Genomic DNA, 144,179 nt, shown 5'->3' with positions numbered 1-144,179 from the left:
GAACAGCACTCACAGATGAATTATGGAACAGCAATCATCAACCATATATTCACAACACGCTTAATATAGCAATCTGATGATTAAAGAGAATATGACTATGTTTCCAAATAGAATAACATTACTTCCGGATTCCAATAATTGAGATTTCAAATGAATCCAATACAGCAATATTCAATATAAAGGCTCTGTAACAGAAATAGTTGGCTTAGATTGATAACATGCGATCAACTCTGAAAAGATTCACTCATACAATACAGAGTCACTACATAAATCTCTTGAAGAAACCATTAATGAATTAATCGTAACAGAGCATGGAATAACATATGAAAAACATATCAGATTACCGAACTATAAAGATAAACAAACCACACAGAAACCAAATTATAATGATACAAAAGCAAGTGTCCTTCGGAGCCGGGCCCTTAGCTTCCAACGGTACACCGCCTTAGATTACTCCAAACGCAGAGATGAAATAAACACCAAGTCCTTTATATTAATGCATCAACAAATGTACAGCAAACCAAGTCTTAGTGAGAGTCGATGATCAAAGTTGAGTCTGAAATTCACAGTTACATATATAAAAAAAAGTCCCTTTTCTTAACGATGCCGTTCCTTTTTATAAAAGTAATGGCGGAGGTATCTAGGTAGCAAAAATAAGCAAAACAGCGATCCCTCAGGATCAAAGATCCTGAGGGATTCGCCAAGCCGCTAATCATTTACTTTTCTTTCCCTGTTCAACCGAATTGATAACCCTTCTTTCTTTCCTGGGTCATTCTGCTTCGATCTGTTCGATCTTGTTCGCATCCGGTTCCCTTCTAAAGGGACAACAGTTATTCCTCCTTTGTCTTTTCCTTTCGAACGACAGCTCTTCGTTTCCACCTTTTCCTGCATGGAAAAATAACAATTATCAGCGATTAAGCTTTCCATACTAATTCTCACACATTCTATTAAAATTCTTTATTTCTTTAAGTTCATTATGCAGAAAGGGTTACAATTGTTACTGAAAAGTCACTAAATTGTTCGTCAAAAACATACCTTTCCAGTGCTCCACAAACCCCCCTGCTTACCCTGTTTCATGCCCTCATGAAAACATTATAGTTGACATGCAAGGCGATAAGAGAATAGGCTAGAGAGGGAACCTCGTGTGGAGGCCTACAACCGTGATGAGCAACTAGATCATCAAAGAACTGATTTGTTTGACCTTCAGGCATTTCATACAAGGCCTGATATCTGGGTGCAGGGTGCCAAATGATTGGACTACGAAATCGATACCCTAACCAGGATGGCCCTGCTTGCAAAATACGCTCGCCATAAAGGTTCAATCGGCTGGCAGCTAGCTCAAAATTTTCATATTTGAACGGTTCCCTGAGCTGGATGTTTGGGTTAGAAGTCCGGTATCGGAATTTTGCAGCATCGATGGCGAGGTCTTTAATAGTCAGAAAATATTCCAGACTTTGTCGGATTAGGTCCTCGTGCATGGGTCCTAATGTCTCCATAACACCCGGGGTTCTCATAAGGTTCCTATGTGCTCTCCATAACAGCACTGGGTCTCTAGGCTCAGCTCTTACCCACAAGTCTAGGCTATTTTCCTGTCTCTGAAAAGTGTTATAAGCCCTGAGCCATTTTAGCTGATTAACCCCGAATGAAACGAAGGCTTGCAATTGTATGTCCCCAACAAAAGGGTTAGGATTTAAATCAGTTTCCTGGTCTAGCACGAGGTTATGCAAGTAAAATTCACACAATAACCTTTGAACCTTAATTCCATAATGCTTGCAACAATCTATGAAATCATTAACAGTATTGATTTGTATAGGGGCACCTGCCCTGACAGCTTTTATCTTTAATCGTAAATATCGTTCAAGCAAAAATAAAGCATAGTTTTTAGCAGGGGCCCTACAGGCCAGAACGTCATTATACAAAGAACACACAGTGTCCATCTGCCCAACAACAATATCTAATCGACGAGTTACCTTTGCAACCTTTTCTTGCTCCTTTTTCCAGCCTTCGAAGGCCTGGCTCTCGGACTGACTAATATCCCGAAGTTGCTGTTGCAATTCTTCATATTTCTCCCGGGGGATTGTTTGTTCCCTCAGCTGTTCAGCTTCTTGCTGAGCTTGCTTCATCATCTTGTGCAAGGTTCTTGTTTTTGGATCCTTTTTCCATAGGGCCGTAGAGGCCGGGAGTTTTACTTGAACCTTTTTGTTATACTGTTTGGAGTTAAGAACCCGGATCACCCCTGAGGGCGGTGCCTCTGTTTGGATCTCCTTATTCTCCTTTTCTTTCTTAACACGAATGAAAGGTTGCTGTGGTCCCTCTGTTAATGGAACATCATCCTGTCCCTCTGCCCCAATTGGAACGGCAGTCTGTTCTTCATTATCAATTGGAACAGCAGTCTGTTCCTCACCGTCATTTGGAACAGCAGTCTGTTCTTCAGTGACAATTGGAACAACAGTTTGTTCCTTAGCATCATTTGGAACAACAGTCTGTTCTTCAGTGACAATTGGAACAGCAGCAGGTCTTCCAGCCAGGTTTTGACCAACAGGGCGACTATAAGTCCTTCGTCTTCTTGTTCTACGGGATTTTGCTGCAGTGGTCCTCTTTCTTTTCCTTGTGGTCCTTCGTATCCTCAAACTGGCTTTCAGAATCCGAATTTTCTGTCGGAGCCGGGCTATAGTGTTCAGCAGCCTCTGCTGTTTCCTCCTTAATTTCTTGATTTCCCTTGCCTCAGCAGAGGGTTTACGACTGGCCCTTAAATCTACTCCTACTTTGTCTAGAATTTCTTCTGGTGCCTCGGGAACAGATTGTTCCCGGTTGGTGTCCCTTATTTCTTCCTCATGAATGGGCGGGTTTTCTCCTCCTTCCTTTTCTGCATGTGAATTCTCAGGTATGTCTTCCTCTGGAGGTCCATCGGGAGGACCTGCTGGGCTGGAGGGTTGGCCATATTCCCCCATATTGGCCAAGATTGCGGCCAATTCATCTTCGCCCACAGGGTCTTGCAGCGGGATGCTTTCTGGCTGTACTACTTCCTCCTCCCGATTGTCCTGCTCAGTGACTGCCTTGGAGTGTTCAACTTCTGTTTCTGTTTCAGAGTGCACTTCTCCCTCCTCACCTCCTTCTCCGGCTTACTCAGCCTCACCCCCAGATTGTCCAGCATTTTCTTCGGAAGGTCCTCCTTCTGGTTCTGGAGGTTCGTCTATAATCTCAATTGGTTGGCTGGTGCTTTCCCCAATCTTTTCCAGCCTCCCTCGTATTCGAGCTAGCCGGGCTGATTTTCTTGGTTTCTCAGGTTGTTCAGATGTACAAGCAACAGGTTTTTCGGCTATCACTTCTCTGCGTTTTTCTGGTCGCTCCGGTGTACTTGAAGAATGCTTACGTTTTGGAGAAACACGTTTTCCTGCTGCCAATTCTCTGCGTTTCTCTGATCGTTCTGGTGTGCTAGAGGAATGTTTAGGTTTTGGGGATGGTGCAGCCAATCCCCGCTCAATCAATGCAATGAGCTCCTCCCAGCTGCTCTGCTGTTGAGTGAGACTATGGTTCACTATCAATCGAATCAATCCATGGTGGCTAACAACTGTTTCTACATGCTTTGCCGTTTCCAGGCTTCGGGCCGCATCATGCAATAGTGAATTTAAAAGTGCAGGCAGATTTACAGAACATTTTTCTTTCAAAACAGCTAAGAGTTTAAGATGACGTGGTCTTACCACATCTTTCCTTCCTTCTCAAGTAATGTAGCTCTGTACTATCTTTGCTAGTTCGGTCCAGGGTTCTCCTAACGTTGCTGGTAGAACTCCCTTCCCCTTCACTGTCAAGCTTTGGCCTTCATCCTGAAAAATCTCCATAATCTTTTGTAGTCTCTCTTTCCTCAGCGTCCATACAGGTCCGGTGGCTGGTAGTCCTGAGACTTCTACAATTACATCGTTAGTGACCGCTATCCGCCTTTCTCTTACTATGGAGTAGTCCTCCTGCAAGTTTTGCAGAAATTCCAACGCCACTGTCTCGTTAGATTCTTGCAGGCGACTGAAATAATTCAGCCATCCAGCCTTTTCCAGGATCTCCCGGTGTTATAGACATTTTTGTGCCTCGCATCATGGAGCATGAAATGTCAATAATCACAGGGATCCTCAGTCCCTAAACATGTTGTTCTTACCCCTAAAAGAACAAGGTCATCAAACAACAGCACTTCCAATCAGTTCTCCACCTGAAAACACTTCAAAACAGGCTTATTTTGGATCATGTCAGCTGCTCCACTGAGCTTCTGCGCTGGAATGCAACTGTCCCTCCTTGTACCTGCGCTGGAAGTCAAATTTAATGAAGGCTACCTGCGCTGGGCGAGATTGGCCAAGTGGCACAGTCATTCTGCAAGGTGTCAACTGCCCAGGAAGCTTCCAAACTGACACTTGGTTCATGAGATTCGCCCTGTGATGAGTAAGAGGTACTTGATCACCATGTGTAAGCAAGGATCTCCAAGTGGACTCAAGGACTGAAGTTTAACTGAAGAGGGAGAGGACACAAGGCAGCTTCATGTCAGTCTCAAGCTGACTCATCCTCTCTTCTTCTCTCCTATATATAGAGCTCTTCTATGAGGTCTAAGGAGGCTGGAATTTGGTGTAAAGCAAGGAGGTGCTATTGGTTTACAGTTAGAGCTATTGGGTGATTGTTTTACTAGAGGTGAAGAGGAGAGTTCTTGCTGCTGGGGAGGTGCTGCTGGATTGGAGCCATCATTGGTTGTAACCTTCTCAGAACCCTGTTACTTCTATCAATAAAGTTTTGCATGTTCTCCTATATACTTGTATTGCATTGATGTATTGTATTTACATGTATATTTGATTCATCCTAATCCATGCTTCAGTTATGAGTACATGTATCTTGTAGTTTGCTCTCTTGTTTTGTGCAGGATCTGTGTGTAGCTGGACCGGCAAAGAGAGCAAAGAGCTGGGAACAAGAGACAAAGAGAGAGGACAAGGATCGACTAAGCGAAAGACACCAGGTTGGTTAATCTTTCTTCATTCTCTCTGTACTTTCATAAAGGAAATCATCAAAACTTTACTTTCAGTTGTTGCTAAAGACTGTCACCTTTAGAGTAGGGATAGGGTCATCCGCATCGGATACTTTTCCCCACAACAAACTGGCGACTCCACTGGGGAGCCTAGTATCTTGTTGGTGTTTGTAGTATTTTGCTATTCATTTCTTGAAGAAAAGAGTACCAAATCGAAAAGCTTTTGACTATATCAAAAGCGAAGTAGAGGGACTGTTACTCTTGCTCATTTGCTGAGCAAATTCAAGATTTGAAGAGCTTATCTACAAAAGACTCTTTACTCTTTGTGATAGATCTTCATCCTCTTGATCATCTCTTAGCCTGTACTTGACCTATAGCTTTTTATTTCAGCAAAAACATTGCATTTTTGAGCTTTTTATGACCCGGAAAACTTTGTAGACGCAACTCTCGTGTCCCAGAGCAGGCTGTCCACAGGCAGTCTGCATTACAGCGCAGGTGCTCCCTTCGGGAACTGCGCTGAGAGTCAAACTGACAGACCAGAGCCTGCGCTGGTCCAGTTAGCCATTGTCTTGCTCAGTTTTCCCACTGTGTCTTAGCCCTTTTTTCACTGATTTTTTGCTGATTGCTTACTGGTCATTGTACTGGCTGTAAACCATTCTCCTTGACATTATTCCGCCTCAGTTGTGTGATGAAACTGTGAATGTTCTTTCAGTATTTCTTGTTTCAGTTACAGTTTCCCATTGTGAAAAGCGAACCAGTATAGCTGTGGCCTCTTAGATCCTGAACTGTAAAAGTGTCTTTGTGATCTTATGAGCTAGTTTTATTACTGTTCATGGCTGTTTGAGTTTGTTTGTTTTTCATTTTATGGTTTGGATCTATACATTTCCTGTGTTTTAAACAAGTCTATCATAAGGTGTCTTTTTGATTGTGGACAAGCTTGTTTATTTCTACTTGAAATTAGATTCAAAATTATACAACAGTTTCCTTTCTGTCTAGCATCAACATTAAGGATAACGAAAAGAAATACATGCATTGTGCATTTTGCATTTGACTGTATGCTTGACGATTTAGGAAGATGTGCATTTTAGTGTGTGTTCTTTGATCTGTGGAAAAAGTTGTGTCTTTCTTTTCCCTCAAGTAGATTAAGGTTTTCAAAGTTGAAAGATTGAAAAGATTTGCTTCTCATTCTTAGATTGCATATAGGAAGTTGTATATATACATCTCGTGGCGAACCTGAAAGGCAAACTGTTAAGAAAGATCAACATTAAAATAAACTCAATTTACATAACAACGCTTTGGAATTTAACGCAAACATCTAGAGGTCTAGGTAGAGACGTGTTCCGGCGTCGTTAAACATAGTGACTGTCGATCTCTACGAAGGTGGGTGATTCCTCCTGAGAGTCGGTGGCACTAACACGGACTTGAGCTCCTGCGTACCGTCGCGTATATTGGGAGACCCCTATAGGCTTTTATCCTTTATCCTTAGGAAACCGTGTCGGCCGCCCTACTGATCGCGATGCAGTGAACACAGCATTCACGAAGATCGACCACCCGTACCGTAAAACGTATTCTGTGGTTTCGCGAAAGGTTTGGCACACCCTCTGCCTAGATCTCCAGAGCAGTTTCTTTTGGCCTTTTTCAAACTCTATAACTGAAAAAGTCCAACCGAGCATTTGTCACTTCGGGCTCGTTAATACATCGAAGGTGACTAGAGTCATCTTTAGCTTTTTCTCGACTCTTAAAACATGAAAAAGCAAGTTTGTGTCTAAAAGCGTCGTTAATAAAATTTATTTTAAGCGGAACATAATCACCTATTATTCCCACGTTGATCTTTCAGTTGAAAAGTATGGAGCCCACCAACCAAGGAAGTAACCTTGGCGAAAGTCCAAACCCCTTCTCCTCTTGGGGAGATGTTGGTGCGCCTCATATGGCTACATTGTCACTTCCAGGATTGACAATTGGCCTCCCTGTATGGCTCTTTTCAACTAATGTAGTCCAGATCGCCACTAATCCTGAGCAGTCGAATCAACAGTCAGAACAATCTAGAACTACCCACCAGCCTTCCACTTCTTATGACACTTCCTCTGATCCTTCATCTTCACAAGGTAGAGCTGGCAAAAGTCAGCCTCCCAAGGAGAAGAAAGAAAAGAAGAAGAGAGAAAAGAAGCAGAAGGAGCCTCTGGCGAAGGCGACTGGGGGCAAGCAGAAGAAAGCTGACAAAAACCCACACACTGCACCGACCGGGCCTAAATCGCCATGTGTCATTTGCAAAGGGACCCACTTCCATCGTGATTGTCCTTGTATTCCCCGGATACTAAGGGACTGGTCCCCAAGGTTGCACAATCCGGTAGCATCAACCTCTGGTTGTCATGTTGATTGCAATCCGTCAACTAACGAGAGTGAAGGACGAAGAAGGGGACCAAGATCACCCTGTCTATTGTGTGAAGGCAATCATGCCATCCACAAATGTCCATTCTTAAATGAGGCCAAGAGAGTTTTGGAAGATCGCCCGGTTTCACCGTTGCGACTTCCCCCTGGATACCAAAAACTCGTGCCTAATCCCTCGATAGTTGAAAATCCAGCTGGCCCGCTCAAGTGGTCAGCTGAAGTGTCGGTCATTGAGAATGAACCTACTGAATCTAGACCAGACGAAAGTCTAAAGGTCGAAACGGCAGTTGACCCGGTTCTTCCTTCAGAGGTTCTATCGTCCAATGACTCCGTCATTGAAGATCCGTCTTCAAATGACACCGTCGCCGAAGAGTCATCTTCATGCGACACCCTCACTGAAGAGAATAAGGATGACACCATCCAGGTTCTTTTCATCAGCACCGACTCCGATGAGCGTCAGGGCAATGTGCCCATTCCTTTATCGCAGGAAGGAACATCATCAGAGTCATATCCGGCCGTATATTCGGTCCCACCACCAAGCAACCTGGTTGTATCCTTTGATTGGAATCAACTAGGCAGACCCCGGTTACCAGCCAGTGTACCATTCAGAATCATTGTCCAGATCTATAGAATGATCATGGCTGGTACTATCATTGATGAAGGGGCGTCTGTGAGTATCCTTTCCTCTGTTGCTTGGAAAGCACTGGGTTCCCCAGCGCTTTTACCTGAGTTGAGAAATCTCTCAGGTTTTGATAAAGGAACCAGTCGACCATTAGGGATCCTCCCCAATGTACCTGTTACATTGAAAGGGAAGACCGTCGAGATGAACGTGATGGTCGTCCAAGGACCTTTGGATTATAACCTACTCCTTGGGCGGGACTATATTTATTGCATGGGAGCGATAGTCTCCTCACTCTTTAGAGTAATGTGTTTTCCACACGAAGGAAGGGTGGTCAAGCTCGTAGACCAACTTTCGTTTCCGGGATCTCGCATCGCAAATAGTCAAATACCATTCCTAAATGGTCTGTTCACTCAAGATTCGCCTCCACCCCCGGTCCTCCTTCCCGATGAGCGCGAGTGATTCGGAAAGAAAGACTAGGACCCAGGGGGCATGCACCCTGGTCTGCTTCGGGCAGAAGAAACCCCGGGTATAAGAAAGAATTTCCGCAGAAGAATATGACTAGTCCGTACCCCGTCCGAAGGAAGTGGGGTTGTTCTAGAATAGTAATCTTTTGTTAAAGTTATGTGTTTGACAAAAATCATTCACCTTTGTCTAAAAAAGTGGGCAATGCCCAAGTAGGAATTCCCTTATTGCAACAAGTAGTAACCATCTTTGAATTCAAGCCTCGCCCATCGAAACATATGTTTTGAAGGATAAGCAGGGGCAGTCTACGAAGAAGGAGACCGTATTGTTGTGACAGAGGGTAACCATCTTTGGACAACCCAATGATAGACACCGCCGAAGAAAGAGATTGATTTGCGGCAGCAAATCGAACCGTCTTTGGAATAATAAGAAAGAGGCAAGCCTCCCTCAATAATGCCAATGTTTTATCTTTGAGTGGTGTTCTTCTATTGTCACAAATAGCTGTTTGTTAAAAGTGGGCCGACGGGAAGCCTGAGTACTGCGTAAGACCCCTTAGAATAACGAGAAGACAAGTATCGTTAACATTAGATTGGCAAGATGACAAGTAATTGTGAACACCCAAAGAAAAGCAGAGGTAGGGGAGAGGAGGGGCAGCCTCGAAATTCTATCCTATACCTGGGGGCATGCAAACCTTCTGGAGTGCAAGCTAGGGGCGGTTATTTATCTGGTTTTAAGATTAGCCGTTTCCAAACTTGCATGAAAGAAGCCTGTGGGGCAAAAGTAAAATTTGCCAAAAGTGAGCATAGCTGTGGTAAGGCATAAGCTCTATAAAAATTGGTCCTTACGGGAGGCGTTCTTTTTATGACTGGTATATCGAGCAGTTTTAGCACATAGTTCATGCTCGTTAAAAAATAAACGCAAGATCCGAGCAGTTTTAGCACATAGTTCATGCTCGTTAAAAAATAAACATAAGTTGTGAGCAATCTTCCCCTAGAGTTCAAGCTCATCCAGAAAAAATGAACCGGTAAATAACCGTGGTAAATGTAACCTTTGACAGCCATATTAAAGCCTTGGTCGTGTTTTGTGCACCGTCACCTCCATCTGTTCATTTGGCCAATCGTTCATCTCCATATGTGTGTTTACCTCTTTTGAGAAACAGCTGCGAAGAGTGATTCCACCTAGCCATCCTCGTAACACTGCCGTGATTGGAAAATTCCAACCTGTACCTGGAATCTGTAGCTATCCCTGTTTATCACTCGTTCCTCAAAAGACGAGTCTTCTTTCAGCTCTTTTCACTGACTCGTAAAATATGAAAAGTTTGCCGAGTTTTGGCCTTCCAGCTCGTTAAATGACCGGAACGCTATCCCTCCTCTAAATTTTAATCTTTTTGGACCTGAGGGATTATTGCACAAAAGGATCGAGCGCTTGTCTTGTTCGGCTCGTTAAAAGTACCGAACAGCCATCCCTTCTGTATTGTTTTATACTTTTTCGGACTTAAGGGATTTGCTGACGAAAAAGGAATCATGGAGTTGACTTTCTGTACCTTTTCAGACTCTCTAAAAATGAAAAGGACCGAGTTTTCCTTGTCGTTAGACTCGTTAAAATGATTAAATAGCGACAAACTTGTCTTTAGATGAGAACGAGTTTCCCTATCGCTAGGCTCGTTAAATCATAGCGATGGGCTTGCCTGAAGGGCAGGTTATAGAACAAGCATATGTTATCCTCCTCAAGCTTGACAAAAATAAAGAGGTACTGGTCAGAAATGACTGGGGAAAAATTGGGAGAACATCAAAGTTTAATGGTAGCAAGTCACTCTTGAACATGACACTTTTCCTCCGTACCACATCGGGTTGGGTTGTCTCATTTACCGGTCTCATCACCATGGTCCTCGCCAAACCATCCACATTTGGGGTAATGCTACCGATCCATCGCATCAGTGTCGTTATATGTTCAAGAGGGGTCATTCTGAAAGTGTCAACTGTGTCCCATCCACTGCCATACATTATCCTTCATCCATTCATGATCGCCACCCTGAATCATATGTCACAGTTTGTTTTCACCTCCACTAAAGTCATTAGCTCCGTTCCGTGTCATTGATGTGGGATTCATTAAGGCCCTCCTTTGACGGATCGCTTCTTGTCGACTTCAGCTCATTATCCAAGAAGTTGATCTAGGAACACCCCCATCAGTACTTTGAAGCTTGCATGCCTCAATGGCAAGTTTCTCACTTCCGGCGACAGGTATACATCAATGACCTTCGACCAGAAGATTTTGCGTGGCGTTCGACGCCAAGTCCTTTATTCACGCCACGTGAATTGTACTGCAGTACCTTGAGGGTCATCGTCATTATTGGTGATTCCTCTCGCGCTTGTTAACAGTTTTTATTATTGACCGGTAATCAAGCGATGTCTTTCCATGTTCGACTTCAGCGCAATTCTCACATGGATCAACTTGTACTTAGAGTGAAGATCGAACGAGTTTGAAGACCCCGGATCTAGTTTCATCCATCCGGGCTGCGATATATATTCAGGAAATATAAAAGCATTTGTCATGTACATCATTGCAACAGATGATCATCCTATTCAAAGGATGATAATTTCAGCAGAAAATTATCAGTCTACCTTCAGACGATCGTCTGTCATATGTACCAAAATGTATTTATAAAAGCTGAGCATGGGAATGCCCGCCTCAGCTAGATCATGAAAATAGAATGAAAAATAATGTATTGTATTGTATTGTATTACAGGGCGCCTCCTCAGCACTGGAATGAACTTCGGACCCTCTAGATAAAGCATTTCACCCGATAAACGGCCTCATACTTTAGGGGGCAACTGTTATAGACATTTTTGTGCCTCGCATCATGGAGCATGAAATGTCAATAATCACAGGGATCCTCAGTCCCTAAACATGTTGTTCTTACCCCTAAAAGAACAAGGTCATCAAACAACAGCACTTCCAATCAGTTCTCCACCTGAAAACACTTCAAAACAGGCTTATTTTGGATCATGTCAGCTGCTCCACTGAGCTTCTGCGCTGGAATGCAACTGTCCCTCCTTGTACCTGCGCTGGAAGTCAAATTTAATGAAGGCTACCTGCGCTGGGCGAGATTGGCCAAGTGGCACAGTCATTCTGCAAGGTGTCAACTGCCCAGGAAGCTTCCAAACTGACACTTGGTTCATGAGATTCGCCCTGTGATGAGTAAGAGGTACTTGATCACCATGTGTAAGCAAGGATCTCCAAGTGGACTCAAGGACTGAAGTTTAACTGAAGAGGGAGAGGACACAAGGCAGCTTCATGTCAGTCTCAAGCTGACTCATCCTCTCTTCTTCTCTCCTATATATAGAGCTCTTCTATGAGGTCTAAGGAGGTTGGAATTTGGTGTAAAGCAAGGAGGTGTTGTTGGTTTACAGTTAGAGCTATTGGGTGATTGTTTTACTAGAGGTGAAGAGGAGAGTTCTTGCTGCTGGGGAGGTGCTGCTGGATTGGAGCCATCATTGGTTGTAACCTTCTCAGAACCCTGTTACTTCTATCAATAAAGTTTTGCATGTTCTCCTATATACTTGTATTGCATTGATGTATTGTATTTACATGTATATTTGATTCATCCTAATCCATGCTTCAGTTATGAGTACATGTATCTTGTAGTTTGCTCTCTTGTTTTGTGCAGGATCTGTGTGTAGCTGGACCGGCAAAGAGAGCAAAGAGCTGGGAACAAGAGACAAAGAGAGAGGACAAGGATCGACTAAGCGAAAGACACCAGGTTGGTTAATCTTTCTTCATTCTCTCTGTACTTTCATAAAGGAAATCATCAAAACTTTACTTTCAGTTGTTGCTAAAGACTGTCACCTTTAGAGTAGGGATAGGGTCATCCGCATCGGATACTTTTCCCCACAACACCCGGGCAGCAGTAGAGACTGTCAATTCCTAAGGTTCGCTTCGGATTGCCTTTCCTCCCATGGTTCCACTAAGGATTTCTAATGGAACAGCAACTACCTGTGTTGTTTTGAGACGCAGAGAAGGTGATCGTCGCGAAAAAAACAGAGTATGCAACAAAAATGGATTGTGGATGGCAACTTTGCATAAAATAGAATTATCATACCGTTAAACCATGCCATACCTTCGTACACTATCTACCCCGAATGGTGTGCTGACACGTAACTCGTGGAGTAATGAGATTACCTTCCCCCCCCCCGCAATGTGATAGGCTGCCCCAGCCGTCAAATAGAGGAGCAGCAGCCATCGTGTAACCAGTCATAAAGGAACAGCATATAAAATTACGCCATGTTTTAGATGGACAACGAAATACCGAAATCGAGGAAAAAAGGTGGATCGTGTTTTACATAAGAGCCTGCGTAATATGATGCGAGGCCAGGGGATGGGACGTCTGTCAATCGTACGAAATCCCCAGAGGTCATTGTCATTTCCTTTGCCATGATTGATGGTAATGAGTGTTCATGCGATATGTTCATCGGGAAATAAAATATGAATTATGCATAGGATAGAAGAGACAAAGAGGTATTAATATCATCCCTGTTGGTGTAACCATTATGACTTTGATACCATTAACAGAGCTCTTTTGCCGACAGGTGTTCATAACCTTGGCAGAGTTGTTTATTTCACCCCCGGAACCATGATCCTTTGTGTGTATAAAAAGTATTTTGTCAAAATGCAGGCCATTATGCTGGCTTGGTAACCAGGTAGCCATAATGCCATTCACAAGGAAGGTGCGAAACGTGGACAGGCCGGCTCGTGATGAGACCCCCTGTTCCAAGGTCTGTTTATTTAGTGTACCTTCTGGACCATATCCCTGGTGTGGTGGCCATACTGGAAATGCCACTTCGCTTCCAACCTAATGATCATGGTAGGCTGGCTCTTGATGAGACCCCCTATCCTGCCTTTGACAATTAATAATCCATATTCATCATTTTTCTTTTCTCTTTGCAAAGCACTTTTTCTTATTTATTTACACATAAGGGTGGTTCAGCACTCCTTAAGAGTGGGAATGGTGGAAGAAGTCTTATCATCCCAACAGGAAGATATAAATCCTCTGTTCTTATTCCTGAGTAATAATCAGAGAAAATTTTTAAGGAAATCGCCATGATAAAGATAACCAACCAAAACAATGGGAATAAGTCAATGACAACGGAGATGAGAAGTAAGTATGTTCCTCCTCTTGTCCTCTTATCAATACTAGGCTCTATAAAGATAATGGTCTTATGATCTGTTGACTTCGGTATGTCATCATTTATGTTCATTGCATAAGTGCATAGCTGTATCTTAAAGACTGGAGAGAACATGGGCGAAAAGCATCCTCAATATGAATCATCACAGAGAGCAAAAACATGGCTATGGTGTTCCTTTTGAAAAAAAGGAACAGCAAAGAAGAATCCATGCAAACAAATAGTTGAGATGTCGTTCTTTGAGAGGGAACAACCGAAGATCATGAATGTTGTCTCCTTTGAAAAAAAGGAACAACAAAAATTCTCAACTGCTGTTCCTTTTGAAAAGGAACAGTAAAAACTCACAAATGTTGTTCCTTTTGAAAAGGAATAGCAAAAACTCACAAATGCTATTCCTTTTGAAAAGGAACAGCAAAAACCCAAAAATGTTGTTCCTTTTGAAAAGGAACAGTAAAAAACTCACAAATGTTGTTCCTTTTGAAAAGGAACAGCAAAAACTCACAAATACTGTTCCTTTTGAAAAGGAACAGAAAAAACCCAAAATGTTGTTCCTTTTGAAAAGGAATGGCAAAAACTCACAAATGTTGTTCCTTTTGAAAAGGAACAGCAAAAACGCACAAATGTTGTTCCTTTTGAAAAGGAACAGAAAAAACTCACAAATGTTGTTCCTTTTGAAAAGGAACAGCAAAAACTCACAAATGCTGTTCCTTTTGAAAAGGAACAGCAAAAACTCACAAATGCTGTTCCTTTTGAAAAGGAACAACGAAAACACAAAAACAAGCAAATCTTGTTCCTTTTGAAAAAGGAACAACAAAGACACGCTGAATGTAAAAAGCAAAATTAAAAAAGAAAGATCAAAGAAATGTTAAGAAAACGTATATACAAGAACTTATGTACAAGTCATAAAAAAATGCGTTCCTTACTGAATTATAGGTGAGGAAAATTTTACTTCCTCTCCTAAAATTTCCATGTCAGTGTCTTGACGTAGCTGCTGACAGAAGGATTCCCGAGTGAGTGGCCTGCGATAGAGACGAACTCGGTGGCCATTTACCTTGAATGCATATCCAGAACCATCGATTGTGATCAGAGTAAGGGTCCCATTATCATGTACTTTCTGGATTTCGTATGGCCCCAACCAACGAGTCTGCAGTTTCCCAGGGAAATCCTGAAACCGAGAGTCATATAACAGAGCCCAGTCTCCTTCGTGAAAGACTTTGTTCTTGATAAGTGCATCATGCCATTTAGCTCGCTGCTGTTGAATAAGTGTTGTATTCTGTAATGCAGAGAGCCTTATTTCGTCCAATTCATTAATCTGCTGTAGTCGATTGATTTGTGCCTCACTTAAATCTAGGCCAACTTCCTGTGCAGTTCGTAGTGTTTGGATTTCGAATTCTATGGGGAAAATAGGTTGTTTCCCAAACACTAATTGATAGGGTGAATAACCAGTGGTACTTCTCCATGTGGTTCTATAAGCCCAGAGTGCTTCAGGTAGTCGGGCAGCCCAATCACGCCTATGTGAAGCAATGGTTTTTGTTAAAATTGATTCTATCACCTTATTGCTACTTTCTACTTGCCCATTCACCTGGGGGTGATATGGGGTAGTAATTTTATGCTGGACGTGATAATTGTTAAGTGTTGCAGCTAATTTGTTTCCGGCAAATTGTGGTCCTCCATCTGTAATTATTTCTCTCGGAAGGCCATAACATACAAACAAATGGAACATGAACTGTATTACTGAATCTTCTGTAGCTCTAGGCAATGCTTCGGCCTCAACCCATTTGGTGACATATTCTGTGGCTACCAAGATATATGTTCTCTGATTTGATGATGGGTTGATGGGTCCAACGAAATCAAGAGCCCATCGTTCAAATGGTTCAATGACTAATTGTGGCCTCAGAGGCATTTCGTCGGCTTGACCAGGTCGTCCTACTCGCTGGCAGCTGTCACAGGCTTGAACGAATTTCTTTGAATCCTTAAAAATTGTAGGCCAGTAGTATCCCGTCTGCAATACTTTATGTGCTGTTCTTTTTTCGGCAAAGTGTCCCCCACATGGTCCGTCATGACAAGCTTTTAAGATGTCGAAAATTTCATCTTCTCGAATACATCTCCTAATTTGCATGTCTGCCCTTGTGTGGAACAAATAACCCCCGATCCACGAAAACCGAGTACTCTTCTGAACAATTTGCTTACGTTCATTAGGGGTTAAGTGTTTTGGTAGCTTACCTACTGCAAGGTAATTGGCAACATTAGCATACCAGGGTGTTTGAATAGCAACAGCAAACAGGTGCTCATTCGAAAATTGGTCTTCCACTGCTGCTGCCTCAATTGATTTTGGTATTCGAGAGAGAAAATCAGCTACAGGGTTTTCCTTGCCGGGTCGATCCTTGATTATGATATCGAACTCCTGCAATAAGATCAACCATCTAGTTATTCTAGCATTTGTAACAGGCTTATTTGCTAAATATTTAATAGCAGAATGATCTGTATATAAAACAACGGGATAGCCTGTAATATAATGTCTAAACTTATTGACAGCATGTATCACAGCGAGGAATTCTTTCTCAGTGACAGTGTAATTCAATTCAGCAGGGGATAAATTTTTGCTGATATAATAAATAGCATATGGTTTTTTATCCTCTTCTTGCCCAAGGACTGCACCGATTGCTGTATCTGAGGCATCAGACGAGATTTGGAATGGTAAATTCCAGTCTGGTCCTCGAAGGACTGGAGCTGTTGATACAAGCTTCTTTAATTCCTGGAAAGCGCGGTCGCATTTCTCTGTCCACATGAAATCAACATTACCAGTTAGTGCATATAGAGGTGCAGCAATGTGTGAATAATGTTCTATAAATCGTCTATAATACCCAGAAAATCCAAGAAAGCTGCGTACCTCTGTCTGAGTAGTGGGGGTGGGGATAAGCAAAAGTATTTGAATTTTGGCCGGATCTACCTGAATGCCAGCTGCTGAGACAAAGTGTCCTAGAATAAGCCCTTCAGTCATCATCATATAACATTTTTCGTGGCTTAAACAAAGCCTGGTAGCAATGCAACGCTGTAGGACTTTTTCTAGAGTGTCTAAAGCTGGATCAAAATCATCTCCATATGGTGTAAAGTCGTCCATGTACACTTCAAGTCCATCATTTATTAAATCTGCAAAGATGCTAAGAACAGCCCTTTGGAATGTGGCAGGAGCATTACATAGGCCAAAGGGTAGAACTCTATAGGCAAACGTTCCCCAAGGACAAGTAAAGGTAGTCTTATCCTGGTCCTCAGTGGCAATCTGAATCTGATTGTATCCACTGAAGCCATCAAGGAAAGAAAATAATTTCTTTCCTGCTAAAGTTTCCAACACTTGGTCTATGAATGGGAGAGGGAAGTGATCTTTTTGTGTGGCTTTGTTTAACTCCCTATAATCCACACAAATCCTCCATTTCCCATTCTTCTTGGGTACAACCACAAGCGGAGAGACCCATTTACTATCAGAAATAGGGTAAATAAAATTAACATCTAAAAGTTTCTGAAGTTCAGCTTTTACAACATCTTTTAGATGAGGGTTGAGTCTTCTTTGCGGTTGATGGACAGGCCTTGCATCTTTTTCTATATAAATATGGTGGGTGCACATTTGGGGATCAATCCCTTTCATATCAGGGTAATCCCACGCAAATGCTTCTTGATACTTTCGTAACAGATGGATGAGTTTTATTTCTTGGTCCGGTGTAAGATTGGCATTGATATTTAGAGTTTTTCCCGGTTCAATTTCCACTACGTTACTATTGGCAACAGAAGTCACAGGTATCGTTTGGTCATGTGTGTCTTTCAAGGGATCTTCTTCTAGTTCGCTATCAAATGCAGCTTCTATCATGAAACACTGTGTGTGAGGTCTAGATTCAGTTTGACTAATGAAGTTATTGATAGCATCGTCTTCTGTTTGGTCTTTAAAGTCTAGGGCCTTCTGTATAGTCAATGGTGATCTTATATTGTCAGTAAGGTATGATACAGGGTGCTGGTTAGTTTTTATCATTGTAAGACTTGGCTGTGCTGGAGGGTATAGAACTAGATTTTTAATATCTGGTCCTCTGGTTATGGTCATATTCCCCTGCCGGCAACCAATGTAAGCATCGGCGGTAGCAAGCCAAGGTCTACCTAAAATTAGCGGGTGTCCATCTAGTCGGGTTTTTGGATTAATTACCAGGAAATCAGTTGGGTATTCCCAAGAATCTATAGAGACCATGACATCGTATAGAGTTCCTTCTGGTCGAACTAAAAATCGGTCAGCCAATTCTAACAAAGTAGAAGTGGGTTCTACCGATGTAATGCCGAGCTTTTGGCAAGTAGAAGTTGTCAAAATATTAATTGCAGCTCCTAAATCAACTAAAGCATTAGTCAGAGTCTGACCATAGATTTGAACAGTTACGATTGGATTTCCTGGATCTTCATATTTAATGGGTGTTCCTGATAATAGGGCAGATAAAGTAACGACTACTTGGACTCTTGGGTTAGTGGTTACATTCCTCCTTGGTTTTTTTATGCACAATTCTTTTATAGTTTTTGCATATATAGGGATGTCTTGAATGGCTTGGAGGAAAGGAATTCTTATGTACAGGTTTTGTAATTCTCCCAGAATGTCAAAGTCTGGATATTGTACAGGTCGTGGTATGACTAATCGTTCTGGGAAGGGAGGAGAGGGTGTATTCGCTTGATGATGAGTCTGCTCCTTATTTTCACCCTCTTGTTGTAACGGATGTTCTATTGGTAACTGATCTTCAATGTGAACTGTTTTATCTCCCTCTGTTTCTATTATACGTCCAGATCTTAACTGAAGATCATTGCACTCCCTCAGTTCAGGTCCGATTTCTGATGATTCTATGATTTGGAGGGATTGGACCGGCCTATTATTAGGATTAGGATTGGATTGGGTTGGGAGTTGCGGTCTCAGATTAGACTGGGGATTTTGTTGCAAAGCTGGCAGAGTCGGTTGAGGGAGCGGAATAGTTCCTGTTGGCTGATATGTCGATCTTGGCCAATTTGTCTGCCAGGGTGAACCTTGTGAAGTAGGGGGGGTCCATTGTGGAGGATATGAGCTATTCTGCCAATATGGTGGGGTGTAAGGAAAATTCGGCCAACCAAATTGGCTTGGCTGATTCATCCATGGATTTGGAGAAGGAAACGGTTGTGATGACTAGTTCGGAAATGGGGGTTGAGATTGGTTTTGCCACATACTATATTGCTGAGCGTTATACTGTGGAGGCTGAAAAGAAGAAGTTGGGTCTGAAAACATACCCGATTGCCTTGGTTGCCATTGGCGACGCTGGTTAACGAAGTATGCTGATTCTGGCTCTTCTTCTGCTTCCTTATATACTGCCTTCAATCCAGGAAGTGAGGGGCAACTCTCAGTAAGGTGATCTTTTGTACAGATAGCACATGTTTGAACTACATCCAGTGGACATTCCTTGTGGCTATGTTTTCTTCTACATCGGGGGCAGAAGATCGCCAAATTATGTTCTGCCTCTATCTGCTTCTGTTTAGCCTGCACAATATCAAGTTGTGTAGTCAATGTCCCCAGGATATCAGTTTTAAAATTTTCTAATAAATTTCCAAGTTCTACATGTGTTACTCCTTCTGTTGATATTTTGTTATCTCTGACAAATCGATCATATTCTGCTGGTTTTATCCTTGTGCTACCTCTCGAGCTCCTGATACATAAATCAATGATGTCAGCAAAATTCTCTTGATAAATATCCCCTTTTCCCATGATATTTAATGTTTCAATCCATTGTTCCTTCATGCCTCTAATCAATGTTGTTTTTAACACATTATCAGGCAGAGGTAGTGATTGAATCCCTCCGTCTGGAATAACGAGAGTCCCTGTTGCTTGAGGAGATTAAATCCCTTCAACAATGATTTTTGCAGCGCTTCCTTTATCTGGGCTTTTTAATGGCTGAATTATCCTAGGAGGAGATCTTGGCTCCTCAACTTCTCCTGTTTCCCCTTCTCCTTCACAAAGATTGCTTAGATTCCCTTCCTGCAGTCGTTCTGGAATAGAATTTTCAATTTCTTGAAAATCCTGTTCATCAGTCTGACTATGCACCTCAGCGAAGGCTACAGATGGTGATCTTGCGGCCTGAAGGGAGCTAGTAGGTTGTTTAGAATTGGTTTTCCTGAACCCTACTGATGGCTGAGATTCAGTTTTCTTATAGATTTCGTCTATGAAGGTTGTTCGGCCAAGGGTCACCGGCCCTTTGGCTTTTTCGGGTTTGAACGGAGGTTTGATAATTTTTTCTGGCTTTTTCTGCTTAGTCATGCACTCTATAAACTACCAGATTCTATTCAACCCACAATTCTGCCAGGAAAGCAGACGGTGGAGCAGGGCTTTTACATGCTCAGTACGCAGGTTCTTACCTTTCGTTTTTAAAATCCAACTCTCCCCTAGCAGACTCGTACACTACTCTGTAAAAGACAAATGGCTATACTCTTTCCCCGGCAACGGCGCCAAAATGTAGAGCTGTAACAAGGGTCTCTTTCACCTCTAGTTATGCCACATTAATAAGTCAATCCGGGAACGCTTTGTTATTGCAAAGAGTATCTCAATCCGAGGCTATTCGTCAGAGTAATGCTTAGTAGTACAGTGTTCAGAAAATACAAGGGTAAACGGATGCTAAACTATGACTAAATTGCTCTAAAAGAATAAAATCACACAAGGCAGCTTATCAGTCAAGGGTGCGGAAGCGATAACCCATCCCTCTAGAAACTGATGGAAAGGAAATTAGAGCATGGACCATAGGTCTGGGAGCTAGGCAGCGACTGCTGAGGCTCACTACAGCCTTAGACCTTCTCTCACACCAAAACAACAAATGCAAGTAAATGGAATGACAGAAAGTAAAATGGAACAGCAAATCTGAATTGGAACAGCAATAAATAGAACTAAGCCTCGCGAGTCCAAACTAAACTTGTTCTATTGAACCAAACTCACACTCTGTAATAAAATAGCAGTCTCCTCTCTTAAAGCAACTTCGATGGAATGTACTTTATGGAACAACACTCACAGATGAATTATGGAACAACAATCATCAACCATATATTCACAACACGCTTAATATAGCAATCTGACGATTAAAGAGAATATGACTATGTTTCCAAATAGAATAACATTACTTCCGAATTCCAATAATTGAAATTTCAAATGAATCCAATACAGCAATATTCAATATAAAGGCTCTGTAACAGAAATAGTTGGCTTAGATTGATAACATGCGATCAACTCTGAAAAGATTCACTCATACAATACAGAGTCACTACATAAATCTCTTGAAGAAACCATTAATGAATTAATCGTAACAGAGCATGGAATAACATATGAAAAACATATCAGATTACCGAACTATAAAGATAAACAAACCACGCAGAAACCAAATTATAATGATACAAAAGCAAGTGTCCTTCGGAGCCGGGCCCTTAGCTTCCAACGGTACACCGCCTTAGATTACTCCAGACGCAGAGATGAAATAAACACCAAGTCCTTTATATTAATGCATCAACAAATGTACAACAAACCAAGTCTTAGTGAGAGTCGATGATCAAAGTTGAGTCTGAAATTCACAGTTACATATATAAAAAAAAGTCCCTTTGCTTAACGATGCCGTTCCTTTTTATAAAAGTAACGGCGGAGGTATCTAGGTAGCAAAAATAAGCAAAACAGCGATCCCTCAGGATCAAAGATCCTGAGGGATTCGCCAAGCCGCTAATCCTTTACTTTTCTTTCCCTGTTCCGCCAAATTGATAACCCTTCTTTCTTTCCTGGGTCGTTCTGCTTCGATCTGTTCGATCTCGTTCGCATCCGGTTCCCTTCTAAAGGGACAGCAGTTATTCCTCCTTTGTCTTTTCCTTTCGAACGGCAGCTCTTCGTTTCCACCTTTTCCTGCATGGAAAAATAACAATTATCAGCGATTAAGCTTTCCATACTAATTCTCACACATTCTATTAAAATTCTTTATTTCTTTAAGTTCATTATGCAGAAAGGGTTACAATTGTTACTGAAAAGTCACTAAATTGTTCGTCAAAAACATACCTTTCCAGTGCTCCACACCTACTACCTGAATATATTAATGAGTTGCAGGAAGATACAGTGCTGGACAGGAAGGTAACGACGACGCGCAGTGGACAGGTGGAATACCTCAAGATTGGGTTTAAAGGTTCGAAGCCAAGCAGTGCGAAGTGGATTGAGATTGGACAAGTGAGACAACAGTTTCCTCACTTAGTCGATTCTTGAATAAAACCAACTTTTGGTGGTCCAAAATATTTTCAGTAGGGAGGCCGTGATCCAAATCAGATCCATAAACAACTGTCAAGAACCCTGACTATATCAGGACGAAACAAATCCTTGAAGAATCCAAAACAGCAATCGAAAACACCCTGAACTAGTGGCCATGGCAGCCGACGCGGAACGACGAGGACCTCGGTCAAAGCGCGCTGACTGAGGCCCATGGAGACTGCGCAGGAGGTCGATGTAGCCCCTGGGAGCCCCGAAACGGGAAAATGAGCTGATTTTGACATCGTTGGGAAAACAGGGCTGAAATGGAGAGGCCTTAAGCCCTTGGTCATGTTGGGAGCCAGAGAACCGTGGGCAGAGAAAAAAAAGCGCCAACGTACGAAGGTGGGACCCACAACCTGGAAACCAGCGATATTGATAGGGGCGCCCTTGAACGGTAAGAGGTTTTGGAGGAGAGCGGAGTGATCGCACTCAGCGATCGACGCGTGGCAGTAGAGGTGAGAGAAAAACCGTTGTGATCGTGCATTATCGGTCAAGCAAGTCAACCGCGCTCGACGTGCGTATGACGTTGGATCTGGAGGAGCCCAGATCGGATGGCTGAGATTACGTCCGATAGACAGAAGTGGAATCGATCGGTAATTAAGTTGCGATTTAAGGGGATTTGGAATCTGTTGACTGCCACAGTGGAGAAAGAACGTATCCACAACATAACCGAAGAAATGAATAGACGAATAGGCTAGTACTGTTCCAATGAGGACACGTGGCTACTTCCTGAGCGTTCATGCTAATGCCAAACAAGGAACTCCAAGCACAAAGGCGGAAGGAGAATCGACGCAGGCAGGAGAGGAACCGAACAGGCATGGAGACCGAATGACTAAAGCCGTGAACAGAGACAGTTGAACAGAGATAGAGAGAGGAGGAATAGAGAAGAGTCTAAGCGACCAAGAGGGACAGTGCACAATGAACCCTGAGAGGAGGACTGAGCACAGAGAGTAGTAAAGGCAAGCAGAGGAGATAGAGGGCCGAGTTGACCACAGGCAGCATTGAGCACCAGAGAGCTTGAAGAATCAAGCCTTCCCATAGAGGAATCTATCCGGATTGAGCATCATAGTTGGCTCTTTCCACTGTAGACCGAGGGTCACAGAGCTGGTAGGAAGAACAAGAGTCTGTGTACTCCGAGTGGCTTGGGGAATCCAAGAACCACCCTGCCAAGCAAAATCTGCTTTAGGAGAACTCACCTTGAGTCCCTGTATTGTAATTTCTCTGCTGTAAGACACAATAAAATAAGGCCAGCACTGAAGCTGGACCAGAGACGTAGCCCTGGAGAATAAGGTGAACTCCTTATTAAAAACTGCTTGTGTCTTTGTGTTGCTTACTGTATTTCTCTGCTATCTTTCTATTTATTTTCTGTGTATTAGCAATCTGATCGATCCGTTGCTTCAATAGCATAGAACACACACACCAGCACATGGGTCTGTAATACCTTTTGTTTAATAAATATTCAGCTGAGGTCACTCATAAGATGATTATCAGATCACTATTACATGGGATTGCAGGAAACAAAGTGCCATTTCTCTTTCTTCAGCAGAAGCAGAGTATCGTGGTGTCGTAGAAGCTAGTAAGGAAGACCTGTGGCTTCATCAAATCATGTCAGAGTTTGGCTTTCAGCAACAGCATCCGACTACACTTTGGTGTGATAATCAAAATGCCATTCAACTATGCAAGGATCGAGTCTAACATCAGCACAACAAACACATTGAATTGCACATGCACTTCATGAGAAAGCTCATTCACGACCATGTTCTTGAAGTGCAATATTGTTCATTAGATGATCAAGTTGCAAACATCTTTACAAAGGCTCTCATAGAGGCAAAGTTTACTAAACTTTGATTTATAGTTGGAGTTCAGGAAGTTGTCATTAAGGGGGAATAGGCTCTAATGCCTCCTTCCTTCTCCTATTGTATCATATATGTACATCCTTCAATCCTATCCCAAGTTGTTCTTAAGGGGGGATGTTAGGATATTCCAACACATAGGAAATAGTTAAGTATAACTTGGTCTAGTGTAGAGTTAGGTAAAGTGTGTTTCTTTACTATGTACTTTTGTAACCTACAATCCGACAGTCACAATATGTAGTTATCCGACAATTCATTCTCTCCTCAGTATTACCGACACTTGATCCGTGGCTTAACACCCGATTGGTCCATGATCTCTATTTAAAGAGCATGGAGGGTCATTTGTAGGGTCCATTCATGAGAGAAGCTTTTGTAAATTTTTATTCTTTTATTATTAAATTACGTAAAGTGGCCACGTTGGCTCAAGTCATGGACTTTTTCCCTCTTTGAGGGTTTTAACCAAGTCAACAATATTGATGTATTGATCTGTGATCTGTTTGTGAGCAGTGTCCTTTGGTGTTTTGTCTAAGGAACTTACCCTGTAAATTCCTACAAAAAGTGCCATTGGTGTAGTGGTGAAAAAAGGGGCTACAAGGAACACTAGGAGAAGTGCACATGGATATAACTCTCGAGGGCAATGTTCTAAGGGCTGTGGAGTTCTAATTCCCTCCCTAATTGCACATTTACTTTTTGATTTTTTTTTTTGTATAATTTTGTCTCATAATTTTTCATGTAACATGTAGACAAAACAAAAATCTTCTAGAGAATGGTTCTTTCAATGGTACATAAAGTAATAGAGATGAACTTGTTTCTTTTCAAAATCAATATGATAGATGTATTTTTCTTATGCTCTCTCCTATATCAGATACTAAATGTACCCAAAACTTTTATGTTTATATACTCTATATGCATATTTGGTTATCCCATCTCTTTGATGGAGTTGGCATGACCACCTAACCCACATGATTTCTATGATAATACGGGTACATGAAATAGATATAATATACATGAACTTTCTGATAATACAAATAAAGCTTTTTTAGTATTGAAAAAAAAAATGGTCTATTAAAAACCTAAACACCATGAACAATGAGGGTAAATAAAAATACTGAATTCCATAAAATGTATTTTCGAATAATCTTGTTGATATTCCTCAAATCCTTTAAAGTAAATGCTTTACCTTTTCAATTCATTTAACGCAACTTTTTTTTTCAGGGGGGGCGGGGCCCCGTTGAAGAAGCTATATATTGTCAAATACATTCTATACATAGTACATACATCACTGGCCATGGCTCAAATATGCTGCAGCGCAGCTCTGCAGGACTCGATACTAGCTGGGGGGCGTGTAAACCGACCACCCGGACCATTACATCATGCACTCACGTGCAAAATAAATAAATAAATAAATAATAAATAAATAAATAAAAAATAAAAATAAAAAAAATAATTTAACGCAACTTTGTTTCAGCTGAACCTCTAATCGTAAAAAACAGTGAGAACAGTAATTAAATCAGCGCAGAGTTCCGCTCTATACCTTAATTTCTTTTCTAGAACTTGTCTACTCACAATGGAATGGACATGCGTAAAGTGTAATTATTTTATATGTTTTTCTCTTTTATAGGAATTTAGTTATACAATTTTTATGAAATTGTTTTTAAATTATTACTTATATGTATTTTTGAATGCATATTGAGAGTTTCAAAAAATGTTGTGTTTAATTATGAAATTTATTTTTTAATAATTATTGACAATATATTTAGTTTTATACTTGTTTTTATTTAACAAATTTTCAGGGTAAATTGTGTAGAGGATTTTTAATTTTGTTTAATATTTAGGGTGGGCACTTCACTTATCATATCATACTTAAATGATTACAAATTTGTGCTTCAAAATTTTTAATAGAGGGAAGCATACCAATTAATTGTTAAAGATTAATATAGTTTAATAATGTAAGGTTTAAGAGAAAAACTCAAGTCAAAAGATTGAAATATATAAATAACAAAAGAAATGAGCACAAAAAATAAGAAATTCAAGATAACAATAAAATAGTGAAGTGAATTAGAGATTAAGAGGAAAAATTAAGGAACCAAAGGAATAGACTAGAACTAATTAAAGTAAGAAATATATTTAAATAATCTATTGAATACCATCGTTAACATATAAATATGAATGAATATGAATAAGAAAATGAAAAGGGAATAAGGAAAAATAAATCTATGAAAAAATATATATATATATATATATATATATAAGGTTAGAATATAGGGAGGAGGGGAAGATTAAAAAGATAACAGTGTGAGGGACCCACGGAATAAAATTAGAACTATGAAATCAAAAAATGATTACAAACTATAATTGATGGATCAAAGAAAAAAGGGAAGCCCATAAGGAGGAAAATGAGAGAACCACCATAAGGAGAAGAAGAGTAAAGCTAGTGGATCGATAGCAGGTTTCCAAGACATCAAATTGACATATAACATTTACTTATTAAATGGAGGAACCATCTCTCAAATGTTCAATTACAAAATGTTGTTATCACTATGGAACATCTATTCTATACTCTTTAAGATAGTTTTTATCTCCACAATTAGTTCCATTCTTAACTCTTTCTTTACCTGATTGTAATAAAGCTTAAAAAATAGGCTCCCCTGCCCTAATGGAGTCTCATATTTTACTACCTCATAAAATCTCCTGTCTTATTAAATCATAAATTCTTGATATATCTAAATTACACACAATTAAAAATACGCTTAATATTATATACGGCCAAAATCATCATTATTATACCCATATATATTAACTCATAATAAAATCAGACAAGTGCTAGTAGGTGATCACAACAAATTATTGGCTTTAGAATGACTTCAGGTTTAAGTATATATATATATGGGGTAATTAGTATCATACATATCACTTCTCTTTACGCTGATGATGATACATGTGACTTCAATATTTCAGTTCACAAAATATTAATGTTACGGGGGGACAAAAGCTTTTTTATGGATTAAAACGTCGTGACTCAAATGACCGTTTCGATCACAAGTTTTTCCACGCCACGATTTAATGTCGCTGTCAATGGACGTTATATAACATTAAAATATTATTTTTTTGTATATTCATTGTATTTGCTTTATTCGCTTTATAACAATAAAATATTAATTTTTCTCTGTTGATTGTATTCGCTTTTGTAAGGTTTTATTGGATTCTCCTACTGCTCTCGGTAATAATCCTTGGAAGTTCCATAAGTTTACTGATTCAATATAATGAACTAAGAAGAATTGAATCTATTTTTTTTTATGACAGAGAGTCAAAGATTTGTCAGAGGCTTCAACGAATAGAGTTACCTATTAAAATTTTCAAGGGATATTTTTAGATATTAGTACAAATAGAGGTATCAGTGTTTATATAAAAGCAACACTAAATTCTTAACCAATCTAATTCTTCTAGGATTAGGTTGGCATTAGTTAATCAAGTGGTCCTATGGTAAAAGAACAATATTTTGTTATTAGTGACGAGAGAGCTCTAAACTTATTACTAATATTTTATGTTATAATTAAGATACATTCAAAATCCCAAACCAATAGTTTTATGAAAATTTGTTATATGTTTTGAAATATTATTATGTGTTTTGACTAATCCATTAATAGGAATTAATGGTCCAAAAGGTGTCTATTTATAAATATACTATTATAGTAATATAAATTGAATGGCTAATAAAAATGGATAGTGGAAGTTGAAATGAAAAAGTTAATTGTCAAAACTTGATTTTTTATCTATTGAATTGTATATGGGACAAAAAAATATTCTCAAACTAGTAAATCTAATTCATCCATAATTTTTTATTTTTTAAGGAATGGAAATTCTAGAAACTTGATTTCTAAATAAACCATAAACCACACCTAGTGATTATTATCCCTTTTATGTAAGACATTAATATAAAGTTTCTTGTTATTAAAATATTTAAATTTAAATAATAGTAATAAAAAGATTAAGTATAAATCTTATTTAGTGATTATTATCCCTTTTATGTGAGACATTAATATAATGTTTTTGGTTATTAAAAGATTTAAATTTAAATAATAGTAATAAAAAGGTTAAGTATAAATTTTATTTAGTATGTATTTAATAGTTTGTTTAGATAAGAGGTTAAATTATGATTAAGTATAGAATCTAGTCTTCTATATGACATTATAGTTAGACATTATTAAAAGACATATGATTCTATTACATGTATTTATTTATAATATTACTTAAGTTAAAAGTATTTTTTGATTTTGAAATATAACCTAAAGCTATTTTTAATTGACTAAAGGTTTATTATCCTTGAACCTAAAGAAATAGATTAATAACCCAATATATCAATATATGTGGCATGAGTGAAGGTATGCCCATTTATAGACCAACAATGGGTTATTTCATACAGCACATGGTTTCCTTTAATAATTATGATGAATTGATCCATATTCATGAACAATAATAATTTTCCTCAACAATGATTAATAATTAAATTGTAATAAATTTTACCATCTTCAAAAAAATTATGTACATAATACAATTTTCCTTTAAGCTAAAGGTTAAAAACATGTTATGCACACTACACTATACTCGATTTACGATTATAGTAAACAATTTTGATGTAATACATTATGTTACCTTCTGGTGCCATCTTAGAGAGACATTAGAATTTAGAAGGACAAGACATGATCAAATATGTGATTGTGCTAGAAGAGTTTGGCAACCTTTAATCTTTGAATGTCGTGTTAACACATAGTAAGATATTGCAATTTAGAGTCATTGTATGAATGGCATGATATGATTGATGATCAAAGCTCATAAAGTTACAATAAGCATCATCTTAGATAAGAATATCACAATTTAAAGACATTGTATATGATCATTATATTATGTTTGTAAGCAAGTCTATAATGTCATGTTTGAGTGAGTTTACTGGTCTTAGAGAATGTATGTATCTCGTATCTCCATGATTGGAGTTAGTGATTGTATGTATTGGACTTAATGGTGATGTAATCCTCATGAGAAATCTATACCCCTCAAAAGTTCATGGTAATTTTAAAACAAGTTTGTAGTGCATGTTTGTGGTAAGGTAGAAACCACATAACAAAGGAAAGTTTTTTGTTAGCTATAAACCACATGGTGTAATGGTTTGTGGTCATCTGAAACCATTTGATATGTTGTTTGTTGTAAGTAAGAAACCACTTGATGTGTTCTTTTTGGTAAGAAGAAACCAAGTGAGGATGAAGAAACATAAGTTTGTGAGAGACATGGAACATATGGACTGGGATTCTTGTGGAGTCTTAATTCCTTGGGAATTTGATGCATGAGGGTTACAAACACAGTTGAGGATAAGCCAAAAAAAACCTAGAGCATGGTTCATGGTAAGTCTAGAAACTCAAAACATAGTTAAAGGTAATTCAAGAAAACATAGAGCATGTGTTATAACAACATCCACAACATACAGTTTGCAACATGTACTATTCATTTATTAAAACAAATAAATTATTTTTTGAAATAACTGTTTTTTTCTAAACAGACGAGTGAGTTTAACTCTTGTGTAGATTTGGTAACACAATATAGTATTTGATCAAATGAATGGTGAAGGAGCCATGTTGAGCCATGAACAAGGGAGAGGGGCTCCGAAATCATGTCTCAGTGGTAAACACATCACACAATAAGTTATGTCAACCTTTCCCCCCTCAATATTGCCCATATGACATTACTAGTGGACCCCATGGTTAGTAAGTTGTCACATTAATTGATGGTGTGTAGGTGGTGCTTAATGGTGGATAGTTAACCTACAATCAACATATATTTGGCATATAGTCAACATACAGGTGGAATCCAAGTTGCATCCAAATGGCACAAAAATAATGATCCATGTGTTAGAAGTGTAAGGATGGTGTCATCTCATGAATAAGCTAGAATCCATTATTGCTTTCAAATAATAAATATTTATTCCAATAAATTCTTTCCACATGTATCAACAATTGGGGAAGATGGGTTTTTATCTCTTTAACATTGATGGAATGCAATAGAGAAATTGTGGATGGTGCAGAGTTTACTTAGGAAACTACAACTATTAATGAGGTATTTTTCAAGTTCACCTCTTATTTCAAATTCAAGATGGAGATTAAAGTTATGAAACCTAAAACTTCAAATTATTCTTACCCTATGAACTTTGAGGATTTGCCATTAATAGACTAGGAGGAAGATTCACATGAAACCTATTGTGAATTGGATCTTTATGAACTCATAGAGTGGGATTTTCAATGCTTTAAGGATTAGCATTATATTGCTTTAACTTTGGATTCTTACTTAGCATAGTTCATATTCCCTCAAACACATCCTTATCTAGAATTCATCTCTTGGTGTGGTAAAAAATATCTTACTAGTAAGCAAGCAATTATGTCAAAGAATAATGGAGTTGATCTATATTGTATTAATTTCGCATTTATCTAGTAAATCCTTAATAGTTTTATTAAACCAAACCAAACCTATCAATGAATATTTTCTATGTCAATCCTACAATGAGTTAAATTTTCAAGAAATTTCCCTTGTCCTAGAGTCATTTTTACCTTTGAATTCTTAGTTACCACAAAGTGTTTTCCCTTATCCCTCTAGTATGTTCCCTGAAATTTCAACAAAAAATATGTCATTGGTTTGTTTTTTTTTGGGGTTTGATGGTGACTAGACTCTAGATGACAATATCTTAGGGTTCTTAACCTCTTTTTCATTGACCAAAAATTCCTTCGTTAGGTTTCATTTCAATCATTATTTAACCAATGTTATCAATGTCCAATTAACTCATTATGGTCTTAGTAAGTCCTTTAGGTATCAATCAGTCCATGTATATCTTCTTTTGTATTTCTGGTGAACAAATTTTTAGTTCTTCATTTGTGTATTCAAGATCAGATTGGCAATGACATCTCTATAATTCATTCAGCATCAATGGTGAGGAATAATTCTCAAGATTATGGATTCGTAGACCTTGTTAATTAGTTCTTTTGAGTTGCATATGGTTTATTATTTAATGAGCTCCCTCCAAGAATGTTTCGAGAACTTAAAAAGATTCTATAGCTCGGCCCATATACTAGAGTAGGTGACTGAAATTTATTTAAATACTTAACATAGATCATAATTTATGGTTGTGAATTACCTCCTTACAAACTTCCACTTTTCTTTCCTATGAGGATTTTTTTCATTTGAATTTATTAGACAAATCCTCGATTCAAATCACGTTTATTTTTTTTCTAAACGTTCCCAACCTTTTTCAAATTGAAGAATGATGTTGGACCTTTATTAGTTAACACAAGGACAACACTGAAAGCTTGAGGAAATGTTAAAACTATTGAAATTTACTCAAGAAGTCTATAAATATGATAATCAAAAGATCATATCAAAAGAAGAATAAAGTATGGATCAACCCCATATAAAATGTTCTGAAACCAAAAATAAAGTAGTTTGCAAATAGAGAGGTTTGGGAGAAAGATCTAGTTCACACTGAACCAAACATCTAGGAAATAGATCATACTTCACAAGTAGTGAATTTTGAAACACCACAATCAAAAGTGAAGGAACTCAAGAGAGAATTTTAGGATATACCATAGTCTTGTTCAGTCTTAGGTACAGAAGATGAAGGGAAATTATCATAGAAGAGACAAAGAGCTCAGGAGGAGGAGAATTTAGTTACATTTAAAACACCAAGGATGCTACAACAATAGATTCTGCATTCTAGTGGGATATCCTACCAACAAAAACCATTATTCAAGAACCATCATCATCTGGTGAATTACATTCAATAGGAAAGAAAAACGTTATTTACTCTCAATTTATGGAAATAACAAGCAAGGATCTAGAGATGAAACCAGATTCATATATAGAATTATGGAATCAAGGTTTAAGCTCATCGAATAAAAGGTTACTTTCTACCTTGGATTATGAAAAAGGATATTCAAATATAGTAGTCCTGGAACCAAAGGCCCAAACTATCAAAATTATAGAAGATTACAAGGCAACATTGATTTGAAGAAAATTCATCTAGTGGGTGAGATTGATTTGCATATACATACTAGATAAATGATTTTAAAAATTATAACTGATACTACTTTAAATATCTCCAAGTTGGAATCAACACTCAAAAAGGTTGCAAATCAGTTAAATGAAGAAAACATTACAATCAAAACTAAACAAATGAAGATTGAATATTTGGGACAACTTATAAGTAGACATGGAATAAATCTCTTAGGTCCCTATAACACTATTGTAGACTCGTTATTGTTATTGTTATTGTTAGTGTATCCCCCTTATTATTATTGTTGTTCCCATGTATCCCCATATTGTTATTGTTTTTCCCCATATAGGCCCACTATTGCTATTGTTGTTCCCTTACATTATTATTGTTATGTAGGCTCTCATTATATTGTGACCCTTTAGACTCATGTATATACCAAGGAGGTCTTTTCATTTCAATCATCCAAGAATTGTTTATTTATGTGATATAAAGAAGGTTTCCCCCTCAAAGAGGTTAATTTTCAAGTCATTGATCTACCTTTTCTTCTGCGTTGTGATATGGTTACATAACAATTGGTATCACAGCTTTGGATTCTACGGTTTTGCTACTTCAAATAGGTCATCTAGGAATTATCACTATAATTTTTTCGATATGAGGATTCAAAAGATGAAATATTAACCACGTGGAGAAGAAATCTTAGTGAAATTTGTGTAAAAATTATAGACCTTGGTTCTCTATATTTTCTAAGATATAGTTAGAAGAAGTTAGGGTTTTTGCATGGTGTAGAATTGAGTCTCAAACAGGTGACCTAGGGAAAATCATCATAACTTTCTCTACAAGCACCAGATTTGAATTTTGTAAAAATTGGATGAAATCAAACACACTATATTTTATCTTGAATCATTTTCAAGGTTGAAGCTTGAAACAATGAAATATGCTATTCCGTACAAGTTTTCTCTATTCAATCATTCCATAACAAGGACATCGTGAGAGAATGGGCATAAATTTAAATTGAGGAATCTAATCTCGGTTTGACTTGTGGCATTGGAAATAATACTAAGAGGGATACCAAAAGACAGATTTTAGACCTTGGAGAGTTGAAATATAGAGATACAACAATTTCAATTGAGCTCCTAAAAGAAAGAAAAAGGTGTATTTTCTTTTAACTGCAGAACTTTTGTTCGAAAAATTAGTATGAAGTGATTTAAAGGGAATACTGAAGCATAGATATTACTATTTGGTTCTAAAATTATTCTCAAACAAAAGAATCCTACCCCCATTGAACCCTCAGAAATGTCTATTGTCATGCATGAAGAAGAAGAATTGAAACATGATATATTAAAATTACAGGGCCAAGTGTTACAAATTTCGCTCTCACAAAGAGAAACCAAAGACAAACTAAAATGGGACATGGAGTGTTTAAAATCATAAATAAAAGGTGACATGGATGATATAAAAAGTGGCATGAATGGTTTAAAGGTAGACATGGAAGGTTTGAATGAAGGTTTGGAAAATTTGTTATAGGAAAGGCTTCCTAGTGGTCACGAGGACCTATTTCATTAAATCATAAAAAAATAGAATGCAAATCATGGTTTTAGAGACTCCAAATTTGGGATGAAGATCAATCATATTTCAAATATTTATATGTGGAAGTTTGATGGAAAGGATCTGGTAACATGGATACTACTAATGGATCAATTCTTTAATATATAATATGATGTGTCGCATACAAAAAAGGTGTGCATTGCATCATTATGTTTAGAAAAAAAATAGTTTGTGTGGTAACGATGGCTTTGTTCTCCTAAATCCACTATCACTTGGACAATTTTCACAAAAGAATTGGTAGCACATTATGAGGATACAAAGAGAAATACCGTCTTTAGCGAATTGATAAATCTCAAACAAAAGGGTTCAATGGCAGAGCACAATGAGGACTTCCAAAGATTGAATATCAAGGTAAATGATATTCCATAGGAGCATAGCATTGATGTCTTCATAAGTGTTGTACCTTTTTCTTGTTCAAGAAAAGTGACAAAAAATTTCAAATAAAATTTAAAAATAAAATAAAATAAAAATAAATCAATGAATATATGTATACAATGATAATATTAATTATTAATTAAGTAATAAAAGATAATTAATCAAGGTAGATTAATTAAATTTTATAGTATATATATATATATATATATATATATATAGATAGATAGATGTATATGTATATGTATATGTATATGTATATGTATATGTATATATATGTATATATGTATATATATGTTGATTGATGTTAATTAAAGTTAAGAAACTAATTAGGCTTAAGAATAATTAAAAATCAATTAATAAAAATTCAAGTTAAATGTCCCGCCCACCAATTTTTGTAGCCCACCAAAATTTTAATATTAATATATTTTTGTTAAACTTGGTGCAACAAAAGTGGATTACGGACCCCCTCCCCCCTAGTTGTTTTGAAAACCATGAAGGGGGGCATGTGTGATTAATGAGAGAATGACATGTAACTTTAAGTAAAAACCGGTGGTAAAATTTGAGGACCCACCCCCCTCCTTAAATATTGGTCAGTAGAATCCTCCCCCCCCCTCCCACAATTAATTTTAGCCACATATTTTCATATAGGGATCAGGAATTATATTTTATTTAAAATATTATATTTTAATGAATAATCATAATTGTTAGTTTAACAACTTTAGTAATTTGTGATAGAACTATAGTTTTAAAATAAAATGCACATATTTAAAATAAACGTAAAATAAAATTAATAAAATAATAATGTAAATTAATAAATAAATCTATTAAATAAAATTTAGCTCCACATATAATGTATTTGACTCTTATACTCGAGCAATGGACATGATTTTATCATCGGAAGGAGGAAGATCAATAGTCAATCCTATCCAGATTTTGAGGAATAGAATTTTCAAACAACTCCAAACTTCCTCCAGATATTCAGAAATTGTTTTTTTATCTTTAGTATATTGTTAGAATTTTATCCCTAGAAGCTTGTAACAACTTCATAAGTTGTAATATCTATATATTCTTTGATTTTGAATGAGAAATGGTTGGATTTTGATGCCAAAACCCTCACCATTTTTTGTAAAATCTCCTATTGCATAATTTTTAATAAAGTGCTTATGGCTTCACTTTTATGACAAAATATGTGTATGATGTATGTATTTTCCATGGTCTTCATAATCTATTTCTGCATATGTTTAAGGTAACATAGAATTACAGGGTAAGGCTAAGTTGAAGATTGGCTTCACTTAAAACCCACTACAAATTTATAACCATTACTGAGAATAGCTTATTGAATAGGTTGTTTAAATTAGTACCTCAACATCATTAATTTATTGCCTTCTTTAGTCTCTTAAATGTATTTATGTGGGATATATAGATTCTTCTATACACATCTACTCTTGTTAGATGATTAAGGATTTAGGGATGATACTTGATTATCTAATTTCTCTTATATTCCTTTATCAAAACATTTCAAGATATGTTTTTCTACCATAGCTAAATGTTGGCACTTTGAATAGGCTTATGCAAGAGAGGGCTTTATTTGTTAATCAAGGATTTGTGACTCATCGAAAACCACCTATACAACAAATCCTAGATCTAGCCATTGTTCTTCATATCCTACTGTCTAGTGACAGTGAACAACAAAAAGACTCGTAAAACTTGATAGAGCCCCCTTTGGTTCGAGTGCCATCTTGAACCTAAAGATTGGTCGAGTTGGTTTCTTGGTGCAATTTTACAACCAAAAACTTCCTTTGAGAATCAGATACAACATTTGGAACCATTTCCTAGGTTCAAAGTAACAAAGATATCTATCCCTGCAGAATGATAATTGATTATATCTATTCTTTTTTGGTGAACAAAGATTAGAAATTTGATATTGATTGAATTTCCTTCATCTGGCATATCCACTTTGTCTATATGGTGATTCCACTGGTTGGAGATTTCAGATGCATTGTTGTGTTGAAAGACATTTCCCGCATAAAAGAAAACTACTTCACTAAATCTGCATGAAATCTCTGAAGGAGAGGCTATATATACTTGTTTCTAGTGTGATTTGTTGTTCGATACCATGTAGAAATTAATAGAAATTTTCTACTACTAATGTATTGAAACTAAAAACAAGAGATTACAAATTTCCTCTACTGTTCTACGAAATGGAGATCACAACTTAAAAACACATGAAATGACATGCAACAATTAAAGTACCACAAGAACAAAATGATTTATAGGGGAACCTAACTGGGAAAAACCCCTCTGCTATTTTTCATTAATTAGATGAGAATGAGAAACTATTATAATGACTTGCTTCAACTTTGAAGCACACCCTACATTGTAAACATGTTCTCGAGCTGACTATCCTGCTTTGGCCCACACTTAGCCAATTCAAGGCCCAAAATTGCTCCTATTTCCTTACACAACCTTGGACGAAATTTATTGGCAGAAAATTTTGAAGTGATAGTGACCCAATTTCATCCTGAGTTGCCAACAAAATAGGGCATCGTAGTCTATCTTTTCACCAGCATTTTCACTCCCTTTTTATATAGCATCTCACCTAAGGCGAGCCAGAACCTTTAAATAATTAATGGATCTAGATTAATACCATAATTTTATTTGTACCATTCACCTTTTACTTTCTACACAAATGTATTATGACAAAGACATGAATTCATCACATAATAAACAGATATGTCATTCATGTAAAAGAAGCAAAAAAGATTCAAATGGGTTACACATTCATTGGATCAAACACATAGGAATTCTCAAAATCCATTTTATTAATATTTCCAACCATTACAACATAGATCAAATAGATCGGCGGGGACTTTCAACTAAAACATTACATTGAAATTTAGAGTGCATAAAATAGAACTTCTGCGTAGACACAGATTTCTGCAGCACCCAATTTTGATAAAAAAAACTTAGAGAAGAAGCTTAGTATATAGAAAAGTTACTTGATTCATCCCTTTATGGTTTATTTTATAGCATCAATCACTTTATCTAGTCCTCACAGAGGTTGCTTGATCCTGCCTTTGATTTCTTCCTCTTTGACAAAATCATGGATTCGTTTCCCTTTTTCCTATTGATTCATTCAAAATTGAGACCATTTTTTTGTTTTTGAGGGCCACACAGGTCCCAATGTTTTAATTATTTGCCACGTTCAAAATTATGGTTACCTTCTTTCAATATATTTAGCCATTTAACTTCTACAATTGTTGTTCATCATATTTTTCCAAAAACCTAAGGACCCAACAGGCCCCAACCACAATCCATTCACTTGCCCTCAAGTCAACGCATTGTTTGTGGATCTGGCTCTAGATTTGATTTTGTTTCACTGGATGTAGTTGTTCCACCTTCAAACGAAGAACCCAACTCTGGCACTACCTGAAACATGTTATCCTTAAAGCTAGTATATGTGGAAACATCATCATTTCGTGTGTCCAACATTGCAGAAACGTGTCTTGAAAAATGTGCAGAGGTGTCGGCAATAAATTCAGTGGGTCGAGACTGGATGAGCTTCTAAAATTGTTCATTACCGCTTGCAATGAGAGTGCTCAATGTAATAAAGTGGAATTGCGCAGTTGGAAGAAGGTCATGAAGCACTTGCTTGGTGTCTTACAAGGCACAATCTATCTAATTAATCCGGGCGTCAAGTGTATCTGCCTAGGCCAATGGTCTTTTCTTCTACTCCAAATCTAAAGTGCTCATTTCCTACACAAAGAGCTTCTTAACATTCTCCCAGAGAAAATATACGAGTTGATTTTTTTTGGCAAGAACGTTGCTCCAGTCAGAGACTTGAGTAAAAATATCCTGGGAGTCCTACGAAGTTGGGGAAGATTCTTCTTAACTTCTAAAACGACAGTGATTTGTTGATCAACCTTCTCTAGGTACTAGGAATATGGGTCACCCAGAGAAAGGGTATTCATAATATCCTGCAACTCCTGATTCTGCGCAACTAATTTTAAACGTGTCACTTCAACAGACTGACAACATTTGGTAGGGTAGCAAGCGATAATGTCATCAATAAGTTCATTGACAAATACAACAAAAATCAGCCACATATAACGAAATTTGATACTTAATTATGATATTTGTTGCCCTAGATGGGTTTTTTCCATGGGGAGTTATGACACTCATGTAATCAAGGAAAGTTATTGTTGATGTTGATCATGTCACACTAAGAGGTAACTCCACGTATTGAATTTTTTACTGCATTATCCGTATCATGAATTTATACATGAGTGGAGAGACTCATAGGATTCCAATTCAAAGGTCTCTTGGTTTTCTCAAATGCATAACTGACAAAATTTACAATATTTACAGTGATCCTTTTGGATTAGGTGTCAACATCATGGAAAATTTTAGGGGCTAATGTTCGCCCAGTGGGCTAATTTTCCATGATTTTTCCACAAAAAAGATTCGCCAATTTCCAATTTTATAAAAGACGATTCGCCCAAATTTTAGAATATAAAATTATTTTACCTTAAAAATCGCCAACATTATAGAGAGACTATATATAAAATAATTATAAATTTGATTAATTTTACAAATATATCAATAAACATTTATAATTTGCATATTAGGGATTAGTGAGATTCGCCAATGTTTTAAACTTCAAGAAAATTTTCCATCCTTAAAATTTTCCTTGGTCAACATTCCCCCCCTCAATCTAAATGGATGTTGGTGAGTCCAAACATCATTCGAAATCTTTCAAACTTTTTTCTTCCAAGAGCTTTGGTGAATATGTCTGCAGTCTGCTTATTTGTGGAATAATGGCATAGGTGGATTGTCTTGGCCTCAACATGATGTCGAACCAGGTGGTATTGTATTGATGTGCTTTGTTTGATCATGGAACTTTGGTTTCTTGTCAAAATTTATTGTAGAAGTGTTGTCAATCAAAAGAGGAGTTGAATGCACTTGTTTCTCCTGCAAAACTTTCTTGAGCCACATAATCTCCTTCGTTGCTTCAGCTGCTACCACATATTCAACCTCAATTGTGGACTCTGTTAGAACTGACTGTTTGTGTGACCTCCACAAGACCACTCCTAATCCAAGACTCATAACATAACCTGAAGTAGATACCCCAATCTTTTTATCCCCATTGAAGTTTGAATCAAAGTATCTAATAAAGCTGAAGTCACCCACATGTGTATACTTAAGTCCAAAGTCCTAAGTTCCCTTCAAGTACTTTAGAACTCTTTTTGTAGCAGACCAATGACCCTCACAAGGATTTTCCATAAACCTAGAGAGGATTCCAATAGAAAATGAAATGTCCTATCTTGTAGTAGTCAATTAGTTGATACTTCCTATGAATTGTCTATACTTTGTTGCATCCTCAAATTCTTTCCCTTTAGTGGATTTGAGATTTAAGTGTTGTTCCATTGGAGTAGTCAAAGGATTGCACTCAGCCATGCCAAACTTGTTCAACAGATCTCTAGTGTACTTCTTCTGAGAGAGAAATATAAAATTATGATGTTGAGTTACTTCAATACCAAGATAGTAGTGAACATACCCCAAATTTGTCATATCAAAACCTTTCCTCAATTCCTCCTACGGATGCAATGTAGCTCTCATTGTTCCCTACATCAGAATATCATCTACATACACCACAAGATATACAATTTTTTTTCTAACTTTCTTGACAAACAAACTTGAATCATCAAGATCATAATGTTTGAAGTTGAGTTTCAGAAGATGCTCAATTAACTTCTCATACCAGGCTTGTGATGCTTGCTTGAGGCCATACAAGGATTTTACAGCCTTGCATACTTTATGTTCCTGACCCTTCACAACAAATCCTTTTGGTTGGGACAAAAAAACATTCTCTTTCAAATCTCCATTCAATAAACAAATTTTTACATCCATTTGATGGACCTTCCAATTGTTCTGAGCTTCCAAGGAAAAGAGTGTCCAGATGGTAGCCCATTTGGTTATGGGGGTGTTAGCCTCCTGCTGCAGCAGGTTAATCATCTTTCATGATCGATAGTTTTACATGCCAAATATGTCGTGCTATGCATGCTGCAATGCTCCATATTTGCTACAGATGGCCAAAGAGTATCCATAAGAGTAGGCTGGTCTAAGGGCCACTGCTGTGTTCCAATTTTGATAAAGCAATCCATTTTGGTTTGAGGAATTGTTTTTTTCGTTGGAGGTACCCAGGCTGAAGTTCACTAACATCTCTCTTTTTCTCATCACCCTTATTATATAACTCCCTATTAGTTTTTCCCTTCCCCTATTAACATCATGTATATAAATCCCCCTATGTAAGTACCCCTCCCTGGCACTATAGCCATAATTCTACTAAGTCCGGGAAATCTCAGTCCATCTGGGACTGTTTTTAGCCCATCCGCGTCATTAAGGAGCTAGTTTGACATCTGGTCAGTTAGTAACCTCTCCCTTAACCCCAAAAAAACCCCCAAAAAACCCATATTTTCACCTTCCCCCTTGTAAAAATTCACCCCACCGCTGTAAAAATCCACATTCCGCCCCTAACCCAAAGTTCCTGTGCATAATTATTAACCCGCACCTTTATTTAACCCCGTAAACCCGTTTCCCTAAGTTCTTACCCATCCGCCGCGCATATTAAATTTGGAATATTCCTGCGAATATTCCCGCCCACTAACCCCCTATCCCGTCGCGTCCTCCGCCAGCCGTCCGATCCACAGCCCCGCAGATCTACGGCTGGCGGGCACCCTTATCTCCGACGCGCCCGGCCTTTAACGTCCAGGAGTCCGGCAGTTTTGCCGCCGTACTCCCGCCACGCGTCAGACGTCAGGCTGTGGCGGAGCCCCTCCCCCCGAAACCACCATCCTCCATAAGCGGTGCGCCACATACCGCTTACCGCCTAGTGACGTCACCAGCCCACGTCACCACCCTGTACAGTCACCCACCTGCGTGGCCTCCTGCCACGTCACTGCCACGTGTCCCACCACCATACCTGCCACGTCATTGACCGTACGTGATGACGTCATGCTGACGTCATCCCGCCCCGTCACCATGCTGACGTCATCAGCCCTTTTTGGATGCAGAGGCGCGAAAATCGCACTTTGGAGCCCCGGAATCGAATTCTAAGGCAGTTTTTGATGAGCGATTTGCACATTTTTTGGGCCAAAATGGAGAATCTTTAGGGAATCTTTAAGGAATCTTTGCTCCATGCAGCCCCAGGAAGCCCGAAAAGGCGCAGAAATGATCAGTTTCCTTCACAGTGCATACCAAAATGATCAGAAGACAATTCCAGATGATACAGAGGCCGAACAGCGGCCATTTACTGATGATTAGACACGTAGCACAGCAAATCAGTAGCCCAGATTTTATCAGAGAGTATCAATGGAAGAAAGGACGCCATAAAGATTCAGTCATGATTTTTTAGGGGCTCGAGGCACCTGAACATTGATGAAGCCCCCAGAAAATCAAATCAATAAGCATCAGGCCATCCTTGCCTTCAAATCACCGTCAAAACATTTAAGGCACCAGGACAGCAAGAAAGCATGAACCCATACCCATTTATTGCAGAAAGCACTGCAGCAAGCCACTGAGGACAGCATCATTCATTCAGTTTTGACACATCGGCCCTGAGCACGGCCCGAGACATTCTTTGCATTTATTTCTAGATAGGATTAGGTCAAGTAGTCATTTTTATGACCTAATTAGGTCAAGATGTAATAAAGGAAACTCTGCAGAGAGTTTTTCCCTATATATACCACCCTCTGTATAGTTTTAAGGGTTGGCCAATTGATAATTTTCACTAGAGACTCGCTGTGTATACCTGAACTTTTCTGTAATCAAAGATTGCTTAAAGCTTGGAGAGCGAACTGTCTGTTGTTGATGAATGTGTTGAAGAGTTGGAGATGGAATTCCTGCGCTGCGGCCTGAAGCAATAAGTGCCTCTTATCTCTGTTTATGTGTTTGCCATTATCTAAATAGCAGGAAGAAAGAATAGCCTAGAATTAGTTAATTACTCTCTATGCTCAATTCCTGCTGTTTCTTGATGTTTTCTTCTAAATGAATTGGTTATGAACATTGAATTCCTTCTGGCTCATGTTTACCCCAATTCGTCTGTGCCGGCCAAATATCTAGGGATTCTTAACTGCTCCTAGGTAGCGCCTTGTTGTTTCCTCTGCTAATCTGTTGGAGAGATTCTTAACTGCCTCTCTTTCTTTAGCATTCTTGCCATCCCTTGAACCTGAAAGTTGCTTCTGCTTCAGTTATCTTGCTCCATTTTCCCCTCACTGTTATTAAGGAAAAACACCAGCAGTTCCCCTCCTCGACTCCACGCCCAATGGTTTGAAACATTCAGACTATACTCAGCCTCTCTACCTGAAGGTGTCAGTTTTCCCACCAAAACTCAATCAAAACCCCTGTGCATCATAACTAGCCTAAAATCACCCCTTCAACAAAGCTAAATCATAAAGAGAGAGCCCTCTCTGACTGCAGGCAGGCTAGGGCCTGCAGTCCAAAGTTGGTTTGTGGTTACCTCGGCCGTATCCCTTTAGGAGTCAAAAGGGACAACCTGAGTGATAACATAATGGCGACTCCACTGGGGACATGAATCATGTGTTTATTAGTGCAAATCCTCAATTTTGACCAGTTCGCCTCGTTTTCTGGAGAAAGTGTTCCTTTTCTTCAGGGTTTTTCATGTTCAGCTCTGATCTGTGATGGTGGACAGAGATCAGACACTTTAAGGTTACATCATCCACCTGGCGACTCCACATCACCTTCATAATAAAGACTCCGCTGGAGAAATGAACCCGAAGGAATTATATAAGCAGATCAGGCTCTTGATTTGGATGATCATCCAAGAGACCATGTTCTTTCTCTTGCACCAAATTTTGCTGTGCATATTGTACTTTAAAAGTGATTTTTTGTCAGATTTTTGTGTTTTTCCTTTGGAAAATATTGTTGAAAAGCCTCCTTGCACATCAAAGCAGCAATTTTCAAATGCTGTTGAAGAGCATCATACAGTCAAGGAGGAACCAAAAATAGAGTCCAGTCTTCTAGTTCCTGTACATACTCCCGTGCCTCGTAAAGTTCCTGAAAGATATAAGCCGCTCATTTTGCCTCCTGTGCTTGGTCCCCTGCCGGCAAATCATCCTGAACATCTCCCTAGATTTGATGGAGAGAATGGCACTACTGCCCAGAAACATATCCAGGCTTTTGAAGACTATCTTAATACATTCGAAGTGGAAGATGAAGATCTCAGTCTTAGACTATTTGCCCTTTCTTTGCAAAGCGAAGCTAGGACTTGGTTTAAAGCGTTGCCTGAGGCGAGCATCTCTAAGTTTCAGCAGTGTGCTAAGCTTTTCCTTGATAAATGGATGATCAGAGGTAAGCTCTTCTTGCTCATCGAAGAATACAATCATTTAGAAAGGCATCCAGATGAATCTTTTCAGCAGTTTTCAGACAGATTCAATCAAGTTTATCAAGCCATGCCTCTAAATATAAGACCTCCCCTTGATTTAGCTCTATTTCAATATCCTAGAGCGTTTGACGCAGAAATGGAGTTATGTTTAAGAGAAAGATGCCCGTCCACTTTGAAACAGATGCAGGACATAGCTGTGGACGTAGAGGCAAATCTAAAAAAAAGGGAGGAACAGCGCAAAGCAGAGCAAGAAGAAAGATTTCATAGCGTGTTACAGAAGACAGAGGAAATGATGCAGCTGATCACAATGAAAGTAGAAAGTTCAGAGCACTAGAACAGATCTGTTTCACATCAGGAAAGTAGTGACATTCACGAACAAACCTGCCACAAAACATATGACATATTCATCCAGCCATACATGATGGAGCAGTCTCCTGATATACTGTGTGAATATAATAGCTTCTCTTCTTTCAACTGTCTGCCCAAGTACGATCTGTATGATGATGATTATGAGCCTAACAACCAAATCAGCCTATTTTGGCAGGAAGCAGTGTTCAGGTTCAGCAACCTGAACCCAATGATCAGCGTGCCCATCTCAGCTATGAAGAAAAGGAGGAAAACGTAGAGTGTGCCGATTTCAGTGAAGGAACTTTACCGTTTTGTTTTGAATCTTTTCAATTTATCAAGGATAACTATCATACTATATATGATCAAGTGCCACCACCTGTTGCTATTGGCCACCTGGAGGTTAATCAAGATACTGTTCCAAAGGTATCGCCTTTAGTTTTGCAGCCCGCACAGATCAGTCAGGCCCTATTCGAGCCAGATTGTAATGGATTACAAGCACCTCTGCAAGTACTGAATGACCTATCTGCTGGCAGGCAGAATAATGAAAGAAATCAGTGCACATCGCCATCAGCAGGCTGCAAGGCTCAGTATCAAGTTGTCAATGATCTCCCGACTCCAAGGCATGGTAGTGTTCCTGAACCTTTGTACATTTCTTTAATTCGACCAAAAAATTGTATATATACGTTGCAGGACAGCTTTGTACAGTATTTAAACACCGCAAAGGAGGTCAGTAGCTTCCTGATCTTCTCAAAGATTGATAAAGCCATAACAAATTGTAAAATCTCAGATGGTGTCACTAGCAAGCACAAGCAGCAAAGCCCACTCATGTTATTATTACTTAAGTGGCTACATTGGTTATTTCATTTCACCTAACAGCAAAGTAAGTGCTGGTTAGGGTAGGTAGGTAGGTAGGATCAATAAGGCAGCCAACCAGGAGAGATTTGCAGAACACAGTAACAATTGAATACAAGGCAGTCTGACCTGCTGTTCTTGACTTTTCACAAGGAAAATCCATCCCCAAGTGGAGCCACTGTTAGCCTCCTGCTGCAGCAGGTTAATCATCTTTCATGATCGACAGTTTTACATGCCAAATATGTCGTGCTATGCATGCTGCAATGCTCCATATTTGCTACAGATGGCCAAAGAGTATCCATAAGAGTAGGCTGGTCTAAGGGCTACTACTGTGTTCCAATTTTGATAAAGCAATCTATTTTGGTTTGAGGCAGTTTTTTTTCAGTTGGAGGTACCCAGGCTGGAGTTCACTAACATCTCTCTTTTTCTCATCACCCTTATTATATAACTCCCTATTAGTTTTTCCCTTCCCCTATTAACATCATGTATATAAATCCCCCTATGTAAGTACCCCTCCCTAGCACTATAGCCATAATTCTACTAAGTCCGGGAAATCTCAGCCCATCTGGGACTGTTTTTAGCCCATCCGCGTCATTAAGGAGCTAGTTTGACATCTGGTCAGCTAGTAACCTCTCCCTTAACCCCAAAAAGACCCCCAAAAAACCCATATTTTCACCTTCCCCCTTGTAAAAATTCACCCCACCGCTGTAAAAACCCACATTCCGCCCCTAACCCAAAGTTCCTGTGCATAATTATTAACCCGCGCCTTTATTTAACCCCGTAAATCCATTTCCCTAAGTTCTTACCCATCCGCCGCGCATATTAAATTTGGAATATTCCTGCGAATATTCCTGCCCACTAACCCCCTATCCCGTCGCGTCCGCCGCCAGCTGTCCGATCCACAGCCCCGCAGATCTACGGCTGGCGGGCACCCTTATCTCCAACGCGCCCGGCCTTTAACGTCCGGGAGTTCGGCGGTTTTGCCGCCGTACTCCCGCCACGCGTCAGACGCCGGGCTGTGGCGGAGCCCCTCCCCCCGAAACCACCATCCTCCATAAGCGGTGCGCCACATACCGCTTACCGCCCGGTGACGTCACCAGCCCACGTCACCCCCTGCACAGTCAACAGCCCACGTCACCCCCCTGTACAGTCACCCGCCTGCGTGGCCTCCTGCCACGTCACTGCCACGTGTCCCGCCACCGTACCTGCCACGTCATCGACCGTACGTGATGACGTCATGCTGACGTCATCCCGCCACGTCGCCATGCTGATGTCATGCTGACGTCACCCGCCATACAATGCTGACGTCATCAGCCCTTTTTGGATGCAGAGGCGCGAAAATCGCACTTCGGAGCCCGGGAATCGAATTCTGAGGCAGTTTTTGATGAGCGATTTGCACCTAGCGCAAATCGCTCATCGCAGGATTTTTGGGCCAAAATGGAGAATCTTCAAGGAATCTTTAAGGAATCTTCGCTCCATGCAGCCCCAGGAAGCCCGAAAAGGCACAGAAATGATCAGTTTCCTTCACAGAGCATACCAAAATGATTAGAAGACAATTCCAGATGATACAGAGGCCGAACAGTGGCCATTTACTGGTGATTAGACACGCAGCACAGCAAATCAGCAGCCCAGATTTTGTCAGAGAGTATTAGTGGAAGAAAGGACGCCAGAAAGATTCAGTCATGATTTTTTAGGGGCTCGAGGCACCTGAACATTGATGAAGCCCCCAGAAAATCAAATCAATAAGCATCAGCCCATCCTTGCCTTCAAATCACCGTCAAAACATTTAAGGCACCAGGACAGCAAGAAAGCATGAACCCATACCCATTTATTGCAGAAAGCACTGCAGCAAGCCACCGAGGACAGCATCATTCATTCAATTTTGACACATCGGCCCTGAGCACGGCCCGAGACATTCTTTGCATTTATTTCTAGATAGGATTAGGTCAAGTAGTCATTTTTATGACCTAATTAGGTCAAGATGTAATAAAGGAAACTCTGCAGAGAGTTTTTCCCTATATATACCACCCTCTGTATAGTTTTAAGGGTTGGTAAATTGATAATTTTCACTAGAGACTCGCTGTGTATACCTGAACTTTTCTGTAATCAAAGATTGCTTAAAGCTTGGAGAGCGAACTGTTTGTTGTTGATGAATGTGTTGAAGAGTTGGAGATGGAATTCCTGCACTGCGGCCTGAAGCAATAAGTGCCTCTTATCTCTGTTTATGTGTTTGCCATTATCTAAATAGCAGGAAGAAAGAATAGCCTAGAATTAGTTAATTACTCTCTATGCTCAATTCCTGCTGTTTCTTGATGTTTTCTTCTAAATGAATTGGTTATGAACATTGAATTCCTTCTGGCTCATGTTTACCCCATTTCGTCTGTGCCGGCCAATTATATAGGGATTCTTAACTGCTCCTAGGTAGCGCCTTGTTGTTTCCTCTGCTAATCTGTTGGAGAGATTCTTAACTGCCTCTCTTTCTTTAGCATTCTTGCCATCCCTTGAACCTGAAAGTTGCTTCTGCTTCAGTTATCTTGCTCCATTTTCCCCTCACTATTATTAAGGAAAAACACCAGTAGTTCCCCTCCTCGACTCCATGCCCAATGGTTTGAAACATTCAGACTATACTCAGCCTCTCTACTTGAAGGTGTCAGTTTTCCCACCAAAACTCAATCAAAACCCCTGTGCATCATAACTAGCCTAAAATCACCCCTTCAACAAAGCTAAATCATAAAGAGAGAGCCCTCTCTGACTGCAGGCAGGCTAGGGCCTGCAGTCCAAAGTTGGTTTGTGGTTACCTCGGCCGTATCCCTTTAGGAGTCAAAAGGGACAACCTGAGTGATAACAGGGGGTAATTCTCTTTACAATCAATCCCTTCATTTTGTGCAAAACATTTTTTCACAAGCCTGGCTTTGTGATTGTCAAGTGAGCCATCTGCTTTATACTTTTTCTTGAAGACCCACTTGCTGCCTATTGGTTTGGTTCCCAATGGAGGATCAACCATCTTCCAGGTGCCATTCTTTATCAAGGCATCATATTATTTCTGCATCGCTTCTTTCCATTCATCATGAGAAGCGACTTCTTTGAATAAGTTGGTTCAAAATATGTAGACAAATTCAGTTCACAAGCATAAGAAACATCCATATCAACAGGTGAATCAGAATCATCTACATCATACAAAACTTGAACAAGGACTTGACCTAACCAGGCCTAACCATGATAGTCATTTCCTCAAATATATGGTGAACATGTAATCTACAAGTAATGAATACATATCTGAACATAGGAGTATAAAAATTATCTAAGAATCACCAAGAATTTCCAGAGCCCTCTCATAATAGTTGCAATAACATTTGTTATCCCGTTTATTTATTAACCATCAAATACTTATCAAATACTAAACAAAACATGGCTAGACTAGGCTGTAAATCCATTCTTATAACCAACAAATAACCAAATTATTAACCATGACATAACAACCATAAAATCATCATAATAACAAGTTCAAGTGCTCATAGCTTACTATTTGAAAATAACTCCTATTAACTTATGCAAAATCCAACCAAGTGAGGGACTTCCATGTACCACCCGACCATATATTGGGTTGAATCAAATATCTCTTTCATCCAATCACCCTTGTGCCATATTCCAATCATGAACGCGGGATCTAAATATATAAATAACCAGGGCTACCATGATCTCACCAAAATCGGTAAAGATATCACAATGCCTATAACAAGCTTGGATGCCTCAAAGTTTCTTCACCAATACCTTGAGTAATTTACCTATCTCCACCCACCTGTCGAGGGATTCTCAGAGATTAAAACCAACCATTGGGAATTTTCCTAAGACCACCTCACCTGATTGCAAAACCTTCCGTAAATCCAAAGCTCAACTAAGAAAATAATCCCATCACACCATGGCTATCTAGGAAATGGTAAGGAAAGGTTGAAACCACTGTTACACCAAGAAAAATCCATGCCAATGACAGCAAAAAAACCAAACTCACAAATGCATGTACCATGCATTCACAAACTAGCTGGGAAATTTCACATGCAACCTATTACCTGTAAATCCTCCTAGTGAATTTGTTTAATCCAACCTTCCTTGCTTGTCCTTTGCTTTCTTATCCTTCCTTTTCTTTCCTTTACTTTCTTACTTGCTTTCTCCTCTCCATGTTCTTCTCTCTCTGAAACTAATTCCAAAGAAAAACTGACAAAAGGTTGTGAACTAATCCTCAAAATCCCTTTTATCATTAAGGCCTTTATTTTCTTCTTTTTCCTCCATTTTTCCTTCAATTTCCCACTCATGAAAATTTGTGACCCTTCATCTCCCATTTCTCCTATTTTCTTTATTTTCATAAATAAATGCCAATTAATACCTCTTTGCCTTTGCCAATTTTCGTAGCCATAATAAACCGAAATGACACCCACTAGGATGTTTTTCTCAACATTTAGCTTGGAATACATGTCCCATGACCTTGGTCTTATTATTTTTCCTTTATTAGCCTTATTACATGAAATTTTAAATTGGGGTTGTTACAAAGGCATTGAAACTTCTTCAAGAAAACTTTTTCCAAGATATAGTTGTCCTCTAGCAAAAGAAGAATCCATGTAATAGTATTACGATGGTGTGCAAGAGGAAAGAACATTGTAGGAGGAGGGTGACAACTTCTTATATATGGTGGCAATGAAATAGGAAGCTCTAAAGTTCTAGACGTTTTGGGCTTGAAATTATTTAATGGGCTGAAAAACTTGACTTGTATTTCACACTTAGATCTTGAGCTTCATGGATCCTTTGTAGACATGATATTGTTACCAAGTGCACGAAGCATTTGGAACCATTCGTCTGCTTCATTTCTTGTACTCACAAATCTAGGATATTTACATGCATATAATGGGGCTAGTATATCACAATCCTTTCTGAGTATAAAAGAGGAGAGGTCTCCCATTTCTCTTATGCATATTCCCATACAATCACCTTTGGTTGAATCATGTGTTTAACTGTGACAAAACTTGTGCTTCTTCCTAAAATATGAATGCTTCTAAAATATTATAACATCTACCTTGTGCATTAAAATATATTGCACCATCCAATATATAATCTAGCACGAAGTGGGATGCCACTGGTAGAGTCATAGTTCAATGTAATTAATAAGAGTTCCAATGTGGAAGTTATTTACATAAATGGGCATGAAAATAGTGTTTTTAAAGTATGGGATGCACTAGTTCTTTCTTTTAGGTCTTCTTCGCAGTGTAGATGATGAGGTACAAAGTAAATTTGATGGGGAATAATGCACCAATATCAACGTTGGACTTTTTCCCAATTTCAAATATTTTGGCTATTTCAGATGAGCAAGGTTTGGTGTGGACTTACAAGCTCAATGCCAAATCTAGTGAAGTGAGTTGTCTTGTTGTTACAGAAGCTAGAAAGCATGTCCATGTTCTACATTTGGGAATTTTTTCCAATGTGCTGTTGTCTTTATTGTTCAACAATCTCCAATTTGTTCCTTTGCATTCAAAAATGAAACTCAAGCATGCATTGCTTATGAAGATGGGATGGTAGGTTTCAATGATTGATCTACATTCATTTTCAATTTTGTTCAATGGAAAATGTTTTCGAGGTAGTAGTACAACAATAATTTCAATAACTATGAAGACAACTATAAAACTAAAGGGATATTATCAAGTCTTGTGGCCCATGAATGACACGTCAAGAGAGTACACCCTCAATGCTACGGGTATGATCATATAATGCACCAAAACAGAGATATAAAAACCACTTTTGTCAATTGCACTGCGAAGGGACATTTTCCAAGGGCGAGGTTCATGTTAAATTGGATCGATTATAACCAACAATGTAATGTTCCACACATTATCATGCCAAAATGAATAGATCAAAACATATGAGTTAGTTATGCGGCACAAGAGATGATGTTTAATACTATAAAATTTATATGTAAATTTGAAGGATAGGTTACATTTGAGAATTCATTTAGGGAAGTGAATAATCTTCCATAAAATCTAACTATACTTCTGCATATCCCTCTGGACGGAGATTCTTGGTCGGTCTTCAATAGCTTGTGCTATGTTATTCAACCAGCTCATAAAATAGAAGAAAATATCATCTTCAAGGGGGAAACTTCCTTTACATTACATAAATGAACAATTCTTGGATGATACAAATGAAAATACCTCTTTTTTATATATAGGAGGCTAGGGGGGCATAATATAACCAAATCCTACATAAAAATAATAATGTAAGGGCACAATAATAACAATAATGGGGATACACTAACAATAAAAATAATGGGGCTACACTAGTATTAGGGGGACCTAACATCCCCCTCTCCTTCAAAACAGTGTTGTCTTCAATGCTTGAGTAGTTCTGGATGCTTCTGTATAAAATTATCATCCTCCCATGTGGAATCTTCAGTTGCTAAGTTCTTCCACTTAATGAGCTACTCTAAAATTGATTGATTCCATAGCTTTTGGTTCTTATTTCTATGACTACTTTAGGCTCAAATATGATTTTTCCTTCTTCGTCAAGTTTTGGCAACAATGTTTGAATGAGAATCTTGTCACTGATAACCTTATTTAAGCATGAGACATGAAAAATTGGGTGTACTCGTGAAGATGTAGGAAACTCCAATTTGTAGGCCATAGTACTAATATTTTGCAACACCTTGTAAGGAACGTATTACTTGGGTAATCATTAATTATCCTTCTTAGCTTGCTTGAGGGATATTTGTTTGTATGGTTGTAGCTATAGAAATACCCAATTTCCTACCTCAAAACTTCTTTCACCGCGATGTTGACCCGCCTGTTGTTTCATTTGATTATGTGCTAGATTGAGGTTATCCTTTAAGAGTTGGAGAACTTGTTGTTGATGTTAGATGCGATGTCCCTCTACTTGAACCTTAGAATTTTCTCTTAAAGATTATGTGATGGATGGTGGATGATATCCATAAATGGGGCAATTTTTGCAATAGTATGGAAGGAAGTGTTATACCACCATTCACGTAGGGGTAACCACTTGACCAATTATGTTTGTTTATTAGATACAAAACAAAGAATATATCCTTCCAAACGTTTGTGTATTATCTCAGTTTTCCTATGAGATTGAGGATCATAAGATGATCTATGAGCTAATTGAGTACCAAGGCAAGAAAATAATTCCATCCAAAAATTTCCAGTGAAAATGGGATCTCTGTCACTTAAAAAATCTTTGGGTTTCCATGAAGCTTTTTAAATGTTTCCATAAATTCAGTAGCATTTGTACTTGCTTTAAAAGGATGAGGTAATCCACAAAAGTGTGGATACTTCATAATTCTATCAACTACCACCATGATGACAGTATTTCCTTCAAACATGGGTAAACCTGTGATAAAATCCATTGATACCTCCTCCCAATGCTAACTTGGAATGGATAAAGTTTGTAATAGACCTGAGGTCTTAATTGTCTCAACTTTATTTTGCTGGAAAACCAAACATTTTGCCACAAGCTTCTCAATATCATATTTAAGGCCATCCCAAAAAAATTCCTTCTTGACCTTGTGGTAAGTTTTTAAAAATCCTTAATACCCTCCTAAGGGGGAGGTGTGCAATTCCAAAAGAATTTCTTGTTTGATTTGGGAATTCTTACAAAGATATAAGCGATCTTTCTACCATAATGAATCATTTTTCTAGCTAAATGTACCAAATGTATTGGGATCTTGCTGCAACTTTTGAATCAATGTTCATACATCTTGATCATTCTTCCATTCATCCCTTGCTTCTATTATCCACTCGGGTAGGATAATAAAAATGGCACAAGGAAATTCTTCCACATCCTCATACTTTCTTGAGAGTGCATCTACAACAAAGAAATTCTTCCCTTTTTTGTAGATGATTTCAAATTCATTACCCAACATCTTTGTGACCCATTTTTTATGCTCTTCTGAAGATAGTATTTGTTCCAAAAATTATTTAAGACTATAATGATCTGTTTTTACCTTGAAGTGTCTTCCCATTAGGCGAGGTCCCCATTTCTTTAGTTCATGTAGTATTTCCAACATTTCCTTCTGGTGAGCTCCAGTATTGCAGCAATGATGCTGCAACTCTTGGGACTCCCTACTTCGCTTTTATCAACCCGGTAGTTCGTAACAAACTTGGAAGCGACGATGTTGTATGCACAAGTACTAGCTCTTACTGCACACTGTCACTTGATCAACTGGCACAAGTTCGCTAGGAGCTTAAGCCAAATTCTATGAGTTCTTAGAAGAAGATTTTAATTGTGATGGATGGAAGCTAGCTCAAAAGAGGCTAGTCTACTTGCAGGAATAATGATGAAAGGTGAAAGGAAATGCAAACCCTAGCAAACCCTAACTTTACCGACTAACCCTACTTGTGCAAGAAAAGAGATGTACAACTACTGAAATGGATGCCATGGACTATTGTAGAGGTAAAATACATGTGTTTAAGCTACTTCTGAAGAAAAGTATGGAAAAATCATCTTTTTGTATTTTTGAGCAATTTTATGCAGAATTATTATGCATGTGTTTTAACTATTTTTGGTTGTGCAAAGGTTTATTGGCAAAAGAAAATGGAGTGGGTGTTTGCATGGGGTTAGAATGGTGTGGAGAGGACCTAAGGGGTCCCTAGAACCATTTTGGAGATTTCCACCGCACTTAGATCTCGAAAAATCGCTCGCGTTATCTTCTACAGGAGGCTACAGGAGATCTACAGGAAGTTCTACAGGAACAGACCGAAATTGGTTTTTAAAGGACTAATGGTGGAAAAACGATGGGAAATTGGAAATGAAGGATGGATAAGGATGTTAAGAGGTGTAGGACCTGGTGAATTAAGCTCAAGAGTGATGAAGATGGTTGGATTTTTTTAAGGATAAAGAGAGCAATGTTGCACAAAAATGTAGAAATTAGGGCAAGTTGGGAAAGTGTGGCGAATGAAGGGAAGAAATATTGAGTGAGGAACTGGAGTGGGTTGTATGATGGAGGAAGGGTAGGTAGGAATGGATTACAGGTGTTCTACACACTACTTTCCAAAACTGATCCAAACAAAGACTTAAAAAACAGAGATCTATCTATTTTGACCTAATCTGCTCTTAAAAACCAGAAATATGATGAACAGAATTTTATAGACAAAAAATCATGCAAGAGAGCTATGGAAACTGAGCAAGAACATATCTAAACATGGAAACACAACTGATATCAACTTTTCCAACTCAAAATCTAACACTAGCAATTGCATTGGAAGGCAAAAACAGTGTTTTTGTGGCAGCAAGTGTACTTTGGTCTCAATTCATGGTCCCAAGGAGGGAGAACTGAGATCAAGGACTACTTGGTAGCCTTTTTGTGGATCTTTTCTGTTACCAAACTGTCAAATCAACCTGAAGCATGAACAACTATCTTAATCATAAAAAACAACCTAAGTACTAAAGCAAGATTTTAACCTAAATAACAGAAATTATTCTATGAATGCAAGAAAAACACATAAAAGTACACAAAGGAGGTACTGGCACTTGGGTTGGGCCCAACCCTAAGAGCTATAGCCTCCTAAGAAAGATCAGATCTGGTGCAAAACTAGATTCATCTTCATTGATAAAAAATAATAGTTACATCCCAAAAATTGTCTACAAGAAGAAGCTCGAAAATGTGTTGATACAGGGCTGCACTAAAGTGCAAAAGATAGACTAGAAAATGATTAAATGACTAAGGCTTGAAGCCTTCCTACTTATGCAAATGAGGACCCCCAATAGTCCTCCTTAACTTTAGGAGCTTGGCTGCCCAAAACTGCAGTTAATCAGCCACTTCACTAGACCTGCTCAGCTGCCCCTTGAAATCATCTTTGGTGGACTGTAGAATTCCGAGCTAATGGTGGAGAACTCGAGGAAGGGGTCATTTAGTGCAGTAGAAATCCCTCCTACAAATCCTCAACCTTGTTTCCTCGTATTTGGCTGCCGATATACTCATAAATGCCTAATCTTGGTCCAAAAATGTCCAAAAATCTGCAATAAGCACGTATTAAACCTTGTGGTAAAGTGACTATTCCCATTCACACAATTAACATAAATATATTCAAAAGCATGCATAAATATATGGAGAATGGTGGATTAAATGAGAATATTAGGTAGAATGAGCCCATATAGTTACCCATTTCCGAGGCTCATCATCACCCCCCTGCTGAATGTGTTGCTCATCTTCTGAGTAATTAATCCAGTTCATCATCTTTGATTGCTTTGACTACCTCTCTAACATCCCAGGCCTCTGAGGTGATGTCCTCTTCCCTATCATGAAATCTTGCCTTTCTATCTACCTCCTCCCATTGTCTTTGCTAATCTTCTTCCTTGACCCCTTCTAATAGCCCTAGTAGTAGTGGAGCGCTGAACTTAAGGCCAATCCAATTGGCTTTCAAGTTCTGCATTAATTGTTTGTATAGGGGTACTCTTCTCATGGCCTCCCTCATTCTGGTTAGGGAGTGGTATTCTCTTATTTTCAGACTCCTTGTGTTTTTTCTGGATTTAAAGTACATGGAGGTCTGCCTTTTTATTTTGCCTTTTTTTTTTTTATAGGTGTGATTAATGTAGCAAGCATAGCTGCTGCTACCCTTGCCAACATTTCAGGGGATTTCTCTTTCTACTATTCTTTTTCTTCACTTCCTGTAGGAATCTCTATGCCCCCTGTTTCTGCTTGTGTCCCTGATATCTCAGGATGTGTCTCTTCTTTCTCTTGCTGGGTGCCTGCCTTGGCTGTGACAGCCTTCTTTTGGGCCTTCTTGACCTTTTTCTTTCCAATCTTTGTCTTGTTTCCTTTCTTTGTTTTTTTTTTCTCCTTTTCTGTCTTAGGTTCACTAGTCTTGTCAAATTCCTCTTTTTCCTTATGTTCTTCCTCTGTTTTGCCCTCTGCTTGAGTGTCCTGTACTCCATCATCAATGTTATTCTCAATTTCTTCAGTCCGCTCCCCCTCATCGCTGCTGGATGGGCTGATGTTCTCAGCCAAAGTTCTAATGTTATCATCACTGGACATATTTCTGAAGATTTCCCAAGCTATGGGGACAATATAGGTGTGTAAAGCATCTTCCACCAATAGTTTGATGAGTCCATGGTGGGCTAACTGATCTGGGACTCTTGCATTTAGTTTTGTACCACATTCAATTAAAGACCGAAGGAGGAAATATGGGATGCTCAGTTTCTTAGCTGGTGGCAAGTCCATCCCATACCTCAATTCATGTAGCAACATGAAATGATAACCATAAATGATGCTAAACCTCCCTTCACATGTGATATACTTCATGATTTGATAACTAACTTCACTCCAGAGAGGAGGCAAGCTTGTCCTTCTAACCCCATTTTTGTCTTCTACAAGATGCTCCTCAGGCAGAAAAAATGTTTTCTTAGCCACTTGTCCCAATGACTTCTCCTCTTTGCTCCAAGGGAGCCCCAATGGTAAACTGGTAATTCTACTGATGAAATTAGGGGTAAGTTCTAGGGTCAAACCCCTAAAACTAACTATGGCATGTGTCTTCGAATGTGGTCTCAGGGATATCAAAAATTCTTCAGTCACCTCCTCATCATAACCCTGAATTCTGTCAAAGAATGATATCCAGTTTGCCCTGGTGAAAAGGTCCACCACCTCAGGGTTCTCATACAATTTGATAGAGTTTAAGGGTTCTTTCCTCGTGAATCCTCCTGGCATGGTGTTGATTTTGGGATTTAACCAGAAAAGAAAATGCTCTGGTGGGAAAAAAACACAATCAATCACTGAGACAGAGGATGGCTGAATTCGTTTTTTTCTTAACCCAAGAAGGAATTTCTCATGTGCTCCTTACAATATCAAATGGCAATAATTCCCCTGTTTGAAAGTACTATCACCCAGAATTTGATTGTCTGTTTATGAAAAGAAATTTTTTTTTACAGAACAGAGCATAAGGACACAGGGTCTTTTCTCAGCACATAGATAGATATGTAAATTCAGGTTTTTTCACACACACAGGCTGGCCTCTACTGCTGCATGTATCTTCCTTATAGGAGAAAATTAAAAATGATGAGGAGATTTCGAATGCAAAGAAAAAAAAATGGGTAAACCCAGTGAAATATGTAGGCAGACTTTCACTTTTTTCCAATGCACAGGCAGACTTTTACTCTCATTTTTTAATCTAATTCCATGCTCAATTCACCACCTTGCACTCACAAATCATGCACAAAGAAGTTTTCCCAAGGCTACCTCGTTTTGAGTTTGAAATTCGATGAAAGTTCTGGGTTTTCTTTCTGCAGAGTTGTTCTCTGCTTTTCCTGTAGAACCCTTCCTATAGAAGTCACCCAGCTCCTGTAGAATGAAATTGTACTTCCTGTAGAGTCTGATAGGCAGGAGATTTTCAAAAAACAGGAAGAAATTTGGCGGAGGACGACTGGTTAGCTACTCTGGAAGTGGTAGATGCATACTCCAGTCGAAAACGTTGTGAGTGCAGAATGAACAAAGGGTGGTGAATGTCTTAACTGAGTTGTTTTTTATCCGCAGGCATGATTCGTGGTGAGGTGATGAGGTGTCCGGACCCAACCATTGATTCTAGGACATGGCCATAATGTTTCTACATGCCGTCTAACCACCATCACCTCCCTTACTCCCGTTATCCACCGCCACCATCACCAGTCCCAAATATGTCGTCTTGAATGGACATTCCACACGTGCTGGTTGCGTATCTGATCAGTAGTTTTGAACTTGACGGGGCTCGTTTGGATTCCACGAGGACGTGTAACTGACCGAGGGTGGCTAGTTAACTAGCCACCAATTTCATTCAATCTGAACCATTCCCATAGTCACGCAGCCTTGAAATATGATTCATGTAATTGCATAATAGGTTTAGGCACTTACCTGCGCAGTCGCGGTTGTGTTATGCACATTTCATATTTTGGAACCCATTTCTTCATTGTTGTTGTTGCTTTCATTCTGCATGCTCAACCTCGGACTGTTGCTGATGTTTACACGTTCAAACAGAGCTCATGCATGTTTCATAGGCTATACTTTGTTGTCCCTGGCTCTGTAGTATGTTTTTTAGGGGGGTTCGCTGCTACAGGAATCCTGTAGGATTTCTTGTAGCAGCTTCTCCTTCTGAGATTCAAGCTAAAATGAGTAGGGCTACAACTGTTGACGAGGGTCTCGGTTGGCAAGGAATCTTAGATGGAGGGTATCAGGTATGGTGAGTGAAAAACCTATTGTTTTGATTTGTCTTTAAAATTTTGTTTGCAACATGAAAAACAAGATTTTTGTGTGTGACTGTGCAGGGACATGGAAACGAGTGGAATGGAGGTGTACAAAGATGGAAAAAGGTGACATATGGTGAGGGATGAAGGCAGGGAGGTTTATAGGCCTCATAGATAGGTTTCAAACCCTCGAGTTCTCTTCTAAGATCGGTTTTGGCTTGTCTGTATTTTCTACAGGATCCTCCTGTAGAAGATACAGAGCTTCCTGTAGGATGTGGAATTTCGGACCAAATGAGACTAGATCTTGGGAAAGGGTAATGATGATGGAGGAATGGATTGTGAGGGATGCATGCATCCTGGTCATGTCCTCTGTCTTTGACTTGTGCGATTCTCCCAAAACCTGTAATGACCTTCCTGCAACCTGCAATTTATTCAACAGAAACTAGATTTATTTTTCTTTTTTTTTTTTGTTTTTTTTTTTTCTGAGACAGCTGGGGCGCCTCCAGGAGGTTTTCACCCTCACTGTATGCCCTGGGCACCTCCAAAAGGTTTTCACCCAAGGATATTTTATTATTTTTTCTTTTTTCTGTGTTTTTTTCTTTTCTTTTTTCTTTCTTTTTTTTGTGTTTTTTTTTCTTCATGATGTAGGTAGAGTGGAGACAGGGACCTGCTCCATTACCAATACTGATTTTCCAAGAGTCTCAGTGAACTCTTGCTTAGAAAGGGGCTTCTTGTAGATTTTCAATCTATGCCCATTGACGAGCATGGGGGTGGCTTCTTTATCAATGGTCCGATAAGGACTGAACCATTGTCTTTGCATGTTTCCACTATATATGGTCCCAACCATCTTGTCCTCAGCTTGCCCTTTAAATCCTTGTACCTTGAATCATATAACAGCACCCAATCCCCTAGCTGAAATTTCTTTTCTTTGAGGTGTCGGTCATGCCATATTTTTCTCTGAAGTTGGATTACCTCCGAGTGGAGAAGGGCCTGCATTCTTTGTTCATCTAATCCATTCAGCTGAAGCAATCTTTCCTTTTGTGCATGGCTGATATCTAGGTCCAGCTGAGCTGCCAACCTCAATGTGTTATATTCAAATTCTATGGACAACAAAGCCTTCTTCCCGTAGACCAGCTCATAGGGTGTGAAACCTATTGTAGTTTTCCAAGTAGTTATAGGCCCAGGTGGCCTCAACCAGGTGATCTGTCCAATCTTTTCTGCTGCTGCTCACTACCTTAGTCAAAATCCCTTCCAAAGCTATATTAGTAACTTCCACCTGTCCATTTTCTTGTGGATGATAAGGGGTGAAAGTTCTGTGCTTAATCTTGTGATGAGCGAGTAGGTCTTCAATCAGATTAGAGTTAAACTAACTTCCCTGATCTCTAACTAATTCTATTGGGTAGCCAAACTTGTAGAAGATATTTTCCCTCAAAAAATCAGCTACCTTTTCTTCTGTTGCTGCTTTGATTGCCTTTGTTTCTGCCCAATTGTCAGGTAATATGTGCACACAATGATGTAGGACCTCTATTTTGAAGGAGGGTTGTTAGGATCCACAAAGTCCATGCCCCACTTCTCAAATGCCTCGAAATTCACCTGAGGTTGCAAGGGCATCTCATCCTTTGGAGTAGGTTTCCCCATCCTTTGACATCTGTCACGTTGGTTGATGTATCTTCTGACATCCTGATGAAGAGTGGGCCAATAGTATCCTGCCTGGAGAATTTTGAATGTAAAAAAATTAGGAGGATGTCAAAAAATTCCTCCTCCCTGACACACCGCCTCAAAATCTGATCTGGGCCAAGTTTAAAAAGATTGCCCCCAATCCAAGTGAATGGGGCACTTTTCTTCACGATCTTGCTCTTCTCTTTCGAGAACAGGTATGGTGGAAACTGTGCTGAAACCAAATAATTTGCTATATCAGAAAACCATGGAGAGAGTATTGAAATAGCAAACAAGTGCTCATCTGGAATTTGATCATCCACCATCCCTTATTCACCTACATGCAAATCTAGTCTAGATAGAAAATCAGCAACAACATTTTCCTTACTTGGCTTATCAACAATGGTCAAATCAAATTGCTGCAATAAAGATAACCATCTAATGATACGAGCGTTACATCAGGTTTGTTCATCAAATACCTAATTGCAGCATAATCAGTATGCACGAATGTTTGATAGCCAGTGATGTAGTGTCTGAACTTGTTTAGGGAATGGACTACAGCCAGGAGCTCTTTCTCAGTTACAGTATAGTTTAACTCTGCCTTGGACAGGTTTTTACTAATAAAATATATAGCATACGGTAGCTTCTCCTCAACTTGTCCCAAGGCTACTCCTATGGCTTTGTTCGAGACATCTGTGTGAATTTGGAAAGGTAGGGCCCAGTTTGGACCTTTCAAGATTGGGGCAGTTATCAACTTACCTTTCAAAGCATCCAGAGCCTCTTGACAGTTGTCAGTCCATATGAACTCAGCATCTTTTCCCAAAAGACCAAACAATGGAGAGGATAGCTTACTGAAATCTTTAATGAATCTTCTATAATATCCTACTAAGCCTAGAAAACTCCGAACATCTCTTACTTTTTGAGGAGGCGGGACCCTTTGGATGATAGAAATTTTGTTGGGATCCACCTGTAAACCTTGCTGAGAGATTGTATGACCTAGCACGGTCCCTTCAGTGATTAGGAATTCACATTTATTGGGACTGAGGGACAGGTTCATCTCAATACACTTGGCTAAAACTTTCCTCAAGTTAGTCAGAGCTTCTTGGAAGTTAGAACCATAAGGGGTAAAGTCATCCATATAAATCTCCACTGAATCATGAACCAGCTCAGTGAATATACTCAGTACTGCTCTCTGGAAAGTGGCAGGATTGTTGCATAACCCGAAGGAAAGGACCTAGTAGGCAAAGTTACCCCATGGACAAGTGAAAGTGGTCTTATCTTGGTCTTTCGGGCTGATTTGGATCTGATTGTACCGCTAAACCCATCTAGGAAGGAAAAGAACTTCTTCCCTGCCAGGCCATCTAACACTTGACCTATGAAAGGCAAATAGAAATGGTCCTTCTTGGTGGCTTTGTTAAGTTCTCGATAATTTACATAGATTCTCCACTTCCCCTTTTTCTTAGGCACAAGCACCAAAGGATAAACCCACTCACTGTCAGAGATGGGGTAGATGAATCCTGCATCCAGCAACTTCTGCAGTTCTTCTTTGACAATGTCCTTAAGGGCTGGATTCATCCTCCTTTGAGGCTGCCTGACTGGTTTAAAATCCTCTTTAATGTAGATGTGATGGGTAGAGATTGAAGGATGGACTCCTTTCATCTCCTTATAGCTCCAAGAAAAAGCATCCAAATGGTTGTTCAATAAGCTACACAACTCTTTCTCCTGAGAGGTGGATAGGGATGAGTTGATCTTCAAGGTTCTTTCAAGGCCAAATTCCACATTCTTAACTCGGAGAAAGGTCGAATCAGCCACACAGAGATCAACTAAAGCACTGGCTTGTGTTTCTTCCACCAACTCTTCTAATGGCAGCACACTTGGGGATGGATTTTGAATCAATTTCTCAATAAGATCATCCTCGGTTTGAGGACCTCCCCTGGTGGCTTCCACTATGCATAATGGGGTAGAGTAAACTTCACCCTCATCTTCCTCTTCCAACTAGATAGGTAAGTCATGTTCAAGCAGAGGTTGGGCAGGAGGATATAGGACTAGCTGTTTGGACATATGCCCATTCTTGATGGTCATGCTCCCAGCTCGACAACTCATGTAAGCATCTATAGTAGCTAACTAAGGCCTTCCCAAGATGAGGGGATACCCTACTGACTTCTTGGTCCTTTGGCTGAAGGACCAAGAAGTCAGCAGGGTACTCCGAGGAATCAATGGAGACCATGACATCTTCCACAATCCCCTCAGGAGTCGCAGTGGAGTGATCTACCAACTGCAGTACTATTGAGGTCTTTCTTAGGGAACTTTGAAGGTTGAGTTTGAGCATAGTGTCCCTGGTCATTACATTAATGGTAGCCCCTAGATCAATCAAAGTGTGGGGGATTATGGTGCCATTTATGTGGACATCGACTATAGGACTCCCATGGTCCAGATATTTTGGATAGATTATCTGTCCCAACATCAGGTCATACAGTTTTCCTATGACATTGATAGTTGGGGCATCTCTCTTGCACTTGCCTGGGTGCCTGAAACACTTCCCTTTGATCAAATTATTGTAGATTGGTACATCTTTTATGGCCTGGAGAAGTGGTATTTTCACACATAACTATTTAAGTCCTCCCAAAAGTTCAGTTTCTTCTAGGTTTGGTTGTGTGGTTCCAGTTAGTCTCTCAGGAAAGGGTGGAATGGCTTTGGGTTCACTTTCCTGTTTCTCTTCCTTGTCCTCATTAGGAGGAGGTTGGCTATCTGGGAGGACCTTCCCAGATCATAGGTTGATCTCCTAAATCTCCACAGCATAGGTAGGGCATATGGTTTCTCTAGTATATACTTGATGGGCCTGTCTATTATTGGGGTTCGGGTTCGGTTGAGCAGGTATCTGGGGTTGTCTTGGAGGAGCAGGAGGTAATGGTTGTGGTCGAGTAGGTAGTGGAGGCAAAAGAGCGAGAGGAGAGTTGTATTGGGGCCTCCACCCCTGATGAGGTGCATTCCACTGAGGTTGTGGTTGAGTGTGAGAATGAAATGAGTGAGCAGCTGGTCGAGTATGGTATTGAGGAGGATATGACCAAGGAGGGGATGTGGACCAAGAAGGATGCGCAGGGGGACCCCAAGAAGGCATGGAAGTGGCTTGATTGGGGTTGTACTAAGTCTGGGATGTCCCTTGCATTCCCTACTAGTAAGGCCTGGGTCCATGTGGCCTCCTTTGGTTCATGAAGTAGAGTGGTTCAGTGGCTCCTTCAACCCCTTGGTACATAGCTTTAAATTCGGGCAAGGAAGGGCACTAATTTGTCAGATGGTCTTCTTCACAAACAAAACACACTTCTACAGAGTGCAATGGACATTCGCTCCTAGGATGCTTTCTGGTGCACCTGGGACAAAAGATGGCCAAAGCTCTCTCAACTTCCTCTTGCTTCTTTTGGATTTGCAAGGTATCCATTTGCATGGCAATGGTCTGTCTCATCTCATTCTTGAAATCTTCCATCTGATTTGCAAACTCGTTTTTAAGGAATGAACTAGATAAGGGGGTACTCGCTAAAAGTTGACTTCCCCTACCTCTCTTTCTGGCTACCCTAGAATGGTTTCTAAATACAGTCTTTATGTCATTATAAAGTAGCTGGTAGATGTCTCCCCCGCCCAGCAAATGGAGGGTATCTAGAAGGTCTTTAGGAACTCCTCTGAGCAGAACCAACTTCACAGATTCGGGGTCAAGTGTGCACCTGGCCCTTTTATAACTGAGTTGAGATCTCTCTTCATAGTCTTCTAAAGATTCATCACTTCCCATGGTCATTCGGAAGATTTCTTCCTTTGTATCCTTTGACCTAGAGTAGTCCTGGTATTTGTTGTTAAAGGCTTGCTGCATTTGAGCCCAAGTTGTGATACTGTTTCCAGGTAGCCCCATGAACCAGCGGAGTGTTGCATCCTTGAGGGTAGAAGGAAAGAGTTTCAACTTTTTCTCATCTTCTGCATAGTCATAAGTTCGAAAAAGGACAACAAACTCAAACAAGAAGGTATCAGGGTCTTCAGTAGTCAATCCATGGAATTGAGGTAAGGCTGAGGGACTGATGTTTTTCATTTTTGTGTCCCCATTGGTCTCTTGGATGGGAAAGGTACCTTCTACTCTCTCCCCATTCCCTCTACCATTTCTATTTTCAGCCATGGTCTCAGGAGGAATGGTTTCTTGCTCTTCTTCTGTTATAAGATCTTCGTATATCTCTGGAGGTTCACCTATAGGTTCTTCAAGATCACTGCCACCAAAAAAGAGAGAAGGGTGACTCAGTGATGTGGTGGGGGTGTTGGGTAGGAATTTTCCTGAATTGTCTCTGTTCCTACGAGGCATGAAATGAAATCTCTTTTTTTGGGTGATTTTTGTTGTTTTTTCTGCTTGTACCTGCAAAAACTGAAATAGATTGAACTGCAACTAACTGAAATCTATCTTGTTGAAATGAAAATGCAGAATTGAAATGAAAGCAAGAAAGGACTAATCTATGTTGCTGAAATGAAATTGCAGAATTGAAATGAAAGTAGGAAATACTAATCTACACTTGCTGAAATGAAATTGCGGAATTGAAATGAAAGCAGGAAATGTCTAATCTACGCTTGCTGAATTGAAATTGTGGAATTGAAATGAAAGCAGGAAATGTCTAATCTACGCTTGCTGAATTGAAATTGTGGAATTGAAATGAAAGCAGGAAATGTCTAATCTACTCTTGCTGAATTGAAATTGCAAAATTGAAAGGAAACAACTACTCTACTCTTGCTGGAATAAACTACTTAGCAAAATGTTTGCAGTAGAAAATAGAATAAAAGCAGTAATCACAAAATACTCTAACGCTTCCCCGACAACGACACCAAAAATATGGTGAGCTTCAGTATTGCAGTAATGATGCTGCAACTCCTGGGACTCCCTACTTTACTTTTCTCAACCCGGTAGTTCGTAACAAACTTGGAAGCGATGGTGTTGTATGCACAAGTACTAGCTCTTACTGCAGGCTATCACTTGATCAACTGGCACAAGTTCGCTAGGAGCTTAAGCCAACTTCTATGAGTTCTTAGAAGAAGCTTTTAACTGTGATGGATGGAAGCTAACTCAAAAGAGGCTAGTCTACTTGGAGGAAGAATGATTAAAGCTGAAAGTAAATGCAAACCCTAGCAAACCCTAACTTTACTAACTAACCCTACTTGTGCAAGAAAAGAGATGTACAACTACTAAAATGGATGCCATGGACTATTGTAGAGGTAAAATACATGTGTTTAAGCTACTTCTAAAGAAAAAATATGGAAAAATCATCTTTTTGTATTTTTGAACAATTTTATGCAGAATTATTATGCATGTGTTTTAACTATTTTTTGCTGTGCAGAGGTTTATTGGCGAAAGAAAATGGAGTGGGTGCTTGCAAGGGGTTAGGATGGTGTGGAGAGGACCTAAGGGGTCCCTATCACCCTTCTGGAGATTTCCACCGTGCTCAGATCTCGAAAAATCACTCGCGTTATCTTCTACAGGAACTTCTACAGGAACAGGCCGAATGTGGTTTTAAAGGATTGATGGTGGAAAAATGGTGGGAAAGTGGAAATGAAGGATGGATAAGGATTTTAAGAGGTGTAGGACCTGGTGAATGAAGCTCAGGAGTGATGAAGATGGTTGGATTTGTTTAAGAATAAAGAGAGAAATGTTGCACAAAAATGGAGAAATTAGGGCAAGTTAGGAAAGTGTGGAGAATGAAGGGAAGAAATCTTGAGTGAGGGACTAGAGTGGGTTGTATGATGGAGGAAGAGTAAGTAGGAATGGATTACAGGTGTTCTGCATACTACTTTCCAAAACTGATCCAAACAAAGACTAAAAAAACAGAGATCTATCTATTTTGACCTAATCTGCTCTTAAAAACCAGAAATATGATGGACAAAAGTTTATAGACAGAAAATCATGCAAGAGAGCTATGGAAACTGAGCAAGAACAGATATAAACATGGAAACACAACTAACATCAACTTTTCCAACTCAAAATCTAACACTAGCAATTGCATTGGAAGGCAAAAACAGTGTTTTGTGGCAGCAAGTGTACTTTGGTCTCAATTCATGGTCCCAAGGAGGGAGAGCTGAGATCAAGGACTGCTTGGTAGCTTTTTTGTGGATCTTTTCTATTACCAAACTGCCAAATCAACCTGAAGCATGAATAGCTATCTTAATCATCAAAAACAACCTAAGTACTAAAGCAAGATTTTAACCTAAATAACAAAAATTATTCTATGAATGAAAGAAAAACACATAAAAGTACACAAAGGAGGTACTGGCACTTGGGTTGGGCCCAACCCCAAGAGCTATAACCTCCTCAGAAATATCAGAGTTGGGGCAAAATTGGATTCGTCTTCATTGATAAAAAATAATAGTTACATCCCAAAAACTGTCTACAAGAAGAAGCTCGAAAATGTGTTGATATAGGGCTGCACTAAAGTGCGAAAAATAGACTAACAAATGACTAAACTACTAAAGCCTTCCTACTTATGCAAATGAGGACCCCCAACAGTCCTCCTTAACTTTAGGAGCTTGGCTGCCCAAAGCTATAGTTAATCAGCCACTTCACTAGACCTGCTCGGCTATCCCTTGAAATCATATTTGGTGGGCTATAGAACTCCGAGCTGATGGTGGAGAACTCGAGGAAGGGGTCACTTAGTGCAGTAGACATCCCTCCTACAAATCCTCAACCTTGTTTCCTCGTATTTGGCTGCCAATATACTCATAAATCCCTGATCTTGGTCCAAAAATGTCCAAAAATCTGCAATAAGCACGTATTAGACCTTGTGGTAAAGTGACTATTCCCATTCACACAATTAACATAAATATATTCAAAAGCATGCATAAAACTATGGAGAATGGTGGATTAAATGAGAATATTAGGCAAAATGAGCCCATATAGTTACCCATTTCCAAGGCTCATTACCTTCTCATAAATAGGTTTGTGTAAATACTTTCTTTTGATTGTACAACTTTCAAAAGAAATGGGTCTTCCTTCTTGCATTAAAAAAACACCAATTCCATTTCCTAAGGCATCACATTCCACAATAAAGGTTTTTGTGAAGTCTAGTGTAGCGAAGACCGACGCCTGGCACATTTCCTCTTTAATATGTTCAAAATATTTAGTTGCTTCTGGAGTCCAAGAAAATGCATCTTTCTTTGGTAATTATGTTACAGGTGCCACAATTCTCCCATAGTTCTTAACAAAGTTTCTATAATACCATGTCAACCCAAGAAATCCTCAAAGATGCTTATGGTTATGGGGTTTTTCCATTCCTTAATGGATTTAATTTTGTTAGGGTCTATCTTAACACCCTCATGAGATATAATATGACCCAAATATTCCACCTCATGTACTCCAAAGAAACATTTGGAGGATTTTTCATATAATTGTTTCTCCTCCAATAGTTTGATCACCCTATCAACATTCTAACAAGACTTGTTGTAGATTAGTATATCATCAAAAATTACTAAAACACTTTTTCTAAGGGTTTGAAAATGGAATTGATCAAACCTTGAAATGTGGAATGTGCATTAGTAAGGCCAAAAGGCATGATCAAAAATTCATAATGACCCTCATGAGTTTTGAATGTTGTTTTTGGAGTGTCTTCATTCTTTATTCTAATTTGATGATATCCTAAACGAAGATCCAACTTGGTGAAGTAAATATCTCCATGTAATTCATCCAACAATTAATCAATGATAGGAATGAGAAATCAATCTTTAAGAGTGAGCTTGTTGAGATCCATATAATCCAAACATATGTGCCATGATCCATCCTTCTTGTGCACCAATATTGTTGGAGCAGAGAAAGAACTTTGACTAGGTCGAATTATGCCAGCTTCTAGCATTTCTGCAACCATATGTTGAATTTCACTCTTTTAGGCATAGGGATATATATAAGGCATGATGTATAGAGGAACTCTTCCTGGAAGCAAATAAATAACATGATCATGATTACAAATAGCTGGGAGGCCTTTGGGAGTCTCACATAACTTGGAATAGCTTTCCAAGGCTTTTGGGAGATCTAGAGAAATATATGATTTCGATGTTTGAACCTCTAATGAGCATAATTGTGAAATTAATCCTCTTTGTTCTTTATTTATAAGCTTTGTCATGTCATTAGAGCTGATTATATTTCTTGGTTTTCCTACAATACCCCTTAATTCAACTTTCTCTCCTTCCCAAAAGAAATTCAATAAAAGTTCTTGAAAATTAAATGCTATCATCCCCATATATTGCAACCAATTGACTCCCAGTACAACATCAACACCACCCATTGGAATAGAAAGCATTGGACTGTTCAATACATATTACCCCATGGATAGATTGATATTATGGTACTTTCCAAACAAATTTATAGTTCCTCCATTTGAAACCATCACTTTACACTCTAGTGCCGTATGTAGGAAGCAATTCAATTTCTTGGCTATCTTACAATGAATAAATTATGGGTACTACTCGAATCAATCAATAGTATTATATTTTTATTATTGATATGTCCTTCTATATTGAGAGTTTGAGGAGCGTTAATTGTCTCCAATGCATTAAAATATATGTTTGGATTCATTTCTTCTTTCTATAGGGTTGATTCCTAGTGTATATCCTCTTCTTTTGATGTTTCGTGTTCATTTTCTTCCTCCTCTTCACAATCTATGTAAAATAATTTCTTCTCAACAAACTTATGACATTTAGTGTATTTTCTATCACAACTGTAACAAATCTATTTTCTCTTTTTTCCTCTAATTGTTGTTGCGTCAACCTTGTAGGATGTGGAAGGCTAGGAGCATAAACACTTCCATATTTGTAGTTGTGAGTGGTAGACTTCCTTGTTGCCATAATTTTTCTTTCAACGTTTCTTGCCACCCTGAATTCCTTCCCCAGTGAATTAGGTTCCCAAAGGTGAACCTCATGTTGGATTCTATCCTTTCAAGCCCCTATGAAGAAATCAACCATATGCTTCTCTAGAATATGATTTACCCTGATGTTCAAGTTTTGGAAGTCCTCAATGTGCTCCGCCATTGAACCATTTTGTTGGAGTTTTATCAATTTTATAAAGAAGGTGTTGCTCTTTGTATCCTCATAATTTTCTATTATTTCCTCCATAAAAATTGACCAAGTGACAAGTGGTCCAAGAGAAAAAAACCATTGATACTGTTAGTCCTTACAATCTCCTAGGCTGAAAAGGAAATCGACAAGGGTAACCTCAAACCACTTTAGCTCAGTAGCTAGCCCTACTGAGCATGAGAGGGATCTATCTAAGTCTCTTATCAATGATATGAATTTAAAGAAAATGAATTTTAGGCTAGATATGTGTATTTGTTTGAAGTTTTGTGAAAAATTGGTTTTTTTTAAGGATTTGTTGAACTTAGGGTTTGGAGCCACAAGTAGGTCTAGGTTGTGGGAATGCAGGAGAAAACATAAGAAGGAGCTAGATATCATAAGCCATGGTTAGATTTGAGTATTTTTCAGTGTAGTATAGAGGATATAGTGTGGAAGAAACTAATGATCATAAATAAAGATGATTTCATTAGTTTAGGAAGACAAAACACATAACTATGAAAACCACATAACAGAGCTTGAAAAACAAGAATTCTGAGTATTTTATCACAAGGCATTCATAGAATGAAGAGATATAATGTAGATAAAGATGTTTATACCATGAGAAAACAAAAAGAATGAAGTACAAGCACCATGAACTCACTGGGCTAGAGTTCCTTGAAAATAGCTGCAACATGTATCTATATTAGCTGAAAGATGATTACAATGCAAGCCTCCTTCACAAAAAATTCAACCCTCTTGTCCTAAAGTGAAATGATACATATAAACTATCCTAGACCACTTTCCAACCTTCAAGAGTCACTGACTCCAAGATTCTCTCAACCAACAAGTGAGAGTGAGAAGGTGAAACTCAAACACTTCATGAAGAGTTTGATTAGGAGTTTGCTTCTTTTATGAGGCTTAATAAACATCAAAAAAGACCTATGATCTACATTTTTTTCATGCCTAAATCACCTAGACTCATAACTAGTGCCATTACATAGAGAATCTTGACTTTTACCAAGTCAGACTAGAAACTAGAAATTTTAAACAGTGAAATTTTCCAAATAAAAACATAGAAAGTGCAGAAGCATAGCTCCAACTTTGAGCTGATTTTCAGGTGCCTTATAGGGGTCAAAATGAAACTCTGAGAGAATGATCAACTAGCCCTTCAAGTCTTTTTTTTAGAATAGTTTGAATTTCTAAATTTGGAGCATGGAAGGCCTTCAAATATCTATTCTCCCAAGGTCACTCCAAAAGCACAACGCCTCTCAAAAATGGTCCAGAATGCTAGTTTTTTGGCACTTTTTGCATTTTTCTCCAAAACTAAGCCACCTCTGCAAAATCTGAGAAAATGGGTTTTTAGAGGATGGCAAGACCTTTCCAAAAATCTATACCTTTCCTCAAATGGATGCCTGAGGAAAAAGCGCAGCGCCAGCTGAATTTCTGAACTTAGACCAAAATTTGTCAAAAAACTTGAAGTGCTCACAATTTGCTCAAAATTGGAGGGAAGGTGTAAAAAAAGGTTTGTTATAGCTTCACGGATGCTTTAGCAAGAATCTCCAAGTTTCCCTCATCCTTTTGGTCTTTTTTGGCCTCCTTGAGCTTGTTTTCAAGTTGTTTTACCTTGACATTAGCGATCATGTTTTGAGCTTGATAGTGATGCGCCATGTGTCTGAGCAATTGATTGTCTCTATTTGCCTTCTCAAGGAGATTCTCCAAGTGTTCATTCACCCTATTAAGCCAATACTTTTTATCTTGATGAACCTCTAGGGCAATCATATCTTCTAGGTTAAGATCCTCATTAAGAAGAATTTTTTCTTGTTCCTCTTGCAAAGCTTTCTTGAGGCCTCTTGTTCTTGGTATTTTCTTTTTTCCTCTCACCTTTGATGCTTCAGGCTCTCTTAATGTCATGATCTCCTTACCTTTGCCGACTTGCTGCATTAACTTAGCTTTTTCCTTTTCTAGTATCAACTCCTTTGCTTTGAGTTGATTGTTTTCCTGTTCAAGGAATGATGTAACATACTTTTCCCTTTCCAAATTGATTGCCAGCTCCTTGATTTGGTAGTACTTATCTCTGATAGTCTGTCTCATGTTTGTGGTCTGATCCTCAGTCTCTGGATCAATTAGTTCAAACTCATGTTTAGCCATGTCTTTATCCTTTGTTGTCGATCCTTGCTTTGTTGATGAAGAAGGCTTGGCCCCTTTCTCTTTGTGAGAAGAAAACACAAGCCTCTTCCCTTTCTTATACACTTTAGTCACCTCAGGTTTGGATAGCTGAGTCTTCTCCATTGTTTTTCTAGATGACCCCACCTTTGTTTGTTGTTTTGGTGCACTTGGAGACTGAGATGCTGCATTTTCCTCATGCCATTTCAAGGCTACTTCCAAAAAGGCTTCCCAAGCCATACCTCTCTCTGCCAGCTGGTGAAGGAAAATGGTTTTGATGAGACTGTGATGGAACAAGCTTGGGGAGTGCTCTTTGTCCTTTAATTGTATCTTTTTAGACATTTTGGAAATGCTCCTGAATAGATAATTATACATGTTGAGTGGCTTTTGAGAGTGAAATGCATCAGGGGGCGAATATGATAGGCATACAACCTCAAGAATCTACCTTCACAAGTGAAGAACCTCATGACAGTTTTCATTAAAGGGGCATATTTCTCCAATAAATATCTTAAAGGAAAGAGGTGAGTATGTGTATTTCTGTATGGCGTCTTTAAGAAGGGCTTGTAGTTTTCAATATCTAGGTTCATTCCTTTGAACCAATATTCGCCATTGTCCGGTAACCCAATTGCTATTGAGATGGAGGCCACTGAGAAATTGAACTCAATACCAACAATGACAGCAGTCTCTCCTTTTAGGTGTGTTGCTACCCAATCTGCTAGTTGCTCATGAAATCCTGTCTCGCTCACCCTTTTGCAAAATTCCAAGCAATGGACATCCTCAAAGCATTGTTTGATGAAAGGATAAGAGTTGGTCGTGTTGCAGTCTGATGGTTCATATCTGAGGATCCTCCCTCCTTTGTGATGTCTCTTTCTTTCTGGCGAAGATTTTGCCTCCATGATGACACAAAGTCCTAGCAGCAAGAAGTGAAAATAAGATGTGAGGTGTGAATGAAAATGAAGTGATATGTAGGTGATTTTGACAAAATGATGGAAGGGGTCTTGGGAGAGGTGAAATGACTTTTAGAGCTGATGAAAATGAGTGGAGAAATAGCGGAAAGATGCTTTACTTGCAGGTGGAAACAAGAGGGTTTATGATGAAATTTGCCAAAAAACCTTTAAGAATGAGCTAGGGTTTTTCTTTTTGAGTGTTTAAACTTTGTTTTGGGGTGGGTAAGATGGTAAAAATGGCTCATTAAACATCTATGCAAGTGTAGGATATCATTTTACATGTTTTTGAAATCAAAAATTATGATAGCCATTTTTGCCCAAACATTTCCCATGAAAATTTTGCTACAAACCCTAACTTGAAGAATTATTGACATGAAATGAAATTGGGAAAGCAAAAGATGGAGGATGATGGTGTACTTACTTGTTACTTAGCTTCAAAGCCAATAAAATTAAGCTTGCAAGTGAAAAAATGAAGTTTGGAAGAGTTTTGATTTATTTCTGACGCAACGCACTGTCTCTTAATATTATATACGCCCAAAATCATCATTATTATACCCCATATATATTAACTCAGAATAAAATCATGCAAGTGCTACTAGGTGATCACAACAAAATATTGACTTTAGAATGACTAAAGGTTCATATATATATATATATATTTATTTGTTTATTTGTTTGGTAATTAGTATCATACATATCACTTCTCTTTACGCTGATGATGACACCTGTGACTTCAATATTTCAGTTCACACAATATTAATGTTACAATGGGACAAAAGCGTTTTTATGGATTAAAATGTGGTGACTCAAATGACCGTTTCGATCACAAGTTTTTCCACGCCACGATTTTATGTCGCTGTCAATGGACGTTATATAACATTAAAATATTATTTTTTGTATATGCATTGTATTCGCTTTATAACAATAAAATATTAATTTTTCTCCGTTGATGGTATTCGCTTTGGTAAGGTTTTATTGGATTCTCCTTGCGCCAGGTCCACTTAGTAGTTCCATAAGTTTACTGATTTAATATAAAGAGCTTGAAGAATTGAATCTATTTTTCCTGACAGAGAGTCAAAGATTTGTCAGAGGCTTCAACGAACTAAGTTACCTATTAAAATTTTCAATGGATATTTTTAGATATTAGTACAAATAGAGGTATCAATGTTTATATAAAAAGCAACACTAAATTCCTAACCAATCTAATTCTTATAGGATTAGGTTGGCATTAGTTAATCAAGTGGTCCTATGGTAAAAGAACAATATTTTGTTATTAGTGATGAGAGAGCTCTAAACTTATTACTAATATTTTAGGTTATAATTAAGATATATTCAAAATCCTAAACCAATAGCTTTATGAAAATTTGTTATATGTTTTGAAATATTATTATGTGTCTTGACTAATCTATTAAAGAATCATTAATAGGAATTAATGGTCCAAAAGTTGTCTATATAAATACACTATTATAGTAATATAAATTAAATGGCCAATAAAAATGGATAGTGAAGATTTGGAATAGAAAAATTATATGTCAACAATTGATATTTTTATCTATTAAATTGTATATTTTTATCTATTAAATTGTATATAAGACAAAAAAACATTCTCAAACTATTAAATCTCACTCATCCATAATTTTTTTTATTTTTTAAGGAATGAAAATTCTAGAAACTTGATTTCTAAATAAACCATAAACCACACCTAGTGATTATTATCTGTTTTATCCATTTTATGTGAGACATTAATATAAAGTTTCTTGTTATTAAAATATTTAAATTTAAATAATAGTAATGAAAAGGTTAAGTATAAATCTTATTTAGTGATTATTATCCCTTTTATGTGAGACATTAATATAATGTTCATGTTATTAAAAGATTTAAATTTAAATAATAGTAATAAAAAGGTTAAGTATAAATCTTATTTAGTGTGTATTTAATAGTTTGTTTAGATAAGAGGTTAAATTATGATTAAGTATAGAATCTAGTTTCATATATGACATTATAGCTAGACATTATTAAAAAACATATGATTCTATTACATGTATTTATTTATAATATTACTTAAGTTAAAAGTATTTTTTGATTTTCAAATATAACCTAAAGCTATTTTTAATTGACTAAAGGTTTATTATCCTTGAATCTAAAGAAATAGATTAATAACCCAATATACCCATATATGTGGCATGAGTGAAGGTATGCCCCTTTATAGACCAACAATGGATTATTTCATATAGCACATGGTTTCCTTTAATAATTATGATGAATTGGTCCATATTCATGAACAATAATAATTTTCCTCAACAATGATTAATAATTAAATTGTAATAAATTTTACCATCTTCAAAAAAATTATGTACCTAATACAATTTTCCTTTAAACTAAAGGTTAAAAACATGTTATGCACAATACACTATACTCGATTTATGATTATAGTAAACAATTTTGATGTAATACATTATGTTAGCTTCTAGTGCCATCTTAGAGAGACATTAGAGTTTAGAAGGACAAGACATGATCAAATATGTGATTATGCTAGAAGAGTTTGGCAACCTTTAATCTTTGAATGTCGTGTTAACACATAGTAAGATATTACAATTTAGAGTCATTGTATGAATGGCATGATATGCTTGATGATCAAAGCTCATAAAGTTACAATAAGCATCATCTTAGATAAGAATATCACAATTTAAAGATGCTATATATGATCATTATCTTATGTTTGTAAGCAAGTCTATAATGTCATGTTTGAGTGAGTTTAGTGGTCTTAGAGAATGTATGTATCTCATATCTCCATGATTGGAGTTAGTGATTGTATGTATTGGACTTAATGGTGATGTAATCCTCATGAGAAATCTATACCCCTCAAAAGTTCATGGTAATCTTAAAACAAGATTGTAGTGCATTTGTGGTAAGGTAGAAACCACATAACAAAGGAAAGTTTTTTGTCAGCTATAAACCACATGGTGTAATGGTTTGTGGTCATTTGAAACCATTTGATATGATGTTTGTTGTAAGAAAGAAACCACTTGATGTATTATTTTTGGTAAGAAGAAACCAAGTGAGGATGAAGAAACATAAGTTTGTGAGAGACATGGAACATATGGACAGGGATTCTTGTAGAGTCTTAATTCCTTGGGAATTTGATACATGAGGGTTAGAAACATGGTTGAGGGTAAGCCAAAAAAAACCTAGAGCATGGCTGATGGTAAGTCTAGAAAACTCAGAACGTAGTTAAAGGTAATTCAATAAAACCTAAAGCATGTGTTATAACAACATCCACAACATCCAGTTTGCAACATGTACTATTGATTTATTAAAACAAATAAATTCTTTTTTGAAATAACTGTTAATTTTATAAACAGTCGAGTGAGTTTAACTCTTTTATAGATTTGGTAACACAATATAGTATTTGATCAAATGAACGGTGAAGGAGCCATGTTGAGCCATGAACGGGGGAGAGGGGCTCTGAAATCATGTCTGAGTGGTAAACAAATCACACAATAAGCTATGTCACTCTTTACCCCCTCAATACTGTCCATATGACATTACTAGTGGACCCCATAGTTAGTAAGTTGTTGCGTTAATTGATGGTGTGTAGGTGGTGCTTAATGGTGGATAGTTAACCTACAATCAAAATATAGTTGGCATATAGTCAACATATAGGTGGCATCCAAGTGGCATCCAAATGGCACAAAACTAATGATCCATGTGTTAGAAGTGTAAGGATGGCATCATGTAATGAATAAGCTAGAACCCATCATTGCTTTCAAATAATAAATATTTATTCCAATAAATTATTTCCAAATGTATCAACAATTGGGGAATATGGGCTTTTATCTCTTTAACTTGGACGGAATGCACTAGAGAAATTGTGGATGGCGCAGAGTTTACTTAGGAAACTACAATTATTAATGAAGTAATTTTCAAGTTCACCTCTTTAGTTCAATATTCAAGATGGAGATTAAAGATATGAAGCCTAAAACTTCAAATTATTCTTACCCTATGAACTTTGAGGATTTGCCATTAATAGACTAGGAGGAAGATTCACATGAAACCTATTTTGAATTAGATCTTTATGAACTCGTAGAGTGGGATTCTCAATGCTTTAAGGATTAGCATTATATTGCTGAATATGGGTTTTTATCTCTTTAACTTTGACGGAATGCACTAGAGAAATTGTGGATGGTGGAGAGGTTACTTAGGAAACTACAATTATTAATGAGGTAATTTTCAAGTTCACCTCTTTTGTTCAATATTCAAGATGGAGATTAAAGATATGAAGCCTAAAACTTCAAATTATTATTACCTTACGAACTTTGAGGATTTTCCATTAATAGACTAGGAGGAAGATTCACATGAAACCTATTTTGAATTGGATCTTTATGAACTCATAGAGTGGGATTTTCAATGCTTTAAGGATTAGCATTATATTGCTTTAACTTCATATTCTTACTTAGCATAGTTCATATTTCCTCAAACACATCCTTATCTAGAATTCATCTCTTGGTGTGGTAAAAAATATCTTACTAGTAAGCAAGCAATTATGTTAAAGAATAATGGATTTGATCCATATTGTATTAATTCCGCATTTATCCAATAAATCCTTAATATAGTTTTATTAAATCAAACCCAACCTATCAATTAATATTTTCTATGTCAATCCTACAATGAGTTAAATTTTCAAGAAATTTCCCTTGTCCTACAGACATTTTTACCTCTGAATTCTTAGTTACCACAAAGTGTTTTCCCTTATCCCACTAGTATGTTCCCTGAAATTCCAACAAAAAATATGTCAATGGTTTGTTTTTTTAGGGTATGATGATGATTAGACTCTAGATGACAACATCTTGGGGTTCTTAACCTCTTTTCATTGACCAAAAATTCCTTGGTCAGGTTTCATTTCAATCATTATTTAACCAATGTTATCAATGTCAAATTAGCTCATTATGGTCTCAGTAAGTCCTTTAGGTATCAATCTGTCCATGTATATCTTCTTTTGTATTTCTAGTGAACAAATTTTTATTTCTTCATTTGTGTATTCAAGATCAGATTGGCAATGACATCTCTATAATTCATTTAATATCAATGATGAGAAAGAATTTTCAAGATTATGGATGTGTAGACCTTGTTAATTAGTTCTTCTAAGTTGCATATGGTTTATTATTTAATGAGCTCCCTCCAAGAATGTTTCGAGAACTTAAAAATATTTTATAACTCGGCCCATATACTAGAGTATGAGATTGAAATTTATTTAAATATACATAGATCATAATTCGTGGTCGTGAGTTACCTCCTTACAAACTTCCACTTTTCTTTCCTATGAGGATTTTTTCATTTGAATTTATTAGACAAATCCTTGATTCAGATCATGTTTATTTTTTGTCTAAACATTCCCAACCTTCCTCAAATTGAAGAAGGAGGTTGGACCTTTATTAGTTAACACAAGGACAACACTGAAAGCTTGAGGAAATGTTAAAACTAGTGAAATTTACTCAAGAAGTCTAGAAATATGATAATCACAAGATCATATCAAAAGAAGAATAAAGTGTGGATCAACCCCATATAAAAATGTTCTGAAACCAAAAATAAAGTAGTTTGCAAATAGAAAGGTTTGGGAGAAAGATCTAGTTCACATTGAACCAAACATCTAGGAAATAGATCATACTTCACAAGTAGTGACTTTTGAAACACCACAATCAAAAGTGAAGGAACTCAAGAGAGAATCTGAGGAGATACCATATCTTGTTCAGTCTTAGGTATGAAAGATGAAGGGAAATTATCATAGAAGAGACAAAGAGTTCAAGAGGAGGAGCATTTAGTTACATTTAAAACACCAAGGACGCTATTGCAATAGAGTCTGCATTCTAGTGGGATCTCCTACCAAACAAAACCATTATTCAAGAACCATCATCATCTAGTGCATTCCATTCAATAGGAAAGCAAAATGTTATTTACTCTCAATTTATGGAAATAAAAAACAAGAATCTAGAGATGAAACCAGGTTCATATATAGAATTATGGAATCAAGGTTTAAGTTCATCGAATAAAAGGTTACTTTCTACCTTGGATTATGAAAAAGGATATTCAAATATAGTAGTCCTGGAACCAAAGGCCCAAACTGTCAAAATTGTAGAAGATTACAAGGCAACATTGATTTGAGGAAAATTCATCTAGTGGGTGAGATTGATTTGCATATACATACTAGATAAATGATTTTAAAAATTATAACCGATACTACTTTAAATATCTCCAAGTTGGAATCAACACTCAAAAAGGTTTCAAATGAGTTAAATCAAGAAAACATTACAATCAAAACTAAACAAATGAAGATTGAATATTTGGAGCAGCTTATAATTAGACATGGAATAAATCTCTAAGGTCCCTATAATATTAGTGTAGCCTCGTCATTGTTATTGGTATTGTTAGTGTATCCCCCTTATTATTATTGTTGTTCCCATGTATCCCCATATTGTTATTGTTTTTCCCCATAGAAGCCCACTATTGTTATTGTTGTTCCCTTACATTATTATTGTTATGTAGGCTCTCATTATATTGTGACCCTTTAGACTCATGTATATACCAAGGAGGTCTTTTCATTTGAATCATACAAGAATTGTTTATTTATGTGATATAAAGAAGGTGTCCCCCTCAAAGAGGTTAATTTTCAAGTCATTGATCTACCTTTTCTTCTACGTTGTGATATGGTTACATAACAATTGGTATCACAACTTTGGATTCTATGGTTTCGCTGCTTCAACAAGTCATCTAGGAATTTTCGCTATAATTTTTTCAAGACGAGGATTCAAAAGATGAAATATCAACCACGCATAGAATAAATCTTATTGAAGTTTGTGTAAAAATTCTAGACATTGGTTCTCTATATTTTCTAAGATATGGTTAGAACAAGTTAGGGTTTCCGCATGGTGCAGAATTGAGTCTCAAACACGTGACCTAGGGAAAATCATCATAACTTTCTCTACAAGCATCAGATTTCAATTTTGTAAAAATTGGATGAAATAAAACACACTATATTTTATCTTGAATCATTTTTAGGGCTAAAGCTTGAAACAATGAAAGATGGTATTTTGTACAAGTTTTCTCTATTCAATCATTCCATAACGAGGACATCGTGAGAGAATGGGCATAACTTTAGCTTGAGGAATCTAATCCCGATTTGACTTGTGGCAATGGAAATAATACTAAGAGGGATATGAGAAGACAAATTTCAGACCTATAGAGATACAACAATTTCAATTGAGCTCCTAAAAGAAAGAAAAAGGTGTATTTTTTTTAACTTCAGAAATTTTGTTTGAAAAATTAGTATGAGGTGATTTAAAGGGAATATTGAAGTGTAGACATTAGTATTTGGTTCTAAAATTATTCTCAAACAAAAGAATCCTACACCCATTCAACCCTCAGAAAGCTCTACTATCATGCATGAAGAAGAAGAATTGTAACATGATATATCAAAATTACGGGACCAAGTGTTACAAATTCCGCTCTCACAAAGAGAAACCAAAGACAAACTAAAAGGGGACATTGATTGTTTAAAATCATAAATAAAAGGTCACATGGATGATATAAAAAGTGGCATGAATAGTTTAAAGGAAGACATGGAAGGTTTGAATGAAGGTTTGGCAAAGTTGTTATAAGAAAGGCTTCCTAGTGGTCACGAGGACCTATTTCATTAAACTCATAAAAAAATAGAATGCAAATCATGGTTTTAGAGACTCCAAATTTGGGATGAAGGCCAACCATATTTCAAATATTTATATGTGGAAGTTTGATGGAAAGGATCTGGTAACATGGATGCTACTAATGGAGCAATTATTTAATATATAATATGATGTGTCACATACAAAAAAGGTGTGTATTGCATCTTTATGTTTAGAAAAAAATTAGTTTTTGTGGTAACGATGGCTTTGTTCTCATAAATCAACTATCACTTGGGCAATTTTTGCGAAAGAATCAGTAGCACATTATGAGGATACAAAGAGCAATACCTTCTTTAGCGAATTGATAAATCTAAAACAAAAGGGTTCAATGGCAGAGCACAATGAGGACTTCCAAAGATTGAATATCAAGGTAAATGATATTCCATAGGAGCATAGCATTGATGTCTTCATAGGTGTTGTACCTTTTTCTTGTTCAAGAAAAATGATAAAAAATTTCAAATAAAATTTATAAATAAAATAAAATAAAAATAAATCAATGAATATATGTATACAATGATAATGTTAATTATTAATTAAGTAATAAAAGATAATTAATAAAGGTAGATTGATTCAATTTTAGAGTATTAATAATAAAAAACATTATTAATTAAGTAATAAAGATAATTAATCAAGGTAGATTGATTAAATTTTAGAATATATATATATATATATATATATATATATATATATATATATATATATATATATATATATATATATATATATATATATATATTAGGCCTAAAAATGATTAAGAATCAATTAATAAAAATCAAACTTAAATGTCCCGCCCACCAAAATTTTAATATTAATATATTTTTGTTAAACTTTGTGCAACAAAAGTGGATTACGAACCCCCTCCCCCCTAGTTGTTTTGAAAACCATGAAAGGGGGCATGTGCAATTCATGAGAGAATGACATGTAACTTTAAGGAAAAACCGGTGGTAAAAATTGAGGACCCAACCCCCTCCTTAAATGTTGTCCTAGAATCACCCCCCTCCCACAATTAATTTTAGCCATATATTTGCACATAGGGATCGGGAATTATATTTGATTTAAAATATTATATTTTAATAAATAATCATAATTGTTAGTTTAACAACTTTAATAATTTGTGATAGAACTATAGTTTTAAAATAAAATGCACATATTTAAAATAAACGTAAAATAAAATTAATAAAATAATAATCTAAATTAATAAATAAATCTATTAAATAAAATTTAGCTCCACATATAATGTATTTGACTCTTATACTCAAGCAATGGATATGATCTTATCATCTGAAGGAGGAAGATCAATAGTCAATCTTATCGAGATTTTGAGGAAGAGATTTTTCAAACAACTCCAAACTTCCTCCAGATATTCAGAAAATTGTTTTTTATCTTTAGTATTTTGTTAGAATTTTATCCTTGGAATCTTGTAACAACTTCATAAGTTGTAATATCTATATATTCTTTGATTTTGAATGAGAAATGGTTGGATTTTGATGCTAAAACCCTCACCATTTTTTGTAAAATCTCTTGTTGCATAATTTTTAATCAAGTGCTTATGGCTTCAGTTTTATGACAAAATATGTGTATGATGTATGCATTTTCCATTGTATTCATAATCTATTTTTGCATATGTTTAAGGTAACATAGAATTACAAGGTAAGGCTAAGTTGAGGATTGGCTTCCCTTAAAACCCACTGCAAATTTATAACCATTACTAAGAATAGCTTGTTGAATAGGTTGTTTCAATTAGTACCTCGACATCATTAATTTATTGCCTTCTTTCATCTCTTAAATGTATTTATGTGGCATATATAGATTCTTCTATACACATCTACTCTTATTAGATGATTAATGATTTAGGGAGGATACTTGATTATCTAATTTCTAGTATATTCCTCTATCAAAAATCTTTCAAGATATGTTTTTCTACCATAGCTAAATGTTGGCACTTTGACTAGGCCTATGCAGGAGAGGGATTTATTTGTTAACCAGGGATTTATGACTCATCGACAACCACCTATACAAAAAATCCTAGATCTAGCAATTTTTCTTCATATCCTACTGTCCAGTGACAGTGAACAACAAAAATCCTCGTAAAAATTGAGGGAGCCCCCTTTGGTTTGAGGGCTAGCTTGAACCTAAAGATTGGTTGAGTTGGTTTCTTGGTGCAGTTTTACAACCAAAAACTTCCTTCGAGAATTAGATACAACATTTTGCACCATTTCCTAGGATCAAAGTAACAAAGATATCTATCCCTCGAGAATGATAATTGATCATATCTATTCTTTGTTGGTGAACAAAGATTAGAAATTTGATATTGATTGCATTTCCTTCATCTGGCATATCCACTTTGTCTGTATGGTGATTCAACTGGTTTGAGATGTCAGATACATTCATTTTTGTGTTGAAATACATTTTCCCGCTTAGAAGAAAACTTCTTCACTAAATTTGCATGAAATCTCTAAAGGAGAGACTATATAGACTGGTTTCTAGTGTGATTTCTTCTTCGATACCATGTAGAAATTAATAGAAATTTTCTACTACTAATGTATTGAAACAGAAAACAAGAGATTACAAATTTCCTCTATTGTTCTGCGAAATGGAAATCACAATTTAGAAACACATGAAATCACATGCAACAATTAAAGCACCAAGAACAAAATGATTTATAGGGGAACCTAACTAGGAAAAACCCCTCTGATACTTTTCATTAATTAGATGAGAATGGGAAACTATTATAATGACTTTATTCAACTTTGAAGCACACCCTACATTGTAAACATGTTCTCGAGCTAACTATCCTACTTTGGCCCACACTTAGCCAATTCAAGGCCCCAACTTGCTCCTATTTCCTTACACAATCTTGGACGAAATTTATTGGCAGAAAATTTTGAAGTGATAGTGACCCAAGTTCATCCTGAGTTGCCAAAAAAATAGGGCATTGTAGTTTATCTTTTCACTAGCATTTTCACTTCCTTTTTATGTAGCATCTCACCTTAGGTGAGCCAAAACCGTTAAATAATTAATGGATCTAGATTAATACAATAATGTTATTTGTGCCATTCACCTTTTACTTTCTACACAATTGTATTATGACAGAGACATGAATTCACCACATAACAACCAGATATGCCATTCATGTAAAAGAAACAAAAAAAATTCAAATGGGGTTACACATTCATTGGATCAAACACACAGGAATTCTCAAAATCCATTTTATTAATATTTCCAACCATTACAACATAGATCAAATAGATTTGCAGGGACTCTAAACTAAAACATTACATTGAACTTTAGAGTGCATAAAATAGAACTTCTGCGTAGACACAAAGTTCTGATGCACGCAATTTCGATAAAAAAAACTTAGAGGAGAAGCTTAGTATATAGAAAAGTTACTTGATTCATCCCTTTATGCTTTATTTTATAGTATTGATCACTTTATCTAGTCCTCGCAGAGGCTTCTTGATCCCGCCTTTGATTTCATCCTCTTTGAAAAAATCCTGGATCCATTTCCCTTTTTCCTATTGATTCATTCAAAATTGAGACCATTTTTTTGTTTTTGAGGGCCACACAGGTCTCAATGTTTCAATTATTTGCCACGTTCAAAATTATGGTGACCTTCTTTCGATATATTTAGCCATTTAACTTCTGCAATTGTTGTTCATCATATTTTTCCAAAAACCAAAGGACCAAACAGGACCCAAAGACAATCCATTCACTTGCCCTTGATTCAATGCATCACTGGTGGATCTGGCTCTAGGTTTTCTTATGTTTCACTAGATGCAGTTGTTTCACCTTCAAACGAAGAACCCAACTCTGGCACTGCCTACAACATGTTATCCTTAAAGATAATATATGTGGAAACATCATCATTTCATGCTTCCAACACTGCAGAAACATGTCTCGAAAAATGTGCAGAGGTATCGACAATAAATTCAGCGAGTCGAGACTGGATGAGCTTCTAAAATTGTTCATTATCACTTGCAATGAGAGTGCTCAATGTAATGAAGTGGTGTTGCGTAGTTGGAAGAAGGTCACGAAGCACTTGCTTGGTGTCCTACAAGGCACCATCTATCTGATTAATCTGGGTGTCAAGTGTATCTGCCTAGGCCAATTGTTTTTTCTTCTACTCCAAATCTAGAGTGTTCATTTCCTACACGAAGAGCTTCTTAACATTCTCTCAGAGCAAATATACAGGCTAAATTTTTTTGGCAAGAACATTGCTCTAATCAGAGACTTGACTGAAAATATCCTGGGAGTCCTATGAAGTTGGGGAAGATTCTCCTTAAGTTCTGACACGATAGCGATTTTTTGATCAACCTTCTATGGGTACTAGGAAGATGGGTCACAGACTGCCCGAGAAAGGGTAGTCATAGTATCCTACAACTCCTGATTCTGCGCAACTAATTTTAAACGTCTCACTTCAACAAACTGACAACATTTGGTAGGGAAGCAAGCGATAATGTCATCAAGAAGTTCATCGAAAATGCAGCAACAATTAGCCACATAGAACGAAATTTGATACTTAATTATGATATTTGTTGCCCTAGTTGGGTTTTTTCCATGGGGAGTTATGACACTCGTGTAATCAAGGAAATTTATTGTTGATGTTGATCATGCCAGGCCAAGAGGTAACTCCATGTATTGAATTTTTTTACTGCATTATCCATATCATGAATTTATACATGAGTGGAGAGACTCATAGGATTCCAATTCAAAGGTCTCTTGGTTTCCTCAAATGCATAACTCAAAAAATTTACAATATTTACAGTAATCATTTTGGATTAGGTTTCAACATTCCCCCCCTCAATCTGAAGGGATGTTGGTGATTCTAATCATCATTCTGAATCTTTCAAACTTTTTTCTTCCAAGCGCTTTGGTGAATATGTCTGCAATCTGCTTATTTGTGGAATAATGGCATAGGTGGATTGTTTTGGCCTAGACATGATGTCGAAACATATGGTATTTTGTATTGATGTGCTTTGTTTGATAATGTAACTTTGGTTTCTTGTCGAAATTTATTACAGAAGTGCTCGAAATCAAAAGAGGAGTTGAATGCACTTGTTTCTCTTGCAAAACTTCCAAAACTTTCCTGAGCCACATAATTTCCTTTGTTGCTTCAGTTGCTGCCACATATTCAACCTCAATTGTGGACTCCATTGGAACTGACTCTTTGTGTGACCTCCATGTTATTGAGAAAACTAGTGTCCATTCAGAGCTGCTAGTCCCACTAAGACGGGTAGCTATCTTAGAAACAAACAAACCAAAGTTACTTGTGTTTTCCTTTATGAGAGATAGATAAGAGAGAAGCAGAGAGTACCAACCTTAGTCTTTCGCTAGTCTCCTTGCTTGTTTCCTCTCTCCCTTGATAGAGCTTTCATCACTCCTTTCTCACTTGTCCCGTTTCATAGAACATCTGTAGAGTCAAAGCAGCAAAATACCATCAAAGCATAGAGATCTATAACCATAAACAATATAGGATCAGATGTACATTAACCATACAGATGCATATATAAATACAAGATTCAGAGATATACAAGTATATGGAGGAAAACTCAAATAGCTTTATTGATAGAAGTAGTAGAAGAGAGGATTACAACCAAGCTATCTGATCTAGTGCCATACTCCCAGCATGAAAGCCCTCTTCACCTCATAAAAAGCAAGATCACCCAACAATACAATGTCTCAAAGAGAAACCAACAACACTTCCTTACAAATTACAAAATTCCAGCCTATGGATCTCTAGGATGATGGATCCATCTATAGATGTTTGCAGGAGAGTGAGTCAGCTTCTGGGATTTTGATTAGTGTCATTTCACTGATATTTCTTGGTTCCACTTGGATATTTCATGATCTCTTACTCATCGTTGGGCAAATTCAGAGTGGAAAGTGTCATATGAGTAGTTTCTAGAAGATTCTTTGAGTTTCCACCTAGCAAACTGCCTCTGCCATTTGTCTACTCTCTCTCATTGCACCCTATAGAAGTACTTTTCAGCATGCATCACACCCCCCATGTGTAATAGGTGAGATGCATCGCACCCTTAGCATGGAGTAGGTGAGATGGTCTATTTTTGACCTGTTTTGAGTAGTTTTTCAGGGAGAACTTCTAGGAAATGATGCAATCAGTTGACCTTGATACTTTAGGGTATGAAACATCACTTTTAGGGGTTTTAGATCCCTTGGTTTATTGACATATTTGATTGGGGTTGCAGTGCCCAAATATGTCTATAAAGTTGCCCCCTAAAGCATGAGGTCATAAATCTTCTGATGTCAGGTGAAATGCTTTATCATAAGGATCCGAGGTTTTTTGAATTGGAAGGTGACCTGTAATAAGATACAATACAATAAATTATCTTCATAATATTTTCATGATCTAGCTGAGGCGGGCATTCCCATGCTCAGCTTTATAAATTCATTTTCATGTACATACAACAGACAATTGTCTGTGTGACAGACTGATGATTCTGGTAGGGTCATCATCCCTTAGCTTGGATGATTATCTGTGTAGCTATGATGTAAATTTGATGTCTTTATTTTCCTAAATATATCGTAGCCCAGATGGATGAAACTAGATCCGGGGTCTTCAAACTCATTCAATCTTCGCCCAAAGTACAAGTCGATCCATGTGAAAAGATGTTCTGATGTTGAACATGGAAAGACATCACCTGATTACTAGCCAATGATGTAAGTTGTTAATAGGTGCAAGAGGAATCACTGATAATGATGATGACCCTCAAGGTACTGCAGTACAATTCACGTGGTGTGAATACATGAGTTGATGTCGAACACCACACAAAATCTTTCGGTCGAAGGCCATTGATGTAAACCTGTCACCGGAAGTGAGAAACTTTCCATTGAGGCATGCAAGCTTCAAAGTACTAAAAGGTTTGTTCCTAAGTCAACATCTTGGATAATGAGCTGATGTTGAAAAGAAGTGACCCATCGTAGGAGGGCCTTAATGAATCCCACATCTATGACATGGGACATAGCAAATGATTTTATGGAGGTGAAAATGATCTGATGATACAAGGTTCAGGGTGGCGGTCATGAAAGAATGGAGCGTTAAGGATTGCAGCGGATGAGACATTAGCTAGGTTGGTGAATTCTCTGAGTGACTTCTCTTGAACATATCGGTGACACTGGAATGGATTGGTAGCATTAACCCCAAAATGGATGGTACAAAGGACCAATGGTGATATGACTAGTGAATGTAATAACCCAACCTGACACAATCATGGTGATGAAGGGAAAGTGTCATGTTTAAGAGCGACCTGCTACCAATTAAGTTATTCAAGTTTTCTTCCATTTTTCCCCAGTCATTGCTGACCAGTACCTCTTTATTTTTGTCAAGATTGAGGAGGATAACATATGCTTGTTCTATAATTTGCCCTTTGGGCAAACCTGTCACTATGTTTTAGCGAGCCTAGCGACAGTGAAACTCGCTCTTGTCTGCAATGGAAAAGTTTGTCGCTATTGTTTTATCGGTCCTTTTCAATTTTAGAGAGTCTAAAAAGAGATGGAAAGGAAACTCCAGTAGTCCTTTTTTGTAGTATAATCCCTTAAGTTCGAAAAAGTATAAAATAATACGAAAGGGATGACTTTTCCGATCACTTTAGCTAGCCAAAAAAGACAAGAACTCGATCTTTTTTGTGTAACGATCCCTCAGGCCCAAAAATATTAAAATATAGAGGAGGGATGGCACTTCCAATCACTTTAACGAGTTGGAGAGGCAAATTTCTCGGCAATATTTTCATATTTTACGAGTGTAAAGAGAGCTTAAAGGAGACTCGTTTTGTGAGGAACGAGTGATGTTTTTGGATAGCAACTGGTTCTAGGTAAGGTTTGGAACTTTTCAATCACGGCAGTATAATGAAGGTGGCTAATAGAATCACTCATCGTAGTTATTCCTCAAAAGGGTATGTTAGCGCTTGAAATTTCACCTAGGCTGAGATAGACAAATCTCAAGGCTACATCAAACCATTACACCTCGTAGCTAGCCCTACGAGGAAGGAGAAGGCTCTCTCCGGTCAGACTCAAAGTATTTTCTCAATGGGGTGAGCTGACCAATTAGGATAAAAAATATTAGGCTAGTAAACTGATGAGGAGGGTTGATTTAAAGTTTTTGGGGTTTTTGGTGGCAATTGGAGGGAGTGCAATTCAGGGTGTGGGGATTGAGCTCAGTTTTTGCAGGTGGGTCTTTGGGGCAAGGTAGGAGTTTGTGCTGATGCCTTTAGCTGAGATGGATGATCCAGGAAGAAAGAGAGGGAGCTAAAGAGGGCAAACAATGACTTTGAATCCTCTTTAGACAGTGGAAAACATAAATATTAAACAAAATTGAAAGCTGAGCATGGCATGCATGAATTCAAACTTTATCACTTCTTTTGTTTAATTAGCAGCAATAGAATAAGAGATGGAACACATAAACACACTTACAATGACAAGTAGGAAACACACCATCAACACAATAATCCACAAGAATCCACAATGATGTCTGCAAAACCCTGGCCTTCCTTTTCCTCAAATTGCAGAGATACAAGTAAAATATACAATAGAGCTTCTCCCTCAAGAGTCCAACCATCAAAATGAGGATGAGAAGGCATCATATAGCTGATCTAACTCCTTTCCCCACCTCTAGGGGTCGAGCTCAGCTTCCTAGGAGCAGTTTGAACTAATTCTAAACTAAGAACTAGATAATAGGCAGTCAAAACAACTTGCCTCTAAAACTTAGGAAACTAATCCATGCATTAAATTTTCACTATTTACATCAAAGAAAGTTCTAGAAGTGTCAAAGGAGAGTAAATGCATCCATGTGCCATGAAAATTACACCAAAGTTTCTTATTTACATGCCCAAAAGTCATCCAAGAGTAAAAACAGTGTTTTGCTGGCCGAAATGGTCAAATCTGGCAATTTTCCCTGAGTGGTCGCGCCCCTGATCCTGAGTGGTCGCTCCCCTTTGCAGCTCTGGTTGAAGGCCTTCCCGGTGTCCAAATCAGGTGCAAGATAGCTCGTTGGAAAGGTCTGGGAGTCTACTTTCCAACCCAAGTAGAATTTCTGAATTTGGAGTTGATTTGACCCCTCAAAAATCATTTCTCCCAAGGCAGCTTTCTGCAACTCAAAAAGGGGCAGAAAATCAAAATTTGCATGTATTTTGAGCTTTTGGAGGCCCAAATCTCCATAAAATTTGAAACCCATCCATATCCAAGTGTATTTTGTCATGAAAAATCCAAATATGTAGAGTTTTCCTCAATCTGAGCTGTCCCCATGAGTGGTCGCGCGGGGGGTGAGACCACTCAAATGACCAAAACCTGTAAAATGCTAAAAAATGCCAAAAATGCCTCAAAATCCTCAAAATTTCTTGTGTTTGCTGCTGGGAGGATACTAATGAGTATCATGGTGAGTGAGTGATGCCTCAGCCAAGATACGGAGTGGGTTGGCCTTCTTCTTCCTCGAAAGAGCCTCGTTCAACCGCCGTTGAAGGATCTTCATCCTTGCTTTGCAAACATGCATTCTTGCCCAATAATGATCCTTCATGTGTCTCAGCAACCTTTTGTCTCGGTTGGCTTTCTCCAAAAGCTGCTGCAAGTGTACATTTGAACTGATGAGCCTTGATTCCCGGTCCCTAGGACACAAGTCACCCGGCCTCCTACGGTTCAAGTCTCGGTTGCTACGAATTCTCCATAGTTCATCCAACTCTTTTTCCTCTTCTAGTTGCTTGTTGCGCTACTCCAAGTAATTTATTTTCCACTTGGCCATATCAAGCTTCTCCTGTAGCAAGCGGTTTTCCGCCTCTCTCTGTCGGATGATCTCGTGCAAATCTGATGTAGGGGAGCGAGCATTAAGATCAATGATGTCAACCGGCATGTCAATGGCTCTCTCCTCCTCTGTCACGGGCTGTTTGCCCTCTCGTACCGTTGATGAAGAATGCGAGGCCCCTTCCACCTGATGTGGAGATAACACTCGCTGACCTGTAGCTGATGATGATGGCGAGACCCCTTCCACCTGCTGTGGAGAAAGTACTCGCCGAGCTGCTGCAAACAAGGCCCTCGGGCCTTTCTGATAAGTGAGGCGAGGTGAGGAAGCCATGTGTCTCGGAACAGTGATCTCAGGCTGATGTGAAGGACCTCCCTCCTCAAAAATGACCTCTGGCTGTGGCTCGGGCTGTGGCTCTGGCTGTGGCTCTGTGAAGAAATCCCGAGAAATGAAGTCTGCCCATGCAATGCCCCGCTGAGTCAACTGATGGGCAACAATAAGCTGGATAAGACCGTGATGGCACAAACTCCGATACTGCTGAGCTGGAGACCGCCTCTGGAACACTGACACCATCCTTTGAATATCATGGAAAAAGAAAACCGGGATGTTCATCATCCTCACCCGGGTGAAGTGCATCAGCAAGCGAATGTGATAAGAGAAGACCCGAGAAAATCTCCCCTCGCATGTGAAGTAGTGCATGATAAGCCGCATAATAGAAGCATACTCCACCCGGAGGAACCTGAAAGGAAAGATCCCCGACAAATGACTCATGAATGCTGGCCTGACATATGGCTCAAAATAAACATAATCCAGCATTTTGCGCTTGGGCCACACCTCACCCACATTTGGTATCCCGGTAGCCTCTGAAATCACCTCCGGATATAGTACAAAATTCACCCCTGCAAGAGTGACCTGCCCATCATGAAGGTGCAAAACAAATAATCGGGCCAACTCCCTGTGGTGCTGAATCTGGGCCAGCCTCTCACAAAACTCAAGACATGACATGTACCGGAAAAAAGTCACTGCCAAAGGGCAAGCCTGTAACTCTGCTAGAGAAGTGGGCTCTTCTCTCTTATGATGACCACCTTTGCCACCCTTCCGAGGCCTCTGTACCTCAGACTCCGAAGAAGAAGACCGGTCATCACCTTGCTCATTAGTTTCAGTGGTTGACATGATGTTATTGAGCAATGTGGAGAAAAAGAACACAACTGATTGCTGCCCTGCCTGCAAAATGCTGAGAAGTATGCTGTTTTCAAGGGGAAAAAATCATGAAGGAAATGTTAGGGGGGGGACTTTTAATAAGGAAAGGGAAATATATAAAAACAGGGAATTTAAAGGAATGATTCACAAAATATCAAACATGTTCCTCATCTCTCATCATTTGGAAATCATTTGCAAATAAATACTTTATTAGGGAAAATATGTGTAATGATCACCAAGGGAAAGGACAATATATTTTTTTTAACATGGGGTAAAGGACAACATGATCATAGGGGTATGGGGTAGCATCAATCATTAGCATCAACAGGCTGCTCCTTTAATTTGTCTTTGACTGTACTTTATAAGCATACTCTGTTTTTTCAAGTTTATGTGCTTTTGATGCTAAGGGGAAACAAAGCATTAGTTTGCATTTGTCATGAGGGAAAAAGGGGCTTTAGTTACATGTTGACAAAAGGGAAGAGGGATTTCAATTGCACTGGGATTTTTAGGGAAGGAATAGAGCAATTGAACTGGGATTTTAATGAAGGGAAAAGTAGGGAAAACAGAGTTTAAAATTGGGGAGATGCAACAATTGTTCCTGTGCAAACCCTATCACAGCAAACTGTCCATTTTGAGCATCATGTACAGCTGTATATTGTTGATTTTGGCATGAATGTTTACACAGCATCCTTGCCTCTGATTTTTACACAACAATATGTCTTTTTGCTCTTGTAGTGGCTAGGCTATGGCATGGTAATACTTGACTCTGTTTTTGTGGCGAACATGCACATGCATTTGCCATATATATATACTCTTTTCTTTTTCATAACATTTCTTTTTATCTTTGCTGTGTTTTTATATATCTTTTGTTTTATTAACTGCTGTGTGATAATGCTTTAGGGTTTGAGTAGGGTATATAGGCATTAGGGTTTGGGAAGGATAGATAGGCATTAGGGTTTTGAGGAGGGGTTAGGGTTTTAGGAACTTTGGGATGGGATTTTTAGTATAGTTTGCAAATGAGATAAAAGAGAGACACACACTGACATTTGTGAACCAAAATGGGAAACCAAGGAGGGAAAAAGGAATTATAAACCTTGAAAAACAAACATAATCATTCCTATCCTTTCTCCATGCATTTTTTCTGTGATAACATACATATCAAGCCCATGAATTCATATCTCTAGCTTTCAAATGTATAAAGAGACCCTACCTCGACCGATTGAGTGAATGAGAGAGAGTTTGGGTCGATTTTTGAGGTTCCTGGGCAAATCGACCTGAGTGGTCGCGCCCCCGTGCTGAGTGGTCGCGCCCCTGCTGAGTGGTCGCGCCCTTGTAAATTTACACAACAAAAATTGCGTTGAGTGGTCGCGCCCCACCCAAGTGGTCGCGCACCCTGCCTGAGTGGTCGCGCACCAGGCAAATACCCAATTTTGCTGCAAATCGCCTTCTTCGACCTCCCAAGTGTGTTTGCTTGCTCTCAAATGCATAATGAGGCTCCTTAGAGGGAAATTTGGCCTTTATATGCCCAAATTTGAAAAAATTAACTTACCAAACCCACTTTGTAATGTTTTTGCTTTGGCATTCATTTTAACACTGTTTTTGAGTTCATTTTGTCCTGATTTTGGCCTTTTGAATGTTTTAACTCCGTTCTTTTTGCAGGTTAGCCATCTGAGGGATGCTAGTGAGGAGACGAGGGTTATTGCCGGTATTTTGGAGAATTTTGAAAATTTTCTTTATTTTTGCAAATTTCACATGACCTTGGGTTTAAAAACAGAGTTTTTAAACCAAGGTATAAATGAGCTGCAACTGATGAAAAATATCAATGGAACATATGTACATACCTCCTTCTGGCTTGCTGGGCACTCATGGACCTTTGACTCATGACCTTGCAGTGATTTTTGACTTAAAACCCTAGACCTAAGACTTGGGATCTCAAGACCAAAATAAACAAGTATAACACAAGCTCATTAAATGACATGACCTGCTCCAGCAAAACCAAGAAGGGAACAAAAGACCAGCTCCTCCATCAGTGTTATGGCATGCCTAATGGGATGCAAGACTGACACTGATGAGACACCTACTTATGCAAAATGCAAAGAGCTTTTGATCACCGATGGAGGGCTCAAGACCGACACTAACATTGGCTCCGATTGGGGATGGTAGCTCCTTGGAGGTGCCAAGAACCTTAGACCTCTGGGAGAGCAGACCAGTGCTTTATTTATTGGGCAATGGAGTAAACTTGTAAACCTATGACCAACCATGGAAATGACTTTATTTGACTTGGACTAAACTGAAAATGTGAAAGGACTAAGACACACACACTGACCTACTTTTGCAGAAAATAAACAATCTGAAAACTTCACACCAACTAATCACCATCCTTAGAATTATAGCCTTCACCGCGGGCCCCAAACTAAGAATGAGAGATCAGTTCACACTTGCTGTAATGAAAGGAAAACGGTAATTACAATGAGAGTGATTAGAGCAGCATTTGCTCAAGCATGATATCTCTTAAGAAGTCGGCCATTCACCGACCCACCGGGACAGTCATCGCCATTCATCTCCTTGAGAAGGAAAGCATTTGGACCACGGTATGCAGCAATCTTATAAGGACCTTTCCAAAAATTATCAAATTTACCATGCTTACCTTTGTCCTCATTTCGGGCATCCCATCTCAAGACAACATCTTCCAGCTGAAAGTTATCCGACTTTGCTTTCTTGTCATAAATTTTCTTGATGCGCTCTTGTAACTTCAAAGCATTTTGGAGCACTTCTTCCCTTGTTTGCTGTAAGTGAACCATTTGATTGATGCGCCTTTGCATTGGATCTGGATCTTCACCTGCCTCTTGAAGCAATCTTGCAACCGGTACACTAAGTGATGTTGGAAAAACTGCATCAGTGCCATAAACTATTTCAAATGGCGACATGCCAATTGACTTCTTTTTACTTACCCGATCAGCCCATAATGCATTCACCAATTTCTTGTGCCAATTTTTCTTGTTAATTTCCAGCATTTTCTTGATGATGTTCACTAGTGATTTATTCGATGATTCGGCCAGCCCATTACCTTGCGGATGATAAGCGGTTGAGTGCCCCAAGTTGATGTTATACTTATAACAGAAATCAACCATCTTCTTGGACTTAAATGCTGCTGCATTGTCTGTGATCAATTTGAATGGACAGCCAAAACGGGACAAGATATTATTTTCAAGAAAAGAGATGATTACCGAATCTGTAGCCTGGCGAGTGGGAATTGCCTCTATCCACTTTGTGAAGTAATCGGTAGCGGTTAAGATCCAACGGTGCTGCCCGGATGATGCTGGGTGGATTTCGCCAATAAAGTCTAAGCCCCACTGCTGAAATGGCGCACTAATCTCCACCGGTTTGAGAGGCAATGGCTGCAACTTTTGCTTTCCTTGAAATATTTGGCATTCATGATAGCTCTTCACCGCTTTGTACACATCAGAAAATAGGGAAGGCCAATAAAAACCAGCTCGCAAGATCTTGTTGGCCGTTGTTTTCCAAAACAAATGACCTCCACAATCACCTTTATGGAAGTCTTCCACTGTTGCCTTCGCTTCCTCTTCAACCAAACAATTCAGCAAGATGCCTCCGGGATCTTTCCAATAAAGTGCAGATTTCAAAATGCAAAACTTAGCAGCCTTTAGCTTTAATGTTCTTTCCTTATTTCTTGACATTTCGGGAGGTGCAGATAAGTTTTGAAGTACATAAACTATATCAGCATACCAAGGTGAAGAAACAAAGATGTCTGATACCTGAACTGCTGAATTTTCTTCGTCACCATCAGATAAGGCAGCGATCAAGTTGATGTCAAGAGCATGAAGGTTTGTTTCAGCCATTAATTTCGCGAGACCTTGTCCTTTAATCAGCTTGGTGGGCTTGATTTCAACATCATACTCTAAGAGAGCAGCAATCCACTTACCCCTCCTACCTTCCGGCTCCGTTTGTACCAAGACATCTTTTACGGCTGCACTAGGAACATATGCCAATACATGAGAGTTGAGAATATATACCCGGAAATCTTTCAAGGCTTTGATCAGCGCCAAAGCTTGCTTCTCAATGATGTTATAGTTTAGTGCTCCATCTCTAATAATCCGGCTGAAAAAAGCTATTGGCCTCTCAACTCCTTCTCTTTTTTGCATCAATACTGCTGCCAATGTATGCTCGGAAGCGAAAGAGAACAAGATGAAATCTTGAGTATAATCGGGGCTGATCAAGGTAGGGGCTGAAGACAAGATTACCTTGATTAGATTGAAAGATTTGACTGCCTCCTCCGTCCACTTAATCTCGCTGTCCTTCCGAAGCATATTGGTTATCTCTCTAAGGTGCTCTGCAAGGTTGGGAATGAAGCGGCGTAAAAAATTTAATTTGCCATTAAAAGACTGTATTTCCTTCTTGTTTCGGGGCTGCTCTAGCTGCTGAATTGCTTCCACCCGTGCGGGATCAATTCGGATGCCATCTTTGGAAATGATATGTCCCAGCAATTTTCCTTCACTCATGGCAAAAAGACTCTTTTTCGGGTTCAAGGAAATGCCATATTTTCTGCACTTTTGGAACACTTTAGTTAAGTGAAATAGATGCTCTTCATCTGATTTGGAAAACACGGTTAGATCGTCAAGATACACAACTAAAAATACATCCTTTTCATTAGCGAAAGCCATATCCATAGCTCGCTGAAATGTGGCACCCGCATTTTTCAACCCAAATGGCATTTTGGCGTAGTGAAATGTTCCCCATGGTGTAGTGAAGGCTATCTTATCACGGTCATCCTCGTGCACTAAAATCTGATTGTACCCGGAGTATCCATCAAGCAATGACATTCTTGAAGCGCCCACTACCCGCTGCAATATGTGGTCCATTTTAGGCAGCGGATAGTTGTCCTTTAGCGACACTTTGTTTAAATTTCTGAAGTCTATGCACAAGCGAATCTCACCGGTCTTCTTTCTCACAGGCACTAGGTTGGAGATCCAATCTGAAAAGCGAATGGGAACTATGATTCCGGACTTGTAGAGCCTATTGACCTCTTTCTCAATCAAAGGCAGCAACTTGGGATTGATCCTCCGCAACTTTTGCCGAAAAGGCTTTTGATTTGGCTTTATAGGAATAGTGTGCTGGATGATGCTTGTATCATATGTCTTTAAGTCTGAATAATCCCAAGCAAAGACATTAGAATAAGATGACAATAATATGATATATTGACTTTTTACCTTGGGTGGTAATGCTTTAGATAACTTGACCATCCTTGGATTGTCGGCTGTCCCGAGATTCACATCTTCAACACCTTCATCCGTTGGCTTCAAGGTTGGCTTGCGGGCCACATCATCTTGATCAAATAATTCTTCTAAAGGAATCAAACCTTTTGGAATATAATTATCTTTGAGCTGCAAAACATCCATTTGATTTACTCCTTCAGGCTCCATGTCTATTGAGATTTCTTCAAATTTACCTTCTCCATGCAAGAAATCTTTGATCTCCTCGTCATCTTGAAACACTTGCCAACATCTTTGATTATCCGGGACTGTAGGACGGTGCTTTACATAGATTTCGAACTTGTTGCTTGAATTCATTGGTATCTTCAAATTACTTGCTGCCTTTGCCAATGCATCCGCCACACCGTTTTGAATTCGGGGCACACAAGTCAAAGTATGTTCTGAAAACCGCTTCAAAATATCTAGGACAGCATTGCGATAAGCCCGCATACGAGGGTGTTTGGCTTGAAATTCCCCCTTCACTTGTTTGATAACTAATTCGGAGTCGCCATAAACCGCTATCTTCTTTGCTTTCAATTTGCGAAGGATTTTCAAACCAGCAATAAGAGCCTCATATTCCGCTTCATTATTTGAACAATCAAAAGCTAATTTATAAGAACACACCCGTACCTTGCTTGGAACTTGGTTTTGGACTGAAAATGGACTTCGAATCCACACACCTATGCCAGCTCCATTGCTGCCCACTGCACCATCAAAATCCATGGTCCAAAGACCATCCTCATCATCATCTAATTGCTGCACTTGTGATGCTGTTTCAGTCATAATTTGCTGCCCATTTGTCTCGGCGATTGATCTTATGACAGCAGTCCTTTCTTCGCTTTCCATTCTCAAAACTTCTCTGAAATTTTCTGCAATACCTGGGATATCTTCTACTTGAACCAACTGACTATCTACCTCATTAAAATTATCAGCAAATAAAACAAAGGATTCTAAATCTGTTTGTACATAATTTACAGGATGATTTACTGGCTTTTCCTTGCTAGTAATCATATACTTCATCTTTTGCTCTCGGTACACCTTTCTCATTTGGCCAAACACCGGAATAGTAGCATATGAAAAATCAAGCTGAAGTGTACCCTTTATCTTAGCTCCCCATGACCTTGAGAGCAGCATGCCAAACCGTGGAGGAATGTCCGCCACCACAACATCCATCAAAATATTCTTTGCTGGGATTTGATCTAGACTCACAACCAAATCTTTAATCAAACCGATGCATCTCACCCAGCTGGAATCAAATGAGTATAGATCATGGTACTTTCTGGTAATGTCAAGTCCCAACTTCTCCATAATCGCCTTAGGCATTAGATTGTGTGATGCTCCCGAATCAAACATAGCATTATGAAGCACATAATCATGAATTCTCAAGCTGATATAGAATGGAGGAACCTCACTCTCGGGGGACTCACCATTTAGAGCTGGCCCAAAGATCAATTCCGGCTGGTCATCCTCTACGTTCACTGCATCTAACATTGGGTCAATGTTGAATACTTTAGAAATTTGTGCACGATATGTACTGTTCTTCATGACTTCTGTCAATGGAATGGTCAATTTCAATTTTGCAACTTCATTCTCAATGCTGAATGCTTGACTCTTTTCACCTTCCTTTGCCGGATTGTCTCGTTTTTCTGCTCTATCTTTGGGTACATTTGATGGCTGATCCATCTTGTTTGCTGGAACTGTTTGAGTTGATGAAGGATCCATGATTTCTTTACCTTTTCTCTGTGGAACAGCAGCACCATTCTTTGCCAAGTTGTCCGCCTTCTTTTGAATCGGATTTATGGGAATTGTCCGGTTTCTCAATTGCCTTTGCTGGCCTTGCTGAGCTGATAAAGCGTGTAAGTAACCTCTTTGATACTCTTCTGACTCATCTTGAAGTACAACATCATTAGATAAAATATAGTGCTCATCTTGAGGTGTATATGCATTACCTACCAGCTCTTCTTCCTCCGTGACGTATGTGGGCAGATCATCGGGAGTGAAGAAATGATTTTCTTCGCCAACACCTTCACCTTCATCTTCTGATTCTTGAGTGACATAATTTTGCTGAAATGGAGGTTGGATTGGCTGCTGCACGGCCGCTTCTTGTGCTCGTGTTTCCCGCTGCTTGATTCTATATTGGGGCTGCTGTTGTTGACCTCTGAAGTTTGGGTTTCGAACTTGAGGTTCCGGTTTGCCAAGACTAAGATTTTGGAATGCCTTTTTCATCTCCTCAACTGTACGAAGAACCTGAGAAGTGGATGATGCCTCTTCTTTGATTGTGACCTTCTTCTCCGCTTTCATTCTTGCCCTTTTGTCATTCAAATTAGCCTCCACACTGACTGCAATTTTCTGCATTTCCTCCAAGGTAGGAGGATCTCGGTCCCGCAGTGAGTAGGCCATCTCCGGATCGAAACCATCCGGGAACTTAAGCAATGCGGACTTTCTTGATGGTTTCAAATCATCGGGTATAGCGTTATACACTGAATTAAATCTGATGATATAATCTTGAACCGACTCACCCGGATTTCGCTTGAGGTTGTTGTACTCGGCATTGATTTGCAGCGGGTCTTTCCTTATTTCCCATCGGTCCAAGAATTGATTCTCGAGTGCTTCTAAGGTGGTGATGCTGTTAGCTGCCAACCCTCTGAACCATTTTCTAACTTCTCCGGCAAATGTTTGCACGAACAACCGCATGGTAACATCTTCTTCATCTAACTCATATAGATCAAAGAAAGTGGACATTTTATCGATATGTTGCTGTGCTGTAGTACTTTGCGGAGTGCCATCAAACATGGGAATTTTGCTTTGGTAATCAGCAGGCATATCATGAAGATTAGCAGGCAATACAAGTGGGGCAAACCGGGCTGCCATTGTTCTTGGTAAGGTAGGTCTTGGAGTAGCAGGCGGGGTAGGTGTGGCAGTATGAGGAGTAAGAGGAGGAGAAGTAGTATGTGAAACCGAAGGCGAAACAACTGTAGATGGGGGATGAGTAACTATGGGAGTGATGGCAATATAAGGGGGATTTGACTGTTCATGCGCCGTGATAGAAGATCCAATATGACCAGAGATATTTTCAAGGAAATCAGCAAGAGTTGTAGCTTGTACACGTGTCTGGAGATTCCTCAAAATGAAATTTTCAACTAATTTATTATGCCTCTCGAATTCAATAGCAGCTGCAAAATCAGGATTAGGAACTAGAGTAGCAAGTGCACTTTCAGATTTAGCTTTAAACAACGACAACTCAAAACTTTCATCGAAATCAAGATCTTCAAGATACTCAAAAATAGCTGGGCATGAATTAGATCTAACAATTGGTCTTGGATCAGTAGCCAGCTTGTTTTCGCGAATAGACTAGGAAAGGAAAAACCGCTCAGCCGTATGGAAACTCTTAGCCTATCATCCGAAGCTTAGAGTCCATAATGATACTGGGATAAAGATGTCACTGAAGTGAGAGTTTCAGAAGCTCACGGAGATTGACTGAAGCAGCGTTTATCTACTAACGCTGATGTAAAACAAGAGCGTGTTCAAAGGCTACCTGGCGTGACTTCAGGCTCCGTCTAAGACTTGCGAAACACACACATCAACACACAAACAAGTTTGTTCTCCCCAGTATGGTCGCCACTATGTTGGCGCTTGAAATTTCACCTAGGCTGAGATAGACAAATCTCAAGGCTACATCAAACCATTACACCTCGTAGCTAGCCCTACGAGGAAGGAGAAGGCTCTCTCCGGTCAGACTCAAAGTATTTTCTCAATGGGGTGAGCTGACCAATTAGGATAAAAAATATTAGGCTAGTAAACTGATGAGGAGGGTTGATTTAAAGTTTTTGGGGTTTTTGGTGGCAATTGGAGGGAGTGCAATTCAGGGTGTGGGGATTGAGCTCAGTTTTTGCAGGTGGGTCTTTGGGGCAAGGTAGGAGTTTGTGCTGATGCCTTTAGCTGAGATGGATGATCCAGGAAGAAAGAGAGGGAGCTAAAGAGGGCAAACAATGACTTTGAATCCTCTTTAGACAGTGGAAAACATAAATATTAAACAAAATTGAAAGCTGAGCATGGCATGCATGAATTCAAACTTTATCACTTCTTTTGTTTAATTAGCAGCAATAGAATAAGAGATGGAACACATAAACACACTTACAATGACAAGTAGGAAACACACCATCAACACAATAATCCACAAGAATCCACAATGATGTCTGCAAAACCCTGGCCTTCCTTTTCCTCAAATTGCAGAGATACAAGTAAAATATACAATAGAGCTTCTCCCTCAAGAGTCCAACCATCAAAATGAGGATGAGAAGGCATCATATAGCTGATCTAACTCCTTTCCCCACCTCTAGGGGTCGAGCTCAGCTTCCTAGGAGCAGTTTGAACTAATTCTAAACTAAGAACTAGATAATAGGCAGTCAAAACAACTTGCCTCTAAAACTTAGGAAACTAATCCATGCATTAAATTTTCACTATTTACATCAAAGAAAGTTCTAGAAGTGTCAAAGGAGAGTAAATGCATCCATGTGCCATGAAAATTACACCAAAGTTTCTTATTTACATGCCCAAAAGTCATCCAAGAGTAAAAACAGTGTTTTGCTGGCCGAAATGGTCAAATCTGGCAATTTTCCCTGAGTGGTCGCGCCCCTGATCCTGAGTGGTCGCGCCCCTTTGCAGCTCTGGTTGAAGGCCTTCCCGGTGTCCAAATCAGGTGCAAGATAGCTCGTTGGAAAGGTCTGGGCGTCTACTTTCCAACCCAAGTGGAATTTCGGAATTTGGAGTTGATTTGACCCCTCAAAAATCATTTCTCCCAAGGCAGCTTTCTGCAACTCAAAAAAGGGGCAGAAAGTCAAAATTTGCATGTATTTTGAGCTTTTGGAGGCCCAAATCTCCATAAAATTTGAAACCCATCCATATCCAAGTGTATTTTGTCATGAAAAATCCAAATATGTAGAGTTTTCCTCAATCTGAGCTGTCCCCATGAGTGGTCGCGCGGGGGGTGAGACCACTCAAATGACCAAAACCTGTAAAATGCTAAAAAATGCCAAAAATGCCTCAAAATCCTCAAAATTTCTTGTGTTTGCTACTGGGAGGATACTAATGAGTATCATGGTGAGTGAGTGATGCCTCAGCCAAGATACGGAGTGGGTTGGCCTTCTTCTTCCTCGAAAGAGCCTCGTTCAACCGCCGTTGAAGGATCTTCATCCTTGCTTTGCAAACATGCATTCTTGCCCAATAATGATCCTTCATGTGTCTCAGCAACCTTTTGTCTCGGTTGGCTTTCTCCAACAGCTGCTGCAAGTGTACATTTGAACTGATGAGCCTTGATTCCCGGTCCCTAGGCCACAAGTCACCCGTCCTCCTACGGTTCAAGTCGGTTGCTACGAATTCTCCATAGTTCATCCAACTCTTTTTCCTCTTCTAGTTGCTTGTTGCGCTGCTCCAAGTAATTTATTGTCCACTTGGCCATATCAAGCTTCTCCTGCAGCAAGCAGTTTTCCGCCTCTCTCTGTCGGATGATCTCGTGCAAATCTGATGTAGGGGAGCGAGCATTAAGATCAATGATGTCAACCGGCATGTCAATGGCTCTCTCCTCCTCTGTCACGGGCTGTTTGCCCTCTCGTACCGCTGATGAAGAATGCGAGGCCCCTTCCACCTGATGTGGAGATAACACTCGCTGACCTGTAGCTGATGATGATGGCGAGACCCCTTCCACCTGCTGTGGAGAAAGTACTCGCCGAGCTGCTGCAAACAAGGCCCTCGGGCCTTTCTGATAAGTGAGGCGAGGTGAGGAAGCCATGTGTCTCGGAACAGTGATCTCAGGCTGATGTGAAGGACCTCCCTCCTCAAAAAAGACCTCTGGCTGTGGCTCGGGCTGTGGCTCTGGCTGTGGCTCTGTGAAGAAATCCCGAGAAATGAAGTCTACCCATGCAATGCCCTGCTGAGTCAACTGATGGGCAACAATAAGTTGGATAAGACCGTGATGGCACAAACTCTGATACTGCTGAGCTGGAGACCGCCTCTGGAACACTGACACCATCCTCTGAATATCATGGAAAAAGAAAACCGGGATGTTCATCATCCTCACCCGGGTGAAGTGCATCAGCAAGCGAATGTGATAAGAGAAGACCCGAGAAAATCTCCCCTCGCATGTGAAGTAGTGCATGATAAGCCGCATAATAGAAGCATACTCCGCCCGGAGGAACCTGAAAGGAAATATCCCCGACAAATGACTCATGAATGCTGGCCTGACATATGGCTCAAAATAAACATAATCCAGCATTTTGCGCTTGGGCCACACCTCACCCACATTTGGTATCCCGGTAGCCTCTGAAATCACCTCCGGAGATAGTACAAAATTCACCCCTGCAAGAGTGACCTGCCCATCATGAAGGTGCAAAACAAATAATCGGGCCAACTCCCTGTGGTGCTGAATCTGGGCCAGCCTCTCACAAAACTCAAGACATGACATGTACCGGAAAAAAGTCACTGCCAAAGGGCAAGCCTGTAACTCTGCTAGAGAAGTGGGCTCTTCTCTCTTATGATGACCACCTTTGCCACCCTTCCGAGGCCTCTGTACCTCAGACTCCGAAGAAGAAGACCGGTCATCACCTTGCTCATTAGTTTCAGTGGTTGACATGATGTTATTGAGCAAGGTGGAGAAAAAGAACACAACTGATTGCTGCCCTGCCTGCAAAATGCTGAGAAGTATGTTGTTTTCAAGGGGAAAAAATCATGAAGGAAATGTTAGGGGGGGGACTTTTAATAAGGAAAGGGAAATATATAAAAACAGGGAATTTAAAGGATTGATTCACAAAATATCAAACATGTTCCTCATCTCTCATCATTTGGAAATCATTTGCAAATAAATACTTTATTAGGGAAAATATGTGTAATGATCACCAAGGGAAAGGACAATATATTTTTTTTAACATGGGGTAAAGGACAACATGATCATAGGGGTATGGGGTAGCATCAATCATTAGCATCAACAGGCTGCTCCTTTAATTTGTCTTTGACTGTACTTTATAAGCATACTCTGTTTTTTCAAGTTTATGTGCTTTTGATGCTAAGGGGAAACAAAGCATTAGTTTGCATTTGTCATGAGGGAAAAAGGGGCTTTAGTTACATGTTGACAAAAGGGAAGAGGGATTTCAATTGCACTGGGATTTTTAGGGAAGGAATAGAGCAATTGAACTGGGATTTTAATGAAGGGAAAAGTAGGGAAAACAGAGTTTAAAATTGGGGAGATGCAACAATTGTTCCTGTGCAAACCCTATCACAGCAAACTGTCCATTTTGAGCATCATGTACAGCTGTATATTGTTGATTTTGGCATGAATGTTTACATAGCATCCTTGCCTCTGATTTTTATACAACAATATGTCTTTTTGCTCTTGTAGTGGCTAGGCTATGGCATGGTAATACTTGACTCTGTTTTTGTGGCGAACATGCACATGCATTTGCCATATATATATACTCTTTTCTTTTTCATAACATTTCTTTTTATCTTTGTTGTGTTTTTATATATCTTTTGTTTTATTAACTGCTGTGTGATAATGCTTTAGGGTTTGAGTAGGGTATATAGGCATTAGGGTTTGGGAAGGATAGATAGGCATTAGGGTTTTGAGGATGGGTTAGGGTTTTAGGAACTTTGGGATGGGATTTTTAGTATAGTTTGCAAATGAGATAAAAGAGAGAGACGCACTGACATTTGTGAACCAAAATGGGAAACCAAGGAGGGAAAAAGGAATTATAAACCTTGAAAAACAAACATAACCGTAGCATAATGCCTACAACACAAACAATCATTCCTATCCTTTCTCCATGCATTTTTTCTGTGATAACATACATATCAAGCCCATGAATTCATATCTCTAGCTTTCAAATGTATAAAGAGACCCTACCTCGACCGATTGAGTGAATGAGAGAGAGTTTGGGTCGATTTTGGAGGTTCCTGGGCAAATCGACCTGAGTGGTCGCGCCCCCGTGCTGAGTGGTCGCGCCCCTGCTGAGTGGTCGCGCCCTTGTAAATTTACACAGCAAAAATTGCGCTGAGTGGTCGCGCCCCACCCAAGTGGTCGCGCACCCTGCCTGAGTGGTCGCGCACCAGGCAAATACCCAATTTTGCTGCAAATCGCCTTCTTCGACCTCTCAAGTGTGTTTGCTTGCTCTCAAATGCATAATGAGGCTCCTTAGAGGGAAATTTGGCCTTTATATGCCCAAATTTGAAAAAATTAACTTACCAAACCCACTTTGTAATGTTTTTGCTTTGGCATTCATTTTAACACTGTTTTTGAGTTCATTTTGTCCTGATTTTGGCCTTTTGAATGTTTTAACTCCGTTCTTTTTGCAGGTTAGCCATCTGAGGGATGCTAGTGAGGAGACGAGGGTTATTGCCGGCATTTTGGAGAATTTTGAAAATTTTCTTTATTTTTGCAAATTTCACATGACCTTGGGTTTAAAAACAGAGTTTTTAAACCAATGTATAAATGAGCTGCAACTGATGAAAAATATCAATGGAACATATGTACATACCTCCTTCTGGCTTGCTGGGCACTCATGGACCTTTGACTCATGACCTTGCAGTGATTTTTGACTTAAAACCCTAGACCTAAGACTTGGGATCTCAAGACCAAAATAAACAAGTATAAGACCAAAATAAACAAGTATAACACAAGCTCATTAAATGACATGACCCGCTCCAGCAAAACCAAGAAGGGAACAAAAGAACAGCTCCTCCATCAGTGTTATGGCATGCCTAATGGGATGCAAGACTGACACTGATGAGACACCTACTTATGCAAAATGCAAAGAGCTTTTGATCACCGATGGAGGGCTCAAGACCGACACTAACAGGGTAAACAATCAAGTGGAGGCGTATGATCGACTAAAAAGGGTGGAGGTGATGGTAAGAACACGACCAAGGTTTAAAAGCTGATAGCTATGCAATCACAAAGGTTATTTACCGAAGGTGGGTTCATTTTTTAATGAGCTTGAACTCTGGGGGAACATATGCTCATTGCTAGGTTTATTTTTTAACGAGCTTGAACTTTGCATAAACATGCTCGTGCCAGTCATATAGTAAGGATGTCTCTCATTAGTAGGTTCATTTTTTAGGGAGCTTGCCCCATGCGCAACTTTGCTCTAGAGCCTTTTGTATGCAAACTAGGAATGACCAACTACTGTCCTAGGGGATAAAGAACTACTACGGTTAGGTAGGATAGTTTCTTCATGGGAAACATATCCTTTACTTTGTCATTTCCGTTGGTCCCAGCAAAGGTGAATAGTTGACCAGACCAATCACCTAACATAAGCAGTTGAAGTTAGTAAAACTATGGGGTTAGAGTTATGCTGGTCACTTTTTACTTGCATACAAAAAGGTTTACATGCCCCCAGGTATAAAGAAGAGTAAAGTTTCCAGGTTACCATACAGAAGTTCTTGCATTAGCAAGATTGTTCCATCCGCGTAGCAGACAAAAAACTCCCTTGGCTTTGTCCATCAAAATAGACAAAGGTGAATGGTGTTAGTTCTGATCACATATCTTTCGACGAGGAAATGATATTTCCAGACTAATCCCATTTTCCTAAATGGATGGGTGTGTTAGATTGGTCATATATCCTACGAGGAAACACATCTTATATCTGGGGTTTTCCTGCCGAAGCAAGCCAGGGCGCATGCCCCCTGGGTTTAGTCACATTCACCGAATCACTCGCGCTCATCAGGTGGATGGACTGGAGGTTGATGAGACATTCCTTGTGAAAAAATACCATTTAGGGATGGCATTTGACTAGTATTCGTGTTTGAACCGAGGAATGAAATCTGGTCTACGAGCTGGACCATTCTGCCTTCATACGGGAAACACATCACACGACAGAGTGAGGAAAAAATAGCTCCCATGCTGTAAATGTAGTCACACCCAAGGAGTAGATTTTAATCTAGCGGTTCTTGGACTACCATCACGTTTAGATGAACGATTTTCCTTCTCAAAGTTATAGGCAAATTTGGAAGGATCCTTAAGGGTCGACTGTTCCTTTATTGAAGGCTGACATATTTCGAATCTTAGGCAGAAGCGATGGCAAACCAAGCGCTTTCCAAGTAGTTGAGGAAATGATACTCACTGAAGCCCCTTCATCTATGATAGTACTAGCCATGATCATTCTGTAAGCTTGTACTATGATTCAGAATGGTACATTAGATGGTAGGCGAGGTCTCCCTAGTAGATTCCAATTGAAGGAAACGACTAGATTGCTTGGAGGAGGGACTGAATAAACGATCGAATGAATCTCTGACGAACTTCCTTCTTGCGGTAAAGGAACGGGTAGATTGCCCCCATGTTCCTCGGATTTTGTGTTAACAAAAAGAATTTGAACGGTGTCGTTCTCATTCTCTTTGGTGACTGTATCATCTGAAGGTGGACCTTCTGAAGACAATATTGGGTCGACTGCCATCTTGACCTATTGACTTTGGTCCAGTGTGGACTCAGAGGGTTTATCTTCAATGATAGATGCTTTGACCAACAACAGAGGTGTGTCAATCGGATTTTCAACTAGTGATGGACTTGGAAAGAGTTTCTTGTATCCAGGAGGAAGTCGTTGCGGTGAAGCACGACGATTATCCAAGACTCTTTTAGCTTCATCCAATAAGGGACAATGGTTGAGGGCATGATCGCCTTGACACAGCCTACAAGGAAATTTAGATCTTCCTTTTTGTTTATTGACTTCATTTTCACTAGTTGATGGTGTAGTCTCAACATGATCGTCAGAAGTTGAAGACACCGAATTGTGCAAACAGGGAGACCAGTCCCTTAAGATCCACAGGATGTAGGGACAATCTCGATGATAGTGGTCTCCTTTGCAAATGACACATGGAGATTTAGGTTTGGATGGTGTAGTGTGTGGATTTTTTCCAAACGATGCATGGTTGCCCCCTTTCACTGTTGGCTTCTTCTTCTTCTTCTCCTTCCCTTTCTTCTTCTTCTCAGTTACTTGTTTTTTAGCATTACTAGCTTCACCAAGCGAAGAGGAAGAAGGAGAGGGAGAAAAAAATGAAGTAGAAGGTGGGGGAGCAACTTCAGTATCATCTAGTTGCCGATTTGATTGTTGAGGAATTATGGTGTTTTGAATGACAGAGGTCGATAAAAGCCATACTGGCAGGCCAATTGTGAGTCCTGGAAGGGACAATGTAGCCATGTGTGGAGCACCAACATATCCCCAAGAAGAGAAAGGACTAGGATCCCCCCCAAGGGGAAATCCTTGATTGGTGGAATCCATTTTCTCAACCTAAGACCAACATGGGAATAATGATGTTATTCCAATTAAAATAAATTTTATGACACTTTGACACAACTTGATTTTTCAATTTTTAAGAGTCGAGAAAAAGCTAAAGATGACTCTAGTCGCCTTTGATTTTTAATGAGCCTGAAGTGACAAGTGCTCAGATGGACCTTTTATTTTAAGGAGTTTGAAAAGGAACGAAAGTGACTACTCTGGAAATCTAGACAGAGGGATTACCAAACCAATCGCAAAACTGTAGAATACATTTTACGTACGGCAGTCAATCTTCCCGAATGCTGTGTTCAGTGCATTATGATCGATAGGGCGATAGACACGGCTTCCTAAGGATAAAGGATATGGCCTATTGTGGTCTCCCAATATATACTCGACGGTACGTGAGAGTACAAGTCCATACTGGCACTTGTGATATCAAAGAGGAGGAATCACCCAACCTACGATGAAAATGATAGTTACCAGGCTTTAAGCCGTCGGAATATGTCTCTAGCCTAGACTTCTAGATGTTGTGCATTAGGTTCCAAAGTGTTTTTATGTTCATTGAGGTTTATTTTACAGTTGATATTTATTAAGAAGTTTTCCTTTAAGGTTCACCACGTGATGTAGATATACAATTCCTAAAACATGCAATCTAAGATGATAAATAGTCGTTTACTTTCTTTTAGCAATGAAAATCCTAGCTACTAAGGAAAGAGAAATAAAATTCTTTCAACATAGAGCAAAGAGCACACACTAGATGCACTTTTCCTAAATCAATTTCCACATGCAGTCTAAATGCAAATGCACATGCATGTATTTGTTTTTAATTTTCCTTAATGTGAGAATGACAAAAAGAAAACTAAGTGTTAGCCTCCTGTTGCAACAGGTGTTCATATTTCATGATTGACAGATTGAAAGTGCCAAATATGTCAGACTTTGCATGCTGCAATGCTCCATATTTCCAAAAAGAGGCCAAAGAAGAGGCCATGAAAGTGTGCCAGTCTAAATGCCACTACTTTATTCCGATTTTGATGAGTTATTCCATTTTTGAAGAGTTTTTTCAGTTAAGGGAAGGCCAAACAGCTTAATCTTGGCCTCCCTAGGTTTCAATTTCCTGTTTTAGAATATAGAGAATCATTATCTGTCCAAACAGCTTAATCTTGGCAGATCTGTAGATAGGTAGAGAAACAAAGGAGCCCAACTGCTTAATCTGGGCCCTTGGAAGAAATAAGTGTAGATTTAGATAGGAGGACAGCAAAAAGAAAAAGGATAATCAGGGTTTGCAAGTCCAAGTGCACCCATGCAAAAAGAAGAAAAAATGCTAGGTAAGTAGGCTGGGTAAGTAGTTTTTTGGTTACAGAATCAAGCTATGTGATCCATTTCATGTTATATTTACTCAGATCGCAATTATGAGGCAATTTTCCTTTGGAGGAACTCAAGCTGGACATCTCTAACTTCCCCTTCTTCTTATTTCCCAAATCATTCACTAACCTCCCCAAAGAGGTCAAGATCTGCTTGACAACTCTTGAATTCATCATCTTCCACTATATTTGCCTAAGTAAAGGTCCACTTTGCTTAGGAGTACTATTAATTCACTCTTTGAGTCATTTTTCCCTCTAAAAAATAGCCTAAGATCCCTTACCTTAACGCTTTCTTGTCATTTTCATATTAAATCCTAACTCTATTATCTAGCTCCCTATATCATTTCCTTATCCCCTATTGTACAAAAACTATATAAAATCTAAAAAATATTACATATTCCCCTCCCCTTGGCATTATAGCCATATTTATCAAGTCCAGGAAATAGTAGTCCATCTGGGGCTCCTACTAACCCTTCCGCGTCCTAACCTGGAGTTAGTCTGACATCTGGTCACACTAATAACCATTTCCCCTAAGTCCTAACCCTACAATACTCATTTCCCGCCCTTATCCTAAGATCACGCTTGTAAATATTTAACCCCGCTTGTATACAACCCAAAAACCCACTTTCCTAAAGTTTCCCCCCCCGCCAGATTAAAACAATTAATACAAAGCGCCGCGGGTGTTGTTGGGAAAAGTATCCAATTCGGAATGCCCCTATCCCACTCTAAGAGGTGATAGTGCCTTAGCAACAAACAAGGAAAGCTATCTGAGTATTCTTCTTTATGAGATGCAAATAGAGAAAGAAGGATGTAACTAACCGGTGTCTTCCGCTAGTTTGTCGATCCAATCGTTCTCTCTCTTTCGTTTGCTTCCCGCTACCTGCTCTTTCACTGGTCCAGCTTCACACGGTTCCTGCAATATCACAAGAGCAGAAGACTGCACGAAAGATATAGATTCACATTCATAACTAGTTTAGGATCAGATATAAACTAAATATGCAAATATAACAAAACATCATTGAAATACAAGCATATAGAAGAAACTCAAGTAGCTTTATTGATATGATAAACAAGGTTCAAGAGGAGATACAACCAAGTGAGTCCCGATCCAGCATCTACCTCCCAGCAAAATAATCCCTTCCTCTGCTCCAACAAAGCATAAATCACCCAATGTACTAATCTCAATCTCAAACCAACAGCAATTCTCTGCAAATACAAAATTCCAGCCTCCCTTGAACCTCTGGGTGAGAGATCCATATATAGATGTGAGCGGAGAGGATGAGTCAGCTCATGTTTTGACTTGTGGCTTCTCTCTGTCAATTCTTGCTTCCACTTGGAGGTTGTGAACCTCTTGCTCATCACTTGGTCGAATTCACTGAGGCAAGTGTCATTGAGGAAGATTCTGGAAGCTTCCAGGGTCTTTACACCTCGTTGAATGAACTTGCCATTTGTCAATTCCCGCTCAGTGCACCCTGGTAGTGCTTCTACCTGCGTTGCAGTGCAAGTAGCCAGTGTAACCTCTGTATTTCAGCGCAGACAGCTAGTGGAGCTCTTGAATTGATCCTGATTTGACCATTTCTGAGTGGTTTTTGGTGGAGAACTTCTGGGAGAAGCTATCATTGGTTGACCTTGTTCCTTTAGGGGTAGGAACAACTCATTTAGGGACTTTGGATCCCTTGGATTATTGACATTTCATGCTTAATGCTGTAAGGCACAAAAATGTCTATAACAGTTGCCCCCTAAAGTATGAGGCCGTTTATAAGGTGAAATGCTTTATTAGGAGGATCCGAAGTTCTTCTGATGCTGGGAGGAGACCTGTAATAAGATACAATACAATACATTATTTTTCATACTGCTTTCATAATCTAGTTGAGGCGGGCATTCCCATGCTCAGCTTTATAAATTCATTTTTCTGTACATAGAACAGACAATCGTCTGATGGTAGACTGATGATTTTGATGAAATCATCATCCTTTTGGTAGGATGATTATCTGCTGCAATGTTGTACATGTCAATGTCTTTATTTTTCCTGAATATATATCGCAACCCGGATGGATGAAACTAGATCCGGGGTCTTCAATCTCGTTCGATCTTCACTCTAAGTACAAGTCGATCCATGTGAGAAATGTTCTGAAGTCGAACATGGAAAGACATCGCTTGATTACCAGTCAATGATGTAAACTATTAACAAGCGCGAGAGGAATCACCGATAATGATAATGACCCTCAAGGTACTGCAGTACAATTCACGTGGTGTGAATAAAGGACTTGGCGTCGAACACCACGCAAAATCTTTCGGTGGAAGGTCATTGATGTATACCTGTCGCCGGAAGTGAGAAACTTGCCATTGAGGCATTCAAGCTTCAAAGTACTGAAGGGGGTGTTCCTAGATCAACTTCTTGGATAATGAGCTGATGTCGACAAGAAGCGATCCGTCAAAGGAGGGCCTTAATGTATCCCACATCAATGACACGGAACGGAGCAAATGATTTTGATGGAGGTGAAAACGATCTGATGATATATGGTTCAGGGTGGCGGTCATGAAAGGATGAAGGACAATGTATGGTAGTGGATGGGACACGGTTGACTTCTCTGGATGACTTCTCTTGAACATATCGGCGACACTTGTGTGATGGATTGGTAGCATTTACCCCAAAGGTGGATGGTATGGTGAGACCATGGCGATGTGACCAGTGAATGAAACAACCCAACCCGACTCAGGCATAGAGTGGAAGTGTCATGTTCAAGAGCGACTTGCTACCAATAAAAGTTCTTTGAGTTTCTTCCCAATTTTTCCCCAGTCATTTCTGACCAGTACCTCTTTATTTTTGTCAAGCTTGAGGAGGATAACATATGCTTGTTCTATAATTTGCCCTTCGGGCAAACCCATCGCTATGTTTTAACGAGCCTAGCGATAATGAAACTCGTTCTCGTCTAAAGACAAGTTTGTCGCTATTAATGCTTTTTAACGAGTCTAACGACAAAGATAACTCGGTCCTTTTCAATTTTAGAGAGTCTGAAAAGGTACGTAAAGGTAACTCCAAAGTTCCTTTTTCGTCATCTAATCCCTTAAGTCCGAAAAAGTATAAAACAATACAGAAGGGATGGATTTTCGATAGTTTTAACGAGCCGAACAAAACAAGCGCTCGATCTTTTTGTGCAATAATCCCTCAGGTCCAAAAAGATTAAAATCTAGAGGAGGGATAGCACTTCCGGTCGCTTTAACGAGCTGGAAGGCCAAAACTCGGCAATCTTTTCATATTTTACGAGTCAGATGAAAAGAGCTTAAAGAAGACTCATCTTTTGAGGAACGAGTGATAAAATGGGTAGCAGCTGATTCTAGGTAAGAGTTGGAATTTTCCAATCACGGCAGTGTCACAAGGATGGCTAGTGAAATCACTCTTTGCAGCTGTTCCTCAAAATGGGTAAACAATCAAATGGAGGTGAATGATCGGCCAATGGAAAAGTGGAGGTGACGGTGCAAACACGACCAAGGCTTTAATGGCTGATAATGTTACATTCACGGTGGTTATTTACCAGAGGGTAGTTCATTTTTTAACGAGCTTAAACGCGGAAAAACACTGCTCGGTCTTATGTTTATTTTTTAACGAGCATGAACTATGTGCTAAAAATGCTCGATGATAAGTTTGCATGCCCCCAGCATAATAACGCAAATCGAGGTGCATGCCCCCCAAGCTTCATTGCATTCAACTTGTGGTTGGAATGAAGGTTTACCTTTGAGATTTGAAAAGGGGATTTGTTTCATTTTTTAATGAGGTTGACACAGTAAAAGAACTATCCTCATGACTCCTTGTTTCATTTTTTAACGAGGTTGACACGAGATAAGAACCTTCCTCGGAGCCCACTGTATTTACAGTAGTTGATAGAAAATCGAAAACTGAAGGATGATAAAGGTCATCTTGAGTATCTTCCCCACATTCCGGGAGAAGGGAACGATGGTGGGAATCATTCCATGGTGCCCCGTCAATTACCATTGATTGGACAATTCCTTCGTCGGTGACATGCACTTGCGACCAAGGATCTGAAGGGGTACCATATTCTTTAGATCTATCTATCCGAACGCTTGATGAGCGTTGATTTGGGGTTGCCCCCCAGGCCAAGAAAATTGATTGCTACAATATTTCTAAAATGGCGATGATCCATGCTGACAAAATGTTGAGGAATCTTTGGAATCCATTAGATATAGAAGATTTCATATTGTAGGTTTCCACTGTGGCCACTTCCGCCAGATTACTCGGAGGCGGTAGGGCAAAAGTACCCATTAAGGCAGGGTCTTTTAGGAGACCTACTCCAATATTTTGAAGCGAATGATTGCTTCCATGGATCATTGGAATGATTCCTGTAACTTGTGAACTATCGGGGAGGAAAGTTTGTTGGTCGACGACTGTAATTCCTCCTTGAAAGGGAAATGCAATCTTCCTGAAGTAGGTCGACACAACCGCGGCCATGGCATATATCCAGGGCCTTCCCAGTAGGATGTTGTAATCGAGGTTTCCATCAATTACTTCAACATCAATTCCTATTGTTTTGCCCCCTAGTTCAACTTGCAAGTTACTTAAAATCCCGTATGGAGTGTATGATCGTCCGTCAAATGCTTTTAATGTCGTTGACGATCTCGACAAGGGTGGTGAGCCTAAATTTTTCCAGCAACTCCTCGACATAATACATGTAGATGCCCCCTCATCAATAATTGTTCGATGAACAGTTTTGTTGAGGGCTTTCACTTGAATAAGGAAAGCTAGTTGAGCTGGTAACTGAGGGTCATATCCTTTATGATCAAAGGCCACAAGATTGGAATCCATTGGGCCAATCCCACCTATTGCTGATAATAAAGCTTGCTCTTGGGAGGGGAAATTTTGCGGTACCTCAAGTGTCGACATAGCGGACGACGATTGAGCCAGGTCCTCTATTATATTATAATTCTGTGCTATTTTTGCACGAGGATTAAATGTCGATTTGTGTACTACTCCCTTTGGCGACTTTATCATTTGTTCAGGAATGATGGGTGGCACAACTTTGGTCAAAGTTGTCGTCGAACTACTAGGTTGTTCATTAGCCTTGTTATTCGACAGCTGTGGATTCCCGTAATCTTTATTCCTTGTCAAAGCATCATTTTGCTGCTTTGAGATAGACAACATAAGCACTTGGGATCGGGAAGCATTTTGACTAGCAACCAGTTTGGTTCCCGGGTTTGGAAACGGATCAGTCAATACTGCTGAGGTTTTTGAACTCTTAAAGAGTTTCTTAACTTCAGGTATATGTGGACAATCTCTCGTCCAATGATCCTCATCGCATATATGACACCCTGCAGGGGGTTTCCTTTTTCTCCCTTTCTTTTTCTTCTTGCCCCCTGGTTGCTTCAGTTGTTTGCCCTTGTCGATCGACGCGGCATTTACTTCCGAGGCAAGAAGTTCCTCATTTGCATTTTGACTAGAAATCTTACGGGCCTTTTTAGATGTAGCCTTTGTCGATTTCGTGTCTGTTGTGCCAATCACGCCATTGCCGGCATGAGAGTCATTGTTTGATTTAGGAGGAGGAGGAATTGAGAATTCCGGTCTAGGGGCGTCAGGTATTTTGTCGTAGAGCGTGCCAGACTGGGTATAGACCAAGTCCAGATATTGCGCACGAGCGATCACTTGCTCTTCTGTTACGACTCCCCCCTTTGCCACGTCTTCCGTGATGGTAGGAAGTAATGACTTGATAAACCATTCAGCTAACAGCTGATCGGGGACGTACGTTTTTACCATCCTACGACGACGTCGCCACTCATGTATATGATCAGATATGTGAGTGGCCGTTGTCTGTTTGAAGTTGGTAAGGATTTCCGTTCCCGTTTCATACCTTATCGGTAATTGAAAATGGGTTAAAAAGGTTGTGGCTAAGGTACTGAAGTTTTCGAACGAAGCTCTAGGCAATTCAATGTACCATTTTGCCGCTGGACCCGTTAACGTCCTCTGAAAGAGGCGAAGTCTTATCGAATCATCATTTAGGGTGTTTGATGAACACCATAGATGGAATGTCATCACATGATTCGACGGATCTTCACCCGGATTTCCATTAAATTTAGGAATATCTGACGGAAGTTTATGTGGAATCGTTGGCCACCAAGGGGCATAAGCAATTGGATCATTCGTCAGCCGGTTTAGATCTGGTAATTCTAGAGTTGCTACAAAGGGCAACTGTTGATTCAGGTTAGGCGAAGCATACCCAGGATAAGATGGGATCGCCTGAGCAATGGGTTTTTGCAAACCAGCATAATGCTGGCAACTTTGACAAGGTTGATGGGCATAACCATTACTGTATGGTTGCCCATTACTTACAAAGGCTTGTTGCTCAGGTCCTTGATATGATTGCTGGAATGGTGGTTGTTGAGATTGTACCAGCTCTGGTTGTTGGACCATTTGCTGTTGTCCAATACCGGATGATTGACCAAGATGAGGAGTCATAGTACTTGTTTGAGCCTGAGTCGCTCCAAATAAGGAGGCACTAACCTGAGGTTGTGATTGAGTCGTTGAGACAAGGGGCTGTTGTATTGCAACCTGAGAAACTTGGGGCCGACATACAACAGGTAGCGCTTGCACTTGCGACGCATTCACCATAGCAGGTATAGTGGGAATATTCGACACAGGGTGTACTGGTTGCATTGAATATACAACCCCTGGTTGTTGAGGCAGTATTGGTACCCAACCGCTGGATGTAATTCCAGCGTAACCTGAACTTTGTTGTGAACTCCCGTATGGATAACCTCCCGGAGGGGGTAATGAAAGGGCATACTGCCCCCCATACGGTGGTAATCCGGCACTGAAGGGGATTGTTTGCCCTTGGGGACCGGATTGCCCAAATTGACCTCCAAATGGATCAATTTGTTGAGTCTCAACATAAGAAATACCAGATGATAATCCGGATGAAGAAATAGGAACTAACCATGTCGTCGTCCCTGATTGGACTCTGGCTTGTTGTTGATAACTTGCCGGGACAGATGGTATACCGGCGTACATTGTTGGAGTAGCAGCAGGAGGTTCTGCTGCTGCTGTGTCGGATGACACAGTCCTAGATGTCGACGGTTGTTCAGACATATTTAGTCTATCCAAAATATTTCTTAGCGATTCTACAAGAACTTGTGATGAAGGGAGACTAACTTCGAAGATCAACGAGGGAAAGGTGATGATTATTCCATTTAAAATAAATTTTACGACGCTTTAGACACAACTTGTTTTTTCAGTTTTAAAGAATCGAGAAAAAACAAAAGATGACTCTAGTCGCCTTCGATGTTTTAATGAGCCCGAAGTGACAAATGCTCAGATGGACTTTTTCCGTTATAGAGTCTGAAAAAGGCCAAAAGGAACTGCTCTGGAGATCTAGGTAGAGGGTGTGCCAAACTTTTCGCAAAACCGCAGAATACTTTTTAGGGTATGGGCGGTCAATCTTCCTGAATGCTGTGTTCAGTGCATTGCGATCAGTAGGGCGGCCGACACGGCTTCCTATGGATAAAGGTTTTATGCCTATAGGGGTCTCCCAATATATACTCGACGGTACGTGGGAGCACAATCCGTACTGGTGCTATCGTCCCTCAGGAGGAATCACCCAACCATCAGCGAGATCGATAGTCACCAGGTTTTACGACGCCGGAACACGTCTCTAGCCTAGACCTCTATGTTGTGCGTTATGTTACAAAGCGTTGTTAAGTTCATTCAATTTATTTTAGGTTGATCTTTCTTAAAATTTTGCCTTTTTGGATCACCACGAGATGTATGATACAATTCCTAAATGTAGTCTAAAGATGATAAGCAAGCTTTTATATCTTTTCAACAATGAAAATCCTAGCTACAAGGGGAAAAGGAAGACACAAACTTTTCTCAAAGAGCATAGAGCACACTGTAATGCACTTTTCCCTAAATCAAACCATGAAAACTATCAAAATGAAAATGCACAAATGCATGTATTTCTTTTCGCTTTCTTAATATTGATGCCTAAAAAGAAAGCTGTTGTACAAATTTGAATTCGATTTCAAGTGAAAACATAAACAAGTTCCTTTTTCAAAATCAAAAAGACGATTACGACACTTTATGATTTACTTGTTTCGAAACTAGAAATGCATAAATTCAAACCAAAAGACAAAAGTAAAAGCTCAGTCAACTATGAACAGCAAGCAAACTCACTCCTAAGATCAAAACGACACCTACGACAGGTCTAGATCTAAGGGCGACAGTATGACTAGTTTACTTTTGTAATGGGAAACTGCAAATGATGTAACAAATACACAAAGAACAAATACAGTTTCTTTATACAACTGAGGCAGAATTGAGGCAAAGAAAAGGGGTTTCAAATAGGTACACTGACTGATAACAAGCTGCAAAAAACAGAGATAAAACTGAGCAAAAGGAAGCAGGGAACCACAGCTGCACAAGGCAAAGACTGATCAGCGCACTCTCAACACAGAGGTTTTGGCATTCAGCACAGGTAGCCTTCACGGGACCTACGTTGAAATGCAGAACCTCTTCACAGAGTCTGCGCTGAAGCAGAAACGAGAGTTGTTTCTGGGTTCTGGGTTACGGTTTGCAGTTAAATCTACAGTTTTTGGCCGGATAAAAGCTATCAATTAGGTACAATTAGGAGGATGATTTATAGGAGGTCTAAGATCTATCACAAAGGGCTGTTAGAGCACTTGTGGATCAGCTGTTCAGATCATAAACAGGCCCAGTGAGTGGGCTAGAGTAGCTGATCTCTACTTTGCATTTGTAAATGGAAAATGCAGTTCGATTCGGCACTTTTGAGTTTATGAAATGAATAGCAATAGAAACACAAATAAACTAACAAGATACAGTCCCCAGTGGAGTCGCCAATTTGTTGTTGGGAAAAGTATCCAATTCGGAATGCCCCTATCCCACTCTAAGAGGTGATAGTGCCTTAGCAACAAACAAGGAAAGCTATCTGAGTATTCTTCTTTATGAGATGCAAATAGAGAAAGAAGGATGTAACTAACCGGTGTCTTCCGCTAGTTTGTCGATCCAATCGCTCTCTCTCTTTCGTTCGCTTCCCGCTGCCTGCTCTTTCACTGGTCCAGCTTCACACGGTTCCTGCAAGATCACAAGAGCAGAAGACTACACGAAAGATATAGATTCACATTCATAACTAGTTTAGGATCAGATATAAACTAAATATGCAAATATAACAAAACATCATTGAAATACAAGCATATAGAAGAAACTCAAGTAGCTTTATTGATATGATAAACAAGGTTCAAGAGGAGATACAACCAAGTGAGTCCCGATCCAGCATCTACCTCCCAGCAAAAGAATCCCTTCCTCTCCTCCAACAAAGCATAAATCACCCAATGTACTAATCTCAATCTCAAACCAACAACAATTCTCTGCAAATACAAAATTCCAGCCTCCCTTGAACCTCTGGGTGAGAGATCCATATATAGATGTGAGCAGAGAGGATGAGTCAGCTCATGTTTTGACTTGTGGCTTCTCTCTGTCAGTTCTTGCTTCCACTTGGAGGTTGTGAACCTCTTACTCATCACTTGGTCGAATTCACTGAGACAAGTGTCATTGAGGAAGATTCTGGAAGCTTCCAGGGTCTTTACACCTCGTTGAATGAACTTGCCATTTGTCAATTCCCGCTCAGCGCACCCTGGTAGTGCTTCTACCTGCGTTGCAGTGCAAGTAGCCAGTGTAACCTCTGCATTTCAGCGCAGACAGCTAGTGGAGCTCTTGAATTGATCCTGATTTGACAATTTCTGAGTGATTTTTGGTGGAGAACTTCTAGGAGAAGCTGTCATTGGTTGACCTTGTTCCTTTAGGGGTAGGAACAACTCATTTAGGGACTTTGGATCCCTTGGATTATTGACATTTCATGCTCAATGCTGTAAGGCACAAAAATGTCTATAACAGCGGGCCCCATCCCTAATCCTCCGCCGCCTTGTCTGTCCCGTCATCCGTCAGATCTGGCGCGCCCGAGATCTACGGCGGGCGGGTCTTTTTGTGCCCCGACATGCCGAGGGTTAGCGTCCGAGAGATGGGCGGTTTTCCCGTCGTACTCCAGCCACGCGTCACCCTCTCGACTGTGGCAAAGCCTCCTCCTCCGAAACCGCTTCTGCACAAAAGCGGTGCGACATGAAACCGGATACCGCCTTCCCCCCTCCTGCGTCAGCACTACGTCATGCTGACGTCATCATCCTGCGTCGGCCTCCTGCCACCGTGTCCTTGCCACATCATTGCCATGTCGCTGCCACCGTACTACCACGTCATCACCTCCACCGTACCGCCACGTCTCCTGGCCGTACTGCTGACATCACCCTACTGACGTCACCCTGCCACGTCACCGCCGTACTGGGACCCACCGCTGATGTCATGCTGATGTCATCATCAAAAAAGGCGCGAAGGGTGCAAATCGCAGCAAAGAGAGCCCGGAATGAAAAACCGAGGTAGTTTTTGATGCACGATTAGCGCCGCATCGCTAAGGAAAATAGGCTAAAATGGAAGCCCCTCATGGCTCGGCTACCAGCAGGCACTTAAAATCACAAAATCACAGGAATTTCTTCGCGCAAAATTCAGAAAAGGGGCAAAAGACAGTTCTTAAAGAAGCAGAGGGCCGAACAACAGCCATAAAAGGTCGATGCGACAGTTTAAAGCATTCAGAAGACAGAAAAGGTGCACATTCAGTGCCAAAGCATATCAATGAAGCGGCAAAGAGTATCAGTTGAATGTTTTAAATGGAAATCCATATTTTCAAAGCAGGTGAACATTGAATAGTCTCCAACAAAGTCAAAGAAAGCGGTGGAGCTATTTCAAAACTCTCAAATCACAGTTAATGCACCTCAGAACCACTCAAGAGTAGGGATCAAAACCCAAAGCACAGTTATGGCTATGTGATCAACACAGAGCCATAAAGACAACACATTAATTCCTTTTGATACAGCTGCCCCCAGCGCAGCTCGAAGATATTTTCTTGTATTTATTTCAGACATATGTTAGGTTAAAGACAGTTATTACAGTAGATCTGTCTAAGATCTGATTTTTGTAGATATTTTGCTTATATAAACCACCCTAATTCATTGTTTAAAGGGTTGGTTGGTTGTATAGCTCCAAGAGAGACTCGCTCTGTATACTTGAGGTTTTGCTTAATCAAAGATTGCTGAAAAGCTTGGAGGAATGACTGTTTGTTGTGTGTTTAATGGTTGAAGGATGAATACGGAATTCTTGTGCTGCAACATGACTCAATAAGTGTTTCCTACCTTTGTTTTCCATTGATATACCATCTAAAATAGCAGAAAGAATGAATAGTTTATACTTGGTTTAATTGCCCTCTATGCTCAATTTCTGCTGTTTCTTTATGTTTTCATCTGGATTAGTAATGAATATGAATTCCCTGTGGCTCATATTTCCCCTAATTCACTCATGTTTGACAGTTATCTAGGGATTCTTCACTGCTCCTAGATAGAGCTCATTCAACCCTCTGTTAAGCTGAAAGAGAGATTCTTAATTGCCTCTCATTCCTTAGCCCTCATTCCATCCTTTTAAGCTTGAATCATTGTTTCATGTGCAGCTAGCTTGCTCCATATTCCTTTCTTGTGACCAAGAAAATGCACCAACAGTCCTACTCCTTGACTCCACGCCCAATGGTTCTAAAACTTTCATGCTATCCCTACCTCTCTACTTGAAAGCATCATCCTTCCCACCAAAATCAAAACAAAACCCCTTGAACTCAAAAACTAGCCTAAAATCATCATCAAAAAATCTAAATCCTAAAGAGAGATCCCTCTCTGACTGCTGGTAGGTTAGGACCTGCAGTCCAAAGATTGGTTTGTGGTTACCTCGGTCGTATCCCTTTAAGGAGCTTTAGGGACAACCTGAGTGATAACATAATGGAGCTTTAAGGAGCTTTAGGGAAAATCCTCAGTTAAATTCAGAAATCAAGTTAGAAAGCTCCACTGGGGAACCAATGAATTTTCCAATTGCTGTATATTCCTTAAAACTACAGATGAAGCCTGAATGTCATCCAGGGAGCCTTTGAAACTGTTCTTGCTTTGCATTTACAGGAGTAAATAAAAGCTGCTTCAGTTAATCTTCATGCTAGTTTTAAGCTGCAGATAGCTGTTCCAAAATTTAATCAGTTCCTTCCTAAACAAGAAACATTCCCAGAAAAATACCTAAAACCAACATTTGGAAGTTGGTTCCAAAGAGGAAAACTCGTTATACAAGGTCAAATCCAGACCCAAATCCCCCAGCTGCTTTTGAAAATCCCAACTTAATCCCAAAGATTCTTAGGAAACAAGAAGATTTTGCTGATAATAGTCCTGAAGCAGTTCACCCAAGCAGTGTTCCAACCCCTGTCAAAGTTTTATTCCGTTCAACCCCTACTTCCCCTTGCTCATCATCCACTTCCCAAAGCACTCCTTCCACACCTCCATTCACTGCACATACTACCACTACCACCACTGTTGTTACAGCTGTTCCTGTTGTTCCTGTTGTTCCACTTATCCCTGTAAACATGGCCAATAGATATGCACCCCTGCAGTTACTTGCAAACCCTGGGGCTATGCCTCAAGATTATCAAACTAAAATCACATATTTTGATGGAACTGGTTCTTGCACAGCCCTTCAGCATACAAAGAAAATGCAAGACTATTTTGAGAACTACGAGATAGATGATGATAGCGTGAGAATGAAGATTTTCGTCCAAAGTTTGACAGGTGATGTCAAGACTTGGTTTAGAGCACTCGCAGCTAATTCCATAGCAGACCCAGAAGCCTTATATCAGTCATTTATCAACAGATGGGAGAAAAAGAAAGACCCCTTACACATATTATCTGAATATGACACCATCAAAAGGGGCCCTCAAGAGTCTGTCTTGGACTATTGTGCAAGATTTAATAATGTTTATAATGCAATACCACAGAACTTAAGACCTCCACCTGATCTTGCTTTGTACAAATTCCCTGATGGTTTTGATACTGCCATGGCGTATCAGTTAAGGGAAAGAGACCCTCAAACCCTTGCAGACATGCAAAATGTTGCTGTTAGCATAGAGGCAAATCTAATTGCCAAAAGAAACAGAGCTAGAACTGAGAGAAGAACCACCTTTAAAGAGGAACCCTCAGCCTTAGATAAAAAGCTGGATGCTATTATCAGTGGCATGCACAGGCTGGGAGACAGAGTAGAGAGTGTTGAGAGGAAGTCGTCATGGGATGGACAACAACCTAATACCATAAGGAATCCAAATTTCAGGAAAACTCAGAACACAAATGCTGGTAGGTCTAGTCCAGACCATGATGTAAGGCCTCCTTTTCATGAAAATTATGCGGAAGCATCTACATCTAGTAAGCCCACAGAGGACACTCACATGAACTTAGTGGAGTTGAAGGCTGAGCAACAAATTTTCCTAACCCAAGCAGACCAAGATGAGCATGACTTTAATCGATTTCAAACTAAATCTGGTGAATCTTTTGACTTTAAACAGGGTTATGATTCTGCTGTGTATGAGGTCCACAAACAGTATAAGCTGAGGACAAGAACAATAGATGTGCCCAAAAAGGTTAAACCAAATGATACCAAGCAGCCAAAGAAGATCAAAAAAAAGGTTGCCCTCATAGAAACTGCTGATAAAACAGTCCCTAATCCAAAGGATGTCACCATAGAGGATGTCACAAACATGCAGTCCTCTAATGATCAGCCTCTACCACCTTCTTCCTCGAAAGAGAACTTGAACAGCATTCCAAAAAGCCCTCCTAAAACTGAAAAACCGCAAGAAATCACTTCCCATAACGCTGATAAACAAGACCAAATTGTTGATACTCCAATGGAAAAAGGGAAGCCTGCCTCTCACAACACTAAAACCAAATCTGAAAAATCATTTGACTTAGAGGCAGAAATAGGTAAATTGAAGATATCTGTCCCTCTCTCGGAACTTGCTAAACATGATGTGTATAGGCAACAAATTCAAAGATCACTTCAAATCCCAGAGAATAAGGATGATGTAAATGTTTTGGATGATACCCCTGAACTGTTGTTTGGTCCGGAAGTTAATGGAAAATCAACATATGGATCTGTCTTACCCTTTTATGTCAGTTTACATATACATGACAAAGTCTTGCACAATGCTATGTTTGACTTAGTTGCCTCACACAATCTTATGCCCAAAGCTGTAATGGAAAAGCTGAACCTTGATGTTACAAGACCTTACAAAGATCTATTTTCCTTTGACTCAAATCAAGTCAAGTGTTTAGGCCTCATCAAAGACTTGTGTCTCTCCTTAGTCCAATACCCGAACAAAACAATCCTCATGGATGTGGTGGTTGCTGACATTCCACCAAATTATGGCATGCTATTGTCAAGATCTTGGGGAGAAAAACTCCAAGGATCCCTCCAATTAGACCTCTCTTATGCCACTATATCTGTCTTTGGGCAACCAAAGAGACTATATAGAGAAACACTGATGAAGTATGTGGTAACTAGTGAGGACAAGCCCCAAAATTTTCCTATTCACTCAATCCATTCTGATATGGATTCTTTTATTTTATTTAATGATGAAACAAGTCCTCCCACTGATGACAAGCCTTTGGCTTTAGAACTGGACACACACATCAATGAAGAATCGGTTTCCCATACTGATGAAATTGTCGAAACAATTAAGGCAACCAGCATACAAGAAGAATCTCCCCAAATAGAAAATTCAAATCTACCCAGTGCAAGAATGACTGAAACTCTTGATACTAACCACAAGCAAGCAATCACATGGTATTTAGCGTTTTATGGCTCTATTAACAAGTTAGGAGCAGGGGCAGGTGTATGGATTCACAATACACATAACAATCATGCAGAAGGCCATGCCTACAGACTAAATTTCAAATGCACCAATAACATGGCAGAGTATGAGGCTCTCCTTTTAGACCTTAAACTGCTCAAAGCTCTAGGAGCTGCAAAAGTGTCCATTCTAGGTGACTCTGATTTAATCATACAACAAATGAAAGGCAACTTTGTCACTAGTGACAATAGAATGAGGGCCTATAGGACTGCTGCCACTAATATACTCAATGCATTCACTGAATCCAAGCTTGCCAAGATTTCAAGAAATCATAACATTCATGCACACAGCCTAGCCACTTTTTCTAGCACATGCAAGCTTCCCTTTGAACCAAACCACCACTTCACTGTTGAGATAAAACATAGGCCTGCTATCCCAAATAACATTAAAGATTGGCAAGTATTTGAAAATGATACCCAGATTAACAATTTCCTTACTCTTGAGCATGAGTTTTCAAATATTAACATTGACATGGATGCTATGACGGATGAACAACAGCAAACAAATGAAAATCAGTAGGCTGTAACAGTCAAACAATGTTAAACCCAACTGTTTTTGACAATGCAAACGTAGAAGAGCTAAAACAGATGCATTTGGAGGAAATAGCCGAAACAGAGGCCGAGATCGTTGATCTAAAGGATAACTTTCTCCCTGCTGGCCTCACTCTGTTAGAAGATAAGTTTGATGCAAATGATGTGCCCGAAAAACCAAAAATGCAACCCTTAAACGCTGCTATAGAAGAACACAACATTGGGACAGCAGAGAAGCCCAATATGATCAAACTATCTCAATCTTTGCCACCCGATCAAAAGCCCAAATATGTTGTTTTGTTCAAAGAATTCCAAGATGTATTTGCTTGGAGTTATGAGGACTTGAAGTCCTATGACACCTCAGTGATCCAACACACCATTCCCTTAAAGCCAAACCAAAAGCCCTTCAAACAGAAACTGAGGAGAATAAATCCTATGTTTCTCCCTTTTATTGAAAAGGAAGTGAAAAGAATGTTTGAAGCAAGCATAATAGCACCCATCAGATTCTCTGAATGGGTATCCAACCTTGTTCCCACAAGAAAAAAGACAGGTGAGATTAGGCTATGTGTAGATCTAAGAAATTTAAACCAAGTCTCCCTAAAGGACCACTACCCATTGCCAAAAATGGACCACATCCTACAGAGAGTAGTGGGGTCATCTAGAATCTCTTTGCTAGATGGCTTTTCAGGTTTCAATCAAATACTGGTTCACCCAGATGACCAAGACAAGACAACTTTTACCACACCCTGGGGGAACATTTAAGTATGTGAAGATGCCTTTCGGACTTAAAAATGCTGGTGCTACCTTTTCAAAGGGCAATGGATATTGCATTTGCCAAGGAAATACATGATTTCCTAGTTGTCTACCTCGATGACTTAACCCCTTTTTCCAAATCTGATCAAGAGCACCTCAAACACCTAAGGCAAATATTTATGACATGTAGGAAGTATGGCATTTCCTTGAACCCCAAGAAGTCCCTCTTTGGCCTTGAAGAAGGAAAACTTCTTGGCCACATCATATCAAAGGATGGGATTAGAATTGATCCTGAAAGAATCCAAGCCATCCTCCAAATCCCATATCCAAGAAACATAAAAGAGTTGCAGGCATTCCTTGGAAAGATCAATTTCCTAAGGAGATTTATCCCAAATCTAGCCGAGCTGATAAGACTGTTAAGCAACATGTTAAAAAAGGATGCCAAGGTAAAATGGTCTCTTGAAACCAAGCAAGCCTTTGAGAGTATCAAATCTGCCTTAACCCAAGCCCCTGTCCTCACAAGTCCACAATTTGACAAAGATTTTATTATTTTTTCTTTTGCATCTGAACACACCATAGCTGTTGTCCTTTTGAAAAAGGATGACCAGGGAAATGAAAAGCCAATTGCATTTTTTAGCCGAGCCTTAAGAGATGCCCCTTTGAAGTACCAAATCATGGAGAAGCAGGCTTATGCCCTTGTCAAAGCAATCAAAGATTTTCGAGTCTACATTTTATATTCACATGTGATTGCCTATGTCCCAAATGATGTTGTAAAAGACATATTAACCCAAGAGGGCCTAGAGGGCAAAAGAGGCAAGTGGATTGCTAACATCCTTGAGTATGACATAGAAATAAAACCAACCAAGCTCATAAAGGGACAAGGTTTAGCCAAACTGATGTCCGAAACAAACTTTCAAGCCTTAGACATTAATCAATTGGACAATGAACAGGAGTTGGCGACTCCACAGATCAATGAAACCTTTTTGCAATCTCCATGGTATGTTGATATATGCTTTGTATTGTTAAACCTGTTTGCTCCCCCAGGATTGTCCAGAACCAAGAAAAGATTTTTAAAGATGAAGGCTTCAAAGTTTTGTGTCATAGATGGTGCATTATTTTGGAAAAATCATGAAGGCATATTGCTTAATTGTTTAACCATGAATGAAACTAACAATGTCATGAAAGAATTCCATGCAGGGGACTGTGGAGGACATCTATATTGGAAGTACACTGCTGATAAAATTTTAAGGGCTAGTTTCTATTGGCCCTCCTTGTTTGCAGATGTAAAGAAGTTTGTTATCCCATGTCATAAATGCCAAATCTTTGAGGGCAAAAGAAAGCTGTTACCCTTGCCTCTTAAGCCCATCTCAACCGAAAAACCTTTTCAACAATGGGGTCTTGACTTCATTGGAGAAATCCATCCCTCTTCCTTAGGCCAGCATAAGTGGATTCTAACAGCCACCAACTATTTCACCAAGTGGATTGAGGCCATCCCATGTAGGCAAGCCAATGACTCCATCATTATCCAATTCCTTGAGTGCAATATCCTTTCTAGATTCGGCTACCCTGAGAAGATCATTACTGACAACACTGCTGCCTTCAAATCCAAAAGATGATCAACTTTTGCCATAAATTTCACATTACCTTGGGTCATTCCACAACCTATTACCCCCAAGGTAATGGCTTGGCTAAATCATCTAACAAGAGCCTCATTAGTATTATCAAGAAGATCTTAGAAGAAAGCAAGAAGAACTGGCATAGAAAGCTCACAAATTCCCTATGGGCAGACAGACTTTCAACAAATAAATCCATTGGGATGAGCCCTTATGAGCTAGTATATGGCATGGAGGCCAGATTTCCTTCATCCTTGGGCATCCCTACTATCAAACTGTTACAGGAGATTCAGGCTGAACCAAATGACATTCAACGAAGAATCAATCAGACCATTCATCTTCAGCAAACCAGAGAGCAAGTTTATGACAGAGCTCAGATTTTGCAAGAGAAGCTCAAAAAGATGTTTGATAAGAGAGCTAAGGCTGAGGATTTCTGCATTGGCGACAAAGTTCTAAGGTGGGACTCACGAAGAGAAGACAAGGGAAAACATGCAAAATTTGATTTTTTATGGAAAGGGCCATTCGTTATTTCTGTTGTTCAGGGAAATAACACATATTTCCTCAAATCTGTAGAGGGCAACACTGCTGAAGAAGGCCCTGTTAATGGCCGAATGTTAAAACATTACCATGATCCCTTTTAAGGGATACAATGCAGCTCTGTATATATCTCTTTGTACATTGATATTTGTATATATCAGCACTTTGTTTTTATTTTTGTATAAGAAGTCTGATTGTTAGAGGAGAAGCAGCAAAGTTTGAGAAGACACAGCCAATGCAAGTACTCCATTTTTAAAGCTCTGTCTCTGCATTAAGCTCAGAAAAATAGCAAGAGTAGCGTTGTCATATCACAACAATTCATGGTAAAAAGAAACTGTTTGCAACCTGCAGTCTTTAGTCAAACAGTGTCAATAAGAGAGGAGCAATTTTTTTAGTTTCACATCAGCAACTGTTTCTAGACCAAGGCTAAGGGAAATACATCAGTTTTGATCCATGTTTTGGTTCTATTTCAAAGACAATGCTCAAGCAACATTGTATATAATATCAAGCACGCAGAAGAAAGCAGGCAGTGCTATGTATTTCACAATATTTCAGTTGAGGAGAGGGCTGCTCATATTTCAAAGTTTCACACTTTTAGCAGCCAGCACAAAGAAATTTTTCAGTCCACAGCAACAATAGAAGATCAAGGCAGTCTGACCTGCTGTTCTTGGCTTTTCACAAGGAAAATCCATCCCCAAGTGGAGCCACTGTTAGCCTCCTGTTGCAACAGGTGTTCATATTTCATGATTGACAGATTGAAAGTGCCAAATATGTCAGAATTTGCATGCTGCAATGCTCCATATTTCCAAAAAAGGCCAAAGAAGAGGCCATGAAAGTGTGCCAGTCTAAATGCCATTGCTGTATTCCAATTTTGATGAGTTATTCCATTTTTGAAGAGTTTTTTCAGTTAAGGGAAGGCCAAATAGCTTAATCTTGGCCTCCCTAGGTTTCAATTTCCTGTTTTAGAATATAGAGAATCATTATCTGTCCAAATAGCTTAATCTTGCCATATTTGTAGATAGGTAGAGAAACAAAGGAGCCCAACTGCTTAATCTGGGCCCTTGGAAGAAATAAGTGTAGATTTAGATAGGAGGACAGCAAAAAGAAAAAGGATAATCAGGGTTTGCAAGTCCAAGTGCACCCATGCAAAAAGAAGAAAAAATTCTAGGTAAGTAGGCTGGGTAAGTAGTTTTGTGGTTGCAGAATCAAGCTATGTGATCCATTTCATGTTTTCAAATGTTATATTTACTCAGATCACAATTATGAGGCAATTTTCCTTTGGAGGAGCTCAAGCTGGACATCTCTAACTTCCCCTTCTTCTTATTTCCCAAATCATTCACTAACCTCCCCAAAGAGGTCAAGATCTGCTTGACAACTCTTGAATTCATCATCTTCCACTATATTTGCCTAAGTAAAGGTCCACTTTGCTTAGGAGTACTATTGATTCACTCTTTGAGTCATTTTCCCCTCTAAAAAATAGCCTAAGATCCCTTACCTTAGCGCTTTCTTGTCATTTTCATATTAACTCCTAACTCTATTATCTAGCTCCCTATATCATTTCCTTATCCCCTATTGTACAAAAACTATATAAAATCCCAAAAATATTACATATTCCCCTCCCCTTGGCATTATAGCCATATTTATCAAGTCCGGGAAATAGTAGTCCATCTGGGGCTCCTACTAACCCTTCCGCGTCCTAACCTGGAGTTAGTCTGACATCTGGTCACACTAATAACCATTTCCCCTAAGTCCTAACCCTACAATACTCATTTCCCACCCTTATCCTAAGGTCACACTTGTAAATATTTAACCCCGCTTGTATACAACCCAAAAACCCACTTTCCTAAAGTTTTCCCCCTCGCTAGATTAAAACAATTAATACAAAGCACCGTGGGCCCCGTCCCTAACCCTCTGCCGCCTTGTCTGTCCCGTCATCCGTCAGATCTGGCGTGCCTGAGATTTACGATGGGCGGGTCTTTTTGTGCCCCGACATGTCGAGGGTTAGCGTCCGGGAGATGGGCGGTTTTCCCGTCGTACTCTCGCCACGCATCACCCTCTCGACTGTGGCGGAGCCTCCTCGTCCGAAACCGCTTCTGCACAAAAGCGGTGTGACATGAAACTGGATACCACATTCCCCCCTCCCGCGTCAGCACTACGTCATGCTGACGTCATCATCCTGCGTCAGCCTCTTGCCACCGTGTCCTTACCACAACATTGCCACGTCACTGCCACCGTACTACCACGTCATCACCTCCACCGTACCGCCACGTCACCCGACCATACTACTAACGTCACCCTGCCACATCACCACCGTACTGGGACCCACCACTGACGTCATGCTGACGTCATCATCAAAAAAGGCACGAAGGGCGTGAATCGCAACAAAGAGAGCCCGAAATGAAAAACCGAGGCAGTTTTTGATGCGCGATTAGCGCCGCATCGCTAAGGAAAATAGGCTAAAATGGAAGCCCCTCATGGCTCGGCTACTAGCAGGCGCTTAAAATCGCAAAATCACAGGAATTTCTTCGCGCAAAATTCAGAAAAGGGGCAAAAGACAGTTCTTAAAGTAGCAGAGGGCCGAACAACAGCCATAAAAGGTCGATGGGACAGTTTAAAGCATTTAGAAGACAGAAAAGGCGCACATTCAGTGCCAAAGCATATCAAGGAAGCGGCAAAGAGTATCAGTTGAATGTTTTAAATGGAAATCCGTATTTCCAAAGCAGGTGAACATTGAATGGCCTCCAACAAAGTCAAAGAAAGCGGTGGAGCTATTTCAAAACTCTCAAATCACAGTTAATGCACCTCAGAACCACTCAAGAGCAGGGATCAAAACCTGAAGCACAGTTATGGCTAAGTGATCAGCACAGAGCCATAAAGACAACACATTAATTCCTTTTGATACAGCTGCCCCCAGCGTAGCTCGAAGATATTTTCTTGAATTTATTTCAGGCATATGTTAGGTTAAAGACAGTTATTACAGCAGATCTGTCTAAGATCTGATTTTTGTAGATATTTTGCTTATATAAACCACCCTAATTCACTGTTTAAAGGGTTGGTTGGTTATATAGCTCCAAGAGAGACTCGCTCTGTATACTTGAGGTTTTGCTTAATCAAAGATTGTTGAAAAGCTTGGAGGAATGACTGTTTGCTGTGTGTTTAATGGTTGAAGGATGAATACGGAATTCTTGTGCTGCAACATGACTCAATAAGTGTTTCCTACCTTTGTTTTCCATTGATATACCATCTAAAATAGCAGAAAGAATGAATAGTTTAGACTTGGTTTAATTGCCCTCTATGCTCAATTTCTGTTGTTTCTTTATGTTTTCATCTAGATTAGTAATGAATATGAATTCCCTGTGGCTCATATTTCCCCTAATTCACTCATGTTTGATAGTTATTTAGGGATTCTTCACTGCTCCTAGATAGAGCTTATTCAACTTCCCTCTGTTAAGCTGAAAGAGAGATTCTTAATTGCCTCTCATTCCTTAGCCCTCATTCCATCCTTTTAAGCTTGAATCATTGTTTCATGTGCAGCTAGCTTGCTCCATATTCCTTTCTTGTGACCAAGAAAATGCACCAGCAGTCCTACTCCTTGAATCCACACCTAATGGTTCTAAAACTTTCATGCTATCCCTGCCTCTCTACTTGAAAGCATCATCCTTCCCACCAAAATCAAAACAAAACCCCTTGAACTCAAAAACTAGCCTAAAATCATCATCAACAAAGCTAAATCCTAAAGAGAGAGCCCTCTCTGACTGCTGGTAGGCTAGGACCTGCAGTCCAAATATTGGTTTGTGGTTACCTCGGCCGTATCCCTTTAAGGAGCTTTAGGGACAACCTGAGTGATAACACTAAGTACAAATCTAAACTATTGTCTTTCAACGCAACAATACTAACAATTTTCTCTTTTCGAAACGAAAGGAAGACTAAGACGACACTTTGCAATTTCAAATTTAAAACTACTTTCAACACTTGAAATACTAATAACTTCAAAATCAAGTACAATGGAAAAAGTGTAATCGACTATCTAAAAGAGGAAGACTTTACGACATTCTTTTTCTTGACTGAAAACAACAATTGCGACTCTTTCAAATCAAAAGACGACAATTCGATTTAGCTATTATTTGCAAAGGAGAACTGTAAATGATGAAAAATACATAAAAAAAACATTCACAATTCTTTATCAATGGAGGCTGAATAATGCAAAGGAAGAAGGTTTCAACAGTGATATATTGATCATAGACAACAAAACTACTGAATAAAGCTAAAGACAATGAAGAAAAACCAAAATCTGGAGGCAGAAACAGTCTCACTCAATCATCGCACATGTAACATAGGGAAACAGGGATGCATCTCACCTGCAACACACGGGAGGTGTGATGCATCCAGGTTGTCAATGAGAGACAGTGCGACGGTCCAGGGATGAGACTGAGGTTGGTTTTCACTCACAGTTTGTAGCTAAGTTCAGGGGTTTAGGCTAAGCTTTTGATAGGCAGTAAACACAAAGTATAATGATTGATCTAATGAGGTTATTTGAGCTACCACCAGGGCACTTAGGATGTTTTCAAGTCAGATGTTCAGTTCATAAACCACCCAGAGATTGATTGAAGCAGCGTTGATCTACTTTGCAGATGCATAGAAAAAGCAGTTCGAAGGCTAGCTGGCTTAACTTTAGGCTCCGTCTGTAGTTTATAAAGCAAACAACAGTAACAAAACAAACAAACTATTCGGTCCCCAGCGAAGTCACCATTTTGTTATCGGGAAAACTAGTGTCCATTCAGAGCTGCTAGTCCCACTAAGACGGGTAGCTATCATAGGAACAAACAAACCAAAGTTACTTGTGTTTTCCTTTATGAGAGTTAGATGAGAGAGAAGCAGAGAGTACCAACCTTAGTCTTTCGCTAGTCTCCTTGCTTGTTTCCTCTCTCCCTTGATAGGGCTTTCACCACTCCTTTCTCACTTGTCCCGCTTCAAAGAACACCTGTAGAGTCAAAGCAGCAAAATACCATCAAAGCATAGAGATCTATAACCATAAACAATATAGGATCAGATGTACATTAACCATACAAATGCATATATAAATACATGATTCAGAGATATACAAGTATATGAAGGAAAACTCAAATAGCTTTGTTGATAGAAGTAGTAGAAGTTGTCTAATCCAGCGGCATCCTCTCAGCATGAAATCCCCCTTCACCTCATAAAAAGCAAGATCACCCAATAATACAATGTCTCAAAGAGAAACCAACAACACTTCCTTACAAATTACAAAATTCCAGCCTCTGGATCTCTAGGATGAGGGATCCATATATAGATGTTTGCAGGAGAGTGAGTTAGATTTTGGGATTTTGATTAGTGTCATTTCACTGATATTTCTTAGTTCCACTTGGAGATTTCAAGATCTCTTCGTCATCCTTGGGCAAATTCAGAGAGGCAAGTGTCATATGAGCAGTTTTTAGAAGATTCTCTGAGTTTCCACCTAGCAAACTGCCTCTGCATTTGTCTACTATCGCTCATCACAACCTATAGAAGGATTTTTCAATATGCATTGCAAACCCCGTGTGTAATAGGTGAGATGCATCGCACCCTCAACATGGAGCAGGTGAGATGGTCCAGTTTTGACCAGTTCTAAGTAGTTTTTCCGGGAGAACGTCTGGGAAATGATGCAATCAGTTGACCTTGATCCTTTAGGGTATGAAACAACACTTTTAGGGTTTTTAGAGCCCTTGGTTTATTGACATATGTGATTGGGGTTGCAGTGCCCAAATATGTCTATAACACTCCATGAGAGCACTCTTGATCCAAGACTCATAACACAACCTGAAGTAGATACCCGAGTCTTTTTATCCCCATTGAAGTTTGAATCAAAGTATCTAATAAAGCTGAAGTCACCCACCTGTGTATACTTAAGTCCAAAGTCCTGAGTTCCCTTCAAGTACTTTAGAACTCTTTTTGGAGCAGAACAATGACCCTCACAAGGATTTTCCATAAACCTAGAGAGGATTCCAACAGAAAATGAAATGTATTTTAGTGTATTTTCTATCACAACTGTAACAAAGTTGTTTTCTCTTTTTTCCTCCAATTGTTGTTGCGTCAACCTTGTAGGATGTGGAAGGCTAGGAGCAGAAACACTTCCATATTTATAGTTGTGAGTGGTAGACTTCCTTGTTGCCATAATTTTTCTTTCAACGTTTCTTGCCACCTTGAATTCCTTCTCCAATGATTTAGGTTCCCAAAGGTGAACCTCATGTTGGATTCTATCCTTTCAGGTCCCTATGAAGAAATCAACCCTATGCTCCTCTAGAATATGATTTACCCTGATATTCAAGTTTTGGAAGTCCTCAATGTGCTCCGCCATTGAACCATTTTGTTGGAATTTTATCAATTTGATAAAGAATGTGTTGCTCTTTGTATCCTCATAATTTTCTATCATTTCCTCCATAAAAATTGACCAAGTGACAAGTGGTCCAAAAGAAAAAAGCCATTGATACTGTTAGTCCTTACAATCTCCTAGGCTGAAAAGGAAATTGACAAGGGTAACCTCAAACCAATTTAGCTCAATAGCTAGCGCTACTGAGCATGAGAGGGATCTATCTAAGTCTCTTATCAGTGATATGACTTTAAAGAAAATGAGTTTTAGGCTAGATATGTGTATTTGTTTGAAGTTTTGTGAAAAATTGGTTTTTTTAAGGATTTGTTGAACTTAGGGTTTGGAGCCACAAGTAGGTTTAGGTTGTGGGAATGCAGGAGAAAACATAAGAAGGAGCTAGATATCAGAATCCATGGTGAGATTTGAGTATTTTTCAGTGTAGTATAGAGGATATAGTGTGGAAAAAACTAATGATCATAAATAAACATGATTTCATTAGTTTAGGAAGACAAAACACATAACTATGAAAACCACATAATAAAGCTTGAAAAACAAGAATTCTGAGTATTTTATCACAAGGAATTCATATAAAGAAGAGATATAATGTAGAAAAAGATGTTTAGACCATGAGAAAACAAAAAGAATGAAGTACAAGCACCATGAACTCACTAGGATAGAGTTCCTTGAAAATAGCTGCAACCTATATCTGTATTAGCTGAAAGATGGTTACAATGCAAGCCTCCTTCACAAAAAGTTCAACCCTCTTCTCCTCAAGTGAAATGATACATATAGACTCTCCCAGACCACTTTCCCACCTTCAGGAGTCGAATTCCTCGGTGGAGGAACTGACTCCAAGATTCTCTCAACCAACAGGTGAGAGTGAGAAGGTGAAACTCAAACACTTCATGAAGAGTTTGATTAGGAGTTTGCTTCTTTTATGAGGCTTAATAAACATCAAAAACGACCTATGATGTACATTTATTCATGCCTAAATCACCTAACCTCATAACTAGTGCCATTACATAGAGAATATTGACTTTTACCAAGTCAGACTAGAAACTAGAAATTTGAAACAGTGAAAGTTTCCAAATAAAAACACAAAAAGTGTAAAAGCGTAGCTCCAAATTTGAGCTGATTTTCAGGTACCTTACAGGGGTCAAAATGAAAATTTGAGAGAATTATCAACTAGCCCTTCAAGTCTTGTTTTTAGAACAGTTTGAATTTCTAAATTTGGAGCACGGAAGGTCTTCAAATATCTATTCTCCCAAGGTCACTCCAAATGCGCAACGCCTCTCAAAAATGGTCCAGAATGCTAGTTTTTTGCCACTTTTTGCATTTTTATCCAAAACTAAGCCACCTCTGCAAAATCTGAGCAAATGGTTTTTTAGATGATGGCAAGACCTTTCCAAAAATCTATACCTTTCCTCAAATGGATGCCTAAGGAAAAAGCGCAGTGCTAGCTGAATTTCTGAACTTATACCAAAATTTGTCAAAAAACTCAAAGTGCTCAGAATTTGCTCAAAATTGGAGGGAAGGTGTAAAAATAGGTTTTTTATAGCTTCACGGATGCTTCAACAAGAATGTCCAAGTTTCCCTCATCCTTTTGGTCCTTTTTGGCCTCCTTGAGCTTGTTTTCAAGTTGTTTTACCTTGACATTAGCGATCATGTTTTGAGCTTGATAGTGATGTGCCATGTGTTTGAGTAATTGACTGTCTTTTTTTGCCTTCTCAAGGAGATTCTCCAACTATTCATTCAACCTATTAAGCCAATATTCTTTGTCTTGATGAACCTCTAGGGCGATCCTATCTTCTAGGTCAAGATCCTCATTAAGCAGAATTTGTTCTTGTTCCTCTTGCAAAGCTTTCTTGAGGCCTCTTGTTCTTGGTATTTTCTTTTTTCCTCTCACCTCTGATGCATCAGGCTCTCTTAATGTCATGATCTCCTTGCCTTTGCCGACTTGCTGCATTAACTTAGATTTTTCATTTTCTAGTATGAACTCCTTTGCTTTGAGTTGACTGTTTTCCTGTTCAAGGAATGATATAACATACTTTTCCCTTTCCAAATTCATGGCCAGCTCCTTGATTTGGTAGTCCTTATCGCTGATAGTCTGTCTCATGTTTGTGGTATGATCCTCAGTCTCTAGATCAATTAGTTCAAACTCATGTTTAGCTGTGTCTTTATCCTTTGTTGCCGATTCTTGCTTTGTCAATGAAGAAGGCTTGGCCCCTTTCTCTTCGTGAGAAGAAAACACAAGCCTCTTCCCTTTCTTATACACTTTAGTCACCTCAAGTTTGGATAGTTGAGTCTTCTCCATTGTTTTGCTAGATGACCCCACCTCTGTTTGTTGTTTTGGCACACTTGGAGACTGAGATGCTGCATTTTCCTCATGCCATTTCAAGGCTGCTTCCAAAAAGGCTTCCCAAGCCATACCTCTCTCTGCCAGCTGGTGAAGGAAAATGGTTTTGATGAGACTGTGATGGAACAAGCTTGGGGAGTGCTCTTTGTCCTTTAATTGTATCTTTTCAGACATTTTGGAAATTCTCCTGAATAGATAATTACACATGTTGAGTGGCTTTTGAGATGTGAAATGCATCAGGAGGCGAATATGATAGGCATACAACCTGGAGAATCTACCTTCACAAGTGAAGAACCTCATGACAGTTTTCATTAAAGGGGCATATTTCTCCAATAAATATCTGAAAGGAAAGAGGTGAGTATGTGTATTTCTGTATGGCGTCTTTAAGAAGGCTTGTAGTTTTCAATATCTAGGTTCATTCCTTTGAACCAATATTCGCCATTGTGTGGTAACCCAGTTGCTATTGAGATGAAGGCCACTGATAAATTCAACTCAATACCAACAATGACAAGAGTCTCTCCTTTTAGGTGTGTTGCTACCCAATCTGCTAGTTGCTCATGAAATCCTGTCTCACTCACCCTTTTGCAAAATTCCAAGAAGTGGACATCCTCAAAGCATTGTTTGATCAAAGGATAGGAGTTGGTTGTGTCACACTCTGATGGTTCATATCTGAGGATCCTCCCTCCTTTGTGTTGTCTCTTTCTTTCTAGTGAAGATTCTGCCTCCATGATGACACAAAGTCCTAGCAGCAGGAAGTGAAAATAAGATGTGAGGTGTGAACGAAAATGAAGTGATATGTAGGTGATTTTGACAAAATCATGGAAGGGGTCTTGGGAGAGGTGAAATGACTTTGGGAGCTGATGAAAATGAGTGGAGAAATAGTGCAAAGATGCTTTACTTGCAGGTGGAAACAAGAGGGTTTATGGTGAAATTTGCCAAAAAAACCTTTAGGAATGAGCTAGGGTTTTTCTTTTTGAGTGTTTAAACTTTGTTTTGAGGTGGGTAAGATGGTAAAAATGGCTCATTAAACATGTATGCAAGTGTAGGATATCATTTTACATGTTTTGGTAATCAAAAATTATGATGGCCAATTTGCTACAAACCCTAACTTGAAGAATTATTGACATGAAATGAAATTGGGAAAGCAAAAGATGGAGGATGATGGTGTACTTGTTACTTAGCTAGAAGCCAATGAAATTAAGCTTGCAAGTGAAAAAATGAAGTTTGGAAGAGTTTTGATTTATTTGTGGGCACTTTGTCCTACGCGCAGCGCAATGTCTCTTAATATTATATACGCCCAGAATCATCATTATTATACCTTATATATATTAACTCACAATAAAATCAGACCAGTGCTACTAGGTGATCACAACAAAATATTGGCTTTAGAATGGCTGAAGGTTTATATATATATATATATATTTGGTAATTAGTATCATACATATCACTTCTGTTTACGCTGATGATGATACCTGTGACTTCAATATTTCAGTTCACACAATATTAATGTTACAGGTGACAAAAGCGTTTTTATGGATTAAAATGTCGTGACTCAAAATGACCGTTTCGATCACAAGTTTTTCCACGCCACGATTTAATGTTGCTGTCAATGAACGTTATATAACATTAAAGTATTATTTTTTTGTATATTCATTGTATTTGCTTTATTCGCTTTATAACAATAAAATATTAATTTTTCTCTGTTGATTGTATTCGCTTTTGTAAGGTTTTATTGGATTCTCCTACTGCTCTCGGTAATAATCCTTGGAAGTTCCATAAGTTTACTGATTCAATATAATGAACTAAGAAGAATTGAATCTATTTTTTTTATGACAGAGAGTCAAAGATTTGTCAGAGGCTTCAACGAATAGAGTTACCTGTTAAAATTTTCAATGGATATTTTTAGATATTAGTACAAATAGAGGTATCAGTGTTTATATAAAAGCAACACTAAATTCCTATTAGGTTGGCATTAGTTAATCAAGTGGTCCTATGGTAAAAGAACAATATTTTGTTCTTAGTGACGACAGAGCTCTAAACTTATTACTAATATTTTATCTTATAATTAAGATACATTCAAAATCCCAAACCAATAGTTTTATGAAAATTTGTTATATGTTTTGAAATATTATTGTGTCTGGACTAATTCATTAAAGAATCATTAATAGGAATTAATGGTCCAAAAATTGTTTATATATAAATACACTATTATAGTAATATAAATTAAATGGCTAATAAAAATGGATAGTGAAGATTTGAAATAGAAAAGTTATTTGTCAACAATTGATATTTTTATCTATTAAATTGTATATAAGACAAAAGAACATTCTCAAACTATTAAATCTAACTCATCCATAATTTTTTATTTTTTAAGGAATGAAAATTCGAGAAACTTGATTTATATATAAACCATAAACCACACCTACTGATTATTATAGGTTTTATCCTTTTTATGTGAGACATTAATATAAAGTTTCTTGTTATTAAAATATTTAAATTTAAATAATAGTAATAAAAAAGTTAAGTATAAATCTTATTTAGTGATTACTATCCCTTTTATGTTAGACATTAATATAATGTTTCTTGTTATTAAAAGATTTAAATTTAAATAATAGTAATAAAATGGTTAAGTATAAAACTTATTTAGTGTGTATTTAATAGTTTGTTTAGATAAGAGGTTAAATTATGATTAAGTATAGAATCTAGTATCATATATGACATTATAGTTAGACATTATTAAAAAACATATGACTATTCGTATTTATTTATAATATTACTTAGGTTAAAAGTAATTTTTTTTTTTTTTTTTTTTTTGAAATATAACCTAAAGATATTTTTAATTGACTAAAGGTTTATTATCCTTGAACCTAAAGAAATAGATTAATAACCCAATATATCCATATATGTGGCATGAGTGAAGGTGTGCCCCTTTATAGACCAACAATGGATTATTTCATATAGCACATGGTTTCCTTTAATAATTATGATGAATTGGTCCATATTCATGAACAATAATAATTTTCCTCAACAATGATTAATAATTAAATTGTAATAAATTTTACCATCTTCAAAAAAAATTATGTACCTAATACAATTTTCCTTGAAACTAAAGGTTAAAAACATGTTATGCACAATACACTATACTCGATTTATGATTATAGTAAACAATTTTGATGTAATACATTTTGTTAGCTTCTGGTGCCATCTTAGAGAGACATTAGAGTTTAGAAGGACAAGACATGATCAAATATGTGATTATGCTAGAAGAGTTTGGCAACCTTTAATCTTTAAATGTCATGTGTTAACACATAGTAAGATATTACAATTTACAATCCTTGTATGAATGGCATGAAATGATTGATGATCAAAGCTCATAAAGTTACAATAAGCATCATCTTAGATAAGAATATCATAATTTAAAGACGGTATATATGATCATTATCTTATGTTTGTAAGCAAGTCTATAATGTCATGTTTGAGTGAGTTTAGTGGTCTTAGAGAATGTATGTATCTCGTATCTCCATGATTAGAGTTAGTGATTGTATGTATTGGACTTAATGGTGATGTAATCCTCATGAGAAATCTATACCCCTCAAAATTTCATGGTAATCTTAATACAATATTGTAGTGCATGATTGTGGTAAGGTAGAAACCACATAACAAAGGAAAGTTTTGTGTTAGCTATAAACCACATGGTGTAATGGTTTGTGGTCATCTGAAACCATTTGATATGATGTTTGTTGTAAGAAAGAAACCACTTGATGTGTTCTTTTTGGTAAGAAGAAACCAATTGAGGATGAAGAAACATAAGTTTGTGAGAGACATGGAACATATGGACAGGGATTCTTCTAGAGTCTTAATTCCTTGGGAATTTGATGCATGAGGGTTAGAAACACGGTTGAGGGTAAGCCAAAAAAAACCTAGAGCATGGTTGATGGTAAGTCTAGAAAACTCAGAACATAGTTACAGGTAATTCAATAAAACCTAAAGCATGTGTTATAACAACATCCACAACATCCATTTTGCAACATGTACTATTGATTTATTAAAAAAATAAATAAATTTTTTGAAATAACTGTTAATTTTCTAAACAGTCGAGTGAGTTTAACTCTTTTATAGATTTGGTAACACAATATAGTATTTGGTCAAATGAATGGTGAAGGAGCCATGTTGAGCCGTGAACGGGGGAGAGGTGCTCTAAAATCATGTCTAAGTGGTAAAAAAATCACACAATAAGTTATGTCACTCTTCCCCCCCTCAATACTGCCCATATGACATTACTGGTGGACCCCATAGTTAGTAAGTTGTCACATTAATTGATGGTGTGTAGGTGGTGCTTAATGGTGGATAGTTAATCTATAATCAAAATATAGTTGGCATATAGTCAACATACGGTGGCATCCAAGTGGCGTCCAAATGGCACAAAACTAATGATCCATGTGTTAGAAGTGTAGGGATGGCATCATCTCATGAATAAGCTAGAACCCATTATTGCTTTCAAATAATAAATATTTATTCCAATAAATTATTTCCACATGTATCAACAATTGGGGAATATGGGTTTTTATCTCTTTAACTTTGACGGAATGCACTAGAGAAATTGTGGATGGTGCAGAGTTTACTTAGGAAACTACAATTATTAATGAGGTAATTTTCAAGTTCACCTCTTTAGTTCAATATTCAAGATGGATATTAAAGATATGAAGCCCAAAACTTCAAATTATTCTTACCCTATGAACTTTGAGGATTTTCCATTAATAGACTAGGAGGAAGATTCACATGAAACCTATTTTGAATTGGATGTTTATGAACTCATAGAGTGGGATTTTCAATGCTTTAAAGATTAACATTAAAATGCTGAATATGGGCTTTTGTCTCTTTAACTTTGACGGAATGCACTAGAGAAATTGTGGATGGTGCAGAGTTTACTTAGGAAACTACAATTATTAATGAGGTAATTTTCAAGTTCACCTCTTTAGTTCAATATTCAAGATGGAGATTAAAGATATGAAGCCTAAAACTTCAAATTATTCTTACCCTATGAACTTTGAGGATTTGCCATTAATAGACAAGGAGGAAGATTCACATGAAACCTATTTTGAATTGGATCTTTATGAACTCATAGAGTGGGATTTTCAATGCTTTAAGGATTAGCATTATATTGCTTTAACTTCAGATTCTTACTTAGCGTAGTACATATTTCCTCAAACACATCCTTATCTAGAATTCATCTCTTGGTGTGGTAAAAAACATCTTACTAGTAAGCAAGCAATTACTTTAAAGAATAATGGAGTTGATCTATATTGTATTAATTCCACATTTATCCAACAAATCCTTAATATAGTTTTATTAAATCAAACCCAGCCTATCAATGAATATTTTCTATGTCAATCCTACAATGAGTTCAATTTTCAAGAAATTTCCCTTGTCCTACAGACATTTTTACCTCTGAATTCTTAGTTACCACAAAGTGTTTTCCCTTATCCCTCTAGTATGTTCCCTGAAATTCCAACAAAAAATATGTCAATGGTTTGTTTTTTTTAGGGTATGATGATGACTAGACTCTAGATGACAATATCTTAGGGTTCTTAACCTCTTTTTCATTGACCAAAAATTCCTTGGTTAGGTTTCATTTCAATCATTATTTAACCAATGTTATCAATGTCCAATTAGCTCATTATGGTCCCAGTAAGTCCTTTAGGTATCAATCAGTCCATGTATATCTTCTTTTGTATTTCTGGTGAACAAATTTTTAGTTCTTCATTTGTGTATTCAAGATCAGATTGGCAATGACATCTCTATAATTCATTCAATATCAATGGTGAGAGAGAATTCTCAAGATTATGGATTTGTAGACCTTGTTAATTAGTTCGTTTAAGTTGCATATGGTTTATTATTTAATGAGCTCCCTCCAAGAATGTTTCGAGAACTTAAAAATATTCTATAACTCGACCCATATACTAGAGTAGGTGATTGAAATTTATTTAAATATTTAACATAGATCATAATTTATGGTTGTGAGTTACCTCCTTACAAACTTCCACTTTTCTTTCCTATGAGGATTTTTTCGTTTGAATTTATCAGACAAATCCTCGATTCAGATCATGCTGGTTTTTTGTCTAAACATTCCCAATCTTCTTCAAATTGAAGAAGGAGGTTGGACCTTTATTAGTTAACACAAGGACAACACTGAAAGCTTGAGGAAATGTTAAAACTAGTGAAATTTACTCAAGAAGTCTAGAAATATGATAATCACAAGATCAAAGAAGAATAAAGCATGGATCAACTCCATATAAAAATGTTCTGAAACCAAAAATAAAGTAGTTTGCAAATAGAGAGGTTTGGGAGAAAGATCTAGTTCACACTGAACCAAACATCTAGGAAATAGATCATACTTCACAAGTAGTGACTTTTGAAACACCACAATCAAAAGTGAAGGAACTCAAGAGACAATTTTAGGAGATGCCATACCTTGTTCAGTCTTAGGTATGGAAGATGAAGGGAAATTATCATAGAAGAGACAAAGAGTTCAGGAGGAGGAGCATTTAGTTACATTTAAAACACCATGGATGCTGCTGCAATAGAGTCTGCATTCTAGTGGGATCTCCTACCAACAAAAACCATTATTCAATAACCATCATCATCTAGTGCACTCCATTCAATAGGCAAGCAAAAAGTTATTTACCCTCTATTTATGGAAATAAAAAACAAGAACCTAGAGATGAAACGAGATTCATATATAGAATTATGGAATCAGGGTTTAAGCTCATCGAATAAAAGGTTACTTTCGACCTTGGATTATGAAAAAGGATATTCAAATATAGTAATCCTGGAACCAAAGGCCCAAACTGTCAAAATTGTAGAAGATTACAAGGCAACATTGATTTGAGGAAAATTCATCTAGTGGGTGAGATTGATTTGCATATACATACTATCTAAATGATTTTAAAAATTATAACCGATACTACTTTAAATATCTCCAAGTTGGAATCAACACTCAAAAAGGTTTCAAATGAGTTAAATCAAGAAAACATTACAATCAAAACTAAACAAATGAAGATTGAATATTTGGAGCAGCTTATAATTAGACATGGAATAAATCTCTTAGTTCCCTATAATACTAGTGTAGCCTCGTTATTGTTATTGATATTGTTAGTGTATCCCCCTTATTATTATTGTTGTTCCCATGTATCCCCATATTATTATTGTTTTCCCCATAGAAGCCCGCTATTGTTATTGTTGTTCCCTTACATTATTATTGTTATGTAGGCTCTCATTATATTGTGACCCTTTAGACTCATGTATATACCAAGGAGGTCTTTTCATTTGAATCATCCAAAAATTGTTTATTTATGTGATATAAAGAAAGTGTCCCCCTCAAAGAGGTTAATTTTCAAGTCATTGATCTACCTTTTCTTCTACGTTGTGATATGGTTACATAACAATTGGTGTCACAGCTTTGGATTCTATGGTTTCGCTGCTTCAAACAAGTCATCTAGGAATTTTCACAAGAATTTTTTCGATACGAGGATTCAAAAGATGAAATATTAACCACGTGGAGAAGAAATCTTAGTGAACTTTGTGTAAAAATTCTAGACCTTGGTTCTCTATATTTTCTAAGATATGGTTAGAAGAAGTTAGGGTTTCCGCATGGTGCAGAATTGAGTCTCAAACACGTGACCTAGGGAAAATCATCATAACTTTCTCTACAAGCATCATATTTGAATTTTGTAAAAATTGGATCAAATAAAACATACTATATTTTATCTTGAATCATTTTCAGGGCTAAAGCTTGAAACAATGAAAGATGGTATTCCGTACAAGTTTTCTCTATTTAATCATTCCATAACGAGGACATTGTGAGAGAATGGGCATAACTTTAGCTTGAGGAATCTAATCCCAGTTTGACTTGTGGCAATGGAAATAATACTAAGAGGGATATGAGAAGAAAAATTCCAGGCCTTGGAGAGATGAAATATATAGATACAACAATTTCAATTAAGCTCCTAAAAGAAAGAAAAAGGTGTATTTTTTTTAACTGTAGAACTTTTGTTCGGAAAATTAGTATGAGGTGATTTAAAGGGAATATTGGAGTGTAGATATTAGTATTTGCTTCTAAAATTATTCTCGAACAAAAGAATCCTACACCCATTGAACCCTCAGAAAGCTCTACTATCATGCATGAAGAAGAAGAATTGTAACATGATATATCAAAATTACGGGACCAAGTGTTACAAATTCTGCTCTCACAAAGACAAACCAAAGACAAACTAAAAGGGGACATGGATTGTTTAAAATCATAAATAAAAGGTGACATTGATGATATAAAAACTGGCATGAATGGTTTAAAGGAAGACATGGAAGGTTTGAATGAAGGTTTGGCAAAGTTGTTATAAGAAAGGCTTCCTAGTGGTCACGAGGACCTATTTCATTAAACTCATAAAAAAAATAGAATGCAAATCATGGTTTTAGAGACTCCAAATTTGGGATGAAAGCCAACCATATTTCAAATATTTATATGTGGAAGTTTGATGGAAAGGATCTGGTAACATGGATACTACTAATGGAGCAATTATTTAATATATAATATGATGTGTCACATACAAAAAAGGTATGCATTGCATCTTTATGTTTAGAGAAAAATTAGTTTTTGTGGTAATGATGGCTTTGTTCTCATAAATCAACTGTCACTTGGACAATTTTTACGAAAGAATCGGTGGCACATTATGAGGATACAAAGAGCAATACCTTCTTTAGCGAATTGATAAATCTCAAACAAAAGGGTTCAATGGCAGAGCACAATGAGGACTTCCAAAGATTGAATATCAAGGTAAATGATATTCCATAGGAGCATAGCATTGATGTCTTCATAGGTGTTGTACCTTTTTCTTGTTCAAGAAAAATGACAAAAAATTTCAAATAAAATAAAAATAAATCAATGAATATATGTATACAATGATAATGTTAATTATTAATTAAGTAATAAAAGATAATTAATCAAGGTAGATTGATTAAATTTTAGAATATATATATATATATATATATATATATATATATATATATATATATATATATATATATATATATATATATATATCTAATGATTGATATTAATTAAAGTTAAGAAAATAATTAGGCTTAAAAATGATTAAAAATCAATTAATAAATATCAAAGTTAAATTTCCCGCCCATCAATTTTTGTAGCCCA

This window comes from Pinus tabuliformis, chromosome 4_1, assembly GCF_031772625.1.
Source record: "Pinus tabuliformis cultivar Carrire ecotype Pingquan chromosome 4_1, CPIR1, whole genome shotgun sequence".
NCBI classification, from domain to species: domain Eukaryota; kingdom Viridiplantae; phylum Streptophyta; class Pinopsida; order Pinales; family Pinaceae; genus Pinus; species Pinus tabuliformis.
The sequence above is the reverse complement of the archived record's forward strand: the minus strand, read 5'-3'. Positions refer to the sequence as shown.